This window comes from Phascolarctos cinereus, unplaced genomic scaffold, assembly GCF_003287225.1.
Source record: "Phascolarctos cinereus isolate Bilbo 61053 unplaced genomic scaffold, phaCin_HiC Scaffold_4;HRSCAF=312, whole genome shotgun sequence".
NCBI classification, from domain to species: domain Eukaryota; kingdom Metazoa; phylum Chordata; class Mammalia; order Diprotodontia; family Phascolarctidae; genus Phascolarctos; species Phascolarctos cinereus.
The window spans coordinates 717,712,976-717,856,582 of NW_027555847.1; the positions used below are offsets into that span (position 1 = coordinate 717,712,976).

The 143,607-nt window shown below is 46.7% G+C and overlaps 3 protein-coding genes across 3 annotated transcripts; 1 reads left to right on the plus strand and 2 right to left on the minus strand.

The window, feature by feature from the left end:
- The first annotated feature begins 12,412 nt into the window (after positions 1-12,412).
- NEFH (neurofilament heavy chain) lies at positions 12,413-21,887 on the plus strand. The gene is made up of 4 exons (XM_078151846.1): positions 12,413-13,571; positions 15,947-16,146; positions 16,934-17,058; positions 19,348-21,887. Exons 1-4 carry the CDS (start codon positions 12,413-12,415, stop codon positions 21,515-21,517), a joined length of 3,654 nt encoding a protein of 1,217 aa, XP_078007972.1. The 3' UTR covers positions 21,518-21,887.
- Positions 21,888-39,920: 18,033 nt separating this feature from the next.
- On the minus strand, positions 39,921-69,734 carry THOC5 (THO complex subunit 5). The gene is given in 22 exon segments (XM_020996362.2): positions 39,921-40,159; positions 41,599-41,789; positions 42,160-42,275; positions 42,852-42,939; positions 43,108-43,211; positions 43,969-44,083; positions 44,662-44,694; positions 44,696-44,759; positions 46,066-46,167; positions 47,703-47,811; positions 48,205-48,304; positions 48,436-48,476; positions 48,726-48,803; positions 50,249-50,381; positions 52,724-52,838; positions 54,022-54,168; positions 60,271-60,368; positions 60,474-60,587; positions 64,399-64,542; positions 66,071-66,175; positions 67,069-67,156; positions 69,554-69,734. Coding segments are annotated over 21 exon segments (2,106 nt in total). The 5' UTR covers positions 67,114-67,156; positions 69,554-69,734; the 3' UTR covers positions 39,921-40,095.
- A 3,723-nt stretch (positions 69,735-73,457) lies between these two features.
- Positions 73,458-114,996, minus strand: NIPSNAP1 (nipsnap homolog 1). Its single transcript, XM_020996669.2, has 11 exons — positions 114,907-114,996; positions 114,465-114,802; positions 100,171-100,298; positions 93,539-93,584; positions 92,236-92,330; positions 88,211-88,281; positions 82,422-82,562; positions 81,281-81,312; positions 79,547-79,641; positions 76,894-76,977; positions 73,458-74,849 (listed from the first exon to the last, which is right to left on the minus strand). Exons 1-11 carry the CDS (start codon positions 114,994-114,996, stop codon positions 74,785-74,787), a joined length of 1,185 nt encoding a protein of 394 aa, XP_020852328.1. The 3' UTR covers positions 73,458-74,784.
- Between the last annotated feature and the right edge of the window lie 28,611 nt (positions 114,997-143,607).

Below are 143,607 nucleotides of genomic sequence, written 5' to 3' on the forward strand. Positions count from 1 at the left end.
TCTCCTTTCTAGGGTTTTGGCCCCGCCCTTTCCATGTCTCCCCATAGGCTCTGGCTCTGGCTCCGCCTCTCTCCCACCCCTCTCCCTAAGTTCCGGTCCCGCCCCTTCTCTCTTGGGCTCTGGCCCCACCTCCTCCATTTCTCCTATAGGCTGTGGCCCCGCCCCTCTCCTCTCTTGTGTTCTGGCCCCCCCAATATCACCTCATAGGCTCTGGCCCCGCCTCTCTCCTTAAGTTCCGGCCCCGCCCCTTCTCTCTTGGGCTCTGGCCCCGCCTCTCCCCGGCCCTGTCCTCCCCTTCTCCGTCAGAGAAAGAAAGAGAAAAACCCATGCTTTCCCAGCATGCCCCGGGGTCACCCCGAGTCCCGCGGGTCACTAATATGATGCTACGTCATGGCCGCCACTATCGGATGCTCACAATATAGGAAGTCCAGGCAGGCTTCGCCCACCGCCTTTCCCCCGCCCCGGGACCCCTCGGTCCCCTCTGATGCAGCTCAGTAGCAGCAGCCACTGGTCGGGCTACGGCGGCCGGGCTTCGCGGCTGTGCGGCTATGCGGGAGGCTGTCCTCGGCAATTTCCGGAGCCCAGAGGGGTGGGGGGGAGGGAAAGAGAGGGAGACCCGAGCGTTCGGCAACTTCCGGAGGTCCGTGGGGGCGGGGAGGGGAAGCGGAGCAGGACCGAGCGTTTGGCAGTTCCCAGAAGCGCCGCGTGGGGGCGATCTGGCCTTGCAGGCTTGGCCACGTGCTTGTTAAGAACTCACCCGGAGCTGTTCTGGGGGTCCTGTCACTGGCTCCTCCCTCTCGTCGATCGGGAAACATTTATTAAGCACCTGTGGTTTGCTGGCACTGTAAGAAAGGCGAAAGGCTTGGATAAGCTCACGGTCTAATGGGGGAGACCACGTGCAGACAACTGGGGTGTCCTGAAGCCCTCTCCTACGAGGGAGCAGCAACGCCACCATCCGTTTGTCAGTCGACAAGCCTTTCCCCAGGCACGTCCCACAGTCTCCAGGGTACTTGAGACTGGTCCTGCCCCCTTCCCCCAAGGGACCCAACCCAGGGTCTTTGCAGCAGCATGACTTAGAGTGAATGGACAAGACCAAAAATAATTAGGGACTAAATTGTGCGATACAGACCCTGGGAGTTAGTGGGGTTTGGTGGGGGGAGAGACGAGGAAAGCTCGCTTGGAACGTGGGCTGAGCCTTCAAAGCTTTCTTGGTTTGGGGTAGACAGAAGAAGAGGGGAGGGCATTCCAGGTGGGGGAAATGAGTGCATATAATTCAGCGTAAGTGCGATATATAAATGCGTTATTAATAGAATCGTTATGTATTTATTAGATGATAATCTAAGTATGATTCATTTATCTACATAAGTGAACTCTCCAAGTATGTTAAACACTAAATACCTTTCAAACATCAAAATTTTCGGACTCATTTTTTTACTCATACTTTTTATTCATTTTAGGGAAATCTTTTCACAACGCATCCCCTATTTCCTAAACAGAATACTGGACAGGGCACCTAAGTTTCCTCAGCTACAACAATCATGATCACTAACATTGTAAGGTATGCAGAACACCTGCATACCTTATTTTGGGGCTTGATCCCCACAACAATCCTGTAAGGGAGTAGTTATTATCCTTGTTTTACAGAAGTGGAAACTGAGGCTGAGATAGTTTAACTCGCCCGGTCACCCAGTTAGTAAGTGTCTGAGGCAGAATTTGAATTCAGGTCTTTCTGTCTCCAGATCCAGAGTTCTATCCACCACACCACCCAGACAGTCAACAAGCCCCGTCCTTAAACACTTGCGATACAAAGAAAGGCAAGAAATAGTCCCTGCTTTCAAGTTCAAGTCTCACAGTTTAATAGAGGAGACAACATATGAACAATTGTGTACAAACAAGATAAATACAGGATATATCAAGGGGGTGGGCACAGCTAGGTGGTGCAGTAGATAGAGCACTGGCCCTGGAGTCAGGAAGATCTGAGTTTGAATTTGGCCTCAGACACTCAATAGCTGTATGACCCTGGGCAAGTCACATTACTCTCTTTGCCTCAGTTTCCTCATTTGTAAAATGAGCTGGAGAAGGAGATGACAAACCACTCCAAGACCTTTGCCAAGGAGACCCCACATGGGGTCACAGAGTAGAAAATGACTGAATGACAGCCACAGAGGGAAGGCAAAACTAAGGGAATTGGGCCACTTTGCTCTCTAAGGTCCCTTCTTCCTATGGCATTCTAGGTTCTGGGTTCTAAGGTCTCTTCCGACTCTGAATATTCAATGTTTTAAGGTCCCTTCCAGTTCTGACATTGTATATTCTGAAGTCTCTTCCACCACCATTTAATGATTCTATTGAACCTTTTCTTCTGAATCTCCTCATCCCTGCTAAGTATTATCTTCTATCTCTCTTTTCTCTCTATCATTTCCTCTTGTTCTCAGCTAAACTTTAGAAAGCTGTTTCCACTAGAAACCTCCACTTCCCTACTCTCATTGTCTTCTACCATCTCTGTAATCTGGCTTCCAACCTCATCATTCCACTGAAACTCCTCTCTCCAAAGTTACCAATGATCTCTTAATTGCCAGATCTAATGGCCTTTTCTCCCTGGTCATCCCTCGTGACCTCCCTGCAGCTTTTGACACTGTGAATTTCTCGTCTGGAAACAACCTCTTCTCTAGGTTTTCATGACACTGCTCTCTCCTGGTTTTCCTCCTATTTGTCTGATTGTTCCTTCTCAGTTTCCTTTGCTGGGTTTCGTCCATGTCACCTTCAGGAACTGTGGCTCTGTCCTGGGCCCTCTTCTTTTCCCTCTCTGTACTGTCTCATTTGGTCATCTGCTCTGCTCCCAGGGGTTCAGTTATCCTTTCTATGGAGATGACTCCCAGATCTACATATGCAGTGAGCTTCAAACCCACATTACCAACTGTCTTTGGGACATCTTGAGCTGCATATCCAATAGATACCTCAAAGTCAACATATCCAAATCAGAATTCATTATCTTTCCCCCAAACCCTCTTCTCCTCCCAACTTTCCTATTACCATCATGAGTACCTGGCTTGTCACCCAGGCTCTCCACCTACATCAACTTCTACTGTTCCCTTGAGCTCACACCATATTTGCAATCTGTTGCCAAATTATGTTGATTCCAAACATCTTCACAACCCTAGATTCTCTAGCATGGCTCCTTCCCACTTATACGGCTACTACCGCAGTGCAGGACCTCGTCACCTCTTGGCTGGACTAATAATTTCAATAGCCTTTTATCACTCTCCCTGCCTCAAGTCTCCTCCAACTCCAGTCCATTCTCCACAAAGCTGTCAAGGTAATGTTTTCCTAAAGCTTGGATCTGACCATATGCCCCTCCTAGTCAATGAGCTTCACTTTGTCGAGCCCTGTTTATCTGATCCTGTTACTTTCCTGATCAAACACAAGTGTGCTGGCATTTAAAGGTGTTTTTTTGTGACCTGACTTTCCTATCTTTTCATTCTTCATACACCTTACAATTTCCCATGTATTCTACAATCCATCTACACTGGCCTTCTTCCTGTTGCTCCCACAGGACATTCCTCTCCTGTCTCCATGCCTTTCTACTGGCTAAACTCCAGGCTGGAATTCTCCCCTTCCTTTGTTACCTCTGTTTCCTGGCTTCCTTTGAGTCAGCTCCAACCCCACATTCTGCAGGAAGCCTTTCCTAGCCTCTTCAGGGACTAGGGCTGCTAAGACCTTCCATCTGTTCTCCATGTATCCTTCGTGTTCCTAGTTGTGCACGTGGTGTCTCCCATTCGACTCTGAGATCCGGGAAGGAACCAGGTTTTTTTTTTTTATTGTTGTTTGGTTGGCTGGTTGGTTTATTTTCGGGGGGAGTGGTTGCCTCTCTTTGTATCCCTAGTGCTTAGTATAGCAATTACACATAGTAAGCATTAATAAATGCCTGTTGATTTCCAGATCAATAATTCTGGGTCATTGGTATTAATATCCATCATTGTGATTGGAGGCAAAACAGCTTGCAGTTTTTTGACTCCCCTCTCGACTGTCAAAATTCATTTCTCCTGCTCCACCTTCATTGCAGATCAGTACCTTCCTTGCCTCCAGCATTCCTGATCCCTGTAGGATATGTAAAAGTGGCCTATCATCATTCTGTGAATTAGTCACAGAAAGAATTCTCTTTGTATCACAAAGCACAGATAGGGGACATCCACCAAGCATCATGAAACCAGTCGGAGGGGAGAACTAAGGGGGAAAAGTCCCTGGCTCTAAAATTCTACTCCAGAGATCCTGTGTTATTGGTTCAGATAGTCCATTTGCTCTAGATTAGTCAATTCAAGTCACCACAACTGATTAGGTATCTACCAGATGTAAGTGGGGCAGTGAGCTGTAGCAAGACCTAAGGTCACCTTCTGCCTCTGATAGTAGTTGTATACCCCTGGACAAATCACTTGACCTATCTGAGCCACTAGTGTCTCTCTTTGACTTTTAAGTTATAAAGATGTTGCTGTTTGCCTCTGAGGAGGGAGTGCCCAATGTGTGTGAAACCCCCAAGTCTCTGACAAATGGATAAAGGCACTGTCCTGGGTGGTGAGATTCAATGAAAAGAAAGCTAACAAATCCCTGGCGTTGAGGAGTTTGATTCTATTGGGGATACAACATGTATGCAGAGGATATGCAAGTTAATTTAAGGAGGGAGAGGGGACTAACAGCAGAGGGGATTAGAAGAAGGTAGATTAAAGAGCTCTGGAGGAGCTGGCACCTGAACTGAGTTCTGGGGAAAGCTAGGGATTTCAAGAGAGGGAAGGGAAGATAGAGCATTCCAGACCCTGGGGACAGCCTACACACAACTAGAAGGTGAGAATACCGAGTTTAAGCATCAGTGATTTCAGTAGGCACATTGAGTCAAAGGTCATACAGAGTAAAATGATAGGAACACAGCAGCCCATGTGCTATTTTTCTAATTATTCCTGAGGAGTGACCATTTTGTCCAGCCTAATGAGTCATCTCATCTCCTACTGACTCAAGAGCAACCTGCCAAAAATTATTAATCTTTAATTGCCAAGAACCAGAGGGGAGAACAGAAATTTGAATGCAGCAACCAGCCTCTGACCTTTCCAATGAAATTCAGACTCTTATGTAACAGCCCATGGGAACAAATGATCCTTTTTCAACAGCGATGGGTAGGGGGGTGTTAGGTGTTTCATAAACTCCTGGTGAGTTCCCTGGTGGGTTCTGTTTGTGGGTGGAAAGCAATGAATGAGAACCCAGCAGTCTGGATGCTGACTGGGTGCAGGCTGGAATTAAGGATTGTACTGTATGCAGAACCTGATGAAAATCAAACCTAAATTGCCAGGGTGTTTTGCTTGCTTCTATGTTAAAAGGAGACTAGAGAAGGAAATATTTCCTTTCCTTTTATCATAAATCACTACTGAGCATTATAAAAATAGGGCAACTCCTGGAAGGAGGTGGGGAGGAAGGAGGAGGAACAGAAGGGGGAATAAAAGGGAGAAATGGGAAGGTAGGAGAGCAGGGAGGTAAATAGGGGAGATAGATGAGAAGGGAAGAGGAGAGGGAGAGGGAGAGAGACAGAGAGGATAAAAGAAGAGATAGGAAGGAGAGACAAATAGAAGAAAGAGATGAGAAGGGGGAGAGAGAGAGGGAGAGGGAGGAAGGGAGAGGGGGAGGGGGGAGAGAGGGGATGAAGGGAGAGAGAGAGAAAGAGGAGAGACAGAGGGAGGGGGAGGGAGGGAGAGAGAGAGAGAGAAAGAGAGAGGACAAAAGAAAAGATAGGAAGGAGAGATAAATAGAAGGGAAGGGAAGGAGGAAGGGAAAGAGAATGAATGCTATAGGAAAATAGGCCAAAGGGAAAAGGCAGGGGAAAGAGGGAATGAGATGGAAAAAAAGAAGTGAAGGACAAAGACCAAGCAGAAGGTGAGAAAAAGATAAGCCTGGAGGGATGCAAAGAAAAGGGAAGGGAATGAAAAGGATGGAGAGATGGAGGTGTAAAGGGAATGAAGTAGAAAAAGGGAACGTGATGGGGGAGGGAGGAAAAGGATGGGAAATACAAGTGTGGAGGGAGGGAGAAAATAAAGAGCAGAGGGACAGGGACAAAAGAGGTGAGGGAAGAGCAAAAGTCAGGAGGGAAAGTAGGGAAGAGGATAAAGGAGAGTGACATGCTGAATGTGGTAGGAACTCAAATATTTGTTGAGTTGAATTTAATTAGGTGTTAAGAACAGCTATAACAAGGAAAGGGAAAGAAGAAATGGGAAGGCAAAGGAAGGTGAGAGTAAAACAAAGCAAATAATAAGAGCTGAATTTCCCTAGCAAATACAGCCTGGGGCAGGGTTGTCTGGTGTCTCTAGGCCCAGGAGAGAGCAAAAGGGGATCAGGGAATCTTCCCCTCCCCAATTCTTCCTCCAGGACCTGATTTATAGTGACATTCATTTTGTTGTTGTTGAGTAATTTCAGTCGCATCTGACCCTTCATGATCCCATTTAGGGTTTTCTTGGCAAAGATACCGGAACAGTTTGCCATTTCCTTCTCCAGCTCATTTTACAGGTGAGGAAACTGAGGCAAAAAGGGTGAAGTGACTTACCCAGGGTCACCCAGCTAGTAAGTGTCTGAGGCCAGATTTGAACTCACGTCTTCCTGACTCCCGGCCCAGAGTTCTATCCACTGCGCCACATTGGCACTCAAGTGACGGCCAAAAAACCCTTCCCACAGCAACAAAACAACCAAGTGTTGGGTATGGTGTAGAGAGACACCACCAGGCTCAGGGCATCCTGAAGTGCATAGAGCTATCCATATTTTCCAGTGCTGAAATGACCAGCCCTTTCTTTTCCAAAACTTTTTGGTTTCTGAATACTCTGTCCCAAAGCAAGGTCACAACTGTGATCCTGGAGAGGGAATTGGGTAGGTGTGTGTGTTTCATTTCTGGAATGGGGATGCCTCATACACACACACTCACAGGGTTTGAAAGAAGTCAGAATAAAGTTTAGATAATTCTACATTGCTCAAATCTCCCTTCTAGAAGTTAATTTCCTAAAGGCAGGGACCAGATCTTACTAATCCCTGGATATGTGTTACACCTTACACATAGGTGCTCAGGAAAATTTTTGTTGAGTCTGTGAACTGTTCAATATTGAGTGGGACTTGATTTATTTTTCCTTTTGGTTCAGATCTGTGATTTCATCAGTGCAGAGAATTATTGGTGCAGAGAATCATTGGCATGGAGATCAACAACTTACAGTCTATACTTTTTAAACGTTGAGAACTGAGTGTGTCACTTTAGGGTTAAGTGACTTGCCCTTTTTCACAGAGCTAATGTTCAGAGATATGCCTTGAACTCAGGTCTTCCTTATTCCAAAACCAGCTCTCTGGATTTGATCTATGAGAAGGATTTAATCTCTGATGAGCATTCCACCCTTATACTATGTTTCTCTCCCCATTCTAGTGATAGGTAAGGTGAGGTGAGGAACAAGGTGGAAGTGATTTCTGGTGTAGAGGCAGAATCATTCATGCCTCCTTTCAATACCAAAAGATTAAGAATAATACCTGGAATTTACTTAACACTTCACACTTTACAAATAACTTCCTCCCAAGAATCTTGTTAAGTATATAATGCTAGGGTCATTATTCCCACTTCAGGGATGAAGACACTGAGACTCAGAGAGATGAATTAATTTACTTGCCAAAGATAGTGATTAGCACAGCTGGGAAGAGCATCGAGATCTGCTACCTTCAAGCCCAGTGCTTGTCCCACTATGCCAAGCTGCCTCTGTATGGACCTTAGGAGTACAACTGCTTCACTATCTGTAAGAAACTCTAGGACCAGACCCCATTCAGGGTGTTCATGTCCCTTTTCCCATTTTTCTGCCTATAGGAATAATGATTGGGGATTTCTGACAACCCTTCTTCTATGGCAGCCTCAGCATAGACTCTTAGGTCTTAAAGCCCTCCCCAGCTCCCCTTGGGTGGTGGTAGTGGGTGGGTGGGGGGAGAGACTTTCTGCCATGTCCAGGATCCCTAGGACCCAGAAGTTAGGTTTTCCTCCTCCCATTTCAGTAACGATTGACCTTTATCCAGCCCATGTGTCCCCTTTCCCTTCTGACCATGTTGATTTCCAAGGTCCTTTCCAACTCAAAATCCTATGATACTATGAATTTCAAGTATCACAACTATGGAAGGGAGCACAGGGATTCTTGTGGGTCAGAGGTCTTGTCAAGACCCCCTCAGATCACAAGCCACACACTCAAAAGGGTGACCCCATCCTCTAAGCTCCTGCAAAACATGGCTGCTTTCTTAGTATTTGGGGCTCATCAGCAATTTTGCTTTTCTAACTGGAGTACTACTGTGTCTTTAAACGGAAAAAAATTTTTTGCTTTATCATGTTGGCTTCTCCACTCAGAACTGGGAGCCATCCCATTCCAGGAAACTCGATCCTACCAGCCAATGCTGGTTAAAGGGGAAGTGCCCCTTTTTTTCTTAAGTCCAGTTGTCTTCAGGTGCCTGAAGGAGATGATGGCTCCAGATTCCCAGCAATAGGGAACATAGGGAAGGGAAAGGAGATGGTTATTTCCCATGGGATTGCAAAGTCAAAGCAAATCACACCACCAGTGGGTAGCAATTGCCTGCTTCTTTCACTGCAGAAAGTTCCTCTGAGAGAAGGGGTGTGACATGGCCAGGGTGAGCTGTCCTCTTTTCACCCCCAGTCATTCCCAATGCTTCAGTGACCACCTCTGTGGCTAGGACTCCCACATCCACAGCTACAGTTCTGGCCTCCCTTTTGAGCTCCAGTTGCACACAGACACCTCCACTTGGATGTGCCAAGAATATCTCATGCCAAAACTGAGCTAATGATCTTTCCCCCAAGCCTGCTCCTCCCCCTGGGTTCACCATTCCTGTCTGTGGTGGTGCCATGTTCCATTCCAAACCTTGCTGGGTTACCTTTGACCCTTCCCTCCCCCATCCCTCATACTCAAACAGTCCTGTGCTTCCCTCCTCGGTAGTGCCCTCCTCTCTATTCCTGCAGCCACTGCCCCAGTCAAAGCCCTTATTAGACCACCTGGAATATTGCAATAGTTTCCATTTTTCTCTAAGATCTTAATTTTTTCCTATTGTTATCTTCTGGCTTTTACATTACCTTCATTTCCAAACATATCCACCCTCTTTCCCTTACCTAGGCCCTTGGGACAGAATTAAAGAAACAAAGAAATTCAGAAAAACCAACATATTAACTGACTCTGATGGTATTTGGAACCCTCTCACCCTTATAAAGAAGGAAGGGAAGTGCATTTCTATCTCTTTTACAAGGCTAGCCTTGGTCATCATAATTACACAGCATTCTTTTCTTTTTTCATATTCCAATGAGTTTATACATCTTCCCATGCATGTCTGAATTCAATGGCTTTCTTTCACCTCTACCCTGTCCCAAACCCCTAATCCCTCTTTATTTCAGCCACACTGATCATCCTCATGCACAGATTTTGTCTTGTTACTGCTCAAGTCTTCAGTGACTCTATTGCCAGGTGTTTAACATTCAATCCATTCTGCCTGGCATTTAAGGCCTTTTCCCAGTAGATCATCATTCTGCTTTTCTAGCCTTGTACCATGTTACTTGCCATCCACATACTTTATGCTTCAGTCAAACAAGACTGCTTTCAGTCCCCAGAAACACACTAGAACCTTTGCTAACACCTCTGGTTTAAGGGATGTCCCCAAGATCATATAACCATTGGTAGAGCTGGGAATCCAGTATAGATCTTTTGACTCTGAGTTCAATGCTTTTTTCCAAGTTCCTTGCAGTGGCCCCATTCCTGAGGCTTTGGGGCTTCAAACAGAACCAATTATTCTCCCAGGTCAGAGCTTCTTTTTTGGAGTCTCCTTAGACAGTCAGTCTGGTGAAGGTTAGAGATCCTTTCTCAGAATTGTTTTTAAACACATAAAACAAAATACATAGAATTACAAAATACATAGATTTTAAATACATGAAACATAATAGATAGCATTACATTGAGGTATGGGTACTAATTTTTTTAAAATCACAGACACCAGGCTATAAACCTCAATCTTATAAAGCTAATTTAAGGAGGAAAAATTGGGATGGTTGTTGTCCTTTGTACTCGAGGAGGACCAAAATGATATCACTATGTTGGGGTCAAGGTACAGTGTGTCCAACACTGGCTGATCAGACCAATATGAGCTCGGAAAGCTCTACCACTACTAGGGCACAAACAGTCCATATGAACATTTGAGGTAGGTGAGCGGGGACGGAAGCAGAAGGGACCTGTTGGTCTTTCGAGAAGCTCTATCTAGGTTAAGCCCATACTGAGGCAGGTTGGTCATGGGGGGGAGTGGAGTGAAGGAATGGGGGTGGGAAGCAGCACCCGGCAAGAGGCAGCAAAATGGAGCCTGACAGGGATTCCCACTAAAAACCTCTCGAGTCAGGTCATCTTTCCATTGCCTCAAAAAACCGGAGACTATATGGCATTTCATATATATATTTCCCCCCCTTCTCCTCACCCAAAGGGGAGAGAAAGAATACCCATTTCTAATTCTGGGTGATTAGGTAATCCTATACTTGCAGGGAAAGAGGGAAGGTGGCTTCAGTAGTCCCTAGCCCCTTCAGCTACTTCTTGAACCAGTGGGGCAGAGATGAAAACTTGGATGGGGGGGAGGGGAAAGAGATTAGGAAAAGCAAAGTGGGTGCCAGGCTGGGTCCTCCTGGGAGGATCAGAGCTAGCTAAAGTGCTTTGGCCTCTGCAGCTAAAGTGCTTTGGCCTCTGCAGCTAAAGCAGTATCTATCATTAGTATTACTATTATATTTTCTCTATTCCCTGGAAGAGATTTTCTTATGCCCTGCCTGGTCTTTGTTAAATTCAGGGGGAAAGGCGCTGCAGACACTGAGCCCAAGGTTACGTACAGGCTGGTGGCGGTGAGAGAAAAGAGCCTTAGGTTTCAGGAGTCTGAGGCAGGGCCCGGGATGCCTTTCTTCACAAACCAGTTGTGTGGTCTTTTCAGGACCAAGGAAAGCAGCCACAGCCACTAAGCTAAGAGCCGGCCGCTGAACTTCCGGCAGGCTAGGCTTTCTCGATATACTTCGCCAACCCACAAAAACTGGGAGAGGGACTCACTCTCGATTGTGAAGCAGCAGAAACAGAAGGTGATCCTCCTCCTCCTTCAGTGCCCTCAGACGCTGCTCAAGTTTACCCCATTTGAAGAAATTCCGACCAGAAAAAAGGGGGCGGAGGATCTCTAAGGGAATTGGGAGTTAGGACACAAAGAGCTGATAATTCAGAGAAAGTGAATTCAGAAAGATGAGCGGGGAGGGGAGAAGGTTCCACGATTCCATCCACGAGCCTCCTCCCCCCCAAACACGGGGCAATTCAGTGTAGACTAATTCAGTCTACAACAATGAGGCTGAAGAGAAAGTTCTAGTCTAGGCTCTCCATAAGGTCCCTTTGCACTCCACCCCCACCCCTAGGACTGGGGCTGCAGCGCCCTCCCCGATCCGCAGAGGTAGATCTGCGGGGCTGCACGTAGACCTAACTAAATGTGCCTTCGCCCCTCTCCCCACCCAGGCACTTCCTCGACGCAGCCTCAGTGCACTTGCCCGCCCCATCAGTCCAAGCTCCTCTGCAGTCCCAAGGCAGGGAGTGACCTCAGAGCAGGAACAATGCATTCTTACCCCCTGCCGCCACTCTCTGACTCTTGGGGAACAGAAAAGTGCTGTTCAAGTTGAAATCACTGAACAAAAACCGTCTCCTTCCCGACTGTGCAAGCCTAGGTCCCCCAACATACTTTGCCCAGCTGGTCTCATACATACCTCTCCCTATGGGGATGGGGAAGACTCTGCTTCTAGTTCGTTTTTCTCCCATCCCCCTCTTCTCCCCCTCCCCCACAAACTTCTCCGCAGCAAGGGCAAGTTAATAGTCTCCTGCGAATCTGGGCCGGGGGCTCAAGAAAGAGGACGAAATGACAGACCCTGCCTGGCCACGGAAGACAGAGGGAGAGAGGGAAAGAAGGGGGAAAAAAGGGGGAAAAGAGGAGGTGAGACAGAAAAGAAAGGGAAAGAGGGGAAAGTGAGACATGATAAAAGAACGAGGGAAAGAATAGGGAAAGGAATCTTTGTCCTTTGTAAATGGAAATGTTTGTTAATTGTTAAGTTCATTAAAAAAAATTTAAAAATTGTTAAGTTCACAATGAAAAGAAAAAAGAGAGGAGAGAAGAAAGTGAAGATATCGGAGAAGGGAAAGAGGAATAGAGGAGGGGGGGAGACATAGAGAAGAGTAGAAAGAGGAAAAGGGGAAGGAGGAAAGAAAAATTAAGGGGGGGAGGGAGAAATCTTCCTTGCCATCCTTTGTAAAATGAAATGTCTGTGTTTATTGATAACTGTCAATGAAAAAGAAGAAAGGAGGGAGAAAAGAGAGGGGAGATGAAAGGAGAAAGGAAGGTAAAGAGGAGTAGCTGGAGACCCGGCCAGGGAGGACTAGGGGACTGGGAAGGAGATCTAGAAGAGAGAGAGGGGGGTGGCGGCAGCAGCAGCGGCAGCATCAGCATCAGTGGCAGGGCTGGCAGAGCCTGGCATGAGGGGGAGGGGCAGGACGAGCTCTCCCCCGCCCTCCCCCTCCCCCCGCCCGGGCCGCGTCGAGGAGCCGGGGCAGCTATAAAAGGCGCGGCCGGCGGGCTGCTGCCGCAGTGTCCTCCCGGCCGGCTCCCCGCTCCCCGCACTCCCGGCCCCGGCCCCGGCCCGGCCCGGCCCGGCCCCGCAAGCACGATGAGCTACAGCAGCGCGGACGGGCTGCTGCAGGGCCCCGTGTACCCGCTGCCCCTGCCCATGGGCTTGGGCCGCAAGAGCGCCGCGCTGGTGCGCTCGGCCGCCGGCGGCTCGGCGTCCAGCGGCTTCCACTCGTGGGCGCGGAGCTCGGGCTCGGGCTTCCGCTCCCGCGGCGCGCTGGCCGCCTCGAGCACCGAGAGCCTGGACTCGCTCAACGGCGAGGGCCGCGGGGCGCGCAACGAGAAGGAGCTCCTGCAGGCGCTCAACGACCGCTTCGCCGGCTACATCGACAAAGTGCGGCAGCTGGAGCTGCAGAACCGGCAGCTGGAGGGCGAGGCAGCCGCGCTGCGGCAGCAGCAGGCCGGCCGCTCGGCCATGGGCGCGCTCTACGAGCGCGAGATCCGCGAGATGCGCGCGGCCGCGCTGCGCCTGGGCGCCGAACAGGGCCAGCTGCGCCTGGAGCACGAGCGCCTGCTGGAGGACATCGCGCACGCGCAGCAGCGCCTCGACGACGAGGCGCGCCAGCGCGAGGAGCTGCAGGCAGCGGCGCGCGCGCTGCACCGCTATGCTGACGAGGCGGGCCTGGCGCGCGCCGAGCTGCAGAAGAAGGTGCAGGCGCTGCAGGATGAGGGCGCCTTCCTGCGCCGCCGCCACGACGACGAGGTGGCCGAGCTGCTCAGTCAGATCCAGGCCGCGGGACCCCCAGACGGCCGCGACCTCGTCAAGTCCGACGTGACGTCGGCGCTGCGCGAGATCCGCGCGCAGCTCGAGGGCCACACGGTGCAGAACACGCTGCAGTCCGAGGAGTGGTTCCGAGGTGGGGAGCGGGAGGGCCCCGTGCGCGCGCGCGCGAGCCCGGGAGGGAGGGGGCGGGGCTGCGATGGGAGGGGAGGGGAGGGGCTGGAAGCGCATCCCTGCTCACCTGTTTGCAGGTGTTCTCAGAGGCTGCCCGCTCCCGTGGCCCAAGCTCCACCCTAGCTAGTTCTGATACCCGGCCCTGACCTTAGAAATGGTCCAAGGCCCCTCCCAGCTGTGATCTTCTCTGTTCTAAGGTCCCTCCTAGCCCGGACCTTAGAAATGGTCCAAGGCCCCTCCCAGCCGTGATCTTTAATGTTCTAAGGTCCCTCCGAGCCCTGATCTTCTATGTTCTAAGGTCTTTCCTAGCACTGACCTTAGAAATTGTCCAAGGTCCCTTCCAGCCCTGACCTTGTATGTTCCAAGGTCCCTCCTAGCGTTGACCTTAGAAATTGTCCAAGGTCCCTTCCAGCCCTGACCTTCTATGTTCCAAGGTCCTCCCTAGCCCTGACCTTAGAAATGGTCCGAGGTCCCCCACTTTTGTGGTTGAATGAGGTGGTGTGGGAGGGGCAGCCTTCTTCATCCTAGCTTAGAGCACCTAGCTTCTAGCATTGACTTGACATATTGCAGGGTTCCCATTCTCCCTTCCCTCCTCCTTCTTCTCCCAGAGTTTCCCCTTGGGCCTGAGGACACACCCCCTCTTCCCTGCAGCATAGAGGAAGGAAGGATACAGACATTGCAGGGAGAGAGAGGAGGAGCTGGAGGAACTAGAAATAAGATTGGAGGGGACAGGAGAGGGTCCAGAATCTACATGGCCTTCCCCAGATTTGGCTTTTTTTTAAAGGGGCTCTTTTCTAGGGTAGGAGGTACCCAAATTCTCACAGTTAATCTCTGGTAAAGATGCTACCAATAAGTCCTTTAACTGGCCCTTCCCCCACCCTCATCCCAAGGCTGAAAGAAAACCTGTTTTATGGTTTTTTCTATCCCCAGTCAGCTGAGGCAGCTAGAGATGGGATCTCAAGTCTTCTCATCTCATTTTCTTTGGCCAGTACAAGCCTCATCCAAATTTTGAGTTTTCTGAGCTTCCTTGGACAGTGAGAATGACTGGTCCCTCCCTCCCCCACCCATCCTTTTCCCTGCCCCTATCTGCAGTAAGATGTCTACCCAGAGCTAAGTCATTCTACTTTCCATCTCCATTTGGCCCTCCCCTTTCCTTTGCTCTGCTAAACCTGGCAGAAAGGCCTAGGAAACAAGCTTGGACCTGCCCACCACCTGCCCCCAGCCCTATAGCAAAACTGGTGACCATTCAGGGGAAGTAGACCCTTTTTTGGATATCTGCAGCAAAAGCCAGCCTGTCCTGGGCTCGAGCTACAAGCTTGGACAAACTAGAATCCTTTAGGACACAGAGCTAGCTGACTGGTGTCCCTCCATCTGGGTGTATAAGCTCCGAAAGATCTGGGGCATCTTCTGCATTGTGTCTGGTACCTCCTTAGGGAGAGTACTGGGCACCCACACACACACACACCCACCCACACACACACACACACACACACACACACACACACTCCCTGAATCACCAGCCTGGTCGAGTGGATGGATGGGAAATGGGAATCCTTAGTCCCTCATTCTCTGGTGCTAGACCAGCGAAATCGTTGTGAACAGTCCATTTGAGGCAGCTGTGCAGGGTGACTGTTTCTAGAAGGAAAGGATAACCCTGGTTTCTGGAGAGGGGACTGTGATGTGGGAGTGATCTGACTGATTGCCAACAATATACAAGGTGCCCCAGAGGATGGCTCGGCAACCTTGTTCACCAGCTTTTCAAGATAAGTGACTCAGTATCTTAGACAGGAAGAAGAAAGAAAGTGTCCTCACCAAAGGGACCACCCTAGCCCTTTTGGGAGAAATAGGTCCTGCGAGTACGCAAGGGCCCCTGGGGCTTTGGGGCCAGGGTGTAGGAAGGTGGGGGCAATATCTGCAATGCAGTCCTCATACATCCTGAATTGGGACTGGCTCAGGTTTAGGGGTCTACTAGCTGAGCAGGGCTAATCATGGTGGAGTAATAGGAAGAGCCCTAGACATAGACGGTAACTTGGGTACGAGTTCCAAGCTTACAAACTACAAGCTCAGTAACCTTGGGCAACAATGCCTCTTCCTCGCTCTGGGCCTCAGTTTCCCCATCTATAAGATGAGAGAGTTGGACTAGATCCATCAGACCCTCTTCTAGATTGAAATCCTGTGATCTGGGACATGCAGTGTCAGTCAGTGAGCACTTATTAACCTCCTACTACGTACTAAGTACTGTGTTCTCGCAAGGGGCAGGGGGTTGTAGGTGGAGAATCTAACCTTACCAGCCCCTTGTCTCTGCCCCTTCTACTCCCTGACCCTGGGCTGCCACAGTGAGATTGGACCGCTTGTCAGAAGCTGCCAAAGTGAACACAGACGCCATGCGCTCGGCCCAGGAGGAGATCACTGAATACAGACGTCAGCTGCAGTCCAAGACCACCGAGCTGGAGGCCCTCAAGGGGACAAAGGACTCTTTGGAGAGGCAGCGTTCAGATCTGGAAGACCGCCATCACGCTGATGTCATCTCCTACCAGGTAGTTGCTGGGGCAGGGAGAAAGCCTGGACTGGCATTGTGTCTTTGCTGTGAGACCTTGGGAAAGTCACTTGGGCCTCCACTTTCTCATTTTTCAAATGACCCACTTGGACTGGGGTCTCCTGAAATCTCCATTTCTGGATCCAGTGATCTGGATTCGAGTTCCACCTCCTTGAGTGTGTCACAGCCCCAAGGCTTCCTCTCTATAAAATATGGGTCTTGCCATTAGAGTAGGGATTCCTAACCTAAAATTCTCTTTTAAATTTTTGTGTAATCTTTTGATAAGTGTATTTCAACATCATTGTTCTCCTTTGTAATCTCCTGGTTTTTTAAAAGGTGTTTTCAAACATTATTCTGAGAAGAGGCCCACAGGCTTCACTGAGGTGGGGAGGGGTCCATGCCCCCCCCAGAAGGTGAACAACCTCTGATCCTTTGGTGTTTTAGAACCAGAAAGGATCTTAGAAGTTCATGATTCTATGAGGCTTTCCAGCCTGCTTTACTAGTGACATTCTGTGTTCTGCAGAACTTCTAACATCTGGGAGGGGGCTCTGGGAGAATGGGGGTGCAGCCCTTGCAGAAGGAAATTGTTCTATCCTAGGGGAACATGGGCATTATGCAGGAACTGTCCCTTCCACAAATGACAGTTCAGTCCTGGGACTGCCCTCTTTGAGGTTGGATAGCTGGGACCCACAGTCAGCACTGCCCTCCTTTGGCTGCCAGGAGTGGGCATCTGCATTGCAGAGAGCCAGGGGCCGGCCCTCTGACGCACAGAACCCTTCCCTCCCTAGGAAGCTATTCAGCAGCTGGACAACGAGCTGAGGAACACCAAGTGGGAGATGGCGGCCCAGCTCCGGGAGTACCAGGACTTGCTGAATGTCAAGATGGCCCTCGACATTGAAATCGCAGCCTACAGGTACGTGGCTCTGAGGGCCCCTCTGTGATAGGGGGCACTCCTTCTTCCCTCCTCAGTTAACATCCCATGAGAGGCTGGATTGGGAGAAACACTTCTTAGGCCATTTAATGAGCCCGACTGGGTTGGGCTCACCCACGGTTATGGATGTAGGACCACCAAGGGAGAGCAGGAAGGGACCTTGCAGGTCCGCTAGCCCAAGCCCTCATTTCACAGTTGAACAAACAGTAAAGTGACTAGGCCAAACTCAGCTAGCATTTATATGATCTCATTTGTATGTATTTTTATTTGTATATTTATATGATCTCATTATGTCTTCACAACAACCCTGGGAGAGAGGTACTATTATTATCCCCATTTCAGAGATGAAAAAACTGAGACAGACAGAGGTCACATAACTGGCCTAGGGTCATCCAGCTAGTGTCTGAGGCCAGATTTGAACTCAGGGTCTTCCTGACTCCATGCTTCACCTAACTGCCAGGAAGTGAGTCAGGATTTGAACCCAGGTTCTGACTCCAAATCCATAGCTCTTTTTCCTGAACCTCACTACTTGATAATACTATGCATTTATGTTAGTACTGTACCGTTTACAAAGGGCTCTCATTTGGTTTTGAGCACTTTCCAGAGTTGTGGCAAGAGATGATCGTTTCTGTCCTGTGGGCGTTAGAACATTTGCTTAAATCTAGTTCTTTGGATACATGGCCTCCTTTGAGCTTAACAGCAGCCCTGAGAAGAAGGTGCAGTAGGTAGGAGCCGTCCCCATTTTACAGATAGAGAAATTGAGTTAAATGGCTCTCCCAGAGTCACACACACAGGTAGTGAATGTCGGAGGCAGATCTGGAGCCTAGGTCTTCCTGACTCTCGGCAGAGGGCTCTAGCCAGGCAAGTGGCAAGCATTCATTATGCATCTTCAGGGAATTCCTGGAATTAACACTTCCCTCAACTTAGGGAGCCTGGAGCCTATTTGAGCTGTTTGTGGCCTTTTAAGGCTGATCTTCTGGGCTTTTTTCTCCCCTGCTTACACTTAGAACTCATCAGGGGAGGGTTCAAGGGACCCTATGACTCTTAGAAAGAGTTTACCAGCCCACTGTGGGATCTGTAGGGAGTTGAGAGAGAGGAGCTGTCCAGGGTACCAAAGGTATGTGCAAAGGGAGGCAGGGTATTAAATTCAACCAACATTTGTGAAGCACCTAGTTCATGCAGGCATGGGTTCAGGGGATACAGAAGCAAAAGTGAAGACATTTCCTACCTTCAAGGAGCTTCCCTTCTACAGGATGGTCAGAGTACAGGATTAGGAGCCAGGAGACATAGGTACAAATTCCAGCTCTTCTGCTAGATGACCCCGGAAACCTCACTTCATTTCACTGGACTTTTCTTTCCCCCTCTGTGAAATGGGCATGATTCCACTTGCCTTCCCTCCTTAGCTCACAAAGCTGCCAGGAAGATCACAAGAAATATTGGACTGGCAAAGCATTTCTGCCTAGTAGGCAGAGGAAGGGTCCCTGGTAAAGATGAATATGCAGCCAGAACTCCCTGGCCTTCTCACTGGCAGAATTTGGGAGTGGAAGGCAGGGAATCTGGGCCAGGCTGACTCTGTTCTGCCCTTAGCAGCCCCACTCTAAGAGCAGTGATTGCATGGAGGGTGCAGATTGAAGGAAAAGGAATCTAACTGTGGTCCTTGGTGGTCACAGGCTTCATTGTAGTGTGCACTAAGCCAGGTTTGTATAATGCTTCATATGTCCAGACCACGTAGATATTCATTATGTCATCTGGTGCTCACAAGCCCCTGTGAAGGCTTATTACCTCAGTGGAAGAAATCAAGAAACTGAGGCACACCAAGTTTAGTTGACTTGCAGAAGATCATGGCTAGATAGTGATTGGTCTAGGAATAGAACGTTGGTCTTCTGATTTGATGGGAAAGAAGCGTTGGGAGGAAGGAGCCAGCAGCTTAAACACAGCCCCTGCCAACCTTACCCCTAAAGCTCAGAGGATGGGGAAGAATGAATGAATGAATTGATAGGATGGATGGATGGATGGATGGACGGACGGATGGCTGGATGAAAGAAAATTTGTTAAACATTGTGTCAAGCACTGTGCTAAGTGCTTGGGATACAAATATATATATATATATATATTATATGTTCACCCATGATCATACCTATAGGACCTTGTCCTGAAGGAGAATACATTTTAATGAGGACGAAAACACACATGAGGGAATGGTGGCCAGGGAGGGATGTATAATGATTTCTCCTTCCAGTAACTTCCTCATGCTGTTTCTCCTCCCCACAGAAAACTTCTGGAAGGAGAAGAGTGTAGAATTGGTTTTGGACCAGGTCCTTTCCCCTTTCCTGAGGGACTCCCTAAAGCCCCCGCTGCTTCCACACATGTAAAAGTCAAAAGTGAAGAGAAAATCAAAGTGGTCGAGAAGTCCGAGAAGGAAACGGTTATTGTGGAAGAACAAACCGAGGAGATCCAAGTGACTGAAGAGGTGACTGAGGAAGAGGAGAAGGAAGAAGAGAAAGAAGCAGCAGAAGAAGAAACTGGAGAGAAGGAAGAAGAAGGGGAAGAAGCAAAGTCCCCAGAGAAGGAAACCAAGTCTCCTCCTACAGAGGAGGTCACATCACCAGAGAAGGCCAAGTCCCCCCCTGAGGTCAAGTCTCCAGAGAAGGAAGAGGTCAAGTCTCCAGAGAAGGCCAAGTCCCCTGTGAAAGAAGAGGTCAAGTCACCTCCTGAGGTCAAGTCTCCAGAAAAGGCCAAATCCCCCATGAAGGAAGAGGTCAAGTCCCCCCCTGAGGTCAAGTCTCCAGAAAAGGCCAAATCCCCAGTGAAGGAAGAGGTCAAGTCTCCAGAGAAGGCCAAGTCCCCCACAAAAGAAGAGGTCAAGTCCCCCCCTGAGGTCAAGTCTCCAGAGAAGGTTAAGTCCCCAGAGAAGGAAGAGGTCAAGTCTCCAGAAAAGGCCAAGTCCCCCGTGAAGGAAGAGGTCAAGTCCCCCCCTGAGGTCAGATCTCCAGAAAAGGCCAAGTCCCCAGTGAAGGAAGCAGTCAAGTCTCCAGAGAAGGCCAAGTCCCCCGTGAAAGAAGAGGTCAAGTCACCTCCTGAGGTCAAATCTCCAGAAAAGGCCAAATCCCCAGTGAAGGAAGCAGTCAAGTCTCCAGAGAAGGCCAAGTCCCCCGTGAAAGAAGAGGTCAAGTCCCCCCCTGAGGTCAAATCTCCAGAAAAGGCCAAGTCCCCAGTGAAGGAGGAGGTCAAGTCTCCAGAGAAAGCCAAGAGCCCAGTGAAGGAGGAGGTCAAGTCTCCAGAGAAAGCCAAGAGCCCAGTGAAGGAGGAGGTCAAGTCTCCAGAGAAAGCCAAGAGCCCAGTGAAGGAGGTCAAGTCTCCAGAGAAGGCCAAGAGCCCAGTGAAGGAGGAGGTCAAGTCTCCAGAGAAGGCCAAGAGCCCAGTGAAGGAGGAAGTGAGGTCCCCTGCAGACATCAAATCCCCTATAAAGGCTAAATCCCCAGAAAAGGAAGACGTAAAATCCCCTGAGAAAGAAGACAAGGAGAGCGCCCCAAAGAAAGAAGCGATAAAGTCCCCTGGCGCACCTGTCAAAGAAGAAGGAAAACCTCAGGAGGCTAAAGTGAAAGAACCCCCCAAGAAGACAGAGGAGGAGAAAGCCCCAGCCAAAGCAGAAGAAAAAAAGGACAGCAAGAAAGAGACACCCAAAAAGGAGGCTGAGGAGAAACCCAAGGAACCTCAAGTGGGAACCAAGACAGAAGGAGCTGAGAGCCAGAAGGCAGCCCCAGCCCCGGAGCCTCCTTCGGCCCCTGCAAAGGGGGAAACCAAAGAGAAGGAGCCGGCAAAGCCCCAAGAGAAGAAGGCAGAGGAGAAAAAGGGGCCAGAGCCACCCAAGGCAGAGAGCGACCCCAAAGCCCCCAGCCAGCCAGCTGCGAAGGGACCCGAGAAACCAAAGCCAGAGGAGAAGAAAGCAGAGGAGAAGGCAACTGAATCCCAGAAGCCCGAAGAGAAACCCCACCCTGACCCAGAGCCAAAGAAGAGGGCAAGGCCCCTCCCAAAGAACCTGCCAAAACAGAGGCCCCCAAACCCAGCAAGCCCAAGACCGAGAAGGTGGAGAAATCCTCCAGCACCGACCAGAAGGAGAGCAAACCCTCTGACGAGAAAGCCAAGAAGGGCGATAAGTAGCCAAGGGAATCAGGTATGGCAACACCCACATGGAGCAGCCAAAGAAACTCGGACGGGTCAATCAACTCTAATTTATTTTATTCCTGCCTCCCGCAAGAGACTGCCCTCAGACTGCAGGGCACCCTCCTTTTCCAAGCTGGAATTCCTGGTAGCAGTACATAGGAAAAGAGGGAGACAGGAAAACCAGATCCCCCTCCCCCTGGAGGTCCCCAGCCCCCAGCCCTCAACCCTCACCGACGATGGTCAACTATGTTATGATAGCTTAACTAGCAGAATGTGATATATGCCGAATGCCACATGTAAACACTTGACTATTTAAAACTGCCCCTCCCCCTCCCAATAAGTGCATTTATTTCCTGTATGTGCAATCAATCGATGGACAAATGCAATAATGAATGTACGCACCGTTAGAAGACGCATTATGCTTGAGATGTCTTAAAATGGTACGGATGCCTTTTTTTGTTCATTTTCCAAAGGAAATCTGTCGGCCCCCCTGGTGCGGACACGGCTCTGCTGGAGGGTGGGCCCAGAGGATGCAGGGTCAGCCACAGTGTCAATCATGCCACAAACTCAGAGGAGCACTGTTCAACTTGAGGCCACTTTCAATTGCTTGTGTGCAATAAAACAAGAGTGCTTATAAAAACGGAGAACTCCCGCTATTTGATTTCTTTTTTCCGGAGGAGGATGGTGGGGAGGGGATGAAGGGAGAGAGGAAGCAGCTAAGATTCCATGGAGGTCCTAGCTATCCAGGCTAGGGAGGCAGGTCTAGCTGGACCTGGGAACCAGGGGCCTTGGGTTTTAGTCCTAGCTCTAGCCACATGACCTTGGCCAAGTCCTTTTAGCCCTTGTATGTGACAGAAGTTGCCTTCATATTTCTGGTAACAAATGATGAATGTTCTTTGCTGCTGGTGTGAGTTTGTGCCTTGCTTTTCTGTTAAATGGGGGTGGGCAAGGTAAGCTGCCTACCGCAGGGAGTTGTCAGGATCCTCTGGGCTCATGAGATGGGGAGTTATGGAGTGGGCCCACCTAAATGGGAGGCATTTCCCATGAGGGAGATCAAGTTGCTTCCACGTCTTTGCTATAGGGAAGAGGAATCTTCTCAGCTGGTGACTGTGGGGAGCTCATTCGGCTCTGAGTGGGGGATGGGGGCTAATGCCAGTGAATTAGGCCCAACTGCTCACTAGCGGTCATTTACCTGGACCGTGCCAAGCTTTGGAAATATAGCTCTACCTCTTCCTGCCTGGGGTACCTCGGCAAGCTGCCTACTCTTCTGGGGACTTGATTTCCTCCATAACACGAAGAGATTGGACTAGGGGGTCCTTTCTTGTTCCAAACGCCATGATCTTCATCCCTTTTCTTGCTCTTAAGACTACGTCTCCCTATCTCAGCCAGGCTGGAAGGGCTTCAACTGCTCTCAGGCCTGATCGCAACACTGACAGGGACAGAAAGTTTCATCTGCTCTGCTTCTGACCTGGGCTGGCTGACCCCTCCTTAGGCAGCCTGGTGGCCCTCCACTCCCTGGGCTCACTCTCTTGGTACCAGACCTACTGCAGACACCTGACTGGCTCATCCCTACTGCAGCTCAGTACTCCTGAGCTCAAGCATCCCAGTAGCCTCAACCTCCCCCAGCAGCAGGGCCAATAGTCCTGACACATTCTACCTGGCCCTCCCCCATCATGATGCTTTGCCACGTGGCTGAGGGGCTACAGCCACATATTGGGACCCAAGCAAACAGAATCAAACATCTTTGAAGTAAGGAAGGAAAGCGATACTCCTGACAGAAACACAAACATTTCAGGTAGAACAAATGGAATTTTCTTTCCACTGGATGTGAGCTTTGAACCTGTATGCCCCAAGGCCTACCTCACCTTTTGGTTTCTGTTAGATATTTTTCCACTTGGGACAGGCTTAAAATAAGAATACCCTGGGTACAGTCAAGGAATTCGGCTGTCTTAGAGTTTGAATAAATTTGCTTATAAAAGCCATTTACTAGTTGTTTCAATGGTACCTGCCACTGAAGTTAAAGCCTTAAAGTGAATGTGGATTTAATGTGCTAATAGAACTCATTTCTTTAAGGCTTTAAGATTCACAAAGCACATTTCACACAACCAGAGATAGGAATGACATGCATGCTCATCCCCATTTTATAGATAAGAAAACTGAGGTCATGAGCCCAGAGTCATAGAATCCCAGAATCTGAGCTCAGAGGGCTCTGAGTCGAAGCCATACACAAATGGAGCCTCACTAGAACATCCCTAGAGGAGACCCAAGTGTTGTGAGGGATGGCGTGTGGCTCAAAGGGAGGCAGAATGGACATCTACAGCCTCTTCTCCCCAACCCTTCTCCAAGGGACACTTTCATTCCTGCCAGGAGGGGAAGCAGGAGGTTGGGGCCAGAGGTCACTGCTCTGCTCACCTCTCCTCAGAGAGACAGGGGTACTGGGCTGGAATTATATCTTCCTGCTCTTTTAAAGGCTGGTCATCTCAGGAATATGATCAAGTTCAACTTAACTTCTGATCACTTTGTCATTATTATTGGGGGGAAGGAGGATCCCAAGTTTTACATCTGAGGGTTGTCCCCTTTCCCATGAAATACCAGCTCCACAATGAACACACAAAGCAAATAGCAAAGAAAACATTTATCCCCATTGGTAGCAAAACAAAAAATCAGAGAAGGTATACATAGGAGACTGTATGCTGGACAATACTGAGTGAAGTTCTCATTGTGACAGCAAGATAACTCAGCTGAACCAAGAGAGAAAGAAAGTCCTGGATCTCTCTCGAGGGGAAACTTCCTGAAGTCTCAAGTGTAGCTAGCTGGGAACAGAAACATAATGGAGACTGTCTGCTCCTCTCATGTTTTCCTAGAATCTTTTCCTTCAGCAACCTGAAGTGGGATTGACTTCTTCCATCTTCTGTCTTGAAGCTGGAAGCCAGAAGCACCCAAAGCAACTCAGTGCTTGAAGAGCCTGAAGAAGACAGCTCTTGAAGAGTCCCAAAGGAACTGGAGGAAGCTGGAATTCTCCTGGAGGTCTCTGACCTTGACTCTCATGCAGAGCAGGGCATTCATTTCCATCCATAAGGAGACAGTCTCCTTATGGCTTTGGGACAGGGATTACATAACTGACAAGTAGTCATTCAGCTTCTGCTTGGATCCTTCCCAGAAGGTGGGGATCTCACCATCTCTCACAAATCACACAGGCAGGAAAGGGGAAGAGCCAGGATTAAAATCCAGGTCTTCTCACCCCAAATCTAGGCACTCTTTCCGCTATACTCCAAGGAGTTTGTGATATCACTGACATGAGTTTTCTGTCTTTCCAAGCTCACTTAATTCTAGTGTCTTCCTTCTGTTATTTCCTACTTATCCTGTCTGCAGCATGTTTATACATAATTGTTTACTTCTTGTCTTCCCCCATTAGATTGTGAGCTCCTCTAGGGCAGGGCCTGTCTTTTGACTTTCTTTGTATTCTCAGGGCTTAGCACAGTGCCTAGCATATAGTAGGTGCTTAATAACTGATTGCTTGTCTAGGAAGATAGATCACAACCCAATCATGCCTCCGCACCCTTGGCAACTGTCATTCATATCCTTCCACAAATTTGCTGCAAAGGTTCTGTTTGACATGCTGGACAGACTTCTCAAGTTCTCTTGTCATTATGTGGATGCCCATGGGAACATGCACATTGCCTCTCTTTCTTGTTGCTATGTGACTGGGTCATCCTTATTTCCCCCTCCATTACTATGTCTATCTCTCTCTCTCTCTCTCTCTCTCTCTCTCTCTCTCTCTCTCTCTCTCTATCTATCTATCTATCTATCTATCTTATCTATCTATCTATCTATCTATCTATATCTATATCCATCTCTATATCTATCAATCTATATCTATATATCTATCTATATGTAGATATAGATATAGACATCTCAGGTGACAATCTGGACAGAACCTCTGGATAATTCCTTGTTCATAACAGGCTGTGACTTCACGCCCATTCTTTGCCTTCCTCTTCAGTTACCCTGTTGAGTAATGTTCAATTTCAGATCTTCCAGGACTCTCAGACCCTTCCCACAACATAAAATTCCATGCAGTTGTCCTATGCGGTCCTCTGTGGAGGAGTTACAAAGAGGCATACAGGCTAGGTGGGGCAGAGGCTAGAGACCAGGCAGAGCAGCAGATGCTGAGAAGAGACAGAGCAGGCTGGAAAGGGGTCAATCCCTGTCTTTATCCCCATTTGTCAGATTGAACAGGGTCTGAGGTCCTTTTCAGCTGAGTTACTATGACCACTCCTAGGACCTTGAGCCAGAGCTCTTGGCCTCCAAGACAAGGCTGTGCTTTGGGGATATTAACTCCAGTTCCAGGGAGTTCTTGTTGGAGGGGAGCTATTGGAAACAAATTGTTTTTCAGAATTACTAAACCCCTTGGGAAATTAGTTGTTGTTCAGCCATTTTAGTTGTTTCACTCTTCTTGACCCCATTTGGGGTTTTCTTGGCAAAGACACCGGAGTGGTTTGCCATTTTCTTCTCCAGCTCATTTTACAAATGAGGAAACTGAGGCCAACAGGGTAAAGTGACTTGTCCAGGGTCACTCAGCCAGTGAATGTATGAGGCTCGATTTGAACTCAGGAAGATGAGTCTTCCTGACTCCAGGCCTGGCACAGTATCCACTGTGCCACCTTGCTGCCCTTGGGAAATGCACTGCAGGAATTGTATCTGGTTGACTCTGGCTGCTTCACTATTGTTGGGTCCATACATTTCAGGCTGGAAAAAGACACAGGGAGAGGAATCTTGCTGCTGTCAGCTTCATTGAGGCATCTTTGGTGCCACTCGATGACACTTGACACTTGAGGATACAGTGAGACTTGAGGAAGGAGATTTCAATAGACTAAGGAACTGGATACTAAAAGGACAGACAGGGAAACTGACATCCTCTCTTCAGGGATATTCTTGTGGATTAGGGAGAAATGGTTTCTCTCCTTCTTCCCTGTAATTCTGCCAGAGAAATGATAGCTCTGGAAGGGACCTCAGAAGCCAGGCAGTCTAACCACCTTCCTCTTATAGAGAAAACTGAAGCCCAGAGAGGGATCACCAAGTAGTAAGCAACAGAATCAAGATTTGAACCCAGGACCTCTGTCTGTAAAGTCGATGCTCTTTTCACCATACCACAAGACACTATGGTGCTTTGGAAAAGCTGTCCTGGGAGCTGAGCTGTAGTTCCATCTTCTTCTACTAAACTGCATCACTTTGGCCAAGTCATTGTCTCCAGGCCTCAGTTTCCACTTCTGTAAAATAAGGGCATTGCACTGGCTCATCCTTTCGCTGTTCAGTCGTTTTTCAGTCGCGTCCAACTCTTTGTGACTCCATTCAGGGTTTTCTTGGCAAAGACACCAGAGTGGTTTGCCATTTCCTTCTCCATCTCATTTTACAAATGAGGAAACTGAGGCCAAGAGGGTAAAGTGACTTGCCCAGGGTCACTCAGCTAGTAAGTGTCTGAGGCTGGATTGGAACTCGGGGCCTCCTGATTCCAGGCCCAGTGCTCTGTGCACTGCACCACCCAGCTGCGTCATGGGTCAGCTCTAAGGCAGCCAATTTAACAGGTAAGCGCCTGTCATGTGCAAAACACTGGGCTTGTCTCTAGGGGGCGCTCCTTGCCCTTATGTGCTAACACATACCTGCGCTTAGGTAGATGAATACGAAATATTCACAACTTAGATACAAAGTATTTGGAGAGGGAGGCGAGTATTAACTGTACTTGGGGGGGGGGGTAGGTCAGGAAAGGCCTCATTTCAGACTTGAACTGAGTCTTTCAGCCCCAGTGGCTGGGCTCTGAGTAAATGGTATGAACATACAAGAAGAAGGGATCTTCTCCAGATGGTGGGGAGAGCCAAGAAGAGGACGAGAGGGACGTCAGCTGCAAAGGGGAATGCAACACACACCGCAGGCACTGAGAGCTGACCTTCATTGGATGGAGGGAGGAACGGATGGATGGAGGGATAGATGGATGAAAGCCAAGAAGAGGATGAGAGGGACCTCAGCTTCAAGGTTGAATACAATGGAGACCACAGGCACTGAGAGCTGACCTTCATTGGATAGAGGGATGGATGGAGGGAGATATGGATGGCGGGATGGATGGATGGAAGGAGGGATAGATGGAGGGAGGGATGGATGGCAGGATGGATGAATGGAGGGAGGGAGGGATGGAGGGATGGATGGCGGGATGGATGGATGGAAGGAGGGATGGATGGCGGGATGGATGGCAGGATGGATGGATGGAAGGAGGGATGGATGGCGGGATGGATGGAGGGAGGGAGGGATGGTGGGATGGATGGATGGAGGGAGGGATGGATGGTGGGATGGATGGATGGAGGGAGGGATGGATGGTGGGATGGATGGATGGAAGGAGGGATGGATGGAGGGAGAGATGGATGGCGGGATGGATGAATGGAGGGAGGGAGGGAGGGAGGGATGGAGGGATGGATGGATGGAGGGAGGGATGGATGGAGGGAGGGATGGATGGAGGGATGGATGGAAGGAGGGATGGATGGAGGGAGGGATGGATGGAGGGAGGGATGGATGGCGGGATGGATGAATGGAGGGAGGGAGGGATGGAGGGATGGATGGCGGGATGGATGGATGGAAGGAGGGAGGGATGGCGGGATGGATGGCGGGATGGATGGATGGAAGGAGGGATGGATGGTGGGATGGATGGATGGAAGGAGGGATGGATGGAGGGAGGGAGGGATGGTGGGATGGATGGATGGAGGGAGGGATGGATGGCGGGATGGATGGATGGAGGGAGGGATGGATGGTGGGATGGATGGATGGAAGGAGGGATGGATGGAGGGAGGGATGGATGGATGGCGGGATGGATGGAGGAATGACTGCTCTCAAACTCCACATCTTCTCAGGATGAAAAAGATTTCCATAGGCTGCAGCTCCTTTACCTTTTGTGTCAGGGACCCTTTTGGCAGTCTACTGAAGCTTATGGACCCCTTTCTCAGAAGAATGTTTTAAAATGCATAGGTTTACAAAGGAAACCAGTTATATTGAAGTATTTTTAAACATATGTTTTTAAAACCCCAAGTTCGCAGACCCTGGGTAAAGAGACCTCACTTTTTTCCAGGTCCTGCAGAAAAAGCTGCACATGGCATAGATTGTCTCTGCCCTTTGGCTTTTGCAGTGGGAGTCAGGTATGAGAGAGCTCAAGGCTGAGAGAGGAACAGCTTTGCAAAATTAAAAAGCCAATCATGCTAGGGACCTAGGAACCCAAGAGGGCTATAGCAGCCTGACTGCAATGCAGAGCTGAGTTATCAGCCAGACATTTCTACCTGCTGAGAAGAGACAGAGCAGGAAAGGAGTCAGAGAGCCAGGAGATGACAAGGTTTGCCAGCTCCTCCAGTTGGCTGGGATAAGGTGAAGTAATGATTCCAGGGTTCTCCGGCACTAAGAGGGTGGGAGGGAAAGGAGTGGCTCCATACGGCCTTGAAAACAGCAAGAAACCCTGGAGAGTTTGGTCAGCAACGGCACAGGGCCAGCGGAAGCATTTTTTTCTATTTCTTTGTGTTCATGTTGAATTCTTCCAGTGGAATGTAAGCTCTTTGGGGGCAGATACTTTTTCATTTTATTCAAAGCACAGCGCTTTGCCTGGTATTGAACGTTCAGTTTAATTGAAAGTCTTGCCTCCTGAAGTAAGAGAGGAGATTTGGCTTGCAGTCTGTCTTAACAAAATTTGAAACGAGGGGAACTCTTTCCTCTCTTTCCCTGGGTTGGACTATGAAGGCACATTGTATGAGCTCTTGGGAAGAGCTGGTACCCATGACAAAGAACCTTGCACCCTTTGGGCAGGAGAAGACTTCAGAAACTCAGCCACAGGATCCGAGATTGAGAGGGAGATGTGGCCATTGGGACGAACCCCTTTCATTTTGTAGAGGAGGAAACAGGAGCCCAGAGTGGGAAAAGACTCACCCAAAGTCACCTGGATCCTTTGACTCCTGTCTGGAGCCCTTTCCATTGCATGGACTGCCTTGCTGAGAGGAGAGAAATAGAGAGAGTGAGGGCATGACGTTCCCAAGGGAACCACTGAGTCAAGTGGCAGACCCGGGACTGCTTGCATTTCATAACTCCCTATCCAGTTTTTTCTCTAGTATGTCATATCTCACCTCCCCAAGGGCCAAGCTTGAGTCTTAAGACTGGAGCTGGTGCCCACTTAGGTACCTCCACCACATTAAGATTTGTGAGGCCCAAATGAACAGGGAATGTCAGGGCTGGGAGGGACCTCTGAAGGTATATGGGCCAATTCCTTAATTTTTACACAGGAAAAAGATAAAGATGCAGGGTGAAGAGAAGTGACCTGACGTAGGTCATGCAGGTAATAATGGTCAGTCAGCCAGAACTCAACCCACACTCATATCTGATGAACTTTCCACTAGAAAGCCAGGTTTTGGTTGCCCCCAGAAGTTAGGCTTCAGTTCCCAAGAAGAAGCAGAAAAAAGAGTCCCTTGGGCTGGTCACTAGCTCCTTTGCCCCTCTGGTTATTGGCTGGTGCCAGATCACACTTTGCCTCTGCATCCCATCCTCCTGGGACATCTAACCCTCTGCCACCACCCAGTGGGTTTCCCTGTCTCTTTTTCTGTGGCTCCTCTCTATGTCTTTGTCTTCCCCAACTAGAACATAAGCTCCTTGAGGGCAGAGACTACCTTTTTTTTGGGGGGGGGCTCAGCAATGGGGTCAAGTGACTTGCCCAGGGTCACACAGCTAGTAAGTGTTATGTGTCTGAGGCTCAAGTCCTCCTGAATCCACTGCACCACCTAGCTGCCCCAAGACTATCTCCTTTGATATTTGTATCGCTAATGCTTAGCAAAGTGCCCAGCACATTGGTAAATGCTTTTAGAAATCATTCACATCCCTCCTCAGGCCTCAGACATCTCATCTTTAAAGGAGGTGGGGCTAATTGATGACCAAGGTGCCTTCCAACTCTAAGCCCATCTTGGTGAGGGCACAGACAAGCGGCAACATTCTCAAGACAAAGCTCTCTGTCCTCCTTTCTCTTCCTAATATGACATACGTGCAAAAGCCAGCGTTGTAGACCTCTAGGTGGTGCAGTGGGCCTGGAGGCAGGAGGACCTGAGTTCAAACCCAGCCTCAGTCACTTACTAGCTGTGTGATCCTGGGCAAGTCGCTTGAGCTCTGTCTGCCTCAGTTTCCTCATTTGTAAAATGGGGATAATAATAGCACCTTCCTCCAGGGTTACTGTGAGGCTCAAATGTAAAGTGCTTAGCACAGTGCCTGGCACACAGTAGGTGTTTAATAAATGCCTATTCTTTTTGTTCCCTTCCTGGGAGAGGGAGAATTCTGGACACGGTATATACGGCCTCACAGAGATACATCGAACGGCTGATGAGATGCTATGGGCCATAGTGGGCTGCTCTCCACTCAAAGTCTCCATGCGAAAGATGGGACATTTTATTGGGTAGGTTGTTTGAACTATGATCCCTTTCAACCTGGAGAGTCTATAAATCTAAATCTTAGGGATCACCTAGGCCAGCAGTTCTCAAACTTTGTCATCTCAGGCCCCTTCACATGCTTGAAAAATATTAAGGTCTACTTTAAGCATTTGCTTATGTGGGTTATATCTATCAATATATGCCATAGCAGAAATTAAGACATCTCATTATAATGACCAATGCCCTCAGGGATCCCTGGTCGGCACTTTGAGAACTGCTGATCTAATGCAAACTGCTCAAATGAGGAAACAGACCCAGAGCAGTTAAGGAGTATTCCCCAGCTCATAGGGTGGGATTCAAATCCAGATCCCCTGACCTCTCACCCAGAGGTCATTCTTTTCCATTGTCTAGGAAGATCAAGCAAAGCATGGACAGTTTGACAGCATTTGGGCTTTCAGCATGGTTCGTCATCCTCTGGCACCATGAGTGCGGGTATCCCTGGAGACCTTTTCTCCTTTCAATCCACACTTTCTCAGTGACCCATGGGTCCTACAGATTCCATGATCATCTCTTTAAAAATGGCTCCCAAATACGAGAAGGGGGTGGTGATGGAAGGGAGGATAGATTGGGGGAGGCAAAACACTTTTGAGAAGGGACAGGGTGAAAGGAGAGAGAGAATAGAATAAATGGGGGGAATAGGATGGAGGGAAATACAATTAAGCAATAGTAACTGAAAACAATTTTGAAGCAAGTTTCTCTGATAAAGGCTTCATTTCTCAAACATATAGAGAACTGAGTCAAATTTATAAAAGAGCCATTCCCCAATTGATAAACGACCAAAAGATATGATTAATTTTCAGATGAAGTAATCAAAGCTATATATGGACATATGAAAAAATACTCTAATAAAATATAATAATGAATAAAATAATAAATTATAGAAATACTATTGATTGGAGAAATGCAAATAAACAATTCTGAGGTACTACCTCATACCTATTAGATTGGCTAATAGGACAGAAAAGGTAAATGACAAATGGTGGAAGGGATGTGGGAAAAATGAGACAATAATGCACTGTTGGTGAAGTTATGAACTGATTCAACCATTCTTTAGAGCAATTTGAAACTATGCCCAAAGGGCTATAAAACCATGCATACCCTTTGATCTAGCAATACCACTACTAGGTCTGCATTCCAAGAGAGATAAAAAAAAAACACAGAAAGGAAAAGGACCTACATGTATGAAAATATTTACAGCAGCTCTTTCCTAGGAGTAAAGAACTAGGAATTGAGGGGATGCCCATTAATTGGGGAATGGCTGAATAAGCTGTGGTTTATAATTATGATGGAATACTATTGTGCTATAGGAAATGATGAGCAGGATGCTCTCAAAAGACCTGAAAAGACTTGCATGGGCTGATGCAAAGTGAAATGTACTGGGTACCAAGTAACACCAATATTGTAAGATGGGAATGACTAAGCTATTCTCAGCAATGCAGCAATCCAAGACAGCTCTGAAGGACCTGGGATGAAAAACGCTACCCGGCCCCAGAGAAAGAACTGGTGGTGTCTGAATACAGACAGACTGAAGCAGACTTTTTAAGTTTTATTTTTCTTGAGTTGTTTTTTGTTTATATTTTCTTTCACAACATGACTATTATGAATATGTTTTGCACGACTACACATATATAACCTATATGGAATTTCTTGCCTTCTCAATGGGAGGGGTAGGGGGAGAGAGGAAGGGGGAGAATTTGGAACTCAAAGTTTTAGAAATGAATGTTAAAAATTGTTTTCACGTGTAAATGGGGAAAAATATAGTACAAAACAAAAAAAATGCTATTACAAAGAAAAAAAATAGAAAAATTAAAATGGCTCCCGAGTGTGTACTTGCAGCCCTAATTGCAGCCCTGAAGTGCATCCAGCTCGAGGTCCCCAGACCCTGCTGGATCCCTGCCGCACTAACATGCCCCCAAACCAAGTTCCTCATTTTCCCCTTCTCCAAACTTGCACATTTCTATGGATGGCGTCACTATCTTCCAGGTCACTTGGGCTCACTGATGGAAATTTCCTCTCCCTCTCCCTTCCTCCACTCAATTCACTGTCAAGTCCTGCCACTTCCACGCCACAATCTGTGTAATGTCTGGCCCACACCCCCTCTGCTTAAGAGTCTTATAATCTCTCGTAGTAATTCTACTGCTCTCCAGTCTCTCCCCACTCCGATCCAACCTTTGTACAACTGTTCAGGGGCTATCCCTGTAGCGCCTCCCGCTGATAAAGCTGCTATTGGCCTGGACTATAAGATAAAACATAAACTCTTCAGATCTTGGTATGTAAAGGTCTACACCACGGGGCTCTCCCTTTCTAGCCTTTTCCATACTATTCAACACCGCCTTCCACATGTTCCAGCCAAACCAGGCTGCCGGCTGTCCCCCAAACTCAACATGGCATCTCTTGCCTCTTCATTCACCAGGGAGCGGCTGAGGAGCCGTGCCTGGACTGCCCTCTCATCTCATTCCTAACTTTCAGGATCTTCTACCTCCAAGACTCAGCCCCAATAGCACCTCCCCATGAAGTCTCCCCTAATCCTCCTCCTAGCTCAGTCTTCTCTTCCCCTTCTCACATTTTCCCAGAGCACTTTGTCTGGATTCCTTCTCTGTCCCCAGCTCGTAATTGACTCATCTGGGTCCATCATGTTCCATGCCTCCCGGAGAACATAAGCTCCATGACGGCAGGAACTGTTTTGTTTTTGTCACTGTTTCCCACATATGTTTGTTGAATTGAAAGGCAAATGCACGTAGGGTTTACTCTCAGCCATGGTCATGCTGCCTGAGCTGTATAAGTGAACTACCTTCTCAGCTATTGCAGCTGAAAGGAAGATGCTAACTATTCTTGCTTTTAAGTAATAGGAATCAATTTCAAATAGCTGTAGATTTGTGCCAAGGATGGCGGAGCTGTTGCCAGCAGCTTAGGAGGGAAGCTACGCAGGCTACCAAGGCATGTCACTTGGCAGTATGTCAAGGCAGCCCTCCTGGGCACCTAAAGAGGCCCGGTAATGACTCAGATAGGGGAGAGAGCCCTAGGCTGGGAGTATGGAGAACAGACTTTGAAATCCAATTAAGGAGGACATGACAGCTGTCTTCAAGTATTTGAAAGGATGTCATGTGGAAGAAAGATAAGATTTGCTTGGCCCCAGAGGGGAGAAGCAGAAATAACCGAGTAGAAGTTATCAGGGGGAAAATTCACGCTTACTCTAGGGAAAAACCTCCTACCACTTAGACCTGTCCCAAGGTAGAACGGACTGCCGTAGCAGGGAGAGGGCTCCACATCACATGAGAGCTTCATTTTATTTTTACTTTTGTTATTTATTTTTAACATTCTTTTCTTTTTAAATTGAGTTCCAAATTCTTTCCCTCCCTCCTACCCCCTCCCAACGCCCACTGAGAAGGCAAGCAATATCAATTACACATGTGAAATGGTGCAAAACACATTTCCATATTCACCATATTTTGTTAAAAGCAAGACAAATAAAGGGAGAAAAGCAAATTTCAATTTCCAGAGCTCATCAGTTGTCTCTCACATGAGATCTTTTAGCAAAGGCTGGAGGACCTTGGGTCCGAGATGTTGTAGAGATGGACTTTTGGTCAGGACTAGATCTGGCCTTGGAGGCCAGATCCAACTCTCAAATCAATTAATTCTGTGACTCCTGAACTGGTGATCACAGTGTAGCATGGTGGAAAGTACAAAGGATTTTGGAGTTCAAATCCTGATTCTGCCACTTCCTTGTTGGGTGACCTTATGTAAGTCACTTAAGTCTCTCTGGGCCTGCTTCCTCATATGTAAGACGAGGGACTTGGACTGGATGACCTCTGAGGTCCCTTTCAGCTCTCACCCTAGAACCACTCTGGGCCTCAGTTTCCCACCCTTCAAAATGGTTACATTATCGAGGGGCAGCTAGGTGGCGCAGTGGATACAGCACCGGCCCTGGATTCAGGAGGACCTGAGTTCAAATCCGACCTCAGACGCATAACACTTCCTAGCTGTGTGACCCTGGGCAAGTCACTTAACCCTATTGCCTAGCCAAAAATAGTTACATTATCTACCCAGTAGAATGGTTGTGAGAACAGTGCCTTGTAGAAGTGTAAGACCCAAGTTGCTTGTATTGTACTCTTAGGCATCCAGAAGTGAGTCTGATGTCAAGAACTTCCAGCTCAGAAATGTCTATGACACTGCTGATTTCTAAATGGGGGCTGCTTAGACCAAGCTGGGTTTGAGTAAGTGAAACGCAGATCTACAACCTGACAACCTCTTCGTTCTCCACAGGAGGCAAAGAGAGGTCAAGGGACTTTCCCAGGATCACCCTGTTTGTAAATGGTGGAGCTGGGATTTGAGCTCAGACGACCCCCCCAACTACGTAGCCTCCTTGGGCTGTCCTTTCTTCCCTTCCAATGGTCAGGTTTGCAGGGGAGTTGGCTGACCCGGCACATTAATCCTACCTGACTACAAAACAATGTTCTTCCTGATTGTTACAAGAAGCCAGGGCCCCAGGGTCTCGGGGGAGGCCAAGTGGCAGTGGACTGATGGTGGCCTCCCCATTCTCGCTACGTCAAGCCCAAACTTACAAGTTCTTCTGCCTGCACTCAAGTACTCAGTTCTTAGTCGACATTCCTTCGCTGAACCCGAGTTACAGAATCAGAGCTGGAAGGGCCTCCGACAAGCTGTCCAGCCTCACACGGCCCAAGAATGCCCTCTATGACCTTGATCACAAGTGGATGTGGAACCTCGGCTTGGCAGCCATCCAAGAGGAGCCGGCTATGGGCAAGGTAGCTCGTTTCACTTTGGGTCAGGGCTAAGGAAATCTGTCTTTCAAACTCATGCCTACTGCACCTGGTTCTGCCTTCCAGGAGCACATTCACGTCTAATCCCTCTTACACACGACGGACAATCAGTATTTGAGAGCCAGCTCCCCCAGATCTTCTCTCATTCCTAGGGACCTGAAGCATAAGAGGGAAATGATACCACAAGAGAAGCCAGGAAATGGGGGAAGCATGCTGCAACAGGCAAAGAGCCCTGGGCTAGGAGGAAAGCTGGTCTGAAGTCCTAGATCCCCCTCACTAATCCTGTGACCTGGGCCAAGTCACCACTCTGGGCCTCAGTTTCTTCAGCCGTAAAACAGGAATAAATGACCCCTGCCCCCTCTACCTGTCTTAGGGAGACCTGAAAGATTAACAGCCTCTATTTCTACAATGCTGTAAAGTTTGCTAAGCACATTATATGACATGATCTCACCAGAAGCTTAAAACGAGCAGGTCCCACACAGTCCCATTGGCCAGGAGCCAGCGTCCCAGAATCTCAGCGGCTTCCTCCTGCGATGCCTCCAGGCAGAGGCTGGAGCACTAGCTGGGTGTGGTGTGGAAGGGGTTCTTACGGAGCCCAAGTCTCTACCTACCCGGACAACGGATAGGAAAACATCCAATAAAGCATAATGTGCCATCGAGATGTTAGGTCATGGTTTTTACAGAAGGTAGGACAAAGATTTCAAATTTTGCATTGCAGTGACCCCAGAGGAAGCTCTGGAGCCCCACAGCAAAGCTTAGTGGCTGACTTAACCAAATCTGCCACGTCCATCAGTCCTTCTTAATCGGCGCTTTCCATGATGTCCCCTAGCTCGTGGGCTCCAGGGTGGGTGCTTTTGGTTTCAAACACACTGAATCCCTGCAGAAAAGGTGGGCTTACGTAGCCAAAGCCAGAGCAACAGCTCCCATGCCCCACAGCTAGCTCTATTCCACAGTGACTAGTGGGAGGCAACAGGCCTGGCTGGAGCCTTGATAACCAGGGGCTCCAATCACCCCAGCTCCTAGGTTTTTGAGCACTTGAGAGGGGCTACATTTTGTCCCCATTTTCATGGGTTCCGCTCACGTAGGGTGACCCTTGCCTTCTCCACAAGACGCCTATCTTGTCCAACACCTTTATTGTAGCAATGCCTAAATCTAGGCCAAATGACCTGATCCAGGGGTTAATTAATTCGTTAATTCATGAAGCTAGCACCACAACCAGGATCTCCATGGGTGTGAGAATCAAATACAAGGAGTGGGAAAGTTTTGAAAAGTGTAAGTGCATGAGTCCCCCCCCCCGAGGAGGGACTGCCCTTGACTGACTCTCACGGGGGCCCCCTGAGGCGAAGCAGCATTCCTGGCAGGGCCAGGGCTAGGACCTATCGGTGTGTGCGCAGCTTTGCCTCCTAGGGCCCAGAAGGGCCGACCTCTCCTCTATCTCCTCACCAGAATAAACTCTAAACAACAGGAACCACTGATTCTCTTTTTATTGACAGGAAGTCAAAGAGTGCACACAGGCAGCTCGAACAGAACAGACCAGTGGGGTCAGGGACACAATATTCAACGGAGGCAAGTCTAAGACCAATCATTCAAAACACAAGTGGAGTCAGGTGGGGGAGAATACACATCAAATAAGCCTGATCAAAGTCCAACATTCAAGCCAGAAAGGAATTGATACAAATAGAGGTGACTGCGAGCCATTCCCCGGTGGATAAGCATTCAAAGGATATGGACAGTTTTCAGAAGAAGGAAAGCAAAATAACCAGATGCCAGGAAATACCAGCGACAGGAAATCAGAAGGGCCCCTTGTGGTCGGTAAGTCCAAACCCACCACGCCTCAAACAATGTTCCACACCCTTCACAAGAGGTTTGACCCCACACCCAAAGAGCAGCAGACCTAACAACAGATGACAGGAATAACAGCATTTCAGGAGAATCGCCAAGGGCAGCAGTGAATTCCTGAGGGGTCTGTGAAGACAGATACCCTGAGGTCCTGGTGGTGGGATGCCGGGTCAGTCCAGCCATTCTAGAAATCAGTTGGTTTTGGGCAAAGATAAACTGTTCATGGCCTTTGATCTGGGCACAACCCCCCCCTCCAAAGGTAAGATACCGATCATGTACGTCATCTATACCAACACATGCACAGCCACGTTTTTTGTGGTAATGAGGAACTGGAAACCAAAAGCGTGTATGTGTATGTGTATGTATATGTGTGTGTGTGTGTGAGAGAGAGAGGATGTGCGCCATCAAAGGGGGAAAGGCTGAACAAACTCTTAAGTAAATATAATGGACTATTATCATGCTATAAGAAACAACAATTATTAAGAATTCAGAAGCATGGCAAGACTAAACTGAGGCAGAATGAAGAAAGCAGAACCAAGAAAAATATGCACACAATAAATGCACCCATGTCAAGCAAACAGAGCTAAGAGGCAGCCAACTCAGATTAAATGCAGTGACTGGTCCTGGTCGCAGAGGATGGATGAAATCCCCGGCTCCACGCTCCTCTCAGTAGACAGGTGGGGGGCTGTGGATGCAGAACGTCGCTTATGCTTTTAGACTTGGTCCTCTCACTTGGTTGTGCTTCGAGGTTTTCTTTGTCACAAGGAAAGTCCCACTGCGGAGACACGAACGCCACGTGGACATAAAAGGCAGTGTTAAAATCCCAAGGATTCCAATTCAGTTATGGTCCCCCTCCACAAAAAGAGCGAAGAAAAGGTTTGGGATCACCACCACGAAACCGCAAAATCTGCTAAGAGGCAGTCTTGGAGGGAAGTTGAAGGTGTTGCTTTTTCTCAGTATCTTTGGCCGTGAATTAGCTGTGTAATGAGGTGGAGAAAGGAGGAAGGGAGGCCCTCAGGCGCCTGCAGCTTCCCCCACCTGCTGATCTCTAAGCACTGGAGCCAGGGGCTCCTCTCAGCTTCCAGTCATTACTAGCCCAGAGCTGGCCTGGGCTGAGCCCCAGCTCTCACGGGTTGGGCATACTTTAGCGGCTCCTCTCCCAGGAGCCCCTCTCTCCACAAATCCCTACGAATCCATGGGGGAGAACCATACATTGCCCAGAGCTGGGGAACAGAGCCCACACAGTGGGTTTGGAGTTGGAAGACTCGGGTCTGAATGGTGCTACTCAGCTACTAGCTCAGTGACCTCAGGGAAGTCACTTGGGCCCTGTGGGCCTGAGTTTCCTCATCCGTAAAAAGAGAAGGTTTAGGGGCAGCTAGGTGGCACAGTGGATAGAGCACCAACCGTGGAGTCAGGAGGATCTGAGTTCAAATCCAGCCCCAGACACGTAACACTTACTAGTTCTGTGACCCTAGGCAAGTCACCTAACCCCAACTGCCTCCCCAAAAGAAAAGAAAAAAATGAGAGTTGTTCTAAACATTCATACTTATAAAAGGAAAATGAAGTAAACTAATCGAAGATTAGGAACATCATAATTTTAGGGAGCAGCTAGATGGTGCAGTGGAGAGCCTTGGATTCAGGAAGACCCAAGTTCAAATCTGGTTTCAGACACTCGACACTTACTAGCTGTGTGACCTTGGGCAAGCCACTTCACTCCACTGCCTCGGGGGGGGGGGGGCAGGAGTTTAATTAGATGTTCTGAGGTCTCTTCTACATCACACATCAGCCCCTGCTCCCCTGTACAGAGACTTGCTTCTTTCTTCTCATCTCTGCTCCCCTGAAGCAGGCAGACTACTCTGGAGGATCACCCCCCAGCAGCAGCAAGGGGCCCATCAGCCCCCAGGAGCCGGTGCCTTCTCGCTGAGCTCCTGCCCATCCTGGGCAGCTCCCAATCGCGCTCTCGCTCTGGCTGCTGACTCAGTGGCCTGTCTTCCAGCCAAGAATAGAAGTCAAGGCTGCAGTGCGGGTTCCATTAAGATGCTATTTTTAGGCTCTCTTTCCATCTTATTCAGCACACGCAGCAGTGAGGCCACAAGGGGATGCAGGCAGCTCGGGCAAGGGATGCTGGCCATGGCTTTAGCACAGGGGCCTCAAGGGCCCAGGAGAAACTGAGGACAAGGAGGCAGCAGCTGCTCCTGAGGAAAGGGGACCCTTCCAGTGTGCAGCATGGCATCACCTCTAGAGGGGAAGAGACTTACGATCCACAATCCTAATCGAATCACAGCAAAGGCAGAAAGAAAAGGAGAGTCTGACTGTGGAATCAAGTAGAATGAGAAGTCTGCCAGACCAGGGAAGGAGAGACGGTGAAGCTGGGTGGCTGTGTCTTGGGCACAGCATTTTATAAACCACATAAGCAGTCATGGGCGGATGCGGCGGAGGAAGCCTGAGGGGCCACAGTACAGCAGCTCCCCAGCCCCCAGCTTGGTTAGGCAGAAGCGAACCAAAGGCCTGTGTCATCCCCTTCCCACTGCCAAGGACAGGACCCTTCACACAAACATGCAGAGGCCTGAGCTCGCTTCACCCACGGACATATTTAATACATTAAAAATACAAAACTGACTTGAGAAGACCTGGGGAAGCACACAAGTCACACCCAGGATGTGGAAGCCTCGCGCCCACCCACTGCTGGTCCTTCCGGAACCCTGCTGGAAGCCTGATGGACGGATAGACGGAAGGTGGTCTGCTGGTCAACGATGGCTGAAGAATCCCTGTGGATGGTTGTACTTGAATGGCTTCATCCGACTGGGACCCCTGGGGAAAGAGGCACGCGTTTGCTCCGAGCGCTCGGCCGCTGGCAACGCCACAATCACTTTTCTGTTTAATGTTCATAAACGTGAATCTGAGGGCCCGGAGCACACATTTCCTAAGTGAAGATGGGGGCCTGCCTCGGAGAGCCCACAAGGCCCCTCCACTGCTACAGGGATGGGGAGGGAACGGGAGAGGAGGAGGAGGGTGAACAGGCACAAGACAGCTGATGCACTTTTCTCACATCAGAATTGTGGACAATGACGGCCAGGGATTTGCCCAAAGTCACGGGGCCAGTCGGGGCAGAACCAGGACCGGGACCCAAGTCTGCTGACTCTCAGTTTTGCCCTGCCCCTCATGGGTCCCTAGCTCCAATTCCAGCTGTCATCAACAATCTTGTATCCAGGAGATCTGAGACAGAAACCTGATCCTCCAGGGGTTTCATGTCCTCTCAGGCCCTGGCTCACTAGATCTGTTATACGGTGAGAAAGCCTCCCTGCCAGAAATGGCCTGACTTGGAGGACAGGCATCCTGCTAAAAGAAGGGAAGGGTCCTTCAGGAACTCCTAGGAAAGAGCTAGGACTGTCAAGACAGGCTGTGAGGGGGGTAGGAAGAGCTGGGCATGAAGGGCTGAAGAAGAGAAAGAGGGAAGGAGAGAGAGACAAAGAGACGGAGGGAAGAGAGGGAGGGAAGGATGGGAAGTGAGGGGGAAAGAGAGAGAAAGAAAGTGGGAGGGAGGGAAGAAGCAAAGAAAACATCCAGCCATTCACTGGGGGCACCAAGCAGCTCGGCAGAAGAGAACCCTTTTTCTCAGCCTGGCAGAGCCAGACCCTGAGGGGCCCTTTTCAAAGATGTCAGACAGGAGGCAGATTTCTGCTGAGCCTTTTCTATCTGTGGACCAAAGAGGGGAAGGGCAGATGCCAGGATTTCCTCCTTCATGACGGAGCAGGGAGGAAGGCAGTCATACAGGGAAGAAGCAATGAGTTTATGGAAATAGGGCTCTAAGCCTCTCCTTCCTTATTACTGTTCCTGCCTATTTCTGCACCAAAGAGACAGAAAAAAATACTCAAAATCCATCTCAGAGGATTTGAAACCTACTCTAGGATAAAAGAGCATGGTCTGTGGAAAGGACCTATCCTGCTGCCATGGGCCCAATCACTCATGAAGCCCAGAGTCAGCTGCCCAGGGCAGAGGCCATGAGACAGGGGAAGATGCCCCTGATGAAACACAGGCTGATGTGGGGACCAGGAGAGTGGGAGGGATGCCCTTTGATGTCGGGCAAACAGGCACACCCTTGGGGTCATGCTGAGTGCCTTTGGCATCTGCTTTGCTGTATTTTCTGGCTGAGCCGAAAGGCCAGTCTGCTCTCTAACTGCCGGGGTGGCCTCTACTAACAGCATGGTCATTCCCACTAGGCCTGTCCCCCCAAAGCCCAGCCTGCTCACCTGACCAGTCGGAGACACATTTTCTCCTGGGGAAATTCCTTGGGCCCTTCCACACTGGTGTCATGGCTCTCAGTCTCGAGGTAGACATCGAGCAGGACACACAAGCGCTGCAGCTGATTGGTCAGGAGCTGGTGGCCAGGCTTGGGGCCATAAAGCTCCCGGTAGCACACACTGACCTCGCTCTCCATGGCCTGGGACAGACACAGAAGCCTTGTCACTGAGGAGTGATCCTCCGCCATGCTGCCTCGGCCTGGCCCAGGGAACCCAGTGTTCCCCAAAGTGGCCAACTGCCTTTCCTCCTGCCCACCACCACGGCCAGGACTCCTCCCTTTTTCCTTGCCCAGTGCTGTGACAGCAGCAGGCAGCCCTCCCTGGTCTATGTTCATGGGCCCAGCCTCTCTGGTCCCAGTCAGGGGCTGGAGTAGGCTTGAGAGCAGCCAGACCCAGGTTGCCAAGCCTGAGGGCTAGGAGTGCGGGGATGCCTGGAGGCCGCTGAGCCCGTCTGGGATAACTGCGGGGCTCCCCCCCGCAGAGCCAGCCACTGCACCGGCCGTCCCTCACCCGGATATTATCATCACTGCTGCTTGTCTTCTCTCCTTTCCAGTTCAGACAAAGTCGGAAGATGGGTGGGATGGAGGAGTAGCCCGGGTTCAGCACCACAGCCGCCTGAAGCTTGGCTGCGAAGACAGAGAGAAGGAGACACGCAAATCACGTGACAAAGAAAAGCCCTCGGCCTGTCAGCAGTGCTGCTCACACCCTGTGCCCGGGCTGACCTGAAACCCATGGGAAGGTTTGTTCTGGGCAAAGGGCAGCACAAGCCAGCTCATCCCCCACAGAGGGGCGCCTCACAGAGAAGCCAAGCTCTGAGGGCTCGGGGTCCCTGGCTCCCCTGATCCCTGGGGTGTGCCCCCAGCTATGGCAAGAGCCTTTGCGGTGCCAGGGCACAAGCCGGGTGATCTAAGAGGTGGGAGAAGCACACACAGAAGCCTCCAAAGGTGGTGGGGAAGGGCAACCACCCAGAGTTACTTCTGTGAGCACTGAGGAGCTCACAAGAGCCTGAACCTGCCGCCCACCAGGGGCAGGGCCAGGGCTGGGCTGGGAGGCCTCACAAAAGTGGCAGCACCTCGAGGCTCCTCCTTGGCTTGTGGGAGGGTGGCCTGACTTTCACTCGCCTCAGGTCACCCAAAGGAGGGCCTGATCTCCATGGCTCTGAGCAAACAGCCAGCGGGGGAAGGAAGGGAAGACAACTCTACCTGTCCCTCTCTCGATGAGTGCCAGGTAGTACAGGTGTGTATCCTCCGCCAGCCCAGCCTCCACAATGTCCCGGGTGTAAGGCAGATCCTGCAACACAACAGGGGAGAGAGGAAGGCAGTCACTGGTGGGGGTGTGAGGGAGCAAGCGCGTATGCGTGCATGTGTGTGTGTGTGTGCGCACGCATGCATGTCCTCCAAGCTGCACGCGTGGAGGCTCACGGTGGAACAAGCTCCCTCCCTCCCTCCCAGCACGTACCAGGTAATCCTCGTAGGCAACTGCCACCCACTTCACGAGGCGGGACACGATTTTTGCAGGGAAAAGGCGCTGGCACTCAGTGATGACTGGCACAATGCCGTGCTCTTTAAGAAAACAGAGAGAAAGAGGGGTGCTGGGACAAGAGGACCTGGCGGTCGAGATGGGCTCCGGGAGCACGGGCAGGAGCTCGGCGGTGCCCTCATCATTACCTGTGTCCAATGCTCAGGACAGACAGTTGGACCTCCACACCTGACATGGCTCCACTGTGAGAAAAATCAGACATTCACTGCTTCTGATGGTAAACACCGGCCAGTAAAATGAACGCCCCTGGCTCGGCACGCCCTGGGCCTCAGCTTCTCTCTGGGCAGGCAGAAGAGGCCAGGGTGGCCCTCAGGGACACTGCCCAACTTAAGTTTCCACACGCAGATGAACCAGGGAGGGGCTTTAGCACTAATGAGTCACAGAGCTGCTGGGACTCAGACCCATGAGGGACAGGCTGAAGTGGTCACCACAGGGTCAGAGGTGGGGGGCTGCAACCCCGCCCTGAGACTAGAAATCAAACCCCAAGGTTCAACAGGGAATCAATCCCCCAAACCCGCTAGCAATTCCCTGCCCATGCCCATGATTCTGTCTGCTGAGGGCAGCCCAGGCCTCAGGCTTTTCCGAGAACGGACAAGGGCATCCTTGACCCCGTGCAGGGGAGGAGCTGGAAGCTACACTCAGGTTCCCTGTCAATGATCTTGCCCTGACTTCTCTGCCCGCCCGCCTGCAGCAGGCCTTGAGCTGAAGGGCAGTGCAGCTGAAGATGAGGCGACGTCTAGCCTAGGTGCCGCCCAAAGTTCAGTTTGACACCAGACCTACCCAATGAAGCAAACTGTTTGGTGAGAGCCAGGCGGGCCTGCAGCCGCGTTCTCAGCAACTTCATGGTGGTCTCCATGTGGCTGGCACTCAGCGAGTTGTCCGCGGTCACTGTGTGCTGAGGAGGGACGGGCCCACGTCAGTGCCCAGCTCTGCCCTCTCCACACCCTCCCTCAGAGGGGCAGGGATGGTCCCCAGGCCCCAGGTGGTGCAGGGTGGCAGAGGAGGCTGGACTCCGAGCCAGGAGGCTTTAGAAGGACAGGGTCTTGACTGAGGCTCAACCTCCCAGTTTCCAGGAGCTGCCCGAGGAGGACTTTAAGGGAGGTCTGACACACAGGCATTTCATAAAAGGCTGAAGAACGAATGAGTCAATCAGTGAATATTCAGCCATGAATATCACGTCCCGTGTTTCCTGAGGAACAGTTTCAGTTCTTCCATACAAGGCTGGTCACGGCAGATGCTGCGCCCACATTCCTGTGCCCAGCAGGTCACATTCAACTCAGAGTTGAGAGCCCAAAGCTGCCTCCAACTCCCCTGGCCAGGAAGCTCAAGAAGCTTTATCTCTAAGGAGGGCTACCCTGCCATCCTCTGGAGCTTGTGGGGAAAGATATGAAAGGAACTCAAAAGAGGCTGCCCAGAACACTGCCAGCCTGTGCCACAGTACGCTGGGGGCTGAGCCCAACTCGGCATACGTACCTGTGGCTGCTCTTTAGGGAAGTGCAGGCCCCCCCAGCTTCTGCACCCACAAGTAGGGGTGCCCCAGTTCAAGCACGTAGTCGCTCAGGGTCAAGATGCTGCAGTAAATGACACAGGTCATTTCTGTCAATGTTAGGGCCTCCTTTCAGGGCCACCCTGCCCCTCCCTCCCTTCTCCAAGAGGCCCCCCCCCGCCCCCCCCGCCTCCTCTCTGCCCTCTGGCCGCACCCCACCGTGGATCTCACTGGGGACGTGGCCTCTAACCAGCCACACGACCTCGGGCAAGCTACGTCACTTGAATGGGTCTCGGTTTCCTCATCTGTAAAAGGTGGGAGCAGAGGATCCGCAAGATCCCTTCCTGACCTTGAGGCTTTAGCCACAATGTCCTCCAAGAGAACGTCCCTGCGCCTTCCCCTCCTCTACCCCAGTACAGAGTGACACCTTCCTTCCAAGGACTCTTGGAAAGACTGTCCTCTAGTGCAGCCATGGGCGCGTGCGCATGCGTGCATGTGTGTGTGAGAGAGTGTATGTATGTATAAGTGTGTGTGACTGTATGAGTGTGTGTGTATATGTATGTACAAGTGTGTGTGACTGTGTATGTATGTGTATAAGAGTGTGTGTGCGCGTGTGTGTGAGTGACACTGTCCTCTGCCTGTCCACAGGCTCATGGAGGGAAGTGGCTGGGTCATGACTCCTACGTGGGACCAGACCTCTCCGAGTTCTTCCCTTAGACCTGAGCCTGGAGACAGCCAGCATGGTGTGGAGGACAGAGCACTGGAAATGGAGGCAGGAAGACCTGGGTTCAAATCATTTCAAGAAGACACAAGCTGTGTGACTTGACTTGCCTGCTCTGGGCCTCGCCTTTGCCATCTGTTTACATGTAAGGGCTGGACTTTACAGTCCCTCCGCTTCCTTCCAGCTCTACAGTGGGGCCTTGGAACGCTTTGCCTGTTTGATTGTATCCTCTTGTAACCACCAAAAGTGATGAGGATTGGCTCTTCACGCTCTATCAGTCTTAACCCACTTGCTCTGAATCTACCAAAAAAGGTGCTCAGCCCTGACTCCCAAGGAAAACGGCCACCTTTGTCCTCTGTTCCATCCTCCAGAGTGTGAGCGTAGCTCTCAGTGCAAACATCATTACCTTTCTTTTACAGAGGAAACTGAGGGCTCTCCAAGTTAAGTGACTGCTAAGTGTCCAAGCCAAGATTCAAGCACACATCTCCCAATTTCCAGGCCAGCACCCTTTCCAGCATGCCACGGCTTAGTGCCCTGAGCTAAGGGAAGCTCAGAGAGTTACCTGCATTGCTTCCCTTCTAAGAGTCTTAAGATGTTTCCACTGGAGACTTGGACCCCCATGGACCTTACGAGAGAGGCCGAGTGGGAACCACTACCCAAGCCGACTTACCCGACTTTATCAAACTGGTACTGGTTAGCTGGGTTGGGGGTCTTCTTGCCGTGATCCCCCGGATAGAGGCAGCTTAAGATCATGTCAGGAGACAGCAGGTCACTAGGAAGAGGAAGGAAGGCAGAGGTGTGAGGACGGCCAATAGTAGCTCCCAGTCTGTGTCCACAGCCCAGGAGTTCCGGAGAACAGCTCCTATCTTCCAGTGCCCTCAGCCTAACTCAGGGCCCTGCACCAAAGAGCCACAGAGTCCTGGAGCAGGTTTTCACACACGTATTCTCAGATCTCTTACCACCTGTGAGATAGGGCATGCAAGTGTCCATAATACTATTTTGCAAAAGAGGAGAGGGACTCTCCAGGGTCATTAGTTGGAGATGGGATGAAAGGCCAGGTCCCCTGACCAACATCTTGGTCCCAGAGAGGCATTTAGGGATTAGGAAACGTACACATCGCAGGATGATCAATGTGGTGCCTAGTGGCCTGGCCACCCCACCTTCAGAGGACCAAGGATAACACAGACTGAACATGCTGCTTGGTGCCCCTTGGGCAGACCCCCTGTACTACACATCCACATTACTAAAGGTTAAACTCTGTGCTGAGCTCCAAGTGTCGTGCCTGCCTCTCGCTGGCACTGTAAGCCCGATCTCCAGCTAATCACAGCAAGCACAGCCCCTGCCCATCCAGACCCCCTGAGGGAAGAGCCATTATCTTCCGTACTGGAGACAAGGTGACCCAACAAACCAGAACAGAGAGCTGGCAACACTGACCTTGCCACCACGCGCAAGGGCTGGGACAGAAAATGATTAAGTGTGACAGGCAGAAGAGAGCTGGCCCCGTTCTCTCCCCCGCAGGCAGACAGGGCATCCATTTCATCCCAAAGGGAGGGGAAGCATGTCTCTTCCCCCGACTGAAGGGAGAGTTTCACGGCACTACTTTCTTTCTGGCTGAATTTAAGGGGTACCTCCTCTAACTGTTTTTACAGCTGAGAGATCAGAAATGGATGCGGGCTCACGTACAGAGCCGAGGGAGCTGAATGGCCCCAAGCCCCAAAGGCCCCGTCATGGCTCCCAAGACAGAGAGCCCAGCAGCTTTTGGGAATCACGGGCTCCCTCTGCTGGGCTCAGGAGAGAACGGAGGCAACCATAACTCAAGTCCCCTGAACAGGATGGCACTCCAGCACAGCTAAAAGGGGGCTCCTCCTGTCCTGGCTCCCCCTTCTCCATAAGGACAGCATCTGCTCAGGCACCAGAGCCCCTGTTCTCCACAGCACTCACACCAATACGGAAGGCCCCAGCCAGCCAGCCGTCCTGCCTGCCCCCTGCCACGGGTTGAGCTTGGCTGCTACGGGCGAGCCCAGGGAGAAAGCCAGCACCCCTTGGGACATCCCAGGAAAGCTAAGAGAGCAGAGAACCTTTCCCCAAGACTAAGGCCCAGAGGCGCCACTCGAGAGTTTCTGCCATCAGAGCAGGCCTTGGCTGTGATCAGCACGCTGCTCCCTCGGTCCAATGTTGTCTGGGCACCTGCAAGGGCGGGTGGGCCTGCTGCTCTGCTAGACGCTGGGGGGTGATTTTGCAGGCGTACACTTTTGGGACAGAGAGGAGCCCCCGACTCCCAACAACTTAGGTTTTGGGAACACGTACCCTGCGCTGACTGGGGTGACGATCTCCGTGGCAGTGCTCACTCTGGCCTTCACAGTCATGATGTTGAGGTTCATGAGGTAGTAAAATGTCAGATGGAGCACGCTGTCATCTGCAGGGGGTCAGGGGAGGGGTATCACAAAGGAGGACCACAGCTGTGGCCCACCTAGGCCAATGCACTCAGGTGATGGGAGGAAATGAGTACCAGGCCACACAGCCGGCAAATGCGCGCTGAGCCAGGGGCCACCCTGGGGCTTCCTCCAGCCAGGCCTAGATTCCTTCCACCACCCCACAGTGGCAGGGGAAGAAAAGTTCATCCAGGGATGAATTTCATCCACCGGAGTTGTGGGAAAGAAGCTCTTCTTCCCCCACCACTTCAAACCCCTGAATCTCAGAGGCAGCATGGAAGGCATTTGACCTGGGGTCCAATCCAGGCTCTGCCTCTCTCTAGCTGTGTGTGACGTCAGGCCCGCTGCCCTTGTACTGGGACGTCCTGCCATCTCACCTTTGCACTTGAGGTCGAGCATGACAGACAGCGGGTGTCTCTTGAGCATCTCCTTCCGCTTGTCATCCAGCTGAACACCCAGGGTGGGGCGTCGACGTTTCTAGGGACAAAAGAGCAGAAATCACCTCCTCAGTGCTGCTGCCTCAGCCTCCTCGGAAGCCTCCCTTGCTGGGCAGGTCATCAGCCCCAATGCTGTCCCACAATTCCAGAACCCCGCAGCAAGGCTCTTACTGTGGTCTGCTCCTCCTCAGCATCTGAGTCGCTCTCGTCATCTGCATCCAAAGAGAGAAAGCAAAGAGAAGCTGGGGCTGCCCTGAGGACTCCGTAAGAGCCACCACACCCTCTGCACCCCCTCCCAAGGACCTGGGCTGCCTCATTCTCTAGAACCCTTTCAGGGGGAGCAGGGAGACATCCCAGGCCCAGGCACCTGAGGACACCATAGAACCGGATGTGGCGAGATGGTTTCAGACTGCAGCAAGGGAGGGATGGAAAGGGGAAAACAAATCTAGCTGAGCCTTTACCTTGAGAATCCTCGGGTGGTTTGTACAGAGCCTTGGCTTCTTCCACACTGCCTTCTATAGCCACGGACAATTTTTTATCTGAAGACAATTTGAAAAAACAACACTTCAGGTCCACCTAGTGGAAACCTAGGTCTATAGAACTCCAGAACCATGACTTAATTACTGTATAAAGACGTTTCCTGGGGGCCTCTGGAGAAGCAGGAAAAGCTAGCCAGTTTGGGTCTGCAGGCCACCACGTGAGGAGAACAGAAGGCCAGGACATGCCCAAGGAGAGACAGGCACTTTAGATGGCAGTAAGCAAACGCCTCTCCCTAGCAGTGCAGGTCACGGTCTGGATGAAATCCCCCGGGAATTCTGTGATTAGGACCGAGAGTCTGCCTCTGGTGGCCTCAAACCGTGGCTTCAAGCCCTTCACATTGTGTCATTTTCCCTGCCTGAATTCCCCAGGTGTAAGATGGGAGGTCAGCCTAATGAGTGAAAGGCCAGCAATCCCACAGCTCCGAATTTTCTGACTTCTCCCATTTTGTGGGCTCTAGCAGTGTCAAAGGGACTCTCAGTTCTCCATATTAAGTGGGCCAAGAAAATTTCCAGGATGCCAAACCATCGAGACAATGTCTCAAGGGGTGGCAAGTCACTGCTATCAGCCCGGCCTGAGACTACTGAAAACCAGTAACCTCGCAGGGTACTGGACAGATGTCCTGGGCCGCCTTTTGAGCAGTCTGATGCTTGGGGTCCTATCAGGAAAACGGATAAGGGGGGTAGGCTTATTGTGAAAGACTCAAGAAAAAAAATGTACTTACCCTGCCTAGGGGGCTGAGAGGAAGGTTTCATGTAAGCTAATGTAGAAAACAGGACAGAGAACAGGAGGGGAAAAAAGGAGACAGAAGGGAGAGAAGACTCAAGAAAAGAGGCAGCAATGCGCCGGTGCCCAGTTAGAGGGGAGAGAGATGCCCTATGCCGGATGTGGGGCACAGCCTTCTTTTGGCAGGCAGGCAAGGGGAGGTGCCGCCAGACCTCCTGGCAGCCTCAGAGGCTGGAGAAGAGGCCGGACTAGAGTCCCAAGCATTCCCTGGGCTGCGAATCACCTTGCCTTCTCCCTACCCTTTCACTGACAACATGCATCAAGCATGCACTGGCTAGGGCACAAGGAAAAGCAAGCGCCAACATGGCAGCCCCAACGTGGCAGCAGGTGACTGATGAGTGGGGAGGGGGCGAGAGATCCCGGCCCACCCAGCCTGCCTCTAAGGCTTGCCAACCTTGCCAGACTCAAAGGCAAGAGCATCTCAAATGCTGCTGCTTCACCAGCTTCCTCCAGCCTCGCTCAGCACCCAGGACAGCCAAGGAGAAGCCTCCACGCTGGGAGGGGAGAGGAGGGAGAAAGCCACCCAACTGTGAAGGAAGCATCATCACCTGAGAGCCCCCAGGGGCACGCTTTTTCTGCAGGAAGCTGTGAAATTCAACAAGGCCACCTGGATACCTGAATCTAGCCCTTCCTGAGCCCACTCCTGCTTCCAGATACTTACCACAGGCCTGCCCATAAGCACTGGCCTGCACAAACAGCACATAGAGGGGCGGGGGAAGGTGGCGGGCAGTCTCATACTGCTTGTGGGCCTGGTCGAACGGCATAAAGAGGTACTCCTGCACGGGGAGAGAGGCCTGACCAAAAGAGAAACAAGAAGTGACCAGCTGCTGTCAGAAACTGCCCACACTGGCTCTGAGGCTACACTGTCCCCTGGCCTGGGGGGATGTACCTCCCACACGCATCACAACCAACCTATCCCTTGGGAGAGGGAGAGGAGGATGAGGAAAACTAGGCCTTGCCTGGTCAAGTGTTAGAGGCAGGATCTGAACCCACATCCTCCTGCTGCCAAGACCAGCATTCTCTGTAATCTTATCTATGCCACTCTGCCTCTAAATGAGAAAATGTCAAACCAGAATAGTTTGTCCTTGTGGGAAAGGAGGAGCCTGGCAGCCCCAGCCTGCCTCCTCCTACCGCAGCAGCCAGCACTGCTGTCCGGCATGGCCGAGCCCCTGAGGCACAACCCAGACAGGAAGGGCCCGGCAAGGTCGAGGGGGCAGGAGTGCCTTGGGCAGGCACTGTTCCTGATGCCAGTCCAGGGCTCACTGCAGGGACACATTCTGGTTCAATGTCAGACAAAAGTCTAACTTTCTGGAGCTCTCCAAAAGCACAGTGAGCTGCCTTGGGCCATGGTGGTTTTCTTCTCATGGGCAGTCTCAAAAAAGAGAATGGACCACTGGTCAGGCACATGCCTGACATGATCCACCTGGTCGAAGCAGACAGCTGGCGAAATACCTTGCAAATCCCGTGACTCCTCCCAAGAGCCCCTGGCAGTGCCCAGGTTGGTCATGGTGGTCCAGAATACCCAGATTCACAGGGACCTTGGCGGTCACCTAGTCCATCTTCTACCTGATCAGGAATCCCTTCCTTTCTCCAACTCACCCAGCCTCTGCTCAAAGGCCTCCAGTCTGGACCCTAACACTGCTCCCTCCGGTCTGCATCCCAACATCAGCTCCCCACCTCCCCTTCTACCTGGCCCCTCCCTCCTCCCCAAATTCTACCTTTAACCATCTCATACACATAGAGTGATTTGTGTGTTGACTCCCCCCCCCCCGAGGACAGAATTTGCCTTTCTTCATACCCCAGCATGAAGCACAATGTGGAGCACACAGCAAGCACTTAATTAAAGTGGTTGAATCTGCCTCTTTGTAACTTCAAAGTTATTCCCCTGCTTGTTTCAAGGTACTCCCATGGTGAGGACCAGCCTCACCCTCAGATCCTGACCATTCCTGAATGGAATGGTTCTACAAAATGACCAGGCTTGGCCTGAGGGAAGATGGGAGACAACCTCTAGTTGTCCCATACTGGAGGTTTCCAGGGTCGAATTGGGGGCTGAGAGAGGCCTAAACATTAGAATCCCTTTAGGATCACTGGCTATGTCCCTCACTGCCCTTAATGGGGAGGCTGATACTCTCACAGTGTTTCATCAAAGACCTTCCCCAGGGCACAGAGTCAAAACCCCCTAGCAGCTAAGGCAGCCCCTGTCCCTCCAATGACTGACTTGTGACACAGCCTCTGCAATCCCAACATAAAGGCATTTTTACTCTAGACTCTCATACACTGCCGTCACCAAACATTCAAGTACCATAAGCCAGGGGGCCAGCATTTTCAGGGAGCCCCAACCTTGCAGGCCTTTTTTTCTGCTGTAACTCCTATCCTATCCTGGACTAGAAGGGTTCCCCTCTTTGTGGCTTGGGACACTGCCCTGAGAATGACTGTAACTTTATATATCACATCCTTGTAATTGGACCAGGGGCCTGCCATATTGTGTTACACTAGCCCCTGCTACAGGACACCTACTGGCTGCAGAGGAAGGAGTCAGGACTGGGTCCACGGCTGCAGGGGAAGGAGTCTTTTGAAGTGGTCCCCAGCTAACCAGCCAGCCAGCAGCATGAGATCATGAATCTCTCATTCACCAACCCATGCCCAAGCACCCCAACTCGCCAGTGATCTCTCTGGGGGCATGTCACAGCTTCCAAGAGCATCTAGAGTACCATAACTGCCTCTTCTTTCCTTGAGATTTAACCCTACAACTTACACCCCATCCCCAGAGGACTGAGCAGCCACCATTATCAGTCACTACTTAGCAGAGTACCTGGCACTTACTAAAAGGTGCTAGACACTAAGTGTGTCTTCCCCTACACAAATCCATAAATTGATGGCAGTGAGAAAGCAGTAGAGGAAAGTCGGCTATAAGTAAGCCCTTAATGTTTGCATATGCAAGCATTCCCTTGTTTGATGGGCTCAGCCAACACTTTCTGACCCTGTAACAGGAAGATCCCAGATCCCAGAGGACTGGGCAGATGAGCTAAAACAATTTGAGGGCTACACCCAAGTACCTGGCCAGCCAAATCCTCTGGGTGGAGAAGGCCCAGGGTTCAGTTTCAGCCGGTGAGAGGGCAGGTCTGGGAGGACTTACTTGCATGATGCTGTTAAGCCGAGGCTGAAGGCTGCTCAGGTATTCCTTCTTGACTTCGATCTCCTTCAGGATCTTCTCTTTGTTGGCTAGACATTCTTTGTACTTTTCTGCCAACCTGACGGAGAAAGTTAGAACAATTTCAGATTTTATCTGGAGGAACATTCTTCTGAGGCTCCTTTCAGGGACAGCTCCCCCTGCCTGGCCTGGTCGATGTGTCGGTTCAGTTCTAGGTGCCCACACTGTCACAGAGGTACAGGTCAGAGGGCGTGGGGGGGGCCCAGCCACAATTTTAGTCTGTGCCATGGCAGCTGCCACTTCTATGGTGGTTTTAGGTGTGCAGAATGTTTTCCATCCATGCTTTCACCAGATCCTCAACAACCCTGTAGGTGCTATTTTATAGACGAGGAAATCAAAGGTCCTTGGGGCCTCTCTTCCCAAGAAAAGGAAATTGCCTATGGTTCCACAATTAAATTAGTAAGCGCTGGAGGGGAGATTCAACCCTGGGACTGCCCTGCCTCCTGGTCCAACAGTCCAGAGGCACTCAGGGGGCCTGAATACCAGCCCTCACACCTTGTGGTGTGTGACAAAGGGCAATACACTCAATTTCTCTGCACTGCATGGAAGGGAAGAGTATAGGTGCTCTCCATTTCCTGGGGGCTCTGGAAAGGCCGTTTCTAAAGAGAGTACAGGGCTAGGCCAAGGTGGGGAGGCCTGGACGTGACAGGACTGACAGGGGTTCCGGGGAGTGGGATGGCTGCTGTCTACTGGCAAGAGCAACAAGGCTCAGCAGCTCAGACTGAAGGGACAGCCTGGATCACAAGACCCAAGGCTTCCCGCGCTGAGCCCCTACACGGCCTTGGCATCTGTCTCTCTCACACACCAACTGTGTTCTGTGTACGTCTCACCATTAGACTGTAAGCTCCTTCAGGCCAGGGGGGCACTGGCTTAGTCTCCTCAACTGTGAAAACAGGGAAGAAAACTAAACCCCCACTTCCTCAGGTCGTGGTGCGAACCAAAGGAACCACGGAACACAAGGCACAGAGAGAGGCTCTCGAGTCTTTCAGAAGACGTGATATGACTTTGAACGACCAGAATCACAGAGCAATCTCCCAAAACGGAGACCTCTAATCAGAAGGCAGGGGAGGAGGAGCCTGAGACCAGGCTGCTGGGTCTCTGACAATGACACGTGCAGACCTTAAGTTAAACTATCTCTGAATGCCGGACAGGGAGGAAGGTAAAGCATCTGGCCCCTTGGCGACAGGGGGCATCCTTCGCCATGACACCACAATCGTGTTTACCTCTTCCGCTGCTCCAGCTCCCAGTCGAGGCGAGCGAGGGTCTGCTGGTGAGGGTCCCCCATGGTGATCTCAGACTTGCTGATCTCGGGAGGGGCCTCCTGGTAAAACTCTTCCATACTTACCAGCTCAATTTCTTCATGCTTTGACCTTTAAATAGAAGCAAAGACTCAAACTTTAGCTTCTGGGAAAATCAAACTGCAAACCCACCAGAGCCAGGAGCTTCAGTCCCAAGGCCCAGCTGCAGCTTCCCTGGCTGACCAGGGACTCGATGCTCACCTCTGATGCACTCAGGTGGGAGATCCCTAGGCTCTCACCCTTGGACATACACCACCCACCCTTTCTATCAATGGCTTAATAAAAAGGCTGCTGGGACAAGGGTGGCCTCAGAAAAGGAAACACACTTTCTTTTCAGCGGAAAGGGGAGGAGTCTATAGATACATTGGCCACTTTTTTTCCCACTTCTCTTTGCCACACTGCGGTAACCTTGTATAAGTTAGTTTTGATTAACTGCATTTCTTTGTTACAACTGAGGGCTCATTGGAGGAGGATGGTTTCTCCAGAAATAAATGAAATAAGGAAACAAAAATCTATCCATAATACTTCACTTTTTTAAGAAGATGAAAAGAAAGGAAAGAAGTGCTGTTGGAAGAAAAAAAGAATCCAGTACAAGTCGGAGAAAGACAAGAAAAAGTAATGGTAGGTGCGCCGTCTTGAGTAGGGAGATGGAGAAAAATGTAAAACTCAAAAGCTTATGGAAATGATTGTTGATAAATCAAAAACAAATTAGTTACAAAAAAGAAAAGTAATAGTGGCTTGATATCCGGAGACAACAGAGGCCTGTTGTCTTTCCGGGAGGAATAAATCCAATATAGGACAGACTTTCCCAAGACTTGCTAACCAGATGACTATCTCTGTCTCTGGTGATTCACATATGCACAAACTGTACTGCTGGAAAGAACCTCAAAAGTACTCTGCCAAAGATCAGGAAGTCAGGCAAGACACTGAAGCCCACAGAGGCAGAGATGATGCTTTCCCTGCCACCCACAGAAAAAAGGCAGAACGCCTAAGAGAAAAGTCATTTGGGAAACGAGCAGAGAACATCGAATGTGAGGCTGGGTTTTCTATTACAGGACCATAACAAGGATGGAGGAATATGCAAGGGTCAATGAGAATGTTTCTGCCTGAAGTCTTGTAACACTGATCAGGAGGGAGATCCAAACTAAAACAGGAGGGAGAAAACCATCCACACAAACTCTGCCAGAGAGGACGGGCATGGTGCACAGAATGGCCACGTGGATGCCTAGAAGGTCCCAGGAGTCAGATGCTCCAAAAGAAACAATGACCTCAGATAGCTTGGCCCAGGCGTGCAGATACAGATGCAGAGAGAGAACTCAAGAGCCCAAATTCAAGGAGGCAGATGTGAACTTAGAATTGTCCCTGAGGTTTGGTGGGGAGACTGAATCTAGTGCAGACTGGGGATAGCTTATGGTCGAACCATTCTGGAGAAAAATTTGGAGCTAGGCCCAAAGGGCTGTAACACTGGGCATATCCTTTGGCCCAACAATACCACTGTTAGGTCTGTATCCCAGAGAGATCAAAGAAAAAGAAAAAGGACCCATATGTACAAAAATATTTACAGCTGCTCTTTTAGTGGTGGCAAAGAACTGAAAACCGAAGGGATGTCCATCAACCGTGGTATCTGCTTGTGATGGAATACTGTTGTGATACAAGAAATGATGAATAGGATGCTCTCAGAAAAACCTGAAAAGACTTATGCGAGCTGATGTAAAGTGAAGTGAGCAGAATGGGAACAACATTGTACAAAGTAACAGCAACATCGTATGATGATCAACCGGGAATGACTTGGCTTTCCTCAGCAGTACAATGATCCAAGACAATTCCAAAAGACGCATGACAAACAATGCTGCCCACCTCCAGAGAAAGAACTGATGGGGGTCTGAGCGCAGGCTAAAGCATGCTATTCTTCACTTTCTTCCTTTTGTTTTTAAATTGTTCTTTCACAACGTGACTAACATGGAAATAAATTTTACATGATTGCATATATATATATATAGATATATAGATATATAGATATATAGATATATATCTATATATCTATATATATAGATATATCTATATCTATATATATCTATATATCTATATCTATATATATCTATATATATATATAGATATATATAGATATACATAGATATATATATATAAAAATAAAACCTATATCAAACTACTCCCCATCTCAGGGAGCAGAGAAGTGAGGGAGAAACTTTGGAAAAAATGAATGCTAAAAATTGTCTATACATGTAATTGGGAAAAAAAAAACCAAATAGCATTACAAAGAAGAAGACACACCCATTGAGGTTGGGAAACGGTGGAGAGGGTCGTGGAGGCTACATCATCGGCTCATACGTCCCTCATCTGGCGGAGGCATGAGCTAGCGATGACAGGCCACTCTCGTGATGCAGACACAACATCCAACCAAGTGCTCTCTGGGCCAAAAGCAGAGCATCCAATCATGTCATCTTTCCAAAGGCAGAAGAAGTAACCAATGGGAAATTCTATTGCGCAACTGATTGGCACCAATAAGGAGAAACTTGTTCCTGAAGAGCAAATGACTTACAGTGGGGGAAAGGAGAAGGAAGAATGACCTCTAACTTTTCCAGTGTATTACAGAGAAGGAGAAAGCCAGGAATAGTTTGACATGTACTCCACACTATGGGACAGAAATTATCAAAGATGTTCAGAGATAAACAGGACAGATAGGATCCCATGTCCTAAATTCTTCCAGGACTTGGCATGGCATCTGGCATATAGTAGGCGATTAATAAATGTCTGCTGCTTTAACTCACAGGGAAAATTGACCCAAAGGGATGAAAACTTATCTAGGTAGACATTCTGAAAACAGAAACAATTCTGATGAGATGAAAAAGGAGGAGTGTCTGAAAGACCAACTCACTAATCACCCTGGATTTAAAAAATCAAGTACAGAAAATGGAAGCAAGGTCAAGTAATCTGGGATGAATACAAAAATGGGGTACAGTCAGAAAACTGGGCGTGACACTAACGCCCAGAACAAGCCAAGGCAGGCAACGAAAGCTAAGTCTGATTTTTAAAAAAACAACACCCTTTTTTTTTTTTGCTCTACCATGGGAAAAAGGATCAAAGAAGGGCTAGAACCAAGGATGGAGGTGATTGGGATAACTGATGAAAGGAGAAAGATGACAGCTACACTTTTTAATGTGCTTCTCTTTCTTCTGCCCAAGAAAAGGGCCTTTACAGAGGAGAGAAGAAGAAGTGGTAAAGAAGAAGCTGAAACTCAAGATAAGTTAGATGAAAGAGCTCCTCACTGCCCTCCCGTGGCCCAGAAGTGTGGGGCAGAGGGATGAGTGGCTGAATTTGGAGAGATCTGCATTTCAATGCTGACCTGGGAGATGACTTCACGTCTCTAGGCTCCAGGCAGGGCTGGGCTAGATGGCCTCCTATGTCCTGGCCAGCCCTAACCTGATGAACCTATGAACAGTATCAGTGCAAAAAAACACTGGCAAAAGGGATTGCTGCCCCACTTTTGGTGATAATCAGACAGGTCTCAGAACATGAGACAAGTACACCAGACCAAGGCGGGACAAATTCCGAGCCAATTGTCAATAAAGGGAAAAGAATGGGATCTCAAAAACAGAAGGTAGAGAGCTTGGCTTTGATCCCTGGCAAACCCCTAGAAAACGTTAAGGCAACAACTGAGGAGAGCTGCGAACAGGAAGCAGGGATCACCAGGAGTGAGCAGAGGTTCAGCAAGAAAAGCTCGTACCCTTCCTGATCGGGTCCCCACGTCAGCAGATCTAAAGACAACGGTAAGGATAGAGTTTACGTAGCTTTCGGCAAAGCCTTCGACACATCTCTCTCGTGCTATTTTTGTGGAAAAGACAGAGCTGTGGAGGAGGGGATGTTACAACTGGATGGAGGCAGAAGTGGCCGAACGGCTGAGCTGGAGGAGTCAGTGCAAGGTCTGATTTCAACGTGGGCAGAGGCCCCTGAAGCTGGTCTCATTTGTTTCAATACTTTTATCAGTGACGTGGATAAAGGCATAAGGAACATCCTTGAAGTCGGAGAGGACACAGAACAGGGAGTTACGACCAGTACTGCATAATACACTTGGGGTCCCCCCCCCAAACCCTGACAGGTTTGAATCAAGTAAGATGAAAACGTAATAGGGATAAATGTAAATTCTTACATGTGGGTCTAAAAAAAAAAAGATGAGGGTGCTGCCTCCAAGACAGAACCGTGTCTGAAAAACGCCCGGGGGTAGTTCATCTAACAGCTAGCTCAACAGTCACCTGGGTGAGGCAGCTGGTGTCACAAAGAACGCTGGGCTGGGAGTCACGGAGACGAGTTCAACTCTGGCCTCAGACGCTCACTCGCTCTGTGACCTTGGGCAGGTCACTTATCATCTGCTGCCTTAGTTTCCTCAACTGTGAAGTGGGGATAATAATAGCTCCTACCTTCAGTAGCTAAATATTTGTAAAAAGCACTTAGCACAGTGACTGGCACAGAGCAGATGCTAGGTAAATGCTTCTTATCTTCTCTCTCCTTCTGTTCCCTAGCCCTGCCCCCACGGTGTGATGCGGCAGTCAATCACAGACTGAATGAAGGAGGTCAAGTGTCCAAGACGAGGGAGGTACGAGTTCTGCTGTACGGCGGCCAGGTCAGACCTTATCGGGAACATCGAGTCCAATTCTAGACGTCGCCATTTCAGAGGGGACAGTGATCAGCTGGAGAGCTTCCAGAAAAGAGAACCTGGAGAAGCACGAAGGGCCTTGATTTCAGGCCACGGGAGGACTGGCTGAAGGAGCTGGAGCTGGCTCTTTAGCTTCGAGAAGCCTCAGGACACGACAGCCAGGTGGCTGAAGAGCTACCAGCGGAAGAAGAGTTTGGTTGGCTTGGTCCAAAAGGCTGAACCGGAAGCAGCAGGCAGAAAGGGCAGAGTCTGATTCAGGCTTGGCAGAAAGAAAGCCTTTTGCCCCCCTTAACAATTAGAGCGACTCAAAAGAAAGAAAACAGGGCCGTAGAGGCATTTTTTTTTGAGTGGAGAGAAAAACCAGAAAAGGCAGACAAGCAGGGTAGCTTTGAAAGCTACCAGTTACTACCATTCTGTAAGAGAGATATGCATTTTCCTGCACAATTTTCCTTTTGTGTTCTACTATGTACGCACAAATGTCTATTCTATTCGGTATGTGCTAAGTCCCGAATAAAAATGCCAATTTATTTTTAAATATGAGCTACCTAAAAGAGGAATGAATCGCCCTGCTTCCTTTCCTTCCCCCCCGACCTCGTTCTTACTTCACTGGAGTCAGGAATGTCGTCATGAACTTTATTCTGGGGCTTGGGTTAGGGTCAGAGATCCCTTCCTATTGTGAAATTCTACGACTCCATCAATAAGTACACAGAAAGAACATTTAATCTTCAGGTGACAGAAAGCTGGAAGGACCTTAGCTAATTCAATTCAGTGACAAAATCATTTCAGTAGGCTGGAACATTGAGCTCCAGCCAGATGAAATCTACCAGGGATAAAAGGATATTGCTTCATTTAAATTTTTTAAAATTGCAAAAATCTAGAGTGGAGGAAGCCTAGTGGCTTAGTAGCAGCACCTGGGGCTGGGAGGAATACAAATCTAATTACTAGAACAGCATCCTCAAAAGGCACACTCACTTTAGGTTGCATTAACAGAGACGTTCAGCATCTGGATGAGGGTAACCAGATGAGGAAAGAGCTCAGAGACCACATCTTATGAAGAATGTGGGAAGTTCCTAAGCATGTGCATCCTAGAAAAGAGGACACAGGACAACTGCTGTCCCGGTCACAAGAGCGGCAGTGCTACAACTATGTCTGTAAAAATCAGGTCAACTCTCCAAAGTGTAACCCATTAGCACATGAACTGTGGGAACCTGGGAGAAAACAATCAACAGGGAGTAGCAGAATGGGATAGTGTGACTTCAAAGGGAGTTGCCGCTACACACCCTGAAAGCCTAGCCTGCATCACTGGGGAACCTGCCAGGAACAAATCCCAGTTCAGGTCTGGTTTTCTGCTGTTTGTTTTCCCAGCTCTGAGTCATCACCTGACATAGTCCAACGAGTGTCTCGGCTCCCAAGGCCTTTCTGTTCCCAGCCAGTGAGGTCTCTGTCTGGGGGCTCTGCCAGCCCACTGGGTGCCCCCAGCCACCCGCTCCCTTAACACTCACTTAAATTCGAGGCACTTGGTGATCTCCTTCTGCAGGTGCATCACCTCATACAACAGGTTCTGGAGCTGGAGGTGATAGGCATCCACCTTCTGCTTAGCCTGGAAGGAGGAGGTGAGACTGAATCACTGGGAGCAGGGAGACATGGGGGTGCGGCGATGGGTGGCACGTCAAACTCCCCGCTCTGTCGGTCTGTCCAGTCCTACCTCATGAGTCTGATCTCGCCCCTTCTTCAGTCTGATATGAGCCAGCCGGTTCAGTTTCTTCAGGGTCATGAAGTGAACACAGCTCTGGATCCTCCTCTCTTCTATCTCGGAAGCCTGAGGACAAACAGCTGTGGTAAAAGGCAGGTGTCACCCGTGGGCCCGGCCCTTCCTGGGATTTCCACTACCTCGAGAATCAATCACAGACACGTGGCCCATTCCAAGGAAGAACAGAAACAACTTAGAGCAAAGTCAGGACCGACCAAAACCAGTTAGGGATGAAATGGCCTCATCAGGAAAGATTTAAAGTCCAGAGCAGCTCTCATGTACTGCTGGGCCCGAGGTCTGGAGATTTTTTTTTTAAGCAACAGATGCTAAATAACCACTGTGGTTATACACGGATTTAAATTGTGAAAGTACTCTCTTCACTTGTACTGCACTAACAGCAGCAATAAACATTTAAATTAAATAATGGCACTCCATCCTTGGGGCTCAGACCCTAAATCAGGGCGGGCTACACAAGATCAGGAAACAGCTACCTGGGGCATCGTCTGGTGCTACTGCCTGGGCCTCCGGCACCTTCTAGGACGCTTTAGTCCTGGTGGTTCATCTGATACTAACAGACTAAATGTCATCAATATGGGTGAATGCTCTCCACTGCTAAGTGACCAAGGAGCTCTGGGGCTGCTCCGGCAACTAAAACAACCAAAATAAGGAACTGACTAGAGGACTTCAGGCCTGACCAGGACCCTGGAACTAGGGAGGCCGGACACAAAGCCACCAACGCCCCACGGCAGGGGGTCTGCTGAGGGCGCTTCATCCCTGGCCATTTGGGAGGTAATTAATGAACTAATCAGTTGTGGCCATGTGTTCAGCTCAATTCAATCCTTGCTGACCAAAGGCACGGTGGCAGAACGCAAAGAAGTGTAAACCACTTAATCTTTACCTCCTCATTTGTAAAATGAAGGGATTGGACTAGATAACTCCAGCCCCCACCCACTTGTGTTTAAAGAGAAAAACCTTGGCAGAGTCCCCCGTAAGGTGGAGGCCCCATCCAGCTGGTAACTGGTGCACTCTCTGCTGCCTTGATCCCAGGGAGACAGTTGCAATGAAAGCCAGCAGGGGGTGTGCTGCTTGCTCCTCACTGTGCCGCCTCCTCCATCTACCTGAATCATCCTGGCCAGACTGTGGTGGTTTCAATCTACAGGCCTCCACATCACACGCAGCCAGCTTCCTCAAGGACTTTAGTGCCTGGGTCAGCGTCCGTCTCCAGCCCGATACTTTGAAATGTCAGTAACACACAGATGAGCCAGCCAGCCATGCCTCAAAGATTCTGCTCTCCCACTTCATCAATCTCTCCACTCTTGGGACCTAAGCTTTTTTTGACCTCAGCCATTCACAGGGACGGCCAGGACACCTCACAATCATGTTTATTGTGCCACCTCCAGTCTTCTGAACTGACGCTGTCCTTTCTGATCACGAGTTCCAGCCTTCCACCTCTCCATCTCCCCCTCACTCTTCCTAACCATCCTTTAACGTAACCTCCAGTCCCTCCAGCCTCCCCTGTACTCCCAGGCTCTCATCTCTGTTCTGGCCTCACTTTCCTCTTCAGAGCCCTCACTGGAGTTGACCAATTCAACTGAGCACCTATCTTCACCCTTGCCCTACCATCATTTAACATCTGAACCTGTTTCCTCATCTTCCCCTTCTAATTCTCAACCATGGATCACCCCACGACCTACCATACATCTTGTGTGTTCACATTCTCAAGCTTCTGCACAGAGGAATCACCATTTAGTCTAGGTTGCTTCCGGTACAACTGGGCTCTCCCTGCTTCACAGGACAATTGGAGCTTGCCCCAAAGGCCTCTGGCCTATTCCCTTTTCTAGCCATTCCAATCTTTTCTTCTTAAATGCTCAACACCTCCCCTCTGGGTGGGCAGAATCTCCTTTTATTGAGAAAAGACAGATTTTGCACGAATTCCCTCTTCTTTCCTCAGATACGGCTCAATACCCTGTTCCATCTTTCTCTCTCCTCCTCCTCAACGCCTGTACCCAAGGAAGCGGTGGCCCTTCTCCACAAAGCCAATTTCTCTATGGCACAAGAAGCTTACCTCATCCATCGCCCTCCCACTCTCAGGTATCTTCAATTTCTTATGTCTGCTGCCTTGCTCAAGTCTATACCATCCCCAAGAACCCTGACTGACCTCATGTTAGACCTCCTCTCCCAGTCAACGTCATGCTTCTGGAACCCGGCGCTGTATTCATCACTGATCGCCCTCTCTCCCGCTTAGGTCTTTGCGACACTGCTCCCTGCGCTCCTTGTCCTTCTCATCATATGACTGCTCCTCCTCAGTCTTTTTGGTGGTCTCACTGTCTATACCATATCCCTTAACTGTCTCTGACCTGAGCTTCTTATTCCCCACCTCTGGACTCTTTCTCAGTGATCTCATCAGGTCCCACGTGTTCAATTATATTAATACAGATGATTCCCAAATATAACAACATCTATAGCTATCTATATATCAAAATACTTCCAAGTGGATGTCCCATCAGCCTCTCCTACATTACACATCCAAAACAGACTCACTATCCCTCCTCCAAAGCCCACCCCTTCTTAATGTCCCTACTACTGCTGAAGCGCTATGGAGAATGGTACTAGGAGGCACCACCATCCCGAGGTTCTCGAGGTCAAAATGACTCTCCCTCACCTCCTATATCTGCCCACTGGGTCTTCAAGTCGAGTCATTTCTACATCTCACATGTGACTCCTTCCCCCTTCCACGGCCACCAACCTAGCTGAGCTCATCACCTGGCTGGACTATTTATTCCAAGAGCTTCTTCTAAGGTCTTTCTGCAGGCCCTCCCTGGTCCGGCCCACCCTAGCACAGCCGCCAAAGTGACATTCCTGAGGGCACGTGTAACCTACACCACTCCTCCCTCTGCTCAAAAAGCCTTAGTGGTTCAACTGCTGTCTCTAGGATAAAGCTTTTACCTTCTGGTCTCAGCTTACCTTTCTGGGTTGATTTCACATTGCTCTACCTCACATACATGAGGTTCCAGACAAATGGGGTTCCCAACTAATCCCCAGGCCTTGTGCAAACCATGTCCATGCTTGGACTGTGCCCTCTTCCTCATCTGTGCTTCCTTCAATCCCTGGCTCCCTTCAAAGCCCAGCTCAAGGGGGGCAGCAGGTAGCACAATGGATAGAGCTCTGGCCCACCAGTCAGGAAGATTTGAGTTCAAATCCGGCCTCAGACACATAACACTCACTAGCTGTGTGACTCTGGGCAAGTCACTTAACCCCAACTGCCCTCACCAAAAACAACAACAACAAAAAATAAAGCCCAGATCAAGTACAGCCACCTCCATGAGGCCTTTGCTGAAGTCTTTGGCTTCTAGGTCCCCCTCCCCAGCCCGAAAGTTACCTGGTCCTTACTTGATATTTACTCATCTGTGGACACAAGGCACCCCCCAGTATAACGGAGATTGTTTGGGTTCTGATTTGGGGGCCTTAGTGCCAGCCCAGTGTTTCACACAAAAGAGGAGCTTTTAGCCTTCAAACAGCTGCTCAGGTGCTGAAACTTTTCTTCCCTTCCTCAATCAGAGTAAATATTAATTGGGTACCGACAGGACAAGGAGTCCATACCATAACAAAATTCATAGGCACGCACAACCTCAAAGCTTCTAATCTCCTCCTAACTACGAAGTCCCAAGGCTAGAAGGACCCACCTCAGCGGTGCCCAACCTGTGAGCAGTCACAGGACAGCCCGACATGTATTCTTCTCAATCGGTAGATAATAAAATACAAGTATTATCATGTGAGGGGTCTAAGAAATCTGCACAAGGTTGCTCAACTGTCAAAGGTCAGGAGGCCCTTTGGGCCCTGGAGAGCGAAGGCAGGGGCACACCAAGCCCTGGCTCCTTACACTGTCCCTGCTGCCTCTGCTCTTGAGCTCTTGGATTTCAGCCATGAGTCGCTGGAGTTCATGGCAGGTGAACCTGTAGAGGTCGTAGTCCTTGTTGGGGTCTCGAACGTCCACCTCAGCCTCCTCGCTGTAATACTTCATGTCCTGCAAGTGAACACAGAGAGGGGCCCTTTATGTTTGGGACATGCCTGCCGACAGTGGCTTTAGCTACACGAGGAAGGTGGAGAGGAGGAGGGTGCTCTCCTCATCTGGTGCCTCAGAAAGGTTTGATCAGTGACATACGATGCACAGCCAGCCCCCAGTTCTCAGGGTCATCAGAAGAGTGCACAAGTATCCCACTACGATGGGACATTTGAGGGGAAAACATTTCCTGTTTTTTCCAGCAGTTTTTTCCCTTGTGCTGAGCAAGGAGCCTCTTTCCAATTTAACTCTGGTCAGTGGGCTAGGATGTTCTACTTTACGGTGTGGCTGCATTGAGGACTGGTGTTTTGGTTTTTCAAATTTGTTCTATAGATCTGAAAAAAGATATGCAGAAGGTCCAATACATGAGGGAGGCAGTGTGGTACAGAGGAAAGAACATTACCTCTGGAGTCAGGGGCCCTGGGTTCAAATCCCACCACATTACTTAACCACTCATGGGACTATGAGCAAATCACCGTACTTTGCTGGGCCCATTTCATGTTCTATAAAATGAAGGAGTTGGGTGGCTTTTCAGGTCCCTTCCAGCTCAGCTCTATGAGCCTACATGTGACCTTAATCAAGTCCCTTTACCTCCCCGGCCTCAGTTTCCTCATCTGCAAAACATGAGGATTTGACCAGATGGTTTCTGAAGTCTTTTCCAGGGGAAGATCTGAAAGTGTATGGTACCAAAAGTCTATTGCAGCATCCTTTGTGGTACCAAGGAACTGGAAACAAAGCGGGGGCCCAACAGTTGGGGCAACGGCTGAAAAACCTCTGGCATGTGCTTTTTAAAATCACTGTGCAATAAGAAAGGAGACTGAGAAATTCTAAGGCAGAGATCAGTGTGAGAAGACACCAGATGGAACAAGCAGAAGCAAAAGACCAGCCCACAAAACGGCCACAACGCGAACAACGCGTTCTCTAAGAACCGTCAGCAACTGGAAAACCAGCACCGGTGCCAGAGAGAACACCAGCTGCACCGGCAGACGTACTCCTGCTGAATAGTTCTGCTTTAGCCTTGTGCTCTGATACAAGGTAGCAGTACGGGTGAAACAAACGGGATGTAAAGACACAAGACAAGACACCAACTAAACACGGTTCAAAAGGAAGACAGGGTGTGGGGGAGGGGAAGTGTGGCCAAGACAAGAATTTTAGGCCAGGGCATTTTAAATGACCACCTGGACCCAAGGGGCTGGTCTGGCTGTGCATCCTGAGGAAGAACGCCACCGTTAAGATAAATGACACCTCACAAAGTCTTCTCCTTATTTCCACAGTGGAAGACTGAAGCTCTGCTTGGCACACTTTCTTTAGCCAGCATTGCCACTAAAGGCTATCATGTTGCCCCAAGTAATAAAGCCACTGGAGCTTTCCCAGTCCAAGGATGATGAGCCTGGGATACGGTTAGTCAGAGAGCATCTTGGCCAGAGGTCACACACGGCCCCGGGGGTGAGGGCACACAGGCCTATGCCGGCTGCCAGGTTCTGGTTCTTACCAAGTCAAGCTCGCTCCGATTCCGCTTTCCCTCCGGAGGGGCTCCATCACTTCGGATCACTTTGGGTTTCCGCTTTTTGTTTGACTCTGTGGACATGGCTGACTTCTTCATGGAATCATAGAACCATAGAATGTTAGAGCAAGAAGGAACCTTAGAGATCATCCAAGCCCACGCTGGAGAATGCTTCAATGCGAAAAAGCTGGAAGGGGCTCAAGAGGAGACAAACAGCTATTCTGACCCCAGATTATCAGAGACTTGCCCAGACTGTAGAGCTACTAAGTAGTCGAGCTCTGGGTTTCTTTGTATCTTTAACAAAGGAGGCCACATACCAGTAGGTAAAAAGTCTTGGGACCCCTTCACACCACTCTGGACCCCAAAAGTATACCTGGTAAATGACGGAGGGCACTCAGGAGCAGGAATCCTTAACCTGGGCTATGGAAACTTGTTTTGATCGTTGCATTTGAATATAATTAGTTTCTTTTGTAATCCTAAGTAGTTTATTTGATGCATTTTTTGGGAGACTGATTCTCCCTATGCAGTAGTCATTCAAGAGCCCAACCCAAGAAGCTTCCACCTGCTAATTACAGCGGGGCCATTTTGCCCCTCCCCACTCTGAGGAACTCGCCATACTGGCTCTAGACTTCAGCCCTACTGCAGCTCAGAACTCCCAAAGTCGAGCAATCCCCCAGTCTCAGCCTCTCCCAGTAGCAGAGATGACAGGCCTGCACCACCACACTGGACTCTTCATACATTTAAAAGCATTGTTTTGGAAGGGCTTCCCTGGACTGCCAAAGGGGTCCATGACCCAAAAATGGTTAAGAATACCCACTCTAGGGACAGCTAGGTAGTGTGCAGTGGATAGAGCACCGGCCCTGGAGTCAGGAGGACCTGATTCAAATCTGGTCTCAGATCAGACACTTGACACTTATTAGCTGTGTGACCCTGGGTAAGTCACTCAACCCCAAGTGCCTTGCCAAAAAAAAAAAAAGAATACTCACTCTAGAGAAATAGTCATAGCATGCCTCTTTCTCTTGGACGTCCATGCAATTCTGGCATGGGAAAGGAGGAACAGGAAAACTGGGGAGCCTGGGAGACAAGAAATGCATCCCCTCTGGAGAAGGGGCTCTGAAGCCCTCGACCACAAATGAGTCAGACCTACACAACGGGGCAGGGAGACACAGCGGAAAGAGCCCTGCACTTGGAGCTGCAGGACTAAGGTGAGCCTGGCTTCTGCCACTTCTGTGGGATGCAGTGAGGGACTGCAGTCCTGACCTGGACGCAGGAAGACCTGCACTAGAATCCTGCCTCAGACACTACTGTGTGACAATGGGCAAGTCACTTCGGCTCGCTCAGACTCAGTTTCCTCATCTGTAAAATGGGGATTAATAACAGCACCTACCTTCTGGGATTTCGGCAAGGATGAAAGAGGTGATATACAGAAAATGGGTACAGAACTTGAAGTTCTCTTCATGTTAGGTCTTATTATATGACCATCCTTCAGGTCAATACCTCAGCTCATCTCCTCTTCCCTCTCTCCCTTCCTTCCCAATTTTAATCAGCTGCCAAATCTAATTCATTTGAAGTCCTCTCCACTCCCAAATGAGTCAACATATGCAAAGGGCTACACAAATGCTAGCTATTATTGTTATTATTATTAGTTCAGACCCTCTCACTTCTCAAGTGGACTATTTCAAATAGCTTTTTATCTGGCCTCCAGGATTCTAATCCAGACCACCTTCATAGGACTGTCAAAATAATCCTCCTAAAGCACAAGTCTCTGCTCAAGAAGCTTCAGGGCCCTACAGCCTCTAGGTCAAAACACCAATGCCTCAGCCTGGCACACAAAGACTTTCACAACCCAGCAGCAGCCCACCTTCCCAAAGGTATTCTCCGGAGCTCTGCGTTCCAGCCACACTGGCCTAAAAGCGACTCCTCAACTTTGGCCTCGCTCCTCCACTCCCCTGCTTTTGCCTAAGCTGCAGCCCCTACTCCCCACAAGGCATCACCTTCATCTCCATCTTCTACGATGCCTGGCCTCATGTGCCGTCTCATAAGAGAAGCAGTCCCTGATCCCTTTGAACTGTGCCCACTCTCTCCTCCACCTCCAATGACCACGCCTGTGCTTGTCTACATGGTGTGTCTCTCCAAAGGCATGTGAGCCTCTTGAAAGCAAAGCCTTCTCTGTCTGTCTCGCTCAGCAGAGAGCCTGGCCACTGAACAAACGCTCCCTGGCCTGGCCTGGGAAGTCTTGGGCTGCCGCTCATCAAGGGCTCGGGTCTTCACCCACCACAGGGAGATCAGTCAAGCAGATCAGTCTGGGGGGGGTCAGGAGCTCAGGCGGGCAAGGGAGGAGGGTCTCTGCTCTCAAACATTTATTAAATTCTGGCCGGGGGGCAGGAAAGCGACTACTGAATTTGGAGCCTGTGTGACCTTGGGCAAGTCATCCAACCTCTCTAAGTCTGAGTTTTCTCATGTGTGAAATGACAGGGTTACGCTAGAGAGGCTCCAAGGTCCACTCCTGCTCTACAGCTAATCCCAAGTGTCAAATGCTGTTAGATACTAGAGGTCACAAAAAGGAAGACTGGGTCCGTTAAGAGTCCTTGTGCCAGGCTCAGAGAGGAGAAAGACAACAGCTGAGATGGCTCCTGTCTACACAGCACAGTGAAAGAGAACACAGAACCAGTTTTAAAACCGGACGGGACCTTGTAGATCACTTAGTCCTCTCTCCACCCCCTCCTTTTTATAGGGAGAAATTAAGGCTGAGGGAATAGAATGTCCCCTACCTAAAGTTGACTACAGTGTGAGAAACAGTGGGTATGTGTGAAACGGGTATAAAGTGAAAGCAAGCAGCTGTGTGGAACTGGGAGCACACTAAAAGCTTGGGTCATCTGTGAACAGCTTGCCATAAGATGCCCTGTTCCAGGCTCAGCAGGGGACACAAGTACTGGATCTGGAGGGGGGGGGGTGAGTTGGTGGAGTGGGGGCAGTATGGATGAGGGGCCTCGCGGAAGGGAGGGAGATGGGGGAAAGGCACAGGGAGAGGGAGGAGGTGGGGGGTCAGAGCAGGGGGGCCCAGGAGTCGGGGAAGAGCTCAGCAGGAAAGTTGGGGGTCCTGGAGAGAGGCTCAGAGGGAAGGACCCAGAGTTGGGGAGGGCCTGAGCAGGAGAAAGGAGGCAGGGGGAGGGGCTCATTCGGGAGCGTGGCGGTCCTGGGGAGGGGGAGTCAGAGGATGGCGACCCCGAGAGAGGGACTGAGCTAGAGAGAAGGGTTCAGTTGAAAAGTTGGGGGTGCTGAAGAGAGGCACATTTGGGGGAGGCGCCAAGTTGGAGGGAGAAAGCGGTAATGGGAGGAGCTCAGTCGGAAGGGGGGGGTCCTGGGAGAGGCTCGGTCGGAGGACCATGGGGGTGGGGGAGGGGCACGGCGGGGGGCCCAGCGCGAGGCGCCCGCGGGGGAGGGGCTCAGCCCACAGGGGGACGCACGTACCTGAGGGCCGGCCCGGGGCTCGGGCTGGCGCTCGGAGAGACCGCTGGGGCTCCCGTGGTCGTCCGTGGGGCAGATGGAAGCAGGACCTCGACGCCCACGGGCCCGGAGGGGAACACAGGGGAGGAAGCAGCGCCGCCGCCACCGCAGACCAAACGAGAGCCAGCGAGCCTTCCGCTTCCGGTGGCCAGAGAGCCCAAGCCACGCCCACCCGAGCACCACAGAGAAGAGGCGGGAGAAGCGGCGCGCGCCGGGACTCTCTGCTACCCCCTAGTGGCCCCAGGAGCTCAGCTCAGCACTCTGAGCGCCTCTTTTCTAGTCTGGCACCTGGTTAAGCTCCCCTCCCTGGCGAGCAGCAGAATGGCCTAGCGGAGAGAACGCGAGTCTCTTTAACCCCGGTTCAAACCCCACCTCTGCCACCTGCTTTGCCGTGTGGGTAGGAGCAAGTCACTTAACCTCAGTTAAGCAGAGCAGATGTGGACAGCATAGGTAGAAATAAGAGGCCCAGGCAATGATAATACGATAACGTTTATTGATCGACCGCAGGTAGAGGAGGTACGTGTAGATGGAGCTGTGCCTTGAAAGAAAATAGGGATTCTGAGAGGTGGAAGGTATTTTGTCTCACTTCCATCCCTGAGAATCCCTGATTTCCGGCAAGGCATTCTTCAATCAATTTTTATTGGACAGCCCTATTATCTCAATAGTGAAGGGAATTTCCATCGAGGGACTTCCTCGAGCAGTGCAGATCAACGCCTTGTCTGCAATTTATAGTCTCAGAGGCTTCTCATTTCTGAGTCTTAAGAGACTTGTCTGGGATTCTGAGAAGTCAGTCAAACCCACTCATTTGACAGATAAAGAACCCAAGGGCCTCAGAGGTCAAGTGACTTGATAAGAGCTACAGAGTTAGGAAGTGATAGAACTGGGGTTTAAACCCAGGTGCTTTGATGTGAAATCCAGCGCTCTCCAATTTTACTTTGCATACAATTTTCCATCACTGTCAGAACCGGCCTTCTCCACTTCCCTTCTGTTCTCTTTCATATATTTTCGAAACAATGTTTCACTAGTCTTCTTTGTTGGTTACTGCTCATTTCCTCTATCTCATCTGCCCAATTAGCACTTTATTGAAACATACTTTCCTGAAATGTAACAATCCTCAGAGGTAGGTGTTATTATAATCCCTATTTTACAGAGATGGCAACTGAGGCAGATATGGATTAAGTGATTTGCTGTGGGTCACACAATTAGTAAGCAGCTGAAGCTGGATTTGAACTCAGGTCTCCCAACTCCAGATCAGCTCTATATACAGCACCATGCAGTTGCCTCACAAAAGGAAAAACCTTGTAACAAGCAGTCAAGCAAAACAAATTCATACCACGACCACATACAAATATATCTTCTATATCTCTACCTATATCTCTTGCTGCAGTTTGAGTGTCCATCACCCCTTTGTCAGGGGGAGGTTACCGTGCTTCCTCATGGGTCCACTGGAGACACGGTTGGCCATCGTTTCCCTCAGAGTTCTTAGGTCTTTCTGAATCATTTTTCATTTCAATGTTGTTATCAATATATGCTTTGTTTTTGCTCAGTTCACTATGCATCGGCTCCTACTTCTCTAACATCTCTTTCATCATTTCTTAAGAGCACAATCATATTTGATTACGTTCATGGGCCACTATTTGTTCAGACATTCTCCTGATTGATGAACACTCCTTAAGTTTCTTTTCTTCTCCCTCTCAGGAGTCAGAAGTTTGTTTCACTGGTGACTATAAGCTCACGGGTATTATCTCCCTTCTTAACCCCCTCCCTCACACTCTTTCCTTCTTTCTTTATTGTTTGATTTGCTTCTATACCAAACCAGGGGTGTGTTCAACCCTCTTTTGTCTGATTCTCGTAAGAGCTTCACTTGATGTTTTCCCTACCCTTTTCTCTATGTTTGAAAATACTTGTTTTCTCATCCATCCTGATTCTGGGAAGTGAGTTCTATCCCCTTTTCCCTTTATTCTATGCAAGTATGTTCTTTTCATTCTCCCTTACTTTTCCGCTCTAAGAACAGTCAAAACAGAACCAACCAACCCTAAGTTCCTCTGTTTTTCTTATTCAACTCCTTCAATGCCCCTTGAAGACAATGCAATTCTGAAGGGGGACTTCTTTGTTCTCTTCCATTAATATGTCAGTATTCAATAAGGTCCCATTAATTGCTCCAATACATGTTGCAGGATAAGTTATTCTTGGTTGTAAACCAGGATCTCTTGCCTTCTGGAGAGTGAATTCCATACTCTTCTCTGGTTTTTAACAGACGCTGCCAATTCTTGTATGATCCCGATTTTGGTTCTTTGGTGCTTAAATTGCCTCTTTCTGAATGCCTGAAGTGTTCTCTTTGATGCAGGAGCTCTCAATTTGGGCTATGATATCACTAGCACTCTTCTTTGGGGGTTCCTTTCAAGAGGTGATCAGTGGATTTTTTCCATCTTCATCTTGTCCTCTGGTTCTAATAGCTGAGCAGTCTTCATTTGTGATTTCTTGAAATACAATGTTTGCCTTGATCTTTATTGAAACTGGGGTAAATTTCAGGTTTTTGCAGGAGCGAATAGGTCGGTGTGTGAGTGCTACAGGTTTCTCTGCTTCTCTTCAGGCTGCCAGCCTGGATCCCTGACCTCTGTCTCCTCACCACCTTCCTACGTCTCCTTCCCTCTCACTCTGGGGCTTATTTTCAACAGCAATTGTACTCACTGGACCAAATTTTCTGTTCACTATTGCTAATTTAAAAGTCAAACGAGTTGGTCCTTTTAAGCAGAATTTAACTATAAAGTAATAGAATTGATTTCCACAAAATCTGGTCATACTTCTCTCAGTAAAAACAAAACAAAAACCCTCTCAAATGCAGCTATGATGTCATCAAGTCAAGGTGACTTATGTGCACATCCTTCCATAGGTGAATAAGAGCTAATCTTCATACAATATTTTCAGGTCTGTAAAACACTTTACATGTCATTTCATTTGATCCTTACAACAACATTGTGAAGTAGGTGCTATTATTATCCTCATTTTACAGACAAGGAAACTGAGGCACTGGGGATGGTGGTGAAATGACTTGCCCAAAGTCACACAGCTAATGTCAGAGGCAGGCTTAGAATTCAGGTCTTCCTGACTCCAGGTACTGCCTCTATCCCCTTTACCACCTAATTGCTTCTATATTTAAGTTAAAATACCCCTCTACAACTAGGAAAAGCTGAAGGAAAGAGGGGGTCTTTGCAGTGAAGCCCGTTTACGTTTGATACCAGGGCAGATTTCCTGATAATGAGAGTTAGCCTAACGTGGAATGAACTACCTGGCGAGGTGGTCAGTTTCTCTTCCTTGGGAGGTCTTCCAGCAGATGTCAGACAACCCGTCAGGCATGTTATAATGTGGATTCCTTCTCTAGTATTGGCTGGGCCAGATGGCTGCTGAAGTCCTTCCAACTCTCAAACTGTGATGCCCAACACATGGTCATCCAGCCCTTACTGGAAGACACCCTGGCCCTGAGACTTTAATTATAAGGAGGAAGTTTTGCCTGACATAATGCCTGATCTGCTCCCTCCTCCCCTCCTGCTCCTGGTTCCGCCCTCTAGGCCCAAGAAGAGCAAGGCGATCCATCCAGGTGATAGACCTTCAGAAAGAGCTCCCAAGCCTTCCCTTCCCCAGACTCTAGATCCTTCAGGAAAAATGGGCTAATCCACATGATTTTCCCATGTGTCCTCTGCCCAGGTGTCTCACTGAAAAACTCCAACCCCATCTGTCTCCTTTTGTTCCAACCTCATTGTCCGAGTGCTTCTCAGTTCCTCCCCTTCACCAGTTCCAATCTCTCCTATCTCTGGAATCTCGGGGCAGCTGGGAGAGATTCCTGGCAAGTGAAGAAGAGCAAACACCATTTCTATTAAATATTTAATTAGGTCAGTCAGTGACTTTCAGTACAGGCCACCCTGGAGGGAGATGGGTGTAAGCCTCCTGTCATAATTTGTGGGGTACAGGGCCCTGAAGAGGCCCAACCCTGCTCCTCCCAGGTATTGCAATGATCCCCACATGGCCGCAGATAGTCAAGGCAGGAAGGACTGAAGAGAAATATAGGAGGGAGGAGAGAGGAGCATGATAGCCAAAGCCCCCATTCCAGATATGGGGTGGGGGGAGGGGAGAGAAAAGGCCAGAGCTCTAGAAAAAAGAAACCTACTGGGAGAGCTCCCCTTCTGCCTTGTATGTAGACGCAGTATTATTTAGAAGCCTAACCCAGAGACCCCACAAAAACAGGAACAGCACAAATACAAGACTGTCCTTCCATCGGGCCCCTGGCCTCAGGCAGCGAGCTCTTTCTACAGCCCCCCATCTTCCTAGAAATCAGGCTCAAAAGCCCCCATCCCAACGGCCTTGACCTTGCTGGCCCTCTCACTGGTTCAGGATCATATATTAAGAGCCTGGATTAAGCAGTGAAGAGAGGGACTTGGCTCCTGTGCATCAGGGAAGCCAGTAGCTGAGGTAGGCACGGTCCCAGCTCTTGCCTCTAAGCTCTAACCACAGGACTACACCACCTCTTCCATAAATATGACTGCATCTGTGACGTTCACATGGAAGAAGGGCAGGTCTAGGCAGCTGGATCTGAGGGGCCTTGGGAAAAGGAAATCAGAAGCCAAGATCTGCTCCTACTTCCTCAGGGGAATGAGAGACTGGGAGAACAAGGAGAACTGTAAGAATGATAGCTGGCTTGAAGGTTTGCAAAGCCATTTACACACATTATCTTGTTTGCTCCTCACAACGACCCCGTGAGGTAGGTGGTGTTGTGATCCCCATTTTACAGATGAGGAAACTGAGGCCCCGAGAGGTGAAGGGAAATGCCCAGCTCGTTACATAGCTGGTAAGTGTCTTATGCGTGATTTAAACATAGATCTTTCTTGCTGATTCCAAGCCCCAAACTCAATCCACTGATTCACCTAGCTGCCCAAAGCCAAAGGAAGAACAGAAAGGGGCGAAGGTGGATGGGCATTGGAAGCAGCCAGGTCTAAGTCTAATTCAGCTAGCCTCAGCCTGACCTGACTCCCCGAGGAACCCGTCAGACCCCAAAGAAAGAATGAGGCATGAAATCGGAGAAAGTGGGGGGGGGGAAGTGGGGAATGAGGCGGTGGAGGGGTGCGGGGGGAAGGGGAGGAGAGGTGAGGGGCTCTTCTGGCTAACAGCTCCCTCCAGGGATGAGGAAGGAGTCCGCAGGGTCACTGGAGGGGTGAGATCTTCAAGGGAATCATGATACGAGACTCCATGTTCCGTACCAGAGGGACTGTGGAAAAAAAGGAGCAAGGTCACTGGGGCTGTGCAGAGGAGCCCTCGCCCTCATAACTAGGGACTTTTCTATAGTGATTCAAAGCTTGAGAAACCCTTTACATCCACCATCTCATGGGCTACTGCCCCATGAAGTCCAAGATGCCAACGGAGCTCTGATATGGCATTCCCTTCAATGATGCCACTAGCAGCCCATCCCCATCAACTCCTGTCCAGGGCCCCCCATGAGTTCACCCCCAGGGGTCTACCCGACATGCTAGAGGCCTTCCTTCCTTTCTCCTGCCATGCTGTGGGGGCACCCGGGGGACACGCAGGCTGTCCCTGGCTATCCTTGGCTGTTGCTTCATGACCGGCCCTCTCTCCTTTTTCATCATCCACTTCTTAGAGTCTATTCTTTACACAGATTTGTCTCTGTGACCGTCTCCTATGTAATTGCTGTGGTTCATCCAATAGGCCCCCTTTCAGTGACCTGTGATTTTATCAATTTGTGAGCAAACTCCCTCTATCAATACAGATCAGCAACTGGTCCATAGAGAGCTGCCCAGAGTGCGGAGAGGTTCAGTGATCTGCCTGGGGCCATACAGTCAATAAATGATAGAGGCGGCATTTAAAACTAGCTCCTGCCTGACTCCCTCCAGAACACCTCTGTCTCATTACAACACAGTGAGGACCCCAGCTACCATGCCGCACACCTATCCTCTAGGGCAAGCATTAGCAAGCTATCTCCTGTGTGCCAAATCTGACCCACTGCCTGTTTCTGTGTGCTCTGAGAGATAGGAATGGTTTTTACATTAAATGTAAATTATTACACGAACATTTAGCATACATGTGTTAAATTATTACGTGTACATTAAAAGTAAAACCATTTTAAAAATGTAAAAACCACTCTTAGTTCACAGTCCCTACAAAAAGGAGAGGCAGCGGGTCACACTTGGCCTACGGGCCATAGTTTACTGACACCAGCTCTAGACAGATCAGAAAATAGCATGGGCTGGTGGAAAGAGCCCAGAGCCCAGAACTTGGGCTCTTGCCCTGGACTCCTTGTAGGTGTAAGTCTGGGAAAAAACTGCCTTATCTCTCTGAGACTCAGTCCCCTCACTTGTAAAATGAGGATAAGATTTGTATTGCCTCCCTTTCAGAGAAGCTTGTGAAAAAATACTATAAATGATAACTCATCATATAGATATTATCCAAGCTCCCTCCCGTGGGGAGGCCACAGGATGGAGCAGAAATGGAAAGAGGAAAGGGCTGAGAAGCGACCCCTTCTCTCGATGGAGAGGACCATGTAAGTGTCTAGTAAAGGTATCTTACTGAGTGTCTTACATTTGGCAGATTTTTCTGAAATATCTGATGAATGAATGAGGGACATGAGCCTTTTGCTGGGGCCGCCAATAACTGCTATAGGACAGCCCAAAGATGCTAGAGCAGTTATTCTCAAACTCTCTCATCCATGTGTTCAAGCTGAAACCCTACCTAGCCACCTGCTGCTGAGAATCAAGCAAACAAGCAGCAAGCCTTTATTGAGTGCCTACTGTTTGCTAGGGACCCGGCGATGGAAAAACCAAAAATGAAGTAGTCCCTGCTCTCAAAGCACTAACATTCTATCGGGGTGGGTGGGGATGAAAGAGAACACATACACACACACGCACACGAAATGTCATGAATCATAGGCTCATAGACTGAGGGTTAGAAGGGGCCTTAGAGACTATCTAGGCCAAATCCTTCATTTTACAAATAAGAAACTGAGCGACTCGTTCAAGGTCACACAGCTAGACAAAAGCCTGAATTCAAAGTCAGGTCCTCTCCACTGCACTACATTGCTTCTTACCAGCACTCTCCCTGGCCCCAATAGTATGTAACCCTCTTGAGGACAGGAACAATTTTGTTTTCGTCTTTGTATCTTGAGTACCTAGCACAGTACCTGGGAACTAATAGGCATTTCCTAAATGCTTATTGATCTATTAATAGCAGTCCTGTTTTTGAGGGTGGTGGTGATGAGGTCGGATGCTGAGAAAAGTAGGATGGTCTGCCAAGCACCTTACCTGTGTAATAGACATTCTCGTCCCAGCCCCTCTTCCTCCAGGCGGCATTCCGAGTTTCCTCCCTGGATTGCAGGTCTTTATAGGCTAGAGGAAGAAACATGATGTGTTTGTTAAATTGGGATTTCAGGGCCAGGTGGTACTTATGTCTCTTCTTAAGCTTAGGAACATCTGTACGATTCCCAGAAAGACATCTGCTTTAGGTCCACTTTACTGAGGAGCTAAGACCCACAGGCTCAGCATCTGACACACAGTGCTTAATAATTGTTTACTGTCATAACCTATATTAGATTGCTTGCTGTCTTGGGGAGGGGGGAGGGAGGGAGAAAAATTGGGAACTCAAAATCTTACAAAACTGAATGTTGAAAACTACCTTTATATGTAATCGGGAAAAAATAAAATATAATTAGGTGCAAAAAAATATTAATGTCTCTTCACCCCATGGAAGGCACAAGGCCCAAGCTTCCAGGACATGTCTGGCTGGTCCTGGGGATTTTGGTGAATGAGAGAAAACACTCCTTAGTTGAAGGAAAGAAGACTTGGGGGGCAGGGGAGGGCAGAGATAAGGAATGATAGCTGAGGCTATCGCATGGAAGAGGGATCAGCCTTGTTCAGGTTCCGTAGCCAGAAGGGGAACCCTTCTTTAGGCCTGATGTCAGGAGTCACTCCCTCCTCCACCCTCTGCCCAGTGAAAGCTCTCCCAAAATGGAAGGGGCTGACTAGAGAGGCAGTACGCACTGCTTCCTTGGAGGTCACCAAGCAGAGGTTGGGTATGTTATGGTTCGACGTCCTTTGGTGTATGGATTGGGGGATGAGGCAGGGCGCTTGAGGTTCCTTCCATTTCTTAGATTCAGTGATTCCTACCCAGAGGAGTCAGCTTTTGTCTTTACCAAGCATGGAATATCAATAAATCCAAACGAAAAGAAGTCCTGCAGTCACCGCTGGAGTGGGACGAAATACCGGCCTGAACATACCAAGGGCCGACCTAGTGTGCCCACCGGTGTCTGTGATGGGCTAATGGCCGCCTTTATCCCTATTGATATTAGATCACCAAATCTAAGTCTATGTGTAAGGCATCTAACAAGGATGATGGCATCATGGGAAGTGTGTGGATGTTGGAATCCACGGAACAAGGGTCAAAATCCAGGGTCTGCCACTGGCTTTAGGAAGAGTCCCATAACCTCTCAGTTTCGACGTCTGTGAAACTGAAATTAAAATATGTTGAATTCCTGAATTGTCACAAGACCAAAAGGGAATATTTATGATGATGTAATCATAGAAATGGGAGTTGCTATTGTGGGTTTGAGGGGTTTGTTCGATTATAACATTCTTAATGGAGGAAGGTAAGTCTGGTCATGGAATTTCTGAGTTGGAAGGGATCTCAAAAGGAATCCAGTCCCAACTGAATAAAAATCTTCAACAACATCTCTGACAAATGCTCCATTTTCCAGCCTCTGCTTAAAAATCTTCAAAAAGGAGTTGCCAGCCTGCCACCTCTGGAAGCCGCTCATCCTACCTTGGGGCAGCTGTCACAGGGATTGGGGTTTTCTGACATCCAGCTAAATCTCTGTATCTTACGTTGCTCCTGGTTCAGCCCTCTAGGGCCAAGCAGAACAAGGCTAATCCCTCTTCCACATGACAGCCCATTGCAAATACTTGAAGACAGCTTCATGTATAATCCTCCTTTTTCTGTTCTACTTTTTATATGTAAATACAAAGGCTCATTTTATAGGGGTTGGTTAAGTTCAGGGACAAAGAAAGAAGACAGACATCAAATCCCCGCTAAGCCTGATCTTTTCTAGGGTAAACATGCCCTGTTCTTTCTCTGTCTTTTTAATTCTAAATTTATACAGATCACTCTGGTTTTCCATCACCTTCATTTCAGAATCTATCCCTACCCAGCCACCCGTCACTATGAACAAGGGAGAAAAAAAGGAAGAAATAAATGCAGGTACACACACACACATCGAAGTCTGACAGTATATTCAATAATCCACACCTGCAGTTCTTTTCATCAATTCTCATATGGTCTGTATTCTCACCCTCTTAGCCCTCCTCCCTCACGTTCTTCCTAAAATGTGACATAGGACTCCAGATACGGTCTGAGGAGGGAAGAACAAGGTGGGACTCACATGTCCCTTGCTCTAGAACATAAAGGAGTCTGTGGATGAATTTCAGGGGGGTCTGTGAAATTGACTGGAAAACAATAATCTCTGTTTTGACTCATCTCGAACCAAAATTTAGTTATTTCTTTCAACCACTTACAAACATTCTGAGGAGGGGTCCGTAGGCTTCACTGGATGGTCAAAGGGGGTGAGAGGGTCCGTGATACAAAAAAAGATCTAGAACCCCTGTTCTAAAATGTGTTGCCTAGATGTGGACTGATATTTTTTCACTTATTTACTTACAGTATCCAGTATGGCTTACATCCACATACATTAGAGGACATTTCAGGCCCTAGTCTACCATCTACTGGGCCACAGGAAGGAAACTCTATTTCTCTTTTTTAAGTTCCCAAGATTTCTCTTCCTCTTTTGTCTTAGTCGAGCGAGCCACACTTCAGAAAATAGGGAGTGGGTAATAGATTGCTCTTCCCTAGTTGCTTCTGGCCCACAGCTAGCAATAGAGACAAGAAGTGAGAGAAACACCAACCTACCCCAGAGATGGTGGACCACATAGAGCTCTCCAATCTGGGAGAAGAAGCCACCCACGGCTTCCTGGTTTTCCTGGCGGTACTTGATTGCTCGGGCCCTGGAGGAGAGAACACAAGTTAGGAAGAGGCCGTAGCTCAGCAGCTGACATGGCCTGGAGCCTGGGTACAATACAGTGTGAGCTCATGGTGCTGGGTCAAGGACACCAGTCTCAGAAATAACAGATATGGGTTCCAATATGAAGGTCAACTTTTCCCACCTGTGTCACTGTAGACAAGTCACTTTCAGGTTTCTCCAAGAGAAAATGGAGTTGAGGTCAATTAATTGGCTCACTTCACAAGGTGATGATGGGCCTCAAAAGAGATAAGAGGCAACTATTTGGTGCAGTGGATAGAATGCTGGGCCAACAGTCAGGAAGACCTGACTCCAGACACTTACTAGCTGTCTGACCTTGGGCAAGTCATTTAACTTCTGTCTGCCTCAGTTTCCTCATCTGTAAAACAGATATCATAATAGCATCTACCTCCCAGATAATATCTGCAATACATGTGAGGATAAAAAGAGATATTATTTGCCCAACTCCTTGTAAAACTTAATATTCTATAAATATACAAATAATAATTCATAAATGCTGTCATCATTATTATTGCTATTATGGAGATCACATGCTCGGCAAACCTTATAACCCTATGTGAATGCCAGTGAATATTAACCTTGTTCTCAAGGCTTGGTGAGGGGAAGAGGAGAAATGTGGAGATAGGGAGAATGCTACTGCTGCCTTGGAGACTGACAAGTTAAACCTGTCACCTCTTCCATCTGAGCCCTGATCTGCTAGGGGAGACATAAAAAGGTGACAGGGTGCCAAGGGATTCGGAAGGGATTATAAGAGAAGTCTTAGTGATCACAGCCCACAAATTGGCAAAGATGGGAAGAGACAACGTCGGAGGGGTCATGGAAAGACAGGAATATTTACACACTGTTGGTACAGCTGGGAATTGGTCCAATTCTGGAAAACAAATTGGAATATGCTAAGAAAAGTTATCCGAATGTTCCTATTCTTTGACACAGAGATCATATACCTCATGGAAGTCAATGACCAAAAGAAAGGTTCCATAGATGCCAAAATAATCAGTGATGGACTTTTTTTTCTTTTTTTGAGGTACCAAAGAATAGGAGACAAAGCTGATGCCCATCAACTAGGGAATGAATGGCTAAACTAACTACGGTACATGAATGTGATGGAATAGGATTGTGCTATAAGAAACGATGACTATGAAGGATTCAGAGAAGTACAGGATAACTTCTATGAACCAACGCACAGAGAAATAAGTAGAACCAGGAAAACAACATAAAAAATGACTACAAGGAAATGGGAAAAAAGAAGAAGTGAAACTGAATTCTGGGCAACTAAAATGATTATGTTTGGCCCTGAAGAAGAGAGATGAGAGTGTACCTCCCTCCCATCATCGTAGAGGCGATGGAGAAGGGGTGTGAAACGCTACACATGATGTCAGATTTGGCAAATGTTTTGGTTTAGTTTTGCTCAATTTTTTCCTTCATCATAAAGGATGGCTCTTTGGCAGGGGGATATGTTGAAGGAAAAGACTGGGAAATGAAGGGATGTAAAACCAACATAGCAATACATTATTTGCTTAAAAAAATAACAAAAGGTCTTGATGAGACAAGAATGGTCTGCCCCCCACCCCCACGCTCTTTTCAGGCCCAGCGTGCCTACTCACCAATTGTTTCCCCACTCAATCATGGTCCCTGGCTGAAAGGAAACATAAGGGATTAGTAAGTACAGACATTGGCTTCTAATATTAACTTCAGCTCCCAGGCTAATAAGAAACACCAAAAAAAGGGACACTAATCTCTCCATCCCAGAGACCTCAGTTCACTTTAATCCTGAACCTTCCCTCAGCATTAAGTGGAACCATGACTCTTCTTCTTCATCTAATGAATTCTACCCATTTTTTCATGGTCACTTCTTCCAGAAAGCCTTCCCTGATTTCTCCTATCAGAGATGATTTTTGCTCCTCTGATCTCATATAATACTTTGCTAATGAGCTAGCTATCCTACAATGCAAAGTACAGAGGCAAAAAATCATTTCACATTAATGAGCCTCAGTGTCCTCTATCTGTAAAATGGGGGAGAGCAATACCGGTGCCATCTACTTCACAAGACTTTGTAAAACTTCAAGGACTTGACAAAAGGGATTTACTCCTTACCTCTTTTCAGAAATGGAGGACAACAGGATTATTTTACAAGTTGATTACATTTGTTGAATTGCTGTTCTTCCTTCCCCCCTCTCTTTTTTTATCCTTTGTTACAGAGAATGGCACAAAGGGTAGAAGATGAGGGTAGGATACACTTGGAAATGAACATCGGGTAACAAAAAAAGATACCAATACAAAAACTTTCAAAAAATAATAAAATAACAAAAGTCCATTTTTAAAAGGATCCAATTTTTTAAAAAATGATATAAGATCCCTAATGGCAGAGACTGTTTCACTTTGGATTTGTATTGGATAATAAGTATTTCATAAATGGGTTTTTCCCCCAATTCGAGTTATGGTATCATCATGTCATTACCAGTTGTCTGTGTCTTATGACACGGTAGACTATGAGCTCTTCAGGAGAAGGGCTGTGTTTTCTCTGTACCATAATCCTTTTCCTAATGCCCTGAACATGGCAAGTGTTTGCCAAGTATCTGGCACACTGGATTAGCTGAACGTGGGATAGGAATGGGGCTGGGCTGGGCTGACAGCACAGTGGTGGCCAGGTGCAGAGCTGTGGGGACCTTCAATATCCATGGCCTCTTGAATCTGGCTCTGAGAGGGAAAAAGAGAGAGCGGGGCAGGGAGGAAGCCCAGAATCACCTTCAGCTTGTAAGTCCTTAGTTCGTAAATATTGGGGCCCTCACGAGGCTCAGGCTCATTCCAGAAACTGAATTCCAAAAGCAGCTGGTTTCTCCTGGACAGCAACATCTTACTCCTCTCTTTCCGGAACTCCAGGTACTCCTGTTGGGGCACACAGTGGGATAGCTCAGAGGCATGGGGCAAAGGGGAAAGAGCCTAGCCTAGCCATGACATAAAAGGGAGACCAGGAGAAGGTTGAATTTAGCCTAGAACACTAAGTGTCTAGTAGAAGTACTGAGCCCAGTACCATAGCGCCTTATACATAAACAATTATTGAATAAATGAATGAATGATGGGGCACAGTACATCTGCCTGAGTTGCTAATTGAAATGTCAGAAAGGAGAAAGGCACATAACTCAGGACTCAGCCAGCATACGGAAGGAAGGGTGGAAGGCAGCTGAGGGATAGAGTGCTGGATTTGGAGTCAGGAAGACTAGAGTTTGAATCCTGCCCCAGCCACTGAGGAGCTTAACTGTATGACCCTGGGCAAGTCGTTTGACCTCTATCTACCTTAGTTTCCTATTATCCTACAAAATGGGGCTACTAATTAGCACCTACCTCCCAGGATTGTTGTGAGGATCAAATTTACAGTTACACACACACACACACACAACTTTGCAAACCTTAAAGAGCTATAAAAATGATAGCTATGATTATAACTTAGATCTCTCTCAGCCTCAGTTTCCTCAGCTGTAAAACAGAGACAGATAAAGCGTCTACCTTACAGACTATGTACTGCTTATAGGTAGGTAGATATTAATATTGGTCTTCAAGTCCTAAGGGCCTAAGACTAATAAGTTTAAGAGACTCAGTAGCTTTAGTAACCTCGACTTTAGAGTCAGGAAGACATAAGTACGAATCCTGATTGAGACACGCAGTAGCCGTGTGACTCTGGGCAAGTCAATAACCCTCAACTGCAGGTCTGGAGAAGTAGCATTCAGCTCACAGGGTTGTTAGGAAGCATGTGAGAGAATGGAAATAAAGTGCTTCACAGATATCAAAGCGCTATATAAATGTCAGTTATTAATAATAATAAAAGGAAGAAAAGCCTTATCTATATGGGAGTTACCTTATCTGTAAGGGAAAAAAAGGCTAGAAACAACCTACCATTGGATAGGTAATGGCTGAAAATGTCTTTTGTCAATGTAATGGATTCTTATTGTGCAACAAAGATAAGGAATACTAAGAAATACTGCAAGACTCATTCACTGGAAGTGAGGCAAAGGTAGAGCCAAGATGGCGGAGTATCAAGAAGTATGGCCTCACTCCCCTCCCCCCATGCCTCCCACTCTTCTCCATGAAAATCTAGAAAATGCACTAGATTGAGTAATTTTTTCTAAATCACAGTGAGTCCTTTTCCCAGCCTAGATCAACATAGGAAGACAGACAGAAAGGACATTGAGGATAGCATCCGGCCAGGAGCCTGCCAAGAGTATTCTGGCACACACGGACTAAGAGAGGACTGAGATTATACACCACAGAAAGGAAAAGTCCCAGACCCATACAAGGGATGACTTGTGCAAGATGCAGCATAGATGCCATCTGGAAGCTCTGTCGATCATGACCCAGTTCTGGATCAGAGATCAAGGAGGAACTGAGGAGGGAACCTGCGCCTGGAGAGCTGAGGGAAGAATTCCAGAGAGACAAGCAGTTGCAAGCCCTAAACTATGTACTGAGCTAGGAATGGGTTTAGAGACAAACAGTAGCTGGGTTCCTCTGACCTCAGGAATGGAGAATGGCCTCAGCTCCATCCTCTAGCCCAGTCTGAAAGCTGCAGTGCAAAAATGAAGATAGGAATTCCAGACCAAAGAAGAGTCTGCATGGGGGGGGGGGCGCGGAGTGAAAGCAAAGAAGAGTCTGCATTTCAGTCACTTTCACCATGAAGACCTTCCATGGAGTGCTGATAGTGACTGAGTCTAGCAACAGTCCGCTGGAACTTCCAGCCAGAAGCAAGACAAGTATTGTGCAGACCCAAACCCAGGTCAGGAACCTGCAGAGCTCAGAGCAGGAAGGCACTGATCAGACTTTGCCCAGGATCTGGGAACAGCTTTGGGTCTTCAGCCTGAACTCTCCTCAAGAGCCTAGAATAACACAACACTCAATACCCCAGGAAAGGAGCAGAAGTACCCAATATTCTCCCCACAAGTGAATGAAGTTCAGCCTCATTATCAACTCTGAAGTCAGGAAAGAGGCTGGAAGAATGAGTAAACAAAAAAAGAACCCTACCACAAAAAGCTCTTATCGTGACAAGCATGCTCAAGACACAACTCCAAAGAAGAGAATGACCCAAAATATCGATGAGCAAAATCTCAAGGAATTACACAGCTTGGACACAAATTTAAGGAGAATTCCTAGAAAAGACGAAACAAAAGCTTTTAAAAGAATTAAAAATGATTTTTAAGACCAAACGAGGGGCAGCTAGGTGGTGCAGTGGAGAGAGCACTGGTCCTGGAGTCAGGAGGACGTGAACCCACATCCAGCCTCTAACACTTACTGAGCTGTGTGACTCTGGGCAAGTCACTTAACTGCAGTTGCCACAAAAAGAACCAGACACAAAACAAAACAAAAAAACCCAAAGGAGAGCTATTGAAGAAATCTTTGAAAGAGAAGTAACAGATTAGCACAAGAGGAACAAAACCAAACAAAAGGAAAACTCTGAAAATTAGAACTGACCAATCAGAAGCTAACGACCCTGCGCCTAAAATAGTGCCTGGGACTGTAGGCACATAATATATGCTTAATAAATGCTTACTGACTAAAATGACAATAAAAATAGTAGAAGAAAAATACTACAGAAAAAAAAAACCAAAGAAAATGTAATATAGGTATCTCATAGAAAAAAACAACGGACCTGGAAAACAGATTGAGGAGAGACATAATTTAAGAATCATTGGACTACTTGAAAGCCATAACCAAACAAAGAGATTAGACATCATATTTCAAGAAATCACAAAACTGGGGCAGCGAGGCGGCACAGTGCATAAAGCACCGGCCCTGAAGTCAGGAGGACCTGAGTTGAAATCTGGCCTCAGACCAAACACTTGACACTTACTAGCTGTGTGACCCTGGGCAAGTCACTTTGCCCCAATTGCCTTAAAAAAAATCACAAAACAGTTTCCCTGATCTCTTAGAGCCAGAAGGTAAAGTAGAAATAAAAAGAATCCAATTACCTCCTAAAAGAAACTCCCAAATTAAAACTCCCAGAAATATCAAAGCCAAAATCCAGAGCTTTTGAGTGAAAGAAAAAAATACTACCAGTATCTAGAAAAAATTGAAGTACTGAGGAGCAACAGTCAGTATCACAAGACTAAGCAGCCACCACCGTGAAGGAGCAAAGAGTTTGCAACATGATATTCCAAACGGCACAGGATATAGGCTTACCACCCAAGATAATTTATTCAGCAAAACTGAATATAATCCTATGGGGAAGGGGAGAAGGAATGAACCTTTAATGAAATGGAGGATTTCTAAGCCTACCTGATGAAAATAACAAAGATGAGTAAAAACTTTGAAATATAAACACAGTAGTCAAGAGAAACACAAAAAACTAAACATCAGTGGGCAATCATAAGAAACTAAACAAAGATAAACTGTTCACATCTAATATGTATCCCCTCAGAAGTCTGCCATCATCAGGGGTCATAAAAGGATTCTAATCAGACAGAAGCCCTGGAGTGATCGTTATGTTTTGATGACCTTAAAAGAAGAATAGAAGAGGAAAAATACATGGAGGTTGGAAGGGGGAAATTATCTCACTTAATTGGAGTACAGAAGTGAAAGTCTATACATACAAATAAGAAAGAAGGAATAGGCATGAGTGAGTACCATTTAAAACTCACTCTCATACGAACTAGTCAAAAGAGGGTGAAATACACACTCAGTTTGGTACTTTCACTCAACAGGTTAACAGGAAAGAAAGGGGAAAAGTTAGGGTTAGAGTTAGGGTTGAGGGAGGGGTAGATTAAGAGAAGTTTTAGTCTTAAACAAAACAAACTCTAAAGAGGGGATGGGAAACAAAAAGAAGGAAAGGCAAAAGAGAATGGGATAAAAGGATATACACAATTAACCATAACTGTGAATGGGATGAACTTACCCATGAAGTGAAGAAGAGAAGCAAAATGGATTAGAAAGCAGAATCTAACTATACTTGTTAGAAGAAACATACTTGAAACAGAAGGATATGCTGAAACTTAAAATAAGGGGCTAGAGCAACATCTATTATGTTTCTGCTGAAATCAGAAAAGGGGGCTGCAATTACAATTTTAGAAAAAACAACAGCAATAGATTTAATTGAAAGAGATAAACAAGGAAGCTACATTTTCCTGAAAGGTACCATAGAAAATTAATTAATATCAATACCGAATATATATGTACCGAATGGCATAACACCTAAATACTTAAAGGAAAAGTTAAATGAATTACAGGGATAAATATACAATAGAACTATAATTGTAAGAGAACTCAATTTACTCCTTTCTGCCCTAACCTAATCTAAATCTAAAAAAATAAACAAAAAAGTAGTTGAGCTGAATAGAATTTTGGAAAAGTTAAATAAGATAGACCTTTGTAGATTACTGAATGGAAATAGAAAAGAGTATACTTATTTCTTCTTCATAAAAGTCCATCTTATATTAGGGGATAAAATCCACATAAACAAATCAGAAAAGCAGAAATATTAAATGCATCTTTTACTATAATGTAATTAAAATTTTATTCCACAAAGGGAAAAACCACGATGCAATAAAAATTATTTTCAGTGAAGGGCAGGTGAAGAAACAATTAAAAATTAACCAGAGACTAAATAATTCAATCCTAAAGAACAGACAGGTCAAAGAACAAATAACAGAAACAATCAATGATTTCCTTAAACATAAGCATAACAATAAGACAACACACCAAAATATTGGGGACACAGTCAAAGAAGTCCTATGGGGAAAGTTTATATTTCTAAACATTTTCAACAGTAAAAAAAGAGAAAGAGTAGATCAACAACTTGGGCACGCAACCAAAAAAGCTAAAAAACCAGCAAAAACAAAAAACCCAAAACAACCCCTAATTAAACACCAAAATAGAAATCCTGAAAACAAGAGATTAATAAAATTGAAAGCAAAAATCTCACTGAATTAATAAAACTAGGAGCTGTTATTTAGTAATAATAATAAAGCAGATAAGCCACAGTTAACTTGATTTTTAAAAAAGAAAGAAAACCAAATTACCAGTATGAAATGAAGACAAGCATAAAGAAAAAAAAGGAAAGGAGAAGACTGGAACAAAAACATGAAAATGTAAAAACAGCAGTGGTAACAAAACTTTCTATAAACACAGAAGGAAAAGAGAAGTAACTTGCCCACAGTCACAAAACCAGTATGTGGCAGAGGCTCTGAAACCAGCTCTCGGTCTACTATGACATGTGCTTCTTAGGTAATTATTAAATGTATCATTTTTTTTTTGGTCAGAACCTGTGATTTCATCAGTTGAGGGAACTCCCAGAAGAAGAATTTTCTTCCACTAATGCAGATTGCCAACTGTTCTGCCATCTGTTCTCAGAAGCAAGACTCAAACCCAGGCCCTTGCTGGTTCCAATGCCAGCTCTACATACTTCTTTTCCAAGGTAATTATTTATTTGTTTTAAAACTCATAAGCTATGATAATGATTGCTACTTTTAAAAATTCTTTTTTAAACACAGCACTTAGCACAATGCTTGGCACATGGTGCTTAATAAATGCTTATTGGCTGACTGGCTGATTACCTTGTTCACCTTGAGTTTGTTCATGCAGTCCATGAGGGCAGGGTAGCCTCCTGAGAATCGCCACAAATGTACTGTGAGGAGATGGAAATAAAATACAGTGTCAAACAAAGACTGCTCTCTTGGCTCAAAAGACCTTCCCTCCCGGATCTTCAACCCCAGGGACTCAAGCTTCCCTGAACCATGACCCTCATGAGTTCTCTTTCCTTTGCCTGGGGAATCAGTCTCCATGATGATGACCACAACAAAGTCTGTCCTTCAAATGCCACTCAAAACATGGGAAAGGGGGATTATATTTGTACTGCTCAACCCCAGGGGACAGGACTATAAAAACGATTGAGTCCCCAGCCATCTTGCCTGCTGACATACAGAGCAATCCAGAATCCAAGTGTTGAAGAACTTAACTCTTTCGTTGCTGGATCTCCGTGTTGGAGAATGATAGCTGATTGATGGCTGCCTCAGTTGCCCACTATATTTGGGGTCTGGCTCCAACCACACCTCACTTCTTTCTCAGATAATCTTACTAGACACCACAACACTACAGGTATATCCCCTGAATCCCCTTACCCTACAGTTCTGGAAGAAAATATAATCATTTCTATCACTGTTTTGAAAGGGCCAGGTTAATCTTCTCCACTCAGCACCCTGGCAATTTTCCAAATTAAAACATCCCTACTATTTGGCCATCACTCCCTTATATGTGCTATGTCCCCCCTTAGAATGCAAGTTCCTTGAGGGCAGGGACTATCTTTACTTTTATTCTTGTATCCCTTCCTCCTAAACTCTCATGTAGAATTATTTTTAATATATGCTTGGCACACAATAAGTAACTAATACTTAATACTTACTATTTGGTTGATTGATTTCCAAGCCCTTAGCACAGTGCTCAGCACATAATAAGTACTTAATAAATGTCTTTTCATTTATTCATTCATTCATTGGGTAAAAGTTATAGACAGGCATTTTCAGCTTCCCAACAATTGGAGCTATCCAAAATGAGCCAGCAGCTTGGGGAAATGGGTTCCCTCTCCTCACTGGAGGCTTTCAAGGAAAGGCTGAATGACCTCGTTGGGGATATTATAGAAAGGATTGTTTGTGGGGCATGGATTAGGTTAGATGCCTTCTGAGGTCCCTTCAAACTTTGAAATTCTGTGAATAAAGACACAAAAGAGACCCTTACTAAATCTCCAGATGACACAAAGCTGGCAGAACCGCTTCTTCAATAAGTGACAGAATCAAGGTTCAAAATTATCTCAGCTCTCTGGAACACAGAGCCACTCCCACAAGATAAGACTGACTAGGGATCATTGCAAAGCCCTTCATTTCAGTACCTAAAATTAAACTTGAAAAAATGTAGGGCAGAGCAAGGACTGGATAACCATTTTTCAGAGACGCTGTAGGTGGGGGCTCATGATTCAGGTATGAGAAGCTCTTTTAGGTCCCTATCAACCGATTCTATGAAACCCCTGGGGAGAAAGGAAACACACAGTCTTAGCTTTGGAAGTAACCTCTGAGGTCATGTGGTCCAACCCAGACACGAACAAGAATTACCTCTAAAACATCAATGAATCAGCAAGCATTTATTAATGATCTATTATGTGCCAGCAAGATCTATGCAGCTAGGTGGCATGGGCAGTTAGCTGATGCAGTGGACCTGGAGTCAGAAAGACTCATCTTGCTGAGTTCAAATCTGGCTTCAGATACTTACTAGCTGTATGACCCTGGGCAAGTCACTTCACCGTGTTTGCCTTGGTTCCTCATCTATAAAATGAGCTGGAGAAGGAAATGACAATCTATCCAGGTATCTTTGTCAAGAAAACCCCAAATGGGGTCATAAAGAGTTGGACACAACTGAAATGACTGAACGACAAAAATGTGCCAGCCCATTGCCCACTTTGGAAAGATTTTTGTTGGTTTGTTTTTAAATTTAAGTCATAAGGACAAAAATGAAACAATCCCTACCTTCAAGGAAGCTTAGACTCTATTGAGGGACTTAACAACATATGTATAATTAAACAGAGGTAGAGACCAGACTCCTGATTTCATCAGTATAGGGAACTCCCAGATGAAGAAACTCTCTCTGCCATTGAGATGGGCACCTTCTCCTTAACTTTTGGTCATAGAAGGTTGTCTGTAGAAGAGGTGTCGAACACAGGAACCAGGTCAAAATGAAACTGGGAAATATTTAACAAAATAAATAAAAATACAGTTTGTTCAGTCTTTCAGCTGTGTCCAACTTTTTGTGACCCCCTTTGGGGTTTTCTTGGCAGAGATGCTGGAGTGGCTGGCCATTTCCTTTTTCAGCTCATTCTACAAATGAGGAAACGGAGACAAACTGGGTGAAGTGACATGCACAGGGTCATGCAGCTAGTAAGTGTCTGAGTCTGGATTTGAACTCGGGTCCTTCTGACTCCAGACCTACTGCTCTATCGGTTGCACCACCCAGCTGTCCCAAAAAATACAACAGAACATAGATAAAATATTGCTGCACAGTTTTCTGAGTCGATATGTACCCAGCAAGAATCCTTATGTGTGCTTTAATGGTCCCTATCTCTGAGTTTGATACCTCTGGTCTAGAACACTGAGAAATGAAGTTGCCTGCCTGGTCAAAGTCAGGAGGTGTCAGAAGAGAGACTAGAACCCATCTTCCCACCCCAAGGAAGTTCTCTAGTAAGTCTGCCTCTTGCACTCAGAATACATGCAAGGCAAATTTCCCTTTGTTTCCTTCCAGTAATGGGATGCCCTCCACTTCCCATGTCACTGAAGAGGGCTTTCATTGTTAGGAGAGCCTTCCTGCCATCAAACCAGAACTGGCTCCTTTGCACCCTCCTCCCCCTGCTACTGGTTCCTCCCTTGAGGGCCAAGCACAACACAGCTGATTCCTTTTCCCATAATAGCCCTTAAAATAACAGAAGCCAGTGATCATGTCTCCCCTGAGTCTCTTCTCTATGCTATGTGCTCCGAGTTCCTTCAACACATTCTCTCATGGCATGGGATCAATTCCCCGTCCTGGCTGCCATCTGGTGGAGAGTCTAACTTATCAACGTCCTATGTCTCCCACATTTTAGAAGGGAGGGAAGAAACAGTCCCATGGTCCAAGGGTGGCCAATTTGGGATCTCCACCCCTTCTTTGGCCTCTCTCTACCATATCTGGAGGTGGCTTGGGATTCTAAAATGACTCCCTGACAGGCCCTACAACCACCCCAAATCCCAACTCTATGATTTCTGAGTCTAGTAAGGGGGCAACTAACTTCACCCTTGGGGGCCTCAGTTTTTCCTTATGTAAAATTACAGGTCTGGGCCCAATGACCACTGAGGTTTCTTCTAGCATTAAAATGGGCGGCTAGGTGGCACCACAGTGCATAGAGCACCAGGCCTTTAGTCAAGAAGACTACTCCTCCTGAGTTCAAATCTGGCTTCAGACACAAGCTGTGTGACCCTGGGAAAGTCACTTCACCTTGTTTGCATCAGTTTCCTCATCTGTCAAATGAGCTGGAGAAAGAAATGCCAAACCACTCCATGTCATTGCCTAGAAAACCCAAAAATGGGAGTCATGAAGAGTTGGCCATGACTGAAAAATGACTGCAGAGAGCTTTAGAACTCTATCCTTCCCTTCCTTCTGGGACTCAGGTTTCTAAAATGAGGATGATGGATGGATGAATGAATGAAAAGCATTGGTTAAAGGCTTACTACATGCCAAAGGTTGTGTTAAGTGTTAGGGATACAAATACAAAAAGAAGAAAAGTCCCTCGCCTCATGGAGGAAGATAATACATGTAAGAGAATCTGGCCACAGGGCACAGGGAAAGGACCAGGGGTCCTAAAAGTGCAACCACAGTCCAGATGTCAAGGCTGCACTGCCTTTGAGAAGGGTCACAGTGAAGAGTGATGTATGGATTCCCTCTGGCAGGGGCAGAGAAGGGAGTTCACTGGGGGGAAGGCTAGAGTCGGTTGCAGGGTGAGGAAAGGGGGAAAGCTAAAGAAGCTAGGCACTAGCTTTGATCCTCCAGGCAGAGGCTGGGGTCTCACCTGCCTGGTCCTGCTCACCATACCAAGTGTTCCAGTTTCCCACCAATGCACAAGGATAGTCCGGGTCTAGGTGGAGCTGAGGAAGCACCGCTTCCCTGAAAAAAAGCAAAAAGAAGTAAGATGAGGATGAGCGAGGGCCTTGCTTTCCCTCCCCAGGCACTTAGTACACAGCCTGGTCAGAGCAGGATGAGGCTGGGAGCCCCCCTCCCACTTTCTTAGATAGCCAGCCCTGGGAAGCCTGCAGGAAACAGCCCTGATCCCAGATGATGGAAGACCTGGCGTTACCATTTCTACTACCTTGGGTGACTTAGATTACAGGTTATCACCTCTCTGAGCTTTGGTTTTCTAGTCAGTGAAATGTAGATTTTTTTGGAGAGGGGGAAGACTTGCACTCTTTCAGTATTTAGAATTCTCTCTCTCCCCCTTTTCCTCCCTTCCTCTTATTTTCTTTCTCTCCTCTCCTCTCTCCCCCTTCTCCTTTTCTGTCTGTCTCTCTCTCTCCCCCTCGTCTTTCCTTTCCCTCCCTTTCCTTCTCCTCTCTTCCTCTTCTCTTTCGCCTTCCTTCTCTTGCCCTGTTCCTCTCTACCTCCTACTTTTCTATCTCTCTGCCTCTCCTTTTCTCTTTTCTTCCTTCTCCCTCTCTCTTTCTCCTTCCTCCCTTACCCCCTCCTCTCTTCCCTTTCTCTTTCACCTTCCCTCTCTTCCCCTGCTCCAACCTCCCTCCCTCTCCCTTTCTCTCTCTTCTTCCCTCTCCCTCTTTCTTTCTCCTCCTTTGCTTACCCCCTCCTCTCTTCCCCTACTCCTCTCCTAACTAGGCTAATAATATGTTCTTCCCCCCTTCCCAGGCCTCCTTCCTGTCCTTATATACAATATCCCATCTCCAGCCACCATACCTGTCCACAGGCTGTGCCCCATAGCTGGAAAGCTCTCTAGAACCTTCAAGGCTCAGTTCAAGTGCCAGCTACATGAAGATGATCCTTTCCCACTGGATACAATCGAAATTACTTTGTATCCATTTTGTTTTCATTTAGGGAGATACCTGTTTCATCTCCATAGAAGGTAACCCCTTGAGGGCAGGGACTGCTCGGACACTTTTGTCTTTGTACGCCCAACTCCCTGCCCAGTGCCTGGCACACAGGAGGGACTTTATAAACTTTGGTTGGCTGGATTGAGACAATGTGGCAGCAAGAAGAGGTTGGGGCTAAGGCTCAGCTCTGGAACGTGGACGTGGCGGCCATGACAACGGGCAGGGCACCTTTGCCACATCAGGGCCAAGAGGACAAAAGTAGGGGAGAAGACTCACGTCAGGCTATTGTAGGCATCCAGGCACTCCGGCTTCACGTTGTGAACTGTAATAAGCCAATGAGAGAAGAACCAGTTACACTGGGGCTTTGGTGAACAGGGACAGAGCTCCAGAGCGGGTGACTGGAGAAAGGGGGAGAGAAGAAATAGCCTGAAATTTAGAGGCAAGAATGCACTGGACTTAGAATCAGTCAAGTAGAGCCAGGTGCAAATCCCATCCCTGACACTTCTTGGCTAGCGAACCTGAGCAAATCACTTTATCTCTCTGGGCCTTAGTTTCCTCATTTGTAAAATGGGGATCAAAAGATTAGCAGTGCCTACTTCCCATGAGGATCAAAGGAGATGATGGATGGCAAATACTTTGCAAACTTTAGGGCACTCTATCAACGTCACATGTGTCAGCTTCCTCAATAGTAAAAAGAAAAGGTATAATAACAGCACCTACCACAGTTGTTGTGAGGATCAAGTGAGATCAATCTGTAAACAGTTTAGCACATAGTGGCTATCATCATCGTTATTATTTCATATTGGTAGAGTTCCCAGGACCCAGCGAGGCCATCTGTCTATTGATCTATGCAGACAGAGACCCACAGACACAAAGGGATTTGCCTAAAGCAAGGCTTGCTAAGCCTTCATCCAAACCAGGAATTTCTGACTTACATCTAAAAGATGTCAACCAAATAACCATCCACCAAAACATTCAAATAAATATTAAAAAATCAAATCAATTGAGACAACATGTAAAATTTTACATGCCTCAGAGGACCACACAAATAAATGCTGGCTAGGATTATTAAAATTATTTTTGTTATACAGGATGAAATGAGATAACATGTAAGGGCTTAGCAAAGCTTAAGGCCCTATGCAAACATGCTATTATTATTATTATTATTATTATTATTATTATTATTATCATTAGAAAAGGCATGGAGGAAAGAGAACAAGAAATTGCTTCAGTAAAAATGGACCCAGTGACTAAGGCTGCACTCACCACCCCCATGACTTAGTGTCCTTACAACACCCTGGGAAGTAACTGTGATTGTTGCATTGCATTCCATTTTACAGATGAGGAAACTGAGGCACAGCTGACATGACTTACCCAGGGTCACACAGCTAATAAGTGTCTGAGGCTGGATTTGAACTAGGGTCTTTCTGACTCCACGCCCGGTGCTCTATCCATTGACAGATCTAGTTGCTCCCATTACATCGTGACCTCCTTAACGGGAGTGATTATTCTTGCCTTTATACTAGAAAGAAGGAGTGAGCTAGGCCCCCCAGCATTCCTGGACAAGTGCCCCCTTTGGGCCCTTCCAGCGCTCACATTTGATGACTCTAGGACTACCTGGCCTCCTTCTGGGTTATTCCACAATTAGGCGATCTGTGAGCATTTATTAAGCACCTGCTACATGCGGGGCATGTAGTCAATAGGTAACTCTCCATTTTCCGTCAACAGCTCTGCTTGCTTCCAACTCCACAGAACATCCCCCCCTCCCCCATGGTGGCCCCTCCCCCCTCTTTTCTGCTTCCTTTGGTGAGTTGTCTTCTTCCATTACATTATAAGCTCCTTGAGGACAGGGACTATCTTTTTCTTATTTGTATTCTTGGAACCTAAGTATAGTGCCTGGCACACAGCAGGTACTTAAAAATGTTGACTGAATTGCATAGGCACAGGCCTTAGGAAGAGGGTACAAAGACAAAAAACAATCCAGCATCCCCTGCCCTCCCAGCTCCCAGTGGGCCCACTATCATCCCTAATAAGAAAGTCCTTCTTCCTAACACCGCCATTCTTCCGGTGGTGCTCAGCAGTGGCGACCATGGAGGACAGTGAGTTCTGGAGTCTCAGAACTGCAGGGTGTCCCAAAGGGCAATGGAGAGACAAGCAGTGATGAGAATAAGGAGGTTTTGATCTATAACCAGTGATGGGCAGTAAAGACCAGGAATGATCATGTCAGTGGAAGGAATACAAGCTCTCTGAGGGCAGGGACGGTTCTGCAGCATACTGAGCAGATAAGGTCCTAGACTTGGGAATTAAGACCACCTGGGGTCAAAAACCATCTTAGACATTCACCATCTGGGTGACCTCGGGGAAATCACTTCTCATGCTTCTCCTCGGTAATGTGACAGGGGATGAGGGGGTTCAGTGACCTCTCTGGTCCTTTCCAGCTCTAAATCTTAATTCCATGACTGTCTCACTTTGGTCTTTGCATGCCTGGCCTGGCTTACAGGAGGTCCCCTCTGCCACTGCCATCCCTCTTCACCTGGGCTACATGGCTAGTTGCTCATTGGTCTCAAAGGAGATGGGAGTCAACATCTCCATGTCTTTGGATGAGATGGAGGACCACCATTTTTCACCCTTTGCTCTGCCTCAATACCCTCCCATCCCCCTAGCTCAGCTATTGGGCCAACTTAGGCATCTCTGGACTTCCAGGCCTTTCTACCTACCATGGAACCAGCTCTGGTGTGTTGTCTCTCCTGTTTAGAATGTAAGCACCTTGAGGACAGGGACTGTCTTTCTTTTTATATTTGTGTCTCTACTAGCTAGTATATAGTAAATACTTAAGAAATGTGCTTTTTTGGGGGGCGAAGCCAAGATGGCAGAGTGAAAGCAGTGACTTGCTTGAGCTCTCCCCCAAACCCCTCCAAATACTCATAAAAAATGGCTCTAAACAAATTCTGAAGCAGCAGAACCCACAAAAAGACAGAGTGAAACAAATTTCCAGCCCAAGACAACCTGGATGATTGATCAGAAAGGTGTATCACGCCGGGCTGGGAGCGCAGCACAGTGCAGCGTGGGCGCGCAGGCCGCAGCAAACCTGGAGCAGGCCTCAGAGGACTGAATCACGGGAAGCTGTGGAGGTTTCCAGACTCCTCAATCCATGAATGCCAAAGACAACTTAGAAGGTCAGTGGGAAAAGTCTGTTTCTGTCGGTGGTCAGAGAGGAAGGCGGAGTCTCAGCTCCATTCCCCAAGAGCCTGGCCTGGGGGGGGGGCAGCTGCTTCCTGAGCTTCCAGCCCACAGACTGAGGGGGAATCCAGTGGCTGATCAGAGAGGGACTGCAGGGATCTCTTTGCCAGTGCTAAGGCAGGAATCTCTTGCTTTGCCCGTGTGTGGATCTGGGTCACAGTTCTGGGTGGCAGTGCTGGGGTGAGGAGGAGCGCTGGGGTGGTGGAGCTTGTAGTGGCTGTGGAGAGGAACCCCTCCTCACAGTTACGGGACAGAAAGGAATAGTTGTGGTCACAGGCCAGGAAAGGAGTAAACACCTTGCCCCTTATCATACCACCTTGGAAGAACTGAAAATTTACAGGTCCCTACAAGTATCTCTGAAAACAGCTACACAATCCCCTGAAGCTTGGGACAGTACACTCTCCACATTGGAAGCAGACTCTTACCTTAACAAGAGTTTAAAACTCAAGTAATTGGCTGGGATCATGAGCAAGCAGAGCAAAAAGAGTCAGACTATATTATCTTACTTTGGTGACAAAGAAGATCAAAATATACTACCAGAAGAAGACAACAAAGTCAAAGCTCCTACATCCAAAGCCTCCAAGAAAACTATGAATCAGTCCCAGGCCTTGGAAGAGCTCAAAAGGGATTTTGAGAAGAAAGTAAGGGAAGTAGAGGAAAAACTGGGAAGAGAAATGAGAGTGATGCAAGAAAATCATGAAAAACAAGTCAACAGCTTGCTAAAGGAGACCCAAAAAAATACTGAAGAAAATAACACCTTAAAAAACAGCCTAACCCAAATGGCAAAAGAGGTCCAAAAAGCCAATGAGGAGAAAAATGCCCTAAAAAGAAAAATTGGCCAAATGGAAAAGGAAGTCCAAAAGATTACTGAAGAAAATACTTCCTTAAAAATTAGAATAGAGCAATTGGAAGTTAGTGACTTTATGAGAAATCAAGACCCTGTAAAACAAATCCAAAAGAATGAAAAATTAGAAAACAATGTGAAATATCTCATTGGAAAAACAACTGACCTGGAAAAACAACTGACCTGGAAAATAGCTCCAGGAGAGAGAATTTAAAAATTACTGGACTATCTGAAAGCCATGATCAAAAAAAGAGCCTAGACATCATCTTTCAAGAAATTATCAAGGAAAACTGCCCTGATATTTTAGAACCAGAGGGCAAAATAGAAATTGAAAGAATCCACAGATCTCCTCCTGAAAGAGATCCCCAAAGGAAAACTCCTAGGAATATTGTAGCCAAATTCCAGAGTTCCCAGGTCAAGGAGAAAATATTACAAGCTGCCAGAAGGAAACAATTCAAGTACTGTGGAAACACAATCAGGATAACACAAGATTTAGCAGCTTCTACATTAAAGGACCGCAGGGCATGGAATATAATATTCCAGAGGGCAAAGGAGATAGGATTACAACCAAGAATCACCTACCCAGCAAAACTGAGTATAATCCTTCAGGGGAAAAAATGGTCATTCAGTGAAATAGAGGACTTTCAAGCATTCCTGATGAAAAGACCAGAGCTAAACAGAAAATTTGACTTTCAAATACAGGACTCCAGTGGAACATGAAGAGGTAAACAGGAAAGAGAAATCATAAGAGACTTATTAAGATTGAACTGTTTACATTCCTGCATGGAAAGATGATATTTGTAACTCATGAGAACTTTGTCAGTATTAGGGTAGTTGAAGGAAAAAAATTGTATGTATGTATATATAGATAGAGGGCACAGGGTGAGTTGAAGATTAAGGGGTCATATCTGGAGAATAAAATTAAGGGATGAGAGAGGATGATACTCAGAGAAGAAAGGGAGAGGTAGAATGGGGTAAATTATCTCCAAAAAAAAAACAGAAAAGAAAAGTCTCTCACAGTGGAGGGGAAAGAAGGGAAGGTGAGAGGGAATGAGGGAATCTTATTCTCATAGGATTTGGCTTAAGGACAGAATAACACACACATTCAATTGGGTATGGAAATCTGTCTTACCCTACAGGAAAATAGGGGGAGAAGGGGACAAGAGAGGAGGGCAGATTGGGAAAGAGGGTAATCAGAAGCAAATACTTCTGAGGAGGGACAGGGTCAAAAGAAAGAATAGAATAAATGGGAGGGCAGGATAGGATTAAGGGAAATAGAGTTAGTTTTTCACAACATGTCTACTAAGGAAGTGTTTTGCATAACTGCACATGTACAACCTATATTGAGTCGCTTGCCTTTTCAATGAGGGTGGGTGGGGAGGGAGGAAGGGAGAAAATTTGGAACTCAAAGTTTTAAAAACACATGTTTTAAAAAAATGTTTTCACATGCAACTGGGAAATAAGAAATACAGGAAATGGGGTACAGAAGTCTATCCTGCTCTACAGGAAAATAGAAGGGAAAGGGGATAAGAGAAGGGAGGGGGGAGAGATAGAAGAGAAGGCAGACCAGGGGAAAGGGTATTCACAATGCATGCCATCTTGGGGTGGGGGGAGGGGTGAGAAATTTGGAACTCAAAAACTTGTGGAAGTGAATATTGAAAACTAAAAATAAATAAATTTATATTTTAAAAAAATGTGCTTTTTTAAAATCCATTCATTCAAGAATCACCCTACTACCGAGCCCTACCAGGAAAGTTCAGTGGCTCCCTATCACCTCCAGGAGCAAATACAAAATGTTCTGTTTGGCTTTTAAAGCCCTTCATAACCTGGCCCCCTCCTCCCTTTCCAGTCTTTTTACACCTTCCTCCCTGACACATATTCTTACATCCTTGGACACTGGCCTCCTGGCCATTCTACAAGACCCTCCATCTCTCAGCTCTGGGAATCTTACGTGGCTGTCCCCCATACCTGGCATGATCTCCTTCATCTCCACCCTCTACTGGCTCCCCTGGCTTCCTTCAAAATCTCTACCTTCTACAGGAAGCCTTTCCCAACTCCTCTAAAATTCAGTGCCTTCCTTCTGTTGAGTATCTCCTATTTATCCTGTTACAGCTGGTTTGCATGTTGTCTCCTCCATTACTGTGAGCTACTGAGGGCAGGGATTGTCTTTTTCCTCTTTCTATATCCACACTACTTAGCACAGTACCTGGCACACAGTAGACACTGAGCCTATCCCAAAGCCTTTCCTGGCTGGACTAGTGCCTGACACATAATAGGTGCTTAATAAATGCTTTCTAATTAAATGATTGGTAAGACTTAGCAGAGCTTACCTACTGCTGACGTAGCCTTCCAAAGCCCAGGGTTACTATCAAGCCAAGTTCAGCAGAGGAAGGCTTTAGGGGAAGACGCACACACCACTGTTATTTGTCAGGAGAGGGGTGGTCAAGACACATTGATTCTATCAGTCCAGGGAACTCCCAGCATGGAAGCACTCCACTGACACCAACTGACAACTCATAGTCCTAGAAAGCTGCCTAGAAGTGACTTGACCAGGGGCACACATTCAGTATAGCTCAGGCAGGATTTGAACCCCATCTCTTCCTGACTGCAAGGCCAGGAGTCAATATACTGAGCTGCTTCTTAGCAACACAGTAGACAATATGTCAGCCTATAAAAATAACATCTTATTTACTCCTATGTCTGAGTCAAGCCCAAAGATTCTGCCTGTTCCCTGGAAAAAGAACCTATTAGACACCAATAGGGAGGGAAAATAAAGGGAAGGAAAAAGATGAGGAACAAGGGGAGGGAAGGGGAAGACACTCACATTGAATCTTGTACAGGTTGCTGGTCTCCTTCTTTGACAGGAGGGTGGAATGAGCATCCTTCCGCGGATCCACTTTGTGCACAAAGAGGGAACGAAACCAGCTGCTTTCACTGTCTTTCGAGTAGGCCCTGAAAAAGCAGGGAGGTCAAATGGTCATGGCTGGCAGGTGGGAAGGGGTGGGGGTGGAAGAAGCTACAGCCTCATTTTTTTTCCTCTGCCCCAATCCTATCCATGGAAACACAGGCTTAGAGCTGGAAGGGACCTCGGAGTTGAATTCAATGCCCCCATTTTACAGATGAAGAAACTCAGGCTCAGAAAGGGAAAGTGATTTACCCACAGGTAAATTCACAGGATTACAGGTATCATAGGTCACAGGTAGCTCATAGGATCATTGGTCTAGAGACAGAAGGTGTCCTGAAGGCCATCTAGACCAACCCCCTCATTTTACAGACAAGAAAATGGAGGAGTTTAAAGGAGGGAAATGACTTGCCTAAGGTCCTAGGGCAAGATTTGAACCCAGGTCTTCTGAATCCCAATCCAACACTCTCTTCCCTTAACCATACTTCTTGATCTCATTACATCCTGCCAGTCTTTAACCTCTGACTTCTCAAGTTCTACCACTGCTAGTTAACCCGTCAGGCACTGTGCCACGTACTGAGGATACAAAAAAGGGCAAAAAACCATCCCTACCCTCAAGGAGCTTGCGGTCTAATAAGTGAGACAACATGCACACAACTATGCATATAGTATAAACAGGAGAAAAAGAGAATTAAGAGAGGATCAGCTAAGACCTGATACAGATCTAAGAAATACAACTTCAACTGAGTCCTTGCCCTGTGTGGATCTCCTTTTATCTATCAATTATTAATCTATTAATTTTATCCAGTCAAACCAACTCCCACCATCATCTTGGCCACCAAGGCCTCTTGGACCCTGATGAAAATGGTCCCGGACCTGGAGCCCAAGAGCCTTGGGAACAGCCAGGCTTCGAGCCTGGTCCCTGCAGCCATCATCCTGGGAAGTCACCCTGTGGGGAGGCGGCTCAGAAACTGCTCCTGTATGGGCCACAACCACGTTTCGAAGACCCAGAAAAGAAAGTTCGCAGTCACCAGAGGCCTTGGCACCTTTCCAGATGACTTGTGGCTGAAACTTGTGGCTTTCCTGTGTGTTGTTCTGCCCTGCCCACCCCCCTCCTAGACTGTGCACTCCCTGAGGGCAGGGATTGTCTGACTACTTTCTTTATCCCCAGCCCTTGCATACAGTAAGTGCTTACCAAATGCTTAGTGTAGTGGATACAGTACAGGCCATGGAGGCAGTAAGACCTGGTTTGAATCCTGTCTCAGATACTTCCTAGCTATATGACCCTGGGTAAGTCACTGCACTACTCTATGCTCCAAATAAACTGCATTGTTATTTGTTCCCGAAACATTGTTGTCCGCCATCCCTTTGATGGACACTCTTCCTCGTCTCTGCCTTTTAGAATCTGCCTCTTCAAGGCTGAGGCCCAGTGGTTGTCTCCTACAGAAAGCCTTTCCTGACTCCTTCCTAACTCTTCAATGAAATATTCATTCCTCCTCTAATTTTCCCATTGTAATCTGGATCTTTCCTTGCCCTATTCTGCATGAGACCCATTGGTGGATCACTCCCACTCAGATAACAAGGCTCTCAGGCAGTCAGGGATTGTTATGTCATCTTTTTTCTGTGTTTTGTTTTTGTTTTTAATCAAACCCAGTGCTTACTTAGCCTGGAATGACAGTGCCTGGAATAGTGGGCATTGGTGAGGTAGAAAGTTAGAGGACTGTTTCCTCACCTCGAAGTTCCTTAAACCAGTGGGGTAGAACACAAATAGAAACAGATCTGTGTACAGACTTAGAAAACCACAAATTAACATTATCTTTGTTGCACTGAGTTTCTATTTATTTTTGTTAAATACTTCCTAATTACATTTCAATTAGCTGCAGGCCTGTGAGTTTGACACCTCTGCCCTCTATAGAAGAAATCAAGGGGCCAGTCACCATCCCCTATTCATATTCCTAGTGAGGCTGCAGGTTTTACTAGAAAGAAAAGGACTCAGAGGAAACTAGAGTTTAAATCCTGTCACTAACACTTCCCCACTGTGTGACCATGGGCAACTCACTTTGTGCTTGTGAGCTGAATGTCTTTACTGGTAAAATAGGGACATGTGTTTGTTTATTACAACTAACTTACAGGATGGTTTGTGAGGACCAATGAGAACGGATGCCCAGTGCTTTACTAGACATATATTTATATATACATGCATGTATTTTTATATTATATATGCATACACATGCATATATATAGTGTGTATTATGTATATATCTGTATATACACACATATAATTATTGTTCAGTTTCAGTCATGTCCAACCCTTTGTGACCGCATTTGGGATTTTTTTGGCAAAGATATTGGAGTGGTTTATTATTTCCTTCTCCAATTCATTTTACAGATGAGGAAACTGAGGTAGAGTTAAATGACTTGCCTAGGGTCACACAACTTGTAAGTGTCTGAGGCCAGATTTGAACTCTGGATACACACACACACACACACACACACACACACACACACACACACACACACATACATACATACACACACGTCTGTATATATACTATTAGAAGTAATTATAGTCAGCATACATATTACTAATACACATATTATCTATTATGTAGTAATAATAATATATGTATTAGCAATAATAATATATATATTGACTACCACTATTAGTAATAAATGTTTGCAAGTGAATGAGTGAGTTCTCCTGGTCTACCTCTCACCCTTCAGCACCACCAAGGACAGGAAAGCTAAGATCTCTTGCTGAGCGGGGACACAAATATTCTAACTCTTTCTCATATCAGTTCTTACAGGATTCCTGCAGCTTAAACTCTGACTGGCCTGCTGCTCAGCCCTCCCACCCCCCAAACATGAATATGTTATTTTTGAAGTCATTGTCCTTTGTAGCTGTAGGGCAGCCAACCCCAAGCTAGGCCCCAGCCAGGTTCCCAAGCTATGACCACACACCCCACCAGCCAATCCCAAGCCCCAACCATCTCTTTCGTTCTCCCACACCCCCCCCATACCATTGTTACAGTAGTAGCTTTCAGCGTCCCACATCACTATTCTTATTCTTATCAAATACACTCATATCTTATCAAAAAACTGGTTGGTCTACCATCTCCCCCATTAGACTGTGAGTCCGTTGAGGACCTGGCCTCTTTCTTTGTAGCTCTAGCACTCAGCAGTACTTGGCACACAGTAGGTGCTTCATACATGATCACTGACTGACTGACTTCCACTGGCTCCCCTTGGCCTAGTAATCAATGAAGATCCACAGAACAGTGTCATAGATGAGACGGCAGATGTTGTCTGGAAGACCTGGGTTCAAGTCCTGCCTCTGTGACACTCCCCAGCTGGGTCTGATGGGCCATGGATTCAAAGCCCTCTAAACCTCAGCTTCTTACCCAGCCATTGAGGGGTTCCAACAAGGTGAAGGACAGAGAGCTTTGCAAGCCTTAGAGGATTACATAAATGGAAGAAACCTTAGAAAGTACTTCATCTTCTTAACCTGAGCCCAGAGAAAGGAAACACAAAGCTACTAACTAGCTCTTTTTTTGACTTGGTATCTCCAGGGTCTAGCACTTAGGAGGTACCTAAGTTTGCTGAATTTTTCTTTGTTGAAGTAAGTCGTCAAGCTGAGGTTCAAACCTGGGTGTTTTGGCTCCAAATTCGCATTCTTTCCAAAATACCATGTTAGAGAAAAAAATACAAACTTCTCAGCCTGGCATTCAAGGCCCTTTGCAATCTATTTTAACTAATTATTCTTGCTAGAGTAAGCCAGGTGGTGTAATGGATAGAATCCTGGATTTGGAGGCAGGAAGATGTGAGGTTGAATCCTGCTTCAAACACATCCTAGCTGTGTGACTCTGGGAAAGTCACTTAACCCCTTGCAGCCTCAGTTTCTTAATCTATAAAATGGGTATAACTCCCAGAGGATTTTTTTTTTTTTTAAGAATCAAATGAAATCATATATAAAGAGCTTCGGAAACCTGAAAGCACTATATGATGGTAGTTAATATTACTGGAGCTTTAGACTCCATGTTGTCTAACCCTCTCATTTTGCAGATGGGGAAACTGAGGCCCAAAGTGGGAAGTGACTTACCCAGGGTCACACAGGCAGTAAGTGACAGAGATGAGGTCTGAACTAAAGTCCCACTGACTCCAAATCCAGCTCACTTCCTAGCAGTGTCACCCTGGGCAAGTCACTCTTGGCCTTCATTTCCTCATCTGCAACATGGGGATAATAGTTATCATGAGGGTATAAGATAACAAACACAACATAACATGTGAAATGCTTTATAAACCTTGTAGCACTACGTGAATGTGAGCTACCATTTGCAATCGCTACCTTATTTCCACACAGCTGAAATGCTCCAATACTGTCAGCAACCTCTAAAACTGGTACCTGGGGAGAAAGTCCTGGTCACTCTGGCCAGTCACTGTACTTGTCTCCCTGAAATTGGCCTCACCCAAGTTATCAACGATCTCTTCATTGCCAAATTAACAGCTTGCTTTTCATTCTGATCCTTCTTGACCTCTCCATAGCTTTTGACACTATCAATCACTCTCTTCTCCTTAATATCAGTAGCTAACATTTCTGTGTGCTAAGTGCTTTACCATCACTATCTCTCCTCACAATAACCCTGGGACATAGGTGCTAGTGATAGCCCCATTTTACAGATGAGGCAAACTGGGGCAAACAAAAGTTAAATGACTTGCCCAGGGTCACACAGCTAGGGTCTTGAGGCCACATTTGAACTTAGATCTTCCTGACTCCAGACTGGGCCGCCTAACCACTGTACCATCTAGCTGCTCTTGGTACTCTCTTCTATGTCTTTGGGACACTGCTCTCTCCTGGTGGACCTCCCAGTATCCTTTGCGGGAACTTTAAGCAGGTCACAGCCACTAACTGTAGGTCTCTATGCTAGGCTCTGTTCTCCCACTATTCACTTGCTGATCTCATTAGATCTGGTGGACTCGATGACGTCTGCGCTGATGATTCTCAGATCTACTTATCCTAACCTCTCTGCTGACCTCCAGACTCCAACTGCCCATCAGATGTCCTATAGACATCTCAATATGTCCAAAACTGAATTCAATAGCGCCCCCCCCCACTTCCCTATTGCTGTTGAGGGCACCACCAGTCCTAGTCCCCCAGATTCACACCCTAGCTGTCGTTCTCCCTTGTTCAGTCTCTCTCCCCAGTCCCTTTCAACGACATCCAATGTCTTGCCAAGATCACCTGTTACCTTTCTAACATCTTACGTATGCCTCCTCTCCTCTGACACTGTCATCACCGTGGTGGAGTCGGTCTGCCTGCCCTAAATCTCTCCCCATTCCCACCATCCACTCAGCTACCAAATTAATCTTCCTACAGCCCAGGTCTGACCATGTTACCTTGCTACTCAATAAAACCCGCTGACTCCCTCCCCCCTCCAGGATCAAACACAAAAATCACATTTAAAGAGCATACTTGCCTCCCTCCTATATGTCCCGTCTTCTTACACCTTAAAAGTCCTTCCCCACATTCTCTGTGATTTAGTGACACTGCCCGCCCAACTCTTCCTTGCACAAGACCCACAATTTCCTGACTCAGCACTCTGTGTCTTGGGCCAGCCCACTGGAATTCTCTCTCCTTAGCTCTGGCTCTGGCTTCTTTCTCAACTTTCAGTACAAACTGTCCCCTCTACAGGAAGTTTCCCTGATGCCTCTAATTCCAATGCTTCCTTCTGTGGTTATCTCCAGTTTACTTTGTATATAAGGCATAGCTTTTTTGCATGTTGTCTCTACCATTAAATCCTTGAGAGCAGAGACTGACTTTCATTACCCTCCCCTCCCCCACCCAGGACTTAGCACAATGCCTGGCACATGGGGGCTAGAAATGTTCAATCTTAAAAATACCCAACAGCCCAACTGAGTGGTACCCTCTAGCCCTGGGGGTTCTCACCATTTTCTGCATCATAGCACCTTTCCGCAGTCTGGGGAAGCTGAAGGACCCCTTCCTAGAATCAGGCTTTTAATAGCTACCATTTCTATAGCTAAGATTTATAAAGCTCTTTAAATATGTAATCTCATTTGGACTTCTCAACACCCCTGGGATGTAGGAGCTATTATTACTCCCAATTTACAGATGAGGAAACTGAGGCTGAGAGGTTAAGTGACTTGTCCACAGTCAAACAGCTAGTGTCTGAAGCATGACATGGACGCAGGTATTCCTAACAAACTATTCGCGGCATGATCTAGATGTCCCCTAAGTTTTTGCATTTTTAAAGGCTGCCTTAGGATTATAAAGGAAACCAATTATAAATGCAAGACAATCAACAAAATATTTTAAAAAAATTTTTATACACCTCAGGCTAAGAGCACCTGCTTAGAGCCTCTAACCACTTGAGAATCAATGTCAGAATACTATGAAAAAGGGTTAGATCAGGGGATATCAAAGCTGGGAAGGACCTCAGAGCATAGAACAGGGGATGTTAGAGCTGGGAGGGGCCTGAGAACAGGGAAGGTTCCCCTCAGAGAGGAGGAATAACTTGCAAAGGTAGGCAAGCAGGCTAGAGACCAGGCTTGCTGTCCTGTCCAGCTTTCTCCCCACCATGCCTCACTGCCTGCGAGGGCCTGGACCACACTGCCCGGGGTCAGAGCAGCGACCCTGGGGCTGGCCTTGTGAGGGGCTGCTGTGCATGGGCAGTCACCACGACCTTTGATTGGTGGGGTGTGTGTGTGTGTCGGGGTGGTGGTGACATATTTTGCTTTTCCTTCCTCTTCAGAACTTAAAGAACCTGTTTGCCACGAGAGAGAGAGAGAGAGAGAGAGAGAGAGAGAGAGAGAGAGAGAGAAGGTGGGGACAGGGATGAATTCAGAATCCTGTCCTGTTTACACAGGGCAAGATCTTTGTTCTTGGACTTCAGACTCTAGTCATTTATTAACACTGGAAATGCCTAAGGTAAACAGCCCAGCAGTCCTACCCCAAAGCCAGATCCTCCTTCCAGGGAAGGGAATAAGCATTTATTAAGTGCCTACCATGTGCTAAGCACTTTACAAATATTATCCCATTTGATCCTTGGGACAACGCTGGGAGGGAGGTGCTATTATAACTCCCATTTTACAGTTGAGGAAACTGAGGCAGAGGTTAAATGACTTGCCCAGGGTCACACAGCTAGTTAGCATCTGAGACTGCATTTGAACTCTTCCCTTCCTGACTCCAAGTCCAGCAAAATGTCCACTGAGTCACCTAGCTGACTTCCAGTCTGCGAAGCTCCAAGCCTCTGCTAGGGGGAAGGTCCTGGTAACCCGGCACCACTGCCCTAGGGTCTGGCCTGAAGCAGGAAGTACTGATACCAAGGCAGTGAGACCTTGGACGAGTCACTTCACTCTGGGCCTCAATTTTCTTATAAAATGGAGGGTTTGGAAATAATAAAATGTATAGTCAGAGAAAAGGGACAGTATCATTTTTGTCTTTTGTTATGTTCAATACCTGACATTCTTTATTGAGATCACCTCTAACGTCCAATCCAATGGTAAATTAAGTCTTAAAAAGAGCTGGGTTTTAGGGTGACCTTAGAGCACACAGTAGAAATAATCTAATATTTCACCCCCATCACCTTCTCCAGCAGGCAAAGTCAACCTACTTTATCCCTGGGGTGAATCAATCCAAAACCACTCATCTTTTCTGGACCTCAGTTTCTCCATCTGTAAAAAAAAAAAATCTTACATTCCATACACTAATAATAACATCCTACTTAACCCTCACAACAACCCCATTGGTCATTATCCCCATTTTACAAAGGGGCAAACTGAAGCTAGGACCTAGGACTTATCAACTGACTGGTCAGAGGCAGATTCTGAACCCAAGGCTCCCCTAGCTAATCCAAGTCCAGCATTCTATTGCTATGTAACAATTGTATGCATTGTTAAGGTATAGTTCCTGCATGTAGAAGGTGCCTGTTTGCTGACTGAATGCATAAGGTTCCTCCCCAGTATTGTTTCATGCCTCTATAAATTAATTCCCCAAGGTTACATACAACAGTGAATTCAGAGGCAGAGACAACTTTTGAAGCTTGCCTCCTCCACTCCCAGTCTACCCCAATGCCATATTATAGATGGCATGCATTTTCCAGGGCACCATGCCCAAGTGGCATATTGGAACTGAGTGTTGTCAAATCTATTATTAGATTTCTCTCCATCCCCAAAGTCCCAGCACTAATCCAGACCCTTAGTGATCTCACTTGACCTGCTGTGGTAGATTCCTAACTGGCCTCCTCCCCTCTAACCCCTTCACTCTCCAATTCATTCTGCAGAGCAATGTTTTTCTTTCTGAAAAATGACTTTCATTCTGTCTCTCATAAATCTTCCATGGCTCCCCATTGCTTATGGAAATAAAATTTAAACTCTTCAGCTTGGCATTTAAAGTTCTCTACCATCTGGCCCTTCCTTATCTTTTCTCTGACTCCATCTCCCTTTCCCCTCAAGCAGACCCATTTGATCACTAAATACAGACTCTTCTCTTTCGTGCTTTCCATATGCTCACAGCATTCCCACTGCCTGGAATGCCCTCTCCTGGAGGACCTGTAGTCGATTTTTCAAGACCCAGCTGAGGTCCCACATTTACAACCCTCAGCCTAAGGTCAGAGGCAGTGGGACATAGCAATTAAGAGCACTAAATTTCAGGTTCAAATCTGGGTCTGGGCTCTGCTTCTTATAGCCTACGTGATCTTGGACAACACCTCTCTTGGTTTCAGTTTCTTCACTGGTAATATGTAGGAAACGGACCCCTAAAAGTGGCCCAGCAAATATCATATACTGCAAAGAGATAAAGAAAAATGAAAAGGGCCCAGACAGACAAAAATAATTTTAGCACCTCTTTTTGTGGAGGCAAAGATCTGGAAACTAAGGGGGGAACACCATCAACTGGGGAATGGCCAAGCCAATCGTGGCATAGGAATGTAATGGAATACTTACGTATCATTAAAAAATGACTAAAGGGATGGCTTTAGAGAAACTTGAGAAGACTTATGTGAACTGATGCAAGGTGAAGTCTGCAGAACCAGGAGAACAATTTACACAGAAACAACAACGTGAAGACGAAGAACTCTGATCTGTGCAGGGACCAACCCTGATTCCAGAAGACCAATCATGAAGCCTGTTACTCACCTCTTGACAGCGAGGTGAAGAAGCCAGGGCACATAATGATACACGTGTTTTGGACATGGCCCGTATGGAAGTGCTTTTACCTGGCTATCTATATTCACCAAGAGTTTTTGTTTTGTTTTTTCTTTTCCAAGGCAAGGGAGGTGAGAGGGAAAGAAAATAAGTTATTGATTGAAAATAAAGTAACATTTTGGCTATGAGTCCTCCAAGTCTCTTTCAGATCCTAGAACCTATTAGACCCTTTTCCTAAAGCTGATAATTTGGGAAAGAACCTGGAGGAAAGGAGACCATCCAGAATTCAGAACCAGTCCCAAGTTCAAATCCTTGCTCTACTACTTACTCCTAGGCAAATCCCGTCTCCTCTCGGGAGCCCAGTTTTCTTTTCTGTCTAATGAAGCGGGTGGGCCTGGGTGATCTCTAAGAGTTTTCCAGGCCTAAATTCTACCTTCTTAACCTCTCCTTACGATAGCACGTGGCTCCTGGCATCTGCTCTTCTGCACTGCTACTGTGAAGCTCCTTACCTCCTTCTCTCCACTCCTGTAGTCACCACCCTGGTCCAGACACTTGTCACTTCTTGCTGGGACTATGACAGTGACTTCCTAATTGATCTTCTTGCCTCAAGACTCTTCCCATACAGCAACTAAGTGCTGCCTCTAAAGCTATGATGTTATCATTTGTGAGAAAGGTAGCAGGGCCAGGATTCAAACCCAGGTCTTCTGACTCCAAATCCTGTGCTCTTCTCAGCAAGCCACTTTTTTTCCTCAGAGTCTCAGTCTTTATATACAGTTTTATTCTGATTTGAATCCAGTGCAGCAGGTGTTTGTCAAACACCTGCTATGTGCTAAGCAGAGATTATACATTATTGGTGTAATGAATACTGAGCTGGCCTCATTGACCTGGGTTCAAGTCTCACCCATGCCACATACTGGTTGTGGCTGCATGACCTTGGCTAAGTCACTTGGCCTCAGTGTCCCATATAACTTTCTAAGTCTATAAATTGACAAGGTGTCAACCTGTATAGATAGACTTCAGAGTTCCATACACCAATGGGACTAGAAAGAAAGAAAACTGTGATTACCAAGACACTGAGATTACAAAGACAAAAGGAAAACCAGTTCCTGCTGTCCTCAGGATCCTTCTATTTTAACTTATTTGGAAGATAACACTGCTTCCAATAATATTCACAGTTCTAACTCTGATCCCTTTCTGGAAGCTTTGAGGAGTCAGGCAAAGATTCTGAACAATACTAACAGACCAAGACTGGAAGAGTTTAAATCCAACTCTGACAATGACTAGCTGTGTGACTCTAGGCAAGTCACTTAATTGCTGTCTGCCTCTGCCTCAGTTTCCTCAATTGTAAAACTGAGATAATGACAGCACCTCCTTCACAGGGTTGTTGTAAGGATCAAATGGATATTTGTAAAACACTTAGTACAGTTCATGACACATAGTAGGGGCTTAATAAATGCTTATTTTAAAAAAACTTAAGTTCTCAAAAGGGCTAAACAAGGCTCCTTCGAGGCCTCCAGGTTGGACTCCTCTGGATTTCTCCATCACGCGCCAGAAAGCTTTCCTTCCAGGACGTACCTGGTGCCCCTCTGACTAGGAAGGGTCCTTCTAGAAGCTCCATTTAAGGAAGCTGCCCGGGCCAGTCATCTCTACATTTCCCACCATCCTTCACTCCCCTGGACTTCCCATCATGTCCCCCTATCATTTCTCCCTCCCCCTATGCACTGCAGCTTCCTTTTCTGTGTTGCCTTCCCCAATGGAATATAAGCTCCTTGAGGGCAGAAACCATCTTTTTGCTTCTATTTGCATCCCTAGAGCTTAGCACAGGGCCTGGCACATAGTAAGCACTTAAGCATTTGCTGAATTGTGCTGACTTGGTACCTATAGAACTTTGGGAAAATCTGTTCTCTTCTGGGCCTCAGTTTCTTCCTCTGAACAATAAGAGGCCTGGAGCAGGTACCTACCCTTTGTGTGCTGAGCACTGCAGAAATGAATATAAAATTAAGAGTCTCAGACTGCAGGGTACATATGACAGAACAGACAAAATAAGTATGCATGGGGGCTCTTAAAAACTGGAGAACTCAGGAAAGGCCTCTTGAAAGTGGCACCTGAGGCGGGACCAAGAGACCAGGGAGCTTTAAAAGGTGAAGAAGAAATATATTCTAGGTATGGAGACCAGCCTTGCAGAGGCGCGTAGGCAGAAGATGCAATGTTAGACAAGTAAGCACTGTTTGACTGGACTGTGTGCAGATGAGAGTGATAGGCAATCACTCTAGAAAGGCTAGGTGAAGCCAAATGGTGAAGGCCTTTTCGTGACAAATAAACAAGTCTATATTTTACCCTAGAGGCAATGGGGAGCTATCGACATTTCTAGACTAGCGAGGTGGTCATACTTTTCCTTTAGGAATAGCAATTTGGCAACCATAGAGAGGAATTAAAGAAGGGACAGAAGGGAGGCCCTATAGGAAGATATTGCTTTGATAATAAATGCTTATTGAATGATCAGGGATGGTAAAACTTAAGGCTTTTGACCTGCCCCCAAACCAGGGACACACTCAGTGCATGCCTATAACGTGGCCATCTAAGGTACAGTCTTGCAATCTGTTTAGAGAGAAAGGACACAAACTTTAAAAGACAAAGATACTACGGCATTTGTGGTTAAGTGCTGGCACTGGGTTACAATGCGTGGTTCAGTGGGGAGGGGCATGAATCACACAACATGAGGGGTGGGACAGAAGGAACATGGAGCCCAACTCAGACCTCTAGCAAGTGCTTGTCCAGCCTCTGCTTGAAGACTTCCAAGGATGGGGAGCTCACAACCTCTTAAGGCAGGACGATCGGCCGTTCTAATGACCAGAGCATTGAGCCTAAGTCTGCCTCTCTGTCAGTTTTAGTCATTGCTCTTGATTCTGTCCTCTGGGGCCATATAGGACAAGGCGGATTCCTCCAGGCCACGACAGCCCTTGGAATCCTGGGGGACAGCTCTCATGTCCTTCCAGTCTTCTCAAGGGTAAACATGCCCAAGGGATAGAACAGACTTTGAATTCCAGTTCTACAAGTATATGACATCAGCAAGTCTCAGCCTTAGTTTTCTCCTCTGTGAGATGGGGGTGGGGATTTGGAGTAGATTAGGGGCTCTTAACCTCTTTTATATCAGGACTCATTCTTAGCATAACGTTCTTTTAAATACAGAGATTCAAAGGTTAGAAGTTAGTGAAAATAAAGATGGCTTTTTCCCCCCCATTCAAATTCCCGAACCCCCTGAAATCTTAAACTCAGGTTAAGAACACCTAGACTAGTCTCTCACTAAAACAAAAACGATAACAACAAAGTAAGATCATTGGGAATTGAAGCTGGACCAAATGAGTCTAACTACTTATTTTTACAAAAGAAGAAACTGATACCCAGAGAAGGGAAGGAACTGCCGCCTGGAGCACCCAGCTAGGGAGTGCACCCAGGCCTCCTAACCATCAGTCTCCAGTAGTTTGCTCTCTCGCCTACACCTGATTCTTTCTTTCCGGGGCCTTCATATGCTTGGAGCAAAGGTGAGAGCTGAATCCAGAGTCTGTTGCTGCTCCCCGCCTGTATAACCCTGAGTAAAGTCACTTCTTTCTAGGCTTCAGTTTCTCCACCTGAAAAATGGGGGGAGGGGGGCCTTGAACTAGATGGCCTCTAAGGGGCCTTCTAGTTGTCAAGGCTACCAAGGGTTCCATTTTCTCTTCTTTAGCTAAGGGATCAGACCAGGTGTGACCTTCAGCCAGAGAAAAGGAAGAGGTCTTTGGGGCTTCCTTACCCATGGCCCATCTCTAAAGTCCCTTCCAGCTCCGAGGCTCAGGTGAGCCAGTGAGCCCCCCTTTCCTCTAACACATGGGAAACCGAGGTGCTTACTGGGACAGAGGATTCACTGCATGGTCCACTTTAGCCTGCTGCAAGGCACTGTGTGTGCACAAAGAACCAGCAGCATTCATTCACCAGCCTCAAGTCTCGCCCTGCTCCTCCCCCACCCCTTCCACCAAGGCACACAGGCAAGGACCCTTTCTTAGCTTTGAATCACCCAACAATGCCCCTCTGGAGAGCAGCACAATAGGACACCTTCTCCCTCCTCCCGATTGGCCTCCGGCCTAGTAGGAGAGCCCTCCCTTCCCACTCCACCCCTCCCTTTCAGGGAAGTTCTGGGCACAAACCTCCTCAGCTCCCCTCAAATACGGCTAACCTCCCACCCAGGGACAGCTCCAGTCCAGCCCCTCCCCCCACCCCAGCCCTAGTATCCGCCCCTCCCCCATCCCCAGAGAAGTCCTGGCCCTCCCCTTCCCTTGTCCCCATCCCAGCGACGTCCCCTCCCAACCTCCCTCTTCTCTCCATTCCGACCCCTCCCCCCTCCAGGCTCAGCCCCATCCCAGGCCCTTACCTCTTCCACCGGGTAGCTTCTGCCCCTCCCCCATCCTATTGTGGGCACCGTCCTTCCCCCTTATCTTGCCTTAGACCTTCCCTTTCTTCCCCACCACGCTCCGAGTCCTATCTCTTTTCTTCTCTCCCTCCGCACCCTTGCCCTCTCTCCCTTGTCCCAGAGCAGCCTCCCCACCCCCCGCCCCCCATCCTGCCATTGTGGGCACCGACCAACCTTTCCCCTCGGTCCATCTCTCCGGGTCCAGCCCTCCTCCCATCCTCCCATCGTAGGCACAGACCAACCTCCCACACCAAACCTGGCCCCTCGACCCATCCCTCCGGGTCCTGCCTCCCCCCCGCCCCCATCCTCCCATTGTGGGCACTGACCGACCTCCCATCCCAAGCCCAGCTCCTCACCCCATTCCTCCGGGCCCTGCCCCTCCCCCGCCCCACCTTCCCATTGTGGACCCTGCCCTTCCCCCACCACCCCGGCCTCCCCCGCCAAGTGCAGCCCCTCTGCCCCGCACCTTCCTTCCACCCTGGGGGGGGCCTCCGCCCCTCCCCCTCTCCGCTTCCCGTTCTCCCAGCCCAGCCCAGGCACCCCCTGAGTCAGCAGGAGCCCCACGCGTGGCCCCCTCGGGCGGGGCCGCAGGAAGCCCCGAGCCCGCGCTCACCTCGGCCCGGCCCCAGGTGCAGCTCCGGCGGGGTGGCCGGGGCCGGGGCCCCTGGAGGGGCAGGCGGCGGAGCGCGCTCGCCGAGATGCTGCCCACCCGCGCAGCCATGTTCGGGCGGCAGCAGCAGCAGAGGCGCGAGGGAAACCCAACAACAGGAGGGGAGGAACGGCGGCCCCGCCCAGGGGGCGGGGTCTGGGGTGGGCGTGGTGGGCTGAGTGACACTGGTCCCCGCCTCGTCCAGCCCCGCCCCTCACCCCACCGCCTCCAGCGGCTGACACCTTAGTCCTAGTGCCCAAATCCAGGCCAGGAGCCCGGGGCACACAACCCCCTAGGCTATCCTGGACAGGTGGTCAGCCCGCCTCCGCCTGCAACTCCCGGGGGAGGGGAGGAGCCCTGAATCGCGCCTTGATTTGTATACAGTTTTGGGTGCGTAAATGCTCACTCTGAACTTTGGGATGGCTTTCATCATTAAGAAGATTTTGCTGGCCCTAACGTGCGGCCTGAAATCGGCCTCCTGGCCCCTTCTCGCCATCCCTCCTACTTCTGCTTTCTAAGTTAAGGAGAGTGAATCTACTATTCCTCTCCCAAGACACAGTCCTACCTACCCATGTTGGAAGACAGCTCTCGTGATATGATCGGGAAGCCACCCGATCATACAGAGCTGGATTCAAATTCTAGGCTTAGAACACAAAGAGAACTCGGAAGTCACTCAGTCCTACTTCCTCATTTCTTCAACTCCTCCACTTATAGGCCACTGACTCCCTCTGAGCAGCAGAAATTAGACCTAGCCAAAATGTAGTCCCATGTGTGGAAGCATATTTTAATCGCCCCCCCCCACCTCCCGTTTCTCTATATAAAGTCGGAATTATTTTTCTCTAAAGACCTTTTCAGGCTCCTGGCCGGCCATCTCTTCATTTCCTGCCCCAATGTACTCTTCTGTACCTCTCCATCACATCCTTTCCCCACCCCAAGATAATGACCCAACTAAGGGCGATTTCCTGGCTCTATCCTGCTGAAAGGATCAGACTAGAGGCTACCCAATGGAAAGTATCCTCTTCCTTTCAATGAGAGTCACTGGAACTGTTTCCTATTCTATATATAGCTGGGCCATCTCCAGTCACCTTGACTTTTGTCTTACTACTGGATTCTCTTGACCCTGGAGGAGAGAGTGAGGCTGATGGCTCTGTACTGGTCTGCCTCACTCAAATCCAATTCACTTGCAAGTCAAGACATCACCTTCCTGATGTCATCAGTCCTCTTAGAGAACAAAGGATGAACAGCAATTCTATATCTAAATCTGTGAGGGGAACTCCATTGATTCTTCTAGAAGAGTCCAGGAAGAAAGGGGTAGAAATAGAGTTGCTCAGTTCTGGACCCTGGTTGTTCCAGGTTCTTATAGATATTACCTGGAACCTTCTTGGAGCAGGCAGTCTGGTTGGAAGGCATGAAGGATAATTTCCAAGCTAGAAATGGCTTGAATATAATATTAAGTTACATAGAACTTTCTGGCAGACTCGAGTCTAAGTCACAGAGTACTGGATTAGTATGAATATTTTTTCTTCAACAGTTTAATGGTGGTATTTCAGACTCAAATGTCCAAGCCTCGCAGAAATCAGCACCAAGCCCACCGTGGCTCACTAAGTGCTAGATGCAAGGGACCTTTTCAACCTTTATAAGACGAATTTGGGGCTTCTGATTACTCTCATAGAATCTGACTGAGAAGAAAGCCAGTCTGTCAGACACAGGAAGGGAGTATTTGTGTATATCTGTTCATGTCTATGTCAGTGGCCACACTTAACCTTTTGTGTTAAAATGGGTATAATTTCCATTATGCTAGCTTAAACCCTTCTCATAACAACTATCTGCTCTGGGAGTAAAGCATTTTTAGCCGCCGAATTCTTCAAGTATGTCTGCTAACAAAGGAGATTGTACCTAACCCCATAGTTGAACCCAGGTGACAGGTAAACTTTCCTTACCCTCTTCTGGGTAAGCAGATCTACTGGCAGGTTACCTCAGATTAGCGAACCAGTCTATGAGTAGGGGACAGCTAGATGACGTAATGGATTAGAGTACCAGATCTGAAGTCAGGAAGACTCAACTTTCTGAGTTAGAATCTGATCTCAGACACTTACTATCTGTGTAATCCTGGGCAAGTCACTTGACCCTGTCTGTTTTAGTTTTGTCATCTGTAAAATGAGCTGGAGAAGGAAATGCCAAACCACTCTAAGAAATCCCCAAATAGGACCATAAAGAGTTGGATACAACTGGAAAAATGAACAACTTCGCTCTCAACTGCCCTGGGAATTTCCTAAATCCTATGGCTCTCAGTTCAAAGATTCCAAGCTCACTAAGTGAAGTTTGGTATTTTTCACTGTTTTGTGGTGTTTCCATTTCTATCAGTCTGTTCAGTGTTTAAAGATATGTAAAGTCCTGAGGAAGAGCCTGTTCTTAACATCAGCATAATTCTCCACTTCACTATGGAGTGTGTGAACACAAGGTCACAAGAATTCCCACCAGGAACACTTGACCTTGACATTGATTCAAGATCTTGCTGGTCATTTTGAAATGCTTGTCCAAAACTGGTCAACAGAGACTCCTATCTGAGAGTGGCTGCTGCTGTCAATGTCAGCACATTCTCAGGTTATTACATACATCTGAGGCAGCTAAGTGGCTGTGTGCCTAAAGTCAGGAAGACCCAAATTAAAATTCAGCCTCAGGCTTTTAATAGCCTCTCTGTGATTTTGAGCAAGCCACTTCACCTCTGCCTGCCTCAGTTTCCTCAAATGTAAAATGAGGATAATCACATCAAGGTTGTTGTGAGAACTCAATGAGATATTCATAAAACATTTAGCGCAGTGACCAGGTTGTAGTAAGGGCTGTGTAGAAATGCTTGACCTCTACTGTAGCTGGTGGAGATGGACTCACGTTCCTAATGGTCAGTGAGCTCTAAGAAAGAACCTCTATTCTCCTGGCCTTCTACCATACCAGATCAAACCATTCCTTTAAGAACTTCAAATCACCTATCTTCTCTGGGACTAAGCCAGTTTCACCTGCCAAGTTCCTCAAGTATGTCTGATAGTAAGGGAAGCTTGTACCTAATCCTACAGCTGAGCCCAGGTGACTGCTAAACTTTCCTTACCCTCTTCTGAGCAGTGAGCAGCAGATCTGGGCAGCAGGTCACCAATCTTAGCATAGCTGCTAACTAGATAATTAGATTAGTAGATCATACACCCCACACTAAAGCAGAGAATAATTGCTTTTAAGATCAAGCACTGCCTTAGGACTTAATGTATCTTTAAACACAGACCCATAGGGGTAGTGAGGTGGTGCAGTGGGTAGAGTGCCAGACCTGAAGTCAGGAAGACTCATCGTCCTGAGTTCAAATCTGACCTTAGACATTTACTAGCTGAGTGACCCTGGGCAAGTCACTTAACCTTGTCATCAGTAAAATGATCTGGAGAAGGAAATGGCAAACTGCTCCAGTATCTTTGCCAAGAAAACCCCAAATGGGGCCATGAGGAATCAGTCAGACGCAACTAGATGACTGAACAACAAAAAACAACTTGGTAAAAGTTGGAAGAACCATACACTTTGGAAACAGAACATCTAAAAATGTGTCTGTCCCTGGAAAAGTTGGCATTTCTATATCACCCACTAAAGAAATAAAGCTTGCAAATTTTTGACCAAAATGATTTGGCTAAATTAGCCAAAGATTCAGATTGCTTTTTAAACTGCTCCAGTTCTCACTGCAGGAAAAAATCTGTATTTCAAGAGGATGCCCAGGCCAGCCATCTCTTCATTGGTCACCAGACTGTGCCCTGGACTTCTCCATCATAGCCCCTTGCTCCAGCTTCTTCTGTGTCGTCTGTCCAAGTTTTAGAAGTTCCTGGAAGGCAGTGATTGTCTTTTTGTTTCTTTGGATTACCACGAAGGTGGCTGTAGCAGGTGCTGTGAGGGCTTAGAGCTTGGGCACATATGAAACACCAAGGTCATCCACCGATCTCTGGTTGTCTTTACTTTTGTCTTGCCACTGCCCATTTATGATTCCAGAATGTCAGCTGACTCTGACAACTGAGTAGAAGAAAAATAGGTCTACACAGAGATAGGTTTAGTAATGAACAATATAAGAATGTAAAATTAAGAGAATGTAAGATAATGACAAAAGGAATGCCATGATTTTCATGGCTTGCTCTCGTTCAATCAATGAGTAAAAATAAAATTATTTAAAAAGAAAGTAGAAGTAGTTTTCATTGACTGGGTGTAGACCTGAAGCTTAATTCAAAGGCAGCAAGAGCATCTTAATGAAGACAAGGTGGACCGTATATACAGAAAGGCTGTGGGAGGGACCTAGGAGTGGCCAGTAAGCTGGGGTGAACAGAACTCCTGGGACCTGGACCTAGTGGCCAAAGGAGAATGGAGCCTAGCTAGGATTAAGGGTGGGAAATGGCCGGGGGCCATAGGGAGGTCAAACAATAGAAGGGATATTGGGTGTAGCCACAATGAAAGGCCAGTTGATGAGATTATAGTCTCAGGAGACCAGAGATTTGGCCAAGTGGGAAAGTCCAGGGTTTTTCCTTTCTGGGGCCCAGATCCCAACCCCATCACAGTCACCAGCTCACTGTTAGAGTGAGACCACTTACATTTCCACAGGTAGAATAATGCAGAGAGTTACAAAAACAAGTCAAGGAAGCAGTTACACTGCAAGTGGGCCTGGGCTTAGCCCAAAGCTGATGGTTCCAAGAAGACCCCAAAATCAAAATGAGAGTGAACCTCAGGCATAGTAACTTCCCCAACCAGGGTGGGGGGGGGGCAATAGTGCAATTGTGGGCACAATAGGGCGGGAACAGGGGGCATTCCAGAACAAAAGTAACCTGGAAGGAACTGACCAATCCAAGCCTGGGAGGTTTCCAGCCGAATTTAACTGCATAAAAGCACACTTGCCCTTGCACTCAGGGCCCACCCTTCCTGAAGAGGGGTGGAGCCCACTTCTGGTCAGAAACATCTAAATCCTCTGGACTTCCTCTGTAATAAACTTTCCTGATACTAAATTTTTGGTGTCAAGCATATTTCCAATACTCACTAATGTTCAGACACCTTAAGAGTCTGACCAGTATGACAGGCTGTTCTAATAAACCTTGTCTTTGGCCGAAAGAAGGCTTGTGTTGAATTATTTTGGAGAGGACCCACATGTTGTAATTTTGGGGTCCCAACACCCCTAAACTTCAACATCATGACAACCCCTCCCCTTATCTTGTAAGATAAAACAGACCCATATCCCTCTGTAAATTGCCAGCCCTCTTTCCAGGACTAATCTGCTGCTTTTGCATCAATAAAACTACCAATGGTTACAGAGAAGGTTTAAGTGAATTCTTAAACACCTGAATCAGCTCTCCCAACTCTAAACCTCAGCAGCAGCATTTTAGTTGGGACTTGAAGGAAGCCAGGGAAGCCAAGAGGTGGAGTTGAGTGGGGGAGAGTACCCTAGGTATGGGAAACAGCCAGGGAAAATCCCCCAGAGCCCAGAGATAAGAGTGTCTGGTTCAAGGAACAGCCTGGAGGCTAGTGTCCCTGGATCCAAGAATAAGAACATTGAGGCCTTGTGTAACTTGTAAGAAGACTGGAGGGGGGAGGGAAGTAGGTTATGAAGAGCTTTGAAACAGAGGATTTTATCTTTTATTCTGGAGGTTACAAGGAACCACTTGAGTTTATTGAGTAGTGGATGACTGTGGTCAGATCTGTGCTTTAGGAAAACCACTTTGGCAGCTGAATGCAGGATGGAGTGGAGTAGAGAGAGTTGAGGCTGGCAGACCCCAGAGTAAGCTGATGGGGTTGGGATCTGGACCCCAGAAAAGAAAAACCCTGGACTTTCCCACTTGGCCAAATCTCTGGCATTCCCTTGAGGCTATAATCCCATCAACTGGCCTGTCATTGTGGCTACACCCAATCTCCCAATTCTCTATTACACTTAACCTAGCCTAGCCTTCCATTTTCTTACCTCCCTATGGCCCCAGGCCACTTCCCACCCTTAATGCTAGCTGGGCTCCATTCTCCCTTGGCCACATGGTCTAGTACCTCACTGTCCTGGAAAACTACTTGGCCACTCCTAGATCCCTCCCACAGTCTTGCTGTATATAAGGTCCATTTTGTCTCCATTAAGATGCTCAGATACTTAAAATCTAGCCAATAGCTCACTAATGTTCAGATTCCTTAAAGAGTCTGGCCAATACAGCGGATGTTCTAATAAATCTTGTCTTTGGCTGAAAGAAGGAAGGCTTGGGTCGAATTCTTTCTGACAGGACCCACGCGTTGTGATTTTGGGGCCCCAGCACCCCTTAGCCCCTAAACCTCAACAAAGCTACTGCAGTAGTCCAGGCATGAGGCAATAAGGGCCTGCACCAAAGGGAGAGAAGAACATTCCAGACATATTGCAAAGGTGAAATTGACAGGCTTTGGCAACAGATTAAGGTATGGAGGATGAGAGATAGTGAGAATTCTAGTTTGGGAGTTTGAGGGAATACAAGGATGGTGTTGTCCTCCACAGAAATAAGGAAGTTTTGCAAGGGGGAGTGGTTAGGGGGAAAGATAATTAGTTCAGTTCTAGTTCATGTTGGGTTTAAGATGTCTAATGGACATCCAGTTCAAGGTGTCTGAAAGGTAATTGGAAAGATGAGACAGAGGTCAGCCAGAGAGGTTAGGGTAGGAAAGGTAGATATGAAAATTATCAGCATAGAAATAGTCACAGGAAATGATGAGATAACCTAGTCAAATAGTATAGGAGGAGAAGAGAAGAGGGCCCTAGGACTGAACCCTGAGAGACAATAAAAAAAATGAAGTGGACAGTTTAGGTCACGAACAAATGTTAGCATCTTTGGGTTTTTGTAGACTGCATGAAGCCTATGCAGGGGGATTTTTTTTTTAAGGAATACAATCTAAGACCTTGTTGGGAATAGTTAAGCAATTTAGAAAATAATAAGAGCTAACATTTACATAATGCTTTAAGGCCTGCAAAAAACACTTTATAAAGATTATCTCATTTGAGTATCACAACAACCCTGGAAAGCAGCTGTTATTATTCCCCCATTTTATGGAAGAGGAACCTGAAGTATAGTGAGGGAAAATAGAGCCGGGCAGTAGGTCCCATTAGTACCCTCATTTTACAGATGAAGAAACTGAGACATTCATTGAGAGGGAAGGTAGGAGCTACTATTAACCCTCTTTACAGGAAGCAGGCAGATTGAGGCCCAGGGTCACAGAGCTACTAAGTGTTTGAGACTTCCTGACTCCAGGTTCCAGGGTGCCACCTAGCTGTCTCTAGGAAGGCTAGGCTGACTCTATAACCAACCTATCAATGCAGCATTTTCCCACCCCTCCAGCAGAACAATTATGACTGTCTACTGCTTTCAGCTTATGTTAGGCTGTCTAAGGGTCTTGCTCTTTCAGATGGCTTGTTTCCTCAATGAAGGTAATCCTTCACTATCTTGCTCCAGGGCATCAGTTGGTATCATTGGTGATAATTGGCTTTCTTGCTATAATACAAAAATTTTCTTTGAAAATTTGTCTTTCACCTGCCCAAACACAGGGATTATATCAACACAATTACAAAACACTCTTCACACAAATAAAGACAGATCTAAACAATTGGAGAAATACTATTTGCTCAAGGGTAGACCAAACCAATATAATAAAAATGATAATGCTACTTAAGTTAATTTACTTATTCAGTACCATGCCAACCAAACTACTGAAGAACTTTTTTTTTATAGAGCTAGAAAAAAATTGTAACAAAATTCATCTGGAAGAACAAAAGGTTAGAATAGCAATGGAATCAGTGAAAAAAAGGGTGAAGGAAGACAGCCTAGCAGTTTCAGATTTCAAACTATATTACAAAGTGGAAATTATCAAAACAATCTGGTACTGGCTAAGAAACAGATTAGCTATACAATACACAGAAGTAAATGACAATAATAGTCTACTGTTTGATAAGCCCAAAGATCCAAGCTTTTAGGGTAAGAACACAACATATGAAAAAACTTGCTAAGGGGCAGGTAGGTGGCCCAGCGGATAGAGCTCTGGCTTGGAGTCAGGAGTACCTGAGTTCAAATCCAGCCTCAGACCAAACACTTGACACTTACTAGCTGTGTGACCCTGGGCAAGTCACTTAACCCCAACTGCCTGAAAAAAAAAAAACAAAAAGAAAAAACTTGCTGAGAAAATTGTAAAGCAGTTCAGCAGAAATTAGGCACGGACCAATATCTCACACAGTATACCAAGTTGAGGTCAAAATGGGTAAATGATTTAGACATAAAGAGTGATATAAGTAAATACAGGAGCATGGAAAAATGTACCTGTCAGATTTATAGATAAGGGAAGAATCTATAACCAAACAGAAGACAGAGGGAATTATAGGAAGTGAAACAGATAATTTTGGTCACATGAAGTTGAAAAGCTTTTGCACAAACAAAACAAATGCAGACAAAATTAGAAGGAAAGCAGGAAGCGGGAGGGGGTGGTGGTATTTACAGCAAGTTTCTCCAATAAAAGCCTCATTTCTCAAATATATAGGGAGCTGAGACAAATTTTTAAAATAAAAAAAAAGCCATTCCACAATTGATAAATGGTCAAAGGATATAAACGGGAAGTTTTCAGAAGAAGAAATCAAAGGTATCAATAGTCACATGAAAAAATACTCTAAATCACTATCGATTATAGAAAGGCAAATTAAAACAACTCTAAGGTACCAACTCACAACTATCAGAAATGACACATGTTGGAGGGAATGAGGGAAAATACGTACGCTAATGAATTATTGGTACAGTAGTTTACTGGTCTAACCATTCTGGTGAACGATCTGGAACTACACCCAAAGGACTATAAAACTGTGCATACTGTTTGATCCAGCAATACTATTACCAGGTCTATACACCAAAGAGATCAAAGGAAAAAGACCTGTATATTAAAAAATATTTATAGCAGCTTTTTTTTTTGTGGTGGCAAAGAATTGGAAGTTGAGGGAATGCTCATCAGTTGGGGAATGGTTGAACAAGTGGTGTTCTATGATTGTGATAGAATACTACTGTGCTATAAGAAATTATGAGGGGAGGGCTTTCGGAAAAATGTGGCAAGACCTAAATGAACCGATGCAAAGTAAAGTGAGAAGGACTGGGATATCATCGTGCATAGTGACAGCAATGTTGTAATTATGATCAACTGTGAAAGACTTGGCCGCTCTGATCAACACAATGATCCAAGACAACTCCAAAGGACTCTTCATGAAAAATGCTTTCCAACTCCAGAGAGAACTGATGAACTAAGAAGAAGTATAATTGTCTCATTTTCTGTATTTTTTGCTTGTTTTTGTGACATGGCTAGTATGGAAACATGTTTTGCATGATTTCACAGATATAATTCATATCATATTGTTTGCCTTCTGAGTGGTGAGGGAGGGAGAGAATCTGGGACTCAAAATTTAAAAAGAAAAGAAGGTTAAAAATGAATATTAAAAAAAGAATGTCTGTCTAGGAATAGCTAGAAAAGATTTAACTAGGAACACAAGATATATTGTGTAGAACAGGCAACTGCAATTGCTGCTATGTACCTTGATCTCCCACTTTTTACCTCAATACTTTAAAAAGATATTTGGCGAGTATGCATACTGGTTCACACAATGTAATGATTGATGTAAAAATTATTACCACTGATGACCATAACGGGTTTTTTTTTTATAATAACGTCACTGTCTTTTGCAAGGTGATAGGATTTAGCCATGGTTCCATCTTTTGCACGTGTCTTTTAAAAAGCTGAGTTGGTCAGTGAATTTTTAATAACAACGACAACAATAATAGCTAGTATTTACATAGTGCTTTATGACTCAAGAACAATGCAGTGCTTCAAGGTTCGCAAAGTACTTTACAAATAGCTCATTTGATCCTCACAACAACCCAGAGAGGTCGGTGTGATTATGATTGTGCCCATTTTACAGATGAGGAAACTGAGACTGAATGAGGATAAGGGGCTTTCTTAGAGTCAGATAGCTGATATGCATCTGAGACTAGATTTGACTCAGATCTCTCTAATTCCTGGCCTGAGCTCCATCCACTGTCTTAGACAATAGTTTCATATTTTTTGAGAAGTGTTGCCTTTTCATCCTCATCAAAATTGTTTCCCTTTGCATTTTCACAATTCTCCCCATTACTCCTGGGCTGCCTTGTTTTATAGAAGTTCATGACATGGGATAGTCTCTGCCTTTCCAGGATCCCTTTGAAGATTCTCCCAAAATCTAAGGGGTACGTCAGACTAGCTCTAGAATTTCTCTCCATCTATACCTCAAAGTCTAAGAGGAAGTGGTCCCTTTTCCCTAATATTCTCATCATTTCTACTTAAAACCGTAACTGGGAATTTGGGCATTTGAGCAAAGCATCATGATGTGACTGAGCCCAGGACAGGCAAGGATGGAATGTATCCTTAGTGCCAAGGTGGCGGTCACAGGTAGACAACGCCCTTTAGCAGGGAGTCAGTGACCCCAGAATACCATACTCCATAGATAAAGACCCTGGAACCCCAAAAGGCCATTTCTGGGGAGGCTTATTATTTATTCCTCCTACTTCCAAGGAACCCATCTGGTACCTTTCTGTTTTAACTAGGGTAGCTATGTGGTACAGTGGATAGTGGGCTAGACTTGGAATTAGGAAGACCTGAATTCAAATCCATTCTCACTCACTAGCTCTGTGACCACTTTGCCTCTGTCTATTTCCTCACCTGTAAAACAAGGATAATAATCACACCTACCTCCAAGGTTGTTATGAGTATCAAATAAGATAATATTTATAAAGTGCTTTGCAAACCTTAAAATTCTACATAAATTCTAGCTATCATTATTATTAACTAAGTATACTAATAGCCAGATATTAAGGTCATTGTTTCTGTATTTTTAGCATATAAAAATCCTGATCATTGCAGTGGAAGGGGGAGGAGTGACATAACCCTTACAGCAAACAGAGTTGCTTTGGGTAGGGGACAGAAAGAAGGCTTAAAGTCAAACTCGCACAGACTCCCCCCAAAAAGAAAGTCCTCCAAGCACCAGGTTAGAGCTAGATGGACCTTAGGAGGTCATCTAGGCTAACTGCTGAATTTTGTAGCAAAGGCAACTGAAGAAACATTATTTATTAGTTATAACCAGGAGTATACTGGTGCCAGCTCATACTGGTTTGAAAGAGCTGATTGTTAAATCTTCAGTATGAACAATTACACCTTGGAAATCAGCAAATGTTACAATCAGGGCCTGATTTATTGTTTTGTGGGTTGACTTAAGAAAGTGATGGAGAAAGTGCAGAATACTGCAGACTAAACTGAAGGGTTTATCAGGCATACATTTTCCTCTAAGAGATCTGGTTGTTAAACATTTACCAGCATACTCCTGGTTATAACCATTGTTACTTGTACTCATAAAAGGGATAATCTCACTGTCACCTTAAACCTATATTCCAAGGTTTTTAAAATATGGGTATCAAACTGCCTATGATTTCAGAGGAAGGCTCATTCAACTTTTGCCAAAATTCAAGCCGAACTGAGGTAACTGTAACTATCACAGCCCCATAAGACTGCCAGAGCAGTCTTCAAAGAAGGAAAAGTCACAGAGTCAGAGTGACTAGAACTCAGGTCTCCTGCCTCCAGTGAGGTTGTCCAATTTTGGCCTCCTGTGACAGGCTCCTCATGTTGTGACATGGCAGCTGAGCAAGGTGGGGAACCCCCCAGTCCTTCGAGGAGCACCCTGGCCCCAAGCTGATACACCACTTCTTCCTCTTGGCAGGGACATAAGAGAAGGTGCGAAGGATAAACTAACAAAGGAAAGAAAAGGTCTCTAGGATAGGGGAGGCAGAGGTATTCCCAGGAAGACTGCCACCCCTGCCTTGCCTCTCCAGAACTGTCTCCAATCCCAGGTCCCTGAGCATGATGCAGTTTTAGGGGTTTAGGGACCCTCATGGACCCAAGTACAGGACAGGGTCGTCTGGAATGAATTCATGGACTCAATCTTTAAGTCAAGTTGCAAAAGTTTATTTTTACTCTGTTCAGTGGTCAAAAGTTCTTAACATACCTGCGACCTTAGAGAGGTACAGTTAAAGTTTATATAGAAAAAACTATAGTAAAACATGTGCCAAGAATGCTAACGAGGTGATTCAGGGCAGGATTAGGGAGTGGTTAAGGAGTCGTCAATTCTTAAAGGAACATGCACTTTTTGTATCTACTGCACACGTGTTTTACCCAGAGCTCACCAGGAAAAGCCTATGGTGGTAGGGCTAGGGGGAACACAGGGAATTATGGTTTTAGGTCTGCTACGTTGCTAAGTTAACTAATGGGCAGCACTGACTGAAGATTGTCTAGTTTGTCACCAATCAATGTCTTGTTTGACAAGATAAATGTAGGGATGTCAGAAAATGAAGTAAAATTGAATGAATAAACAGGATATCTGCACCTCCTCACCTGCCCCATACACACACAAACATTTTCAATATCGGCCTCCTGCCCAACCTCCAAGCTGTAGGTGGTGGTGAGATTAACAACAATACATAGGTGCTTGAGAAATTGAGGACAGAAAATCTTAAGGGAAGGAAAAAGTTCCATAGATAGGGGAGGTAGAAGTAGAATCATCACGCGCACGTGTGCGCACACACACACACACACACACACACACACACACACACACACACACACACACACACACACACACACACACACACACACACACACACACACACACACACACACACACGGCTGTCTGTTTCCTAGCTTGTTGCTTGATTAAGGCTTTCTAGTGCCTGGTGGCCTCTGAAGGGCAGCTGGTGTGCCTATTTAGGGGAGAAGTTTTCAGGACATGACCTGGGGTTTCTCTCCCCAGCCTTGGGTCAGGCCTGAGCCGAGGTCTCCTGATCATGGTGGCTTCTGCCTTCTTTTACCCATCACTAGAGGGACTTCTGAGAGAGGAGGAGTCTGAACCCAGCCTGTTGCAGCCTCAGGCTCTATTTGTCTTTCCAATTACTTGGAAGTGTGCTACTGCCAGCAATCCTGCCCTTGGGAAAAATCCCCACTGGGCCTCTACTCTGCTGTTTCTATTTTAGTAATCAGGTCCAGAAAAGCAGTCCCTCTCAATGGTTACCTGCATCAAGGAGGAAAATGACCTTTTTTTTAAAAAATTACTTTTTGGATTTATGACAATTTGCTTTCTCTTCTCCCTCCAAATCCCCATCAAAAAAGAGAGAAAAACCAAATATGTATAGATAAGCAAAAGACATTTCTACATTGACCATTTTCAAACAATGTCTCAGTCTGTACCCTATCACCTCTCTATTGTGAGGTGGCTTGCATGTTTCATCATGAGTTGTCTGGAATTGTGGCTGGTCATTACATTGATCAGAGTTCTTAAGTCTCCCAAAGTTGCTTGTCTTTACAATATTGTTGTTACTGTGTAAGTTGTTCTCCTGGTTCTGCTCACTTCCTCCTGCATCCATTGATATAAGTCTTCACAGGTTTCTCTGAAACCATCCCTTTCATCATTTTTTAATAGCCCCATTTTATTATTCCATTACATTCATATACCATAACTTGTTTAGCTATTCCCCGAATAGGTAACCTCTTAATTTCCAGTTCTTTGCCATCACAAAAGAGAGCTGCCACAAATATTTTTGTACATATGGGTCCTTTTCCTCATACTTTGATCTTTTTGGAGTACATACCAACTAGGGGCATCTCTGAGTCTAGGGGTTGGTGCAATGTAGTAAATCTTAGGTCATAGTTCTAAATTGCCTTTCAGAATGGCTAGACCAGTTCAGAGCTCCGCCAACAGTGCATACTATGTGTCTTTTCCCACAGCCCCTCCAGAGTTTAAAATTTTTCTTTTTTTGTCAACTTTGGCAATTTAACAGGTGTGAATTAGAAAGTCAGTTATATTAATTCACATTTCTCTCTTAATGATTTGGACCGTTTTATTTTTCATATGACTATTGATAGCTTGGATTTCTTCCTCTGAAAACTACCTGTGTATATCTTTCGACCATTTATCAATTTGGGAACAGTTCATATTCTTATAGATTTTAATATATTCTCTATATAACTTAGAAATGAGATCTTTATTAGAGAAACGCTGCAAAGATTTTTTTCCCATTTACCTGTTTCTCTTCCAATGTTAGTTGCATTAATTTTGTTTATGCAAAAACTTTTACATTTTATGTAATCAAAATTGTTCATTTTACCTTTTGTGACCCTCTTTTGGTCTTGAACTCTTCCTCTATCTATAGTTCAGAAAGGTAATTTCTTCCTTGCTCCTCTAATTTGTTTATGGTGTCACCTTTTATGTCTAAGTGATGTCTCCATTGGGAGCTTACCTTGGTTTACAATGTGATATGCTTCTCTATGCCTTTTTCAGCTATATTGCTTTCCAATTTTCCCACCAGTTTTTGTTGAACAGTGAGTCCTTATCCCAATAACTAGGATCTTTAGATTTATCAAATACTAGGCTACTGTGCTCCCTTATCCTATATGTAGTGTATTTAATCTATTCCCCTGATTAACCTATTTCTTAACCAGCTCCAAATGATATTTATTTTTTTACTGCTTTGTAATATAGTTTGAATCTAGTACTGTTTAGGTCCCTTTCCTTCCCACTTTTCCTCCATTATTTCCCTTGAGATTTCTTTCATTCCTCCAGATGAATTTTGTTATTATTTTTCTTGCTCTGTAAAGTAATAAAGTAAAGTTCCAGAAAGTAATCCTTTGGTAGTTTGATTGGTATTGCCCTGAATAAGTAAATTAAATTTAATAGTATTGTCATTTTTATGTTATTGGCTCAGCCTACCCACAGGCAATTAATATTTCTCTAATTATTTAGCTCTGTCTTTATTTGTGAAAAGAGTATTTCAGAATTGTCTTCATGTAGTTCCTCTATGTGTCTTGGCAGGTAGACTCCCAAGTATTTTAAACCGTCTGCGATTATTTTAAATGGAATTTCTCTTTCCAGCTCTTCCTGCTGGATTTTGTTGGTAATATACAGAAATGCTTATGGTATGTGTGGGTTCATTTTATATCCTGCAACTTTGCTGAAGTTGTTAATTGTTTCAATAAATTTTAGTTGGTTCTCTAGGGTTCTCTAAGTACATAGTCGTATCATCTGCAAAACTCAATAATTCTATTTTTTCTTTGCCTGTGCTTATTCTCTCAATTTCTTTTCTTTTCTTTTTTTTTGATCTCATCATTAGATCTAGTTTTTTTACCATTATATCAAACAGTAATGGTGATAAGAGACATCTTTTCTTTACCTCTGATCTTATAAGAATGATTTTTAAAAGGATAAACACATTACTAAGACAAACCAGGAAATTATTAACTACTCTGCATTTTACAGAGACAGAATGAAAGAGAGAGAGAGAGAGAGAGAGAGAGAGAGAGAGAGAGAGAGAGAGAGGGAGAGAGAAAGAAGGAAGAAGAGGGAGGGAAAAGGTAGAGAGAGAGGGAAAGATAAAAAGAAGGAGAAGAAGGAGAGAGAGAGGAGGAGGAGGAGGAGAAGGAGGAGGAGTAGAAGGAGGAGGAGAAGGAGAAGAAAGAAGAAGAAGAAGAAGAAGAAGAAGAAGAAGAAGAAGAAGAAGAAGAAGAAGAAGGGGAGGAAGGGAGAGGACAGAGAAAAAGAGAAGGAAGAAGGGAAGGAGAGGAAGAAAGCATTTCAGCAGTCTTACAGATAATTGAAATCAACCATCACTACTATGTAGTGCTTCTGTGCCAAACTGATAATCTATTTCCTCTAACTCTTCATATATTTCCTCTTTCTGTACAAGTAGTCTGTAGTCTACTACAATGACAATAACACTTCTGTTTCTGCCTCTTTGATCAAATCGCTGTCATGAGTGATTCACCCCCAGAAAAAGTGATTTACCTCTTCCTCTCTCTGGCTTTTCACATGAATATACCTTCCCAGGTATGCCTTCCCAGGGCCATATTCTAGAACTGGTTCCATTCCACTAAATTTCAGAGATATTTCTGAGGTCAAATTTGTTTCCTTACCTTAAGGTTAACTTCCTCATAGTGTCAGAATAAGGTCTGGAACATAGGTCTTCCCATTCTCTGCCTACAATTTTCCCCACTATACCATGATGTTATTTCCTATTGTCTCCTATTCTTTATTACTTGGCTTCACTACTCCCCATAGCTGCTATTCGCACGGCACTTCTATCTATCTTCCCCTCATCTTGATCCAGATCACCTCCCTTTCTCTTTCATATTCTTCCCTCCCCTCTCCTTCACTACATTTTGCCCTTTCAAATCTAATATTCCTTCCACATTATAGTATGGTACAGTGGCAAAAGCATGATGAATTTGGAGTCAGAGGACCTAGGTCCGAATCCTGGCTCTGATACTTACTACTTGTGTGATCTGAGGAAGTGACCACACCTCTCCGGAGCTCAGTTTTCTCATCTGTAAAATGAAAGAGTTGGATTAGATAGATGACCTCTGGGATCCCTTCCAATGCTAACTCTGTGATCCTTTGAGGGGGTTGGACCAGATGGCCTTGAAGGACTCATCCAGCTCTAAATTAATAACTATGAGTTCTAGGATTCTGATTTTTTAAAAAATAGACTTTTTTATTGGTATCTTTTATTTTCACATCAATAGATTTCCTTGTATTCCTCATCTGCCTTACAGAAAGCCATCTCTTATTTTTAAAAAAAAAGTGTTTTTTTTAAAAGAAAAATATGAGAAAAAGTAATTCAGCAAAATTAACCAACACATCAAAACAATTCTGACATTGTATGCAACGTTCCACACTCATGGACCTCCTTCCCCCACCTCTGCAAAGGAGCCTGAGAAGTTATATTCTTACATTTCCTCTTTGGGGCCAAACTTAGTCATTATAATCCCACAGCATTGTTTCCGTTGTTTTCTGGTTATTCTTTCCATTCACATTGTTGCAATCGCTGTGTAGACTTTTTCTTTTGGCTCTACTGACTTTGTATCAATTAATGGAATTCTTTCCACACTTCCTTGTGTTCATCATATTCATTGTTTCTTACAGGGCAGGAAGTCCTACTACAGTCACAGGCCACCATTTGTTGAACCATCTCCCAATCCATCCATGGGCATCTACTTTGTTTCTAGTCTTTTTGCTACTGTGAAAAGTGCTGCTATAAATATTTTGGTATCTGTGGATCCCTCCTTTTTGCCAATGGCACCCTGGAGATAAATGCCGAGCAGGGAAATCTCTAGTTCAGGGGATATGGTAGTCTTTCTTTACATAATTCCAGATTGCTCTCCAGAATGGTTGTACTAAAAAAAGCAACAACCCAGATTGGTTGTACTCATTCACAGCTGCACCAACAATGTATTAGTGTGTTGTCTTTCCTTATCCCCTCCAACACTATTTCTCTGCCTGTTGCTGTTAATTTGCTGGGAAGTAAGTGAAACTTCAATGGCTTCTCCTTTGTTTTGCCGTTTGCCTTCTGGTCCCATTCCAGTCTACAGGACCTCACATCGTGATTCTTCTCTTAGTCACTCCACACTGTCTGTCACTGCTACTGCCTATCCATCTTTCCCTAATGTTTATTTTAATGTAATCTTTATTCATTAATCTTTCTCAAGCCTAGCTACTATTCCATGTGCAGTCATGGGTGGGGAGAGGGCTCTAGGGGAGGGGAGCATAGTGTGGAGGGGGAAGCTATAAGGGACAAAGATAAATGTTGCCAAAACAGGGAAGAAAGAAACAGGTAGGTTCATAAGTATAAAATATGGGCAAACCTGCCACCGTATATTGCTTAGGACAAATAGATCATGCAGAATGCACTGTAAGTGATCAAGGAGACAAATTACCTGGCAGCTGGTAGTGTCACAGGCTCTATACAGATGGGATATTTATGCAAAGGCCTAATCAGCTGCCAATGAGCAGGCTCCCCCTAACTCCTCTGGGGCCCCGGAACATATGTCACATCTGGATGAAAAAGGGAGCAACAAATTTCCACTCTGGGCAGCTCGTGGGTGGGCTGGGGTCCCCCTGGAATCCAGGTATTAGCCCTGGCATCTGAAGCAATGATGTTGTCCCATCTTCTTCACTCTGGTCGTCTGCTTGACTCATTCCTGCAATGGCTATCGTCCTGGTAACCAATGTCCCAGGACCGAAGCTCCCGGGTTCCACCTTGCCCTGGGAACTCCTCCATTGGGTCATGGATGCTTGATTCAGGAATGCCTTTGTCATTTTGTCAGTTGTCCTCCATTGCTACTGGTTCCTGCAGCTCTCAGTCTCACCCAGGAATGCCTCAGTACCCCTCTGCTGCCTCCAAACTCTGCCCACCACTGGAGCCATTGTCCCGGATGCAGCCACGTCCATGAGGAGCCTCTCCCCTGAACCACTCACTGAATGGAGTTCCTCTCTATCCTTTATCTCTCAGCTCTGGCTCTTTCCATCTGCCTGACTGGCATTTTGCATGCTGTGCTCTGCACATAAATTCCATAAATAAGGTCACACTCCTGTGCCAATCTTAAACAATCAGCTGTTCCATGTTTGGTTCTCACTGTTGCTTCTTGGCCTGCATTCAGGTTCCTCAGGAGACATCTTGCTTGGGTTAGTGGTTTAGGGGCCCATTGCCCCCTTTCCTCTCTCTTCTGTAACTACCCCCTTGCTGCCTCTCCAGGGATAAGGAGACTCAACAGAGATATTGTGACTGCTTTTCATAACTTACGTTTTTGTAAGGTTATATATTTTACATATTTCACGATCATGGATTAAAACATTGCCTGGGGGCTAGGGGGAAGAACAAGAGTACCATTTTCCCCTGGGCTAAGGTTGAACTTTGACTATCTCATAGATTTGATTCTACCAAGCTTGGGTGAATGCTTTTTCTCATCTAGGAAGGTACTAACTGCCTGGTACTTCCTTTAAGACCTTCACGCCTCCTCCTGTTTATTATCTGCCCCTTGACATTATGATATTTCATCCACTGGATGGAGGAAGGGAGTGGGGAGGGGAAGGCAAAAGATCTTCATCTCCTGATCAACTATAGACATTGGAAGCCAGGCTCTTCCCTGGGTGTCCCAAAGGCTCTGACATTCCCTGTTCTAAGGCCCTTCCCAGTTCTGACACTCTTCTGTTCTAAGACCCCTCTCAGCTCTGACATTCTCTGTTCTAAGGCCCTTCCCAGTTCTGATATCTCCTGCTCTAAGGCCTTTCCCAGCTCTGACATTCCCAGCTCTAAGGCCCTTCCCAGCTCTGACATCCCCTGTTCTAAGGCCCCTTCCAGCTCTGACATCCCCTGTTCTAAGGCCCCTCCCAGCTCTGACATCCCCTGTTCTAAGGCCCTTCCCAGCTCTGACATCCCCTGCTCTAAGGGCCTTTCCCGGCTCTGACATTCTGTGAATCTAAATGAACAAAGGCCAGCCTTGCCCCTACAGTAGGCAGCAGATCCAGACTCTTCCTGTCTCCAAAGGCCCCTGCAGGTTCACAAGAGGACACCACTAATCAACATCGTTTTCTTCCAACCTCACTTGTGCAGCAAGTCCCCAGCTCTCGGTGACATTTAGCTCCACGATATTTGGTTGAACAAATTGCTTTTCGTTTGGGTCACGCCTCTGGCAACTACTCCAACTATGAAAATTACCTTGAAAAGTCTTAGATAAATCTTAAGGCAGCACTTGGCCCCTGCAGGGGGAAGTGCTTTCAGATTCCTAAAGGGCTTCATCTGAATTATCTCACTTTATTTTCCCAAAAACCCTGTACGGAATGGCTTAGTGGATGGAGTTGGCCTTGTTAGCTTCAAGACTCGCCTTTGAAACACACGGAGGGCAATTGATTTACTTAATCTCCCAATGTTCCGGGCCTCTCCTTAAAGGTCCCTGAGACTGGTGTTGACCTGCATTGGAAGAGGGAGTTCTGTCACGGGGTTGTCCCCTGTACCAGTGAAATTACAAGTCTAACCCCTCCTCCTGTTCCTAACCATTCTGTGAGGTAGGTTCTGCAGATATTATTATTTTCATTTATTGATGACAAAACTGAGCCTCAGAGAAGCAACCTGCCCAACTTCACACAGGAGGTAAATTGAAGGATCCATAGCAAACCACAAACAACTTTGTTCTGTGTTATCTCAAATGTGGTGCTTACATGCAGGGCCCCAGAGCAGCTACCTTAGGTTCAAAGAATTCTGTGGGTACATATCTACTCCAAACAATAGCTCACAAGTCCCCACTAGTGTGTTTATTTTTTTCTAGTCACCCAAAGCACACAGTTAAAAAAGCAAACGCATTTAATAATAATGATGATGATGATAATAGCTAACACTGATACAGCATTTTAAAGGTTGCAAAGCACTTTACATAAATAGCAAAGTAATCACAACAAGAAAAGCAATTGTAGTATCTGCTCTTTTCTCTTATTTAGAACATCAGAGGAAATGTAGAACTGAAAGCAATTTAGTAGGTACCTCAGACTAAAAATCTCAGGATTAGAGAGATAGGAGAACAAGGTACAACACTAGCAGACTCCTCTTGCCAAGATCAATGTGTGAACTCACTCTTCTATAAGCTAGCTAGGAGAGAAGCAGTTCAGATCCCTGTTCAGTGACAAACATGGAGAAGAAGCATTAGGATCTCTAGGCTGAATATGAGACTTGCTCCCACTGTGATCCTTTCTGGAGAATAAAAGCAAGTTAGAGGTTATTAATGTAATCTACTTATGTAAATAGCAGTTGTCCATTGCCCCATAAACTCTGGATATACCTCTCCCACAAATACATACACCATCAATGAAAAGAGGGGACATGCACAGGGATCACATGGAATGTATGTGACTGTTGAGGGCCGATCTTAAGAGTCTGATAAGGGTTTAAGATCCAAGGCAGAGTTTGACCTCTGCCCAGGCTTTTACTCGAAAGGGCTCAATGATTAAGAGGTGCAGCTCTCCAATCCCTTCCTGATTAGGAGGTCCCTGAGACATTCCTTCTCACTCTTTGAACCTTAGATTTACACATTCACTCCTCTATGTAAGTGGCGCCAAGGCGCCTGGGAAAACCTTGGAAAATACAACCCAATCTAGGAACCCTGATAACGAGGAAATGTATGTTGTCACATCCTCAGCAGATGTTTTGGGGAGTATCTCACGGGGAGGTAGGCTAGATTTTCTCTATATATCCTGTACCCTCAGATGAATAAACTGAGTCAGTTCTGCTGCTCTGCTTGGCCCATGTCTCAAGTTTATTTCATGCCTCTCCATTTGGGTACGATCTGGTTGCGGGCAACATGTAACCAGGACAGGTGGTCACCTCTGTCACGCCTCTAATACTGAAGGACCATTAGAGTCTTTTGGTGATGTTGTGCTCTCCTCCTTGGGTCTGCTTTCTACTGGGTGTAGTATCTGAGCTGGGTACATCCTTTTGCTCCCATGCTATTTGGGCAAATCTGCTAACCTCCTCAGCTTCAGATTACTAGGCTATAACATCAGAGCGTTTGGAATATATAAGGTTACTGCTGATTCGGTTTGTTGTCTATCATTTCTTTTCAGCATCATATAGTGTAAGAAAGGATTAAGGAGTTAGGCTTCCACAACAGAACAAGGAGATTCTGAGGACTTCCAAGATCTTGTGGATAGCCCCTCAACCAATCAGAAAGTGCCCCCAAACATTCCCCAAATGACTAGTTCCTTAAGAAAGAGCCCTGGAGGTTAAATCGATTGCAACCCATCAGGTTCAAGGACAGGGCCTTGACAAGGCAAAGGCTTTTCTCCACTGCGCTTGCTCAGTAAGCTTATTGAATATGAACTGATGCAACCCAAGGGCGGAAATAGCTGCCATTTTTGAGCATGGGACCCATGAAGTGGGAAGAGTTAACAGAACATGGAAGAACATGCAACGGGTGTAACTCAGATGAACTAGACCAATCATAGCCCTAGTGGGTGGAGTATGGATCTTATTAACTCTTGAAAAATTTGATTGTACCACTGAACCAGTGCCCAGGTGCTACTAAAGTGCTTTGTGCCCACTTCTCTTGAGAGAAGTGTAATAAAGGTTTTCCTTCACTCCCTCCTGTGGTAGAGTTTTGTTTCAGATTTTTTTAACATATAATTTTCTTGTTTGTCCCTTTTAGTTTTTGAATGTTTGTTTTTGCTTCGTCTGCTAGGATGATCATAAATTCTGCTTTTTTTTGGATTTGCTTGATATATAGTAAAAAAAATTTCCATCTCCTTAGTTTTATTTTGGGCATGTCTTTGTTTTTTAAACTATGCTTCTCATAAACATCAGATTACAGGATTTTGTTTTCTTATCCAGTTGTTCTTTTTTATTAATTTTTTGGGCTTGTTTAATTTATTCACATTTCAAGTTTTGAGAATAAGGTTTATGTTTTCCTCCATCTATCTTTAATATTGTTGTTATTGTTGTTGTTTTACCAAGTTTTGATTTTTTTCCCCCTCTTCTGCTTTAAACACAGTATTATGTTTCTTCAGTTACTTTACCTTAATCTTTTTAAAGGTGTCCTTATTCCCACTGGCTCTCTATTCCCTTCATCCCAGATCACCTCCTCATCCTTTGAAGTTTAGGTTATTAGTTCATTTTTTCTCCTGCTTTTATCTTATATAATTCTTTGCCCTTAAAAAAAATCTCAGCCAAATAGATTCTCCCTTTTTCTCCTCCCCTTCAAGTAGTCCTGTTCACTAGTTTTATACATCTTTTTTTGTACCTCTTTCCAAAAAGGATTTGTCTTACTCTCTTCATCATCCATCTTCTCTTTCTGTCTAGTCTAGATCATTCTGTGATTGATGACTCCTTTAATTATCTGGTTTCACTCTTCTCTATTCCTCATGCAATCAAAACTCTTAAGCCATCCACTGGGGTCTCTCCCCTTTATCCCCTTAAGGCAGCTTCTGCCACTTCCTAGTAAAGTTTATGACATAGATTCTACTTTTCCCTTGTGTCTCCCTCCCAGAGCAATGCTGCTCATTGCAGGTGTCAACAAGGTACTGCCCCACGGTAGGGCCCCTCCCTCATCGGGTCCCTGGTTATGTAGACCAACACTGTTCTATACCTTCCCTGGTTATCTTTTTTCTCCTCTCCTTTGCTTCAAAATCTCATCCCTGGGTCCAAGCTCTCCCACTCCCCCAGGTACAAGTTGCCCCAAGGAGTTCCATCCCCACCTTACTTCTCCAAGGTAGAATGCATAGACTTTTTCAAGTACCAAATCCTCCAGGCCACACCTAGTGCAAAGGTCTTTGTCTCTCTTCACAGACCTCCTCTCTTAACCCATTGGAGCATCGATCAGTGGAACTCCCCTCCCCCCACCAAAGTCAGGCCTCTCCTTCCTTTTCCCTCTTTTTCAATTCCTCCCCTGTCCTCCTCAATCACTCTCCAGAATGCTTTTCCTCTTCTGAGACCATAGGAGTCACCCTCCCCTTGTTATTAGCTCTTGATTTGACCCCAGCCCATTCCATATTTTTCTCCATCCCCTTGTTTTCCTCTCCCCTCAACATGAACTCTCCCACTTTGTCTAACAAAAATCATTGATTCATCTGTGGGCTCGGTGTCACCAAGTTCTGTCCATAATGCTCCAGGCCCACCTCTTCACTGTCAACCTCCACCAGACTTCTACCTTACCCCAGCTCCTTGTGCACATGTAGAAAGAATTCTTTTGTTGGTCATTCTGTTAGTGTTGAATTTATTTACTTCTGCATTTCTGTTGTTTGGGGTTTTCAGAAGCAAATAATCTCTGGTTCTGATTTTCTTTCCAAAAATGTTTCAAATGTTTCTTTTTTATTGGAGTCCATTGTTCTTTCTGTGTATGATTAAGCTTAGATTTGCAGGGGGAGGTCACCCTGGGCTTCATCTTGAGCTCCACTGCTCTTGGGAACACATTATTCCATTCTCTCCTACATTTTATGGTGGGTGCAGAGTAGTCTTGTATTATTCAAATTTCCTTTCCTATTTATATTGGGAGGTCTTTCTCCTGATCACTTGCAAAACTTGTTTCTGAACTTAATTGTGGATCTCAAAGTATCACAGCCTCCTCCCACATTGGTCAATTCACTGCTTACTAGTCCAAGAGACTCTTGGGTGGTCAGAACTGGCCCAGCTGGAGAAAAATTTTTACAGCAAGTTTCTCTGATAAAGGCCTCATTTCTCAAATACATAACTAATTGAATATAAATAAAATATAAACTGAAGCAAATTTTATAAAAATAATAGCCATTCCCTAATTGATAAATGATCAAAGAATATGAACAGACAGCTTTCAAAAGAAAAAATCAAAGCTATCTAGTCATATGAAAAAATGCTCTAAGTCATTATTGATTAGACAAATATATTTTTTTCCAGAGACCACATGGTTTATTAAAACACAGTAAAGGAGCTGTCTGTCATACAGCAAAGTTGTAAAGAAACTGCTTCCCTTGATTTATCTTCCCCTAAACCTACTTCTAGCTTATAGATGTGGAAAAGAATAAAGGAAAGAATTGCCTTTGGAATCTGCTGAAATCAGCTCTGTGAACAACCAGAGAAAACAGAACAACAGGAGAAAAACACTAAGGTTTGGGATGGGTCTTGTTGGCCTAATCTCACCAGGAACTGAGGTTCATAGGAACTACTACCATTTCAGTCCAATTCCAGATGAAAGACTTAGAGAAATATAAATTAAAACAACTCTGAGGTACCACTAATGGGGTTATGGGAACTGAACCCCTAAAAATGGAAAGACTCTCAGTCCTTGAACTTTCTCACCCATTTCAGCCCTGGCATTTCCCTGAGACTTCTGGCCCATTCCACTATAATCCTTTCAACTGTTCTTTCATTGTGGTCCTACAACCTAGCCCCGTCTTTCATTGTCTGCACCTGGCCCATCTCAGGACCCCTTTCATCTAGATTTTCCCAGTCTTTTCCCATATAAAAGTATCAGTCCTATCCTCATCAAATTCGCAGATTCTTAGAATCTCGACCACCCAGTCAGTGTATAACAAAACCTCACTACTCTGACTGAAAGAAGGCTTGAGTGGTTGAATTCTTTCAAGACCTGCCCTGTACCTTTGCATTTTGGGGCTCCTAGCACCCCAAACTGCAACACTACCTCACATCTATCAGAAATGACAAATGTTAGAGGAGATGTGGAAAAATAGGAACAATAATGCACTGTTGGTGGAGTTGCGAATTGGTTCAACTCTTTTAGAGAGCAATTTGGAACTATGCCCAATGGGCTATAAAACTGCATACACTTTGACCCAGCAACCCCACTACTACGTCTGTATCCCAAAGAGAGATCAAAGAAAGAAGAAAAGAACCATATGCACAAACATATTTATAGCAGCTCTTTTTGTGATGGCAAAGAATTGGAAATTGAGGGGATTCCCATCCATTGGGGAATAGCTGAACAAGCTATCCTATATGATTGTGCGGAATACTATTGTGCTGTAAGAAATTACAAGCAGGATGGGTTCAGAAAAACCTAGGAAACCCTATAAGAACTGATACAAAATGAAATGAGCAGAACTAGGGGATCCTTGTAAAGAGTGATAGTACTGTAGGAAAGATCAAAGGTGAAAGACTCAGGTATTCTAATCAACACAATGATCCAAGACAATTCCAAAAAACCCTTAATGAAAAATGCTATTCATTTTCAGAGAGAGAACTGATGAACTCTGAGTGCAAATTGAAGCATACCTTTTAAACTTTATTTATTTTTCCTTGCTTTTTTTTCACAACATGGTTAATATGGAAATATATGTTTTGCATGATTTCATGTATATAATTGGTATCACCTTGCCTTCTCAATAGGTGAGAGGGATAGAATTTGGAACTTGGGATTTTAAAAAATGAAAGTTAAAAATAAATAACTACATTTTAAAAGAGAGAGAGAAAAGAAAGGAAGTAGAGGCAAAAAGAATAAGTTACTTTTACTCATTGACTGCATGATGTGATTTTGCATTTGATTTTAATTAAAATGGTTTTCAGTTTGCTCATTTGAAAAATTAAGAAATTGACTTCAGCTCGATTCTGTGTCTTAAAAAAGGTATGACATTTTATGACAACTCCTATCATAGCTATGTATTTATCACATCAATGTATATGTCAGATCTATGTACTTTTCAATGAGCGAAGTTTACTTGAAAAAAAAATTTATTCCTCTGATGCTTTATAGGTCAAATAAGCAGTTCCCTATTGGTTTGATCTGAGGAGGCACATGTGTATAGACAGAGAGAGAGTTTACTTACACATACCTATATATCAAATACGATAGGCATAATCATACTTGTGTTCATGTTTAAATATAATGTCTAAAATAACTTATGGGTGGATTATATATTTACCTGTATACTATATATAGTAGCTATAAAGCACTCCGTATATATTACACATACCTATATGCTAAAAAATATACATTGGTTATCTATATACATGCATATATATATTCATATATCAAATTTCTGAACACATACAAAAACATAAAATAGATGAGAGAGAAACTACTTAGGATGAGCAAAAAGAAAAATGGAAGGAGATACTGAAAAAAAGTAGCTAATAAATTGTTTCCAATTCCCCCCATCCCCCAAAAAAGAGCTGGCTCCAGCCTGATGCTGTGCTCTTTCCCTCAGGTTTAGTGGAGTGCTGCATACTCCCATCCCCCTTGGTGTCCTGTCTTGGTGTCCTGTACTGTCACAAGACAAATCTGTTATAAAGAGAAATTGAGGTACAAAGTTCCAAGCATGATCAATTTATTAGCAAGGCTAGTAATTGCTAATAAAAGTGATTCTATGCTCTTCAATAGGAAGGGATGAAGCTCTTTCATGCTGTTGCAAAGGTTGCAGGTTATATAGGGTACCAGAAATAGTTCTGTGACATAAATTAAACTAAGACTGTGATTGGCCTGACAAAGAGTTGAAGGGTGGGCTTACATTTGGCCTGACTCACACGAGAGGCCCTCTGGAATCCATGGCAACAGGAAAAACACAGAGTTGAACAACATCCTCTGGAAAATTCTGAGTCAGGCACCATCTACACCAGAGCGGTCTAGTGCTATCTCTCATGATCAGGTCAACTCAACTGCCTTTTTCCCCCTTCCCCCTTCTGGGGTGTGACAGAGTGAGTCTAGGCTGTAGGCCATAGGAATAAGGGAGTTAAACTCTTCCAAACTCTACTACTAAAGCCTACATAATTAAATCTGAATCTGATCCATAAGTATTGATTCCAGTGATTAGATACCATTCTCAATTAATAAATAATACAAAATATAGTAGGGTATCAATTTTCAATTTTATACCTGCTCCTTGTTTTTTAGTTCTCTGACCTGGCACTGACAATTCAGAAAGCTGATGCATTGGTGCTACTGGGCTGTCCTCCCCCCCCCCCCGCCCCCACACTTGCAAATCAGAGCTTTGCAGTGCTCGTACTATGGGGTTGTGGACTCCATCAAGCTTTTGGTCCTGATGACCTGCAGGGAGTTGTCTGTCTGCTATGGCCCAAGTAAATGTCTACATCCTGGCACGGGGGTGTCTATGGCATTGGAGAGACAGAAGAGATTATTAAGGTGTGGGGTTGGATTTTATAGCAAGCTCACATGTCAGGTTCTTGGGTCTGCTAGTGAGCCTCACTGATGGTAGTGTGGGAAGTGAAAGAGGAGTGCTGAGTGAACTCAGGAGCAGTGAATATCAGTTTATTTTTTAAAATCTTCTTTTGGTTTTTGGGTATTCTTGACTATGGAGATAACTGAAGTTGCTTTATCTTTGGCATACAAGATTTCTGTTTTGGAAAGCTGGAAGAGGTCATGGGGAATCAGAGAAAATGTCTAGTCCTCTATTGTTGCTTCTGTGACCCAGAAGTGCCGTTAACCCTTAAACATAGAATATTTAATGAACAACCAGGCAAAAGAAAGAATAACTATAACATCATAGCTACTTAATATAAAGTAGATGTAGGAATAATCACATACACACCTAGGCTATACTTTTCCACCAACATGCACAGAATGTTTGGGGAGAGAGTAAGCACATACTTATAGAACCTTAGTGGGAAGGCACACAAATGTGGAAACCCATGCTCTTGGGCTAACTTACAGCTTTAGACTGCCACTATAGATGTCCTTGATCTCTTTAGGAACGATTTAAACCAAACAAACTCACTTTTCTTTTAGATGTTCCACTTCTGGTCTTTACTACTCTTCTGCTGAGGAAATATGCTCTTCTTCTGTCCTTGAGCTGAAGAAACAGTGACAAATGCTTGTAATTCACAGCCATCCTTAACAGGATGTTGAGAAAGTGTTACATTCTTGTAGTGACAAAGAATTCCTGTCTATAAGCCAGAGAACTTTGAAACTGCTCAGGTTGGCTCTCTGCGTGATGCAGAAAAGCCCACCCAGCCCTTTCATCAGCAGGATTCTGCTTTGTCCAAGCAGCTCTCAGCCAGTCAAACCTCTTTTCACAGCAAAGCAGAAACAAAGTTTGTATTTCCCTCCCATTTCTCCCTCTCAAACCAGAAAGGGAGGCAGAGAACAAACAGGTATCTCTGAGAGGTCTCCCTCCTTTCAAGTATTAAGAGTGTTTGAGGTCAGTAAGCTCAAAGTTTTTTTCTAATTAACTTTCCATCTTCTCTTCCAGCATTTTTTAAAGCCAATCAGCAAAGAATTTCCACTCTTTGTTGATATACTCTCAGCAAAGCCGCTGAAGGCTTCGTGTCAGTTCACTTTCCTGTTGGCTTCTCCTCTCCACTTCATAGCAGACTTTTCCCACTACTCTCAGTGACTGACATCATAGCTTCCTGATGGTCAGTAACTTATAAAACTCACAAAATCCACCTTTCTATCAGGTATGAATTCAATAAATTCTTTATTTAATCTTCCCCTAATCTGCAGTTATTTGATTTGCAATTTTGTGATTTATACCCTTTAAGAGTAATCACATAGATGTGAGCTAATGGACCATAATGAACTGCAGCCATCATCTCCTTGGTCATTTCTCTGCTTTCAAACAGTTCTTTTCAGTACATTCATCTGAGGTGGCAGGTATCCATTCAGTCCTCCTAATAGACTCTGTTTCTCCATATTTTGTCTAAAATTCACAAACGAATTTTTATTAATTTTCCATGCACAAATGTTCTCTTTCTGCTCCTTTCAATAACCAATCTGGTCACTTGCAAAAGAGGCAGTACCTTATACT

Excerpts from the sequence above, each read along its gene's own strand:
- NIPSNAP1 (XM_020996669.2), bottom strand. The coding sequence starts at position 114,996 with ATGGCGAGAAGGGGCCAGGAGGCCGATTTCAGGCCGCACGTTAGGGCC. Across the intron at positions 114,803-114,906 it reads AAGCCATCCCAAAGTTCAGA|GATAGCCTAGGGGGTTGTGT; the intron begins GTGAGCATTTAC and ends CCACCTGTCCAG. Across the intron at positions 93,585-100,170 it reads CAACCTGTACAAGATTCAAT|TTCACAACGTGAAGCCGGAG; the intron begins GTGAGTGTCTTC and ends GGCTTATTACAG.
- NEFH (XM_078151846.1), top strand. The coding sequence starts at position 12,413 with ATGAAAGGAGAAAGGAAGGTAAAGAGGAGTAGCTGGAGACCCGGCCAG. Across the intron at positions 16,147-16,933 it reads CTGATGTCATCTCCTACCAG|GAAGCTATTCAGCAGCTGGA; the intron begins GTAGTTGCTGGG and ends TTCCCTCCCTAG. Across the intron at positions 17,059-19,347 it reads ATTGAAATCGCAGCCTACAG|AAAACTTCTGGAAGGAGAAG; the intron begins GTACGTGGCTCT and ends TCCTCCCCACAG.